Below are 115,564 nucleotides of genomic sequence, written 5' to 3' on the forward strand. Positions count from 1 at the left end.
CTGAATGATCTGGGTGCTTTGTGTGAGGGGGGCCACCTGGCTTGCCCTTGGATCCTGTGAGAAGGATGCCCTGAGAAGATCTGTGTGTGGGCCTTCATGGCTTAGTTCTTATGACTTCTTGAGCTATTTACCCTCAGAGATGACTTAAAATCACCCAGGCTCCTAGCAGTGAACTGAAGGGAGTCCAGTAGCCTCAGGGTTGGAATTCTGGGTTTTCACTGCCACAGCCCAGGTTCAATCCCTGGTTGGGGAACTGAGATCCCACAAGCCATGCAGTGCAGACCAGAAAAAAAAGCTTTAACTTAAGAGTTCTTAGTGAACAGACTGTGCAGAGGGCAGAGGTAGGAGAACCAACAAGAAATGGCGAAGTCCCCAGGCACCAGTGGGCTTCCCAGGTGGCTCGGTGGTAAAGAATCCACTTGCAAATGCAGGAGATAGAAGCAGATATGATCCCTGGGTTGGAAAGATCCCCTGGAGTAGGAAATGGTCACCCATGCCAGTATTCTTGCCTGGAACATTCCATGGACAGAGGAGCCTGGCGGGCTAGAGTCCATAGGGCCCTAGAGAGTTGGACACGACTGAACGACTAAGCAAGCACCAGGCACCAGCAACAGTGGAAAAGTGCTGCCATCATGGGCTTGAAGGGGGAAGAGGAGGGAGCAAGAGCTGGAGACCTGGTGTGGGCCAGACACACACTGTGTGGGCCAGACACACACAGTGGCTACAGGGGCTGCTGCCTCTGTCAGAGCCGTGGTGAGGTGGGCAGTATACGTGCTACTCCTCCCTCTCTTCTCACCTGCCAGTTCTATGTTGGTGTGTCTCATTGGCAGATCCCAACTAGCAGCTAGAGAGCATAGGTGCCCAGGTGACAGTCTTTCAAGGTCAGCCTCCTGAAGTTTGGAGCAAGGCGGAGGACTGAGTTGGTCTAAGTGGGAACAAGCAGAATGATGAGAATAATTTATGAGTGTTCCTGTTGACCTTCATTCCTGCAGAACCCTTTGTGACAGGTTGTTCTCATCATGGATGTTTCCATGTGAAAGCCCGCAGGGACTTCCCTGGTCGTGCAGTGGATAAGAATCCACCTGCGAATGCAGGGGACACAGGTTCAACCCCTGGTCCAGGAAGATTCCACGTGCAGTGAAGCAACTAAGCCCAGGCACCACAACTCCTGAGCTTGTGCTCTAGGGCCCGCGAGCCTCAACTGCTGAAGCCCATGCACCCTAGAACCCATGCTCTGCAACAAAAGAAGCCACCGCAATGAGAAGGCTGCACACCACAACGAAGAGTAGCCCCCACTCGCCCCAACGAGAGAAAACCCACACACAACAACAGAGACCCAGCACAACCATAAATTAAAAGAAAGTCCCCAAGTGTATTCATACACCATGGTGGGCAGAATGGTCCCCATAACTGCTGGTTTCCTGGTACTCTTATCTCTGCCTCCTTTCTACCTGATACCAAGGGAGTTTGTTTCATTTCTCCAAATATCCAAAGCAGCACATACCTATCGAGTATATACTGGGGTGGGCACTGCTGAGCACGAAATGAATTCATTTCTTGCACAGTCTTTTCCTAGGGGGAGTAGCAAAGACATTTAGAATTAGGGGATTTAAAAGTTGTGTGCAGCCCAGAGGAGTGGCAAGGCTGACTGGGGCCCCGAGGAGACCTGGGGCCAGGGCCCAACTGTGACCAGCCCCTATACACAGGGTTGCACGTAGGCAGATTGAAGGTAGTGCCACAGGTCCCTTTTGCCTCCCTCTAAATGACTCCTCTTTAAAGACAGGGATTTAGAGGGCACTGGCCCCTTGCTACTCAAAGTGTGGCTCAGGAGTTGTGGTGCCTGGGCTTAGTTGCTTCACTGCACGTGGAATCTTCCTGGACCAGCAGCATGAGCATTGTTAATTCATTAGGAAGGTAGAATCTCAGCCCTCAGCTCAAACCCAGACACAGTATCTACATTTTAACAAGATCCTCAGTTGATTAGTATGCACAATAAAATTTGAGCTTCACTGCCTTCAACTATATTAGATTGTGTATTCTCAGTTGTAACCTAATTGAAATTCCTTCACAATCTACCTGCTACCCTGTCCCCTTGCTATTGAGACTGTGCTTTTTATCCAGTTTAGTCCAGCCACCAATTGGCTGGAGAACGTGTGGTGGAAAGAACCGGAAGATTACCCAGCAGAGTATCATTGCTTTAACTTCGAATTTGAAGCCAAGATGGAGGTTATGTTCTGGGAGGCAGTCAGCCTCCATTAAGGACTTTTATCTGGTCCTTTTCAGGCCCAAACCCAGAACCTGCAATGACAGGGAAGTAGTCCTTTTCTGCAGTCCTTTTGTTTAGAATATAGAGCTCTTCCCTTTAGGACGCTTGTCCTTGTGGGCTCATCTTAGAAGACCATGCTCTTCGTTGATTTGGACTCTGCTTTCTGGTCTTGCAGGTGCACTGTTAACTGGAGTAGATTAAAGAGGTCTACCTATTGAATGTGAAACAGTCCCTTGAATTAGCTTTAAATCTACAGGGATGTCACAGGCAAGCACGCATAGAACCAAGGACTCAAAACACCTCCAGGGGCCTCCATCTCCCCGCTCTACTGCCCTCTGCAGAACTTTCTGCTCTCTCCCTGCAACACGGCCCCCCTTTGCTTTCCCTTCCCAGGCCACATGGTAGGCACACCACCTGCCACCTCTTTCCACGACCAGCTGCTATTGGGAGGCAGGGTGGGTGGCTCTAACGACTGTAAGTAGTACTCTGGCTCTGATTCTGGCAGGTGGAGTGTTAGGATGCAAGGAAGGGAACAGGGAGCCAAGGAAGATGCTGGCAGTGGGTGCCACACGGGGCAGAGGTAGCTGTGAGGAGGGCCCAGCTCACTAGAACCCACGTGGTCCCCAGGATACCAGCAGAGGATGCAAACTGTTTTTTCTGATCACATATGAGCTGCCCAGCACCATGCTAATCATTTTACCTGTTATCTACTTTCACATCTTCACCCATTAAAAAAAAATCCCTATGAGAGTACTATTAATTCCATTTTGCAGATAAGAAGACTGAGGGCCCAAAGAGTTACATTGCCTGATCATGTCTATAGAACCAGAGGTGAAGAGGCTGGAATTCAGCCTAGGTATCTTCCCAACCCTACCACACCTGGGCCAGGGCCATGTCAGTATCACAGACTGAACACAGTGCCTGCTGGGAGCCTGGTCAGCCTGGTGCCATCACAGATGACTATGGAAACACAGGATCTTCAGACATGGCCCTTCAGACATGGACTTGCTCACTCAGATGCTTCTCAGCTCAAGTTAAATATGGCCAGCATTGGTGGCAGAGAAGTAGTGCCCCTTGGTAGGAAAGGCAGGGCCAGGTGAAAGGCCAAACCTGGTCTCCTGAGACAGGTCAGTGGGTGGTGAGTGAGGGGGCTATAAACAGTCTGTAGCCACAGCAGCAAAGCCCCCAAATACTCAGCTGATGAAAGCCCCTGTAAGCCCCTCCAGGAGCCCCTGCCTGGCTCCGAGAGGAGCACATCAGCCCTCTTCCGGGAGGGGGCCCCTGCTTGGCAGGCCCCAGGACCAGCATTGTGCACGGCCTGTTCCAGCTCTCATGGCCCGGCCCGGGCTCATGGGCTATATTGAGGGCTGAGTCACCAACCTGTGCCTGGGTAGCTGACTGTGACTGGCTGGCTGGGGCCTGAGTCAGGCCCTGATTTATCCTGGAGAGCAACGGGCTCTGGTTTCTGGGGTGAGGGGGGAGGGGAGGTGTGAGAAGGGTGCCGGGAACCATCCTTGGCACTGGGCACCCTCTGCCAACCATTCACTCACTGCACACAGACCTGTCCCAAAGAGAGGGAACAAGAAGTGGGAGAGGGGAGTCCTTTGTCCACTTGCTGGCTTCCCTCTGAACTCCCACCACCTTAAGAGAGCACCTCAACTTACTGGAGGACCTTGGGAAACACCCTCAAAACAAGACTGTGAGCCTTTAGGGTTTGTAGAAGGCTGTCAGCTCCAAGCAAAACCACTCTATCCCTCTCTCTTCTCCCTAGGAGCTCAGTAAGAGGGATCCATCCTTTTCCAGATCTATATATCTCAGTTTCTTCATCATTGAACCCCAAACTGGCACCTCAGGTTGGGTGTCAGAAGTCTGCCTTTTTACACACACACACACACACACACACACACACACACACAGAGTTCCCTTGTGAGACCCAGCTACATGTCATGTGTCCCCAGGAGCTGGGCATCTCTCCACAGGAGAGCTCAGCCTCTCAAGCAGACAGACAACACTGATGGCTGATGGCTGATGGCTGGTCTTGGCCATGGGACAAAGGTGGCATGGGGGGAGCGAGAGTTCTGGAGACAGGCAAGGGGGTGCCAACAGGAGAGTGGAATTCCTGAGCACCTCGTCACAGGCAGCCGACAGAACATGAGCTGTGGGGCCCAAGCTATTTATATCTCGCCTGTCACTCTCAGGGCCCCCAGAGCTCCCCCCCACTGAAGTCACGCACAGCAGGTCCCTTTTCTGTTTCTGGTCCCTTCTCTCCTCCTCCCCCTCCCTAACTGATGAGAAGGGAAAGAAATCATTCTTGGAGCCCTTTCACCATTAGCGCTGACCCCCCTCCCCACAAGCTCCTGAACTTCTTCCCTCACAGAGATGCCCACCATCCCTTCCCTTTTCTCTTGGCTTGGTTGGGGAAGAGCAATAAGGTCAAATGATTCACCAGAAACGTGCCCAACTTCAGTCATCACACAACTTGAGTTGGGGCCCAAACTTAAGGGTCCAGAAGGATGGGAAAGTGGAGGAAATTTGGCCTAAAGGGGGTACCAGGAGGTGTGGAATACATGTTATCCTACAGAATCTCAGAATACATAGTCTCTTTATGTAAGTATATTCTACCGCTTTTTCACCTCATCCCAGGCCAACTGCTCTGAGTGCCTCAGTTTCCCTGATGTCAGCTGCCCTTGGCTTATTCTGAGCCCAGTCCTGCCCAGACTTCCTGGCGGGCTCCCTAAGGCTCTCCGTGTCCCCCAGCCCCCATCACACTTCCCCGAGGCTGCTCTGGGCAGGGCTCTCTGTCTCTTGTCTGGTTAACCTGCCCTCTGACCAGAAAGATCTGCCTAGTGGCCCAAATGGGCACACCGCCCAGGGGGCTCCCTGGTAGTACAGGCCAGAGGCTCTGCCTCCTCTCGTGTCACCTTAGTTGAGTCAGACTTGGGGGAAGGGGGCACAGTGTGACTCATTGGGTACACTTTTCCTGAGCTCAGCTTCATTCTGAGAGGATGAGGACAAACGGACTGGTGACAGGGACACTGAGTCAGGGGTAACGTCCGTCTTTCCCCTGGGACCCTGGAGTTGCAGAGGGTTTTTTTTTTTTTTTTTGGTTGCAGAGGAGACTTTTCTACCTGTAATGTGGAACACCCCCACCCAGGCCTTCTCCCTAATCGGCCTGCATGGAGTTGTCGCTTCCTCTCAGTCTATCTACACACAAGCACACACACTTCCCCTGCCGGTCCGCAGGTGGACAATACCCTGGGCTAGCAGCCAGGTCTCCCCGGCCCTGTCAACAGCCCTGCCACCAACCAGTCCAGAAAATTCTGTCAACACCCGATCAGCGTGTTTTGCCCTAACCACTGGCCTCAGTTTCCCTTTGCATCTCTTTAGTCCTGCAGGGTGGGGGGTATATATTTCATCTCTGACTAGCGATGCTTAAGTTTGGGGTGTTGGGAGCCCTCAGTCCCCCTAATTTTCCAGCTCCACTATTCATCTGTCCAGCTTGGCAGCCTCGGGCCAGAGCCTCCTTCCCCGGGGGTGGGGGCAGCAGACCCGGGACCCCAGCCTGGACGGAGGGCCGCGTGGGGGAGGGGAGAGGAGGGAGGGAAGAGAGGGAGGCGGGGCCGGCGGGCTCGGCGCGGCCCCCACCCGCGGGCCGGGCGGCATTCCTGGGAGGCCGGCGCTCTGACGTGGACCCGGGGGCCGCGGGCTCGGCGGGGGGGACGCGGCCCGGGGGCTTCTTAAACCCCCCGCCTCAGCCCGGCCCGCACTTTCCAGAGCACCGCTCCGCCCCCGGAGGGAGAGAGAGACACACACAGACAGAGCACGGCCAAGGAGCCGAGGAGGCCCGCCCGAGTCCCGCCAGCCAGGGGCACAAGAGAAGTTTAGAGCCGCGGAGCGCACAGCCGCCGGTCCTGTCCCGGACAGCGCCCCACTAGCCCGAGCCCCGCCGGCCCCCAACCCCCGCCCCAGCCCGCGCCAGCATGATGAACAACAGCGGCTACTCCGAGGCCCCGGGCTTCGGCCTGGGCGACGAGGTGGACGACATGCCGTCCACGGAGAAGGACCTGGCCGAGGACGCGCCGTGGAAGAAGATCCAGCAGAACACTTTCACGCGCTGGTGCAACGAGCACCTCAAGTGCGTGGGCAAGCGCCTCACCGACCTGCAGCGCGACCTCAGCGACGGGCTGCGCCTCATCGCGCTGCTCGAGGTGCTCAGCCAGAAGCGCATGTACCGCAAGTTCCACCCGCGCCCCAACTTCCGCCAGATGAAGCTGGAGAACGTGTCCGTGGCCCTCGAGTTCCTCGAACGCGAGCACATCAAGCTGGTGTCCATCGGTCAGTGCGTGCGGCGAGGGGGCAGTACCCCGACGAGGGGCTGGCCCACGGGGACAGGGTGCTCGGGGCTGGGAGGGCGCGCGGGGAGCCGAGGCAGGGCCGAGGGTGGGGGGCCCGGCACCGGGAGAGGATCCTGCCCCGGTTCTCCCGGAGCCCGCCCACGCCAGCCCCGAGGGGGCTCTGCCTTCACACGCCGCCCTGGTCGGCCGGCATCCCGAGGGGGGCCCCCGGGGGCATCCAGCCCAGGCCGTTTCTGAGCCCTCCAGCTTCAGCTCCCCTCGCACGCTCTTGGCCAACCTGCTTCTACCCGCTCGTCTCCTTTTTTGCCACCCGCACCCTCAGCCCAGGCTTGAGAGGATGGGGCCAAAGCTCATTGCCGATTCCCGGGGCCGCCCCCTCCACCCCAGACAAAGCAAATGGCTTCCCAGTCTCCCAGCACCTCCACCGGGGAGGAGAGGCTGAAGGCAGGTCCCCATCGCTGCCCGGTCCCAGGGATCCCAAGGAGAGCGGGAGAGCGGGTGGCTGGGCGGGCACGGGGCCCGGGCCCCCCGCCGGCATGTGCTCGGCAGCTGGGTTCAGGCCCAGGGGCCAGAGCCGGCAGGGCCCGGCCTCGGAAACCTAAAAAGGCTCTGAGCGAGCGCAGGCAGCCTTAACCCCTGCCTGTCCTCCATCAGCTTCAGCAGGCCAGGGAGGGGGCTCCCTCCCGTCCACTCCCGGCCCCAGCCCACCCCCTAAGCCCCGATTGGCTACAGCTAATGATCTGGGCTGAGGGGAGGGAGGCAAGGCCTGGAAAAGGGAGGAAGTCATTGAGTGTAACCAGATTTGGAAGGTGTGTCAGTGCTGGGTGGGGGCGGGGAGGCACTCCAAGCTGGGGAGCTGGGGGAGCCAAGGATGGGTTCTGAGAGCCTAGGAGTTGGCTGTTCCCTCTCAGCTCTGCAGTCACCCCTTCAGGCTGGGGGCCTGGGCAAGACCCTTACCCCTATGGTGAGCTGTTAAGTGTCCTGATGTGATTTTCAGGAAAGCGCCCCTTGATGGGGTGCACCCCAGGGCCCCAGAAGGGGAATTTCACAGGGGGCCCAATGCCTACCCCCAGGCTGCCCCAGAGATTTCTTCAGATAACTGAAGGTCTGTCCATCCTCAGCCTCCCTCAGGGCATCTCTGGGCCTCCTGAATTAGTAGCTGAGGTCAGTCTGGGGCCCTTTGGCCCTGTCCAGTCCCCTCTACGCCTTACCCTCTCCTGCCCCAATACTGCCCCCCCCACCACCCCACCCGCTCCAGCCTGGAAATAGCCCTGCCTCCGTGACACAGCAGATGTCTCTGAGCTTTCCAGAGGACAAGGCTGAGGACAGGGGGTGGGGGAAGGGGCCACCCTGGTGTGTGTAGTGGGACTGAGGGCTGCCCAAGAGTGTGTGTGGTTGGGGGGGGCCAGGGGTCAGCGAGGAGTCAGCCCTGGGCCCTTCCACCCCCCCCTGGCAGCTGCGATCTGACCGCCTGGACTGACTGTCCCAGGTGGGATCCCGAGGGGAGAGCCTGGGGCCTCACCAAGACTTTATAGGAAATGGCTCGGCCTCCCCCTCCCCTCCCTGCTGCGGGGGCGCTTGGCCCCTCTCCTGGCCTCATCCTTCCTGAGCACACACCTCTCCCCTCCCCAACGGTGGTGCCTCTGGCTCCAGCCCCCTTGGCTCAACTGTGTATGGAGAGGCCTTCTCAGAATAGAGGGGGAAGGAGGGAAAGCTGGCTTGGGGGCGGGAAGGAACCCTTCTTTCCCTTTCCTGCAGGGAACTGTTCCCCATTTGGGCCAAGTGGCTGACTCCCGCTGCCGATGAGATAAGCTGTCAGCAATTCAGCTGCTGGGCCTGAGGCGGAGGCTGGAGGAGAGGGGGCACAGACAGCAGCGGCTACCCATCCATGGGGAAGGAGATGTCAAGGGTTCCCCCTTTCTGCTTCCTCTGATTCCCTTGGTCCCGCTTAGTGGTGGGAAGGGGCTGGGACGGGGGCTTCTCTGGGTACCATCTCAGGACTGAATGTGAGCCTCTAGGCACCCCCATGTCCCTTTCCAGGAGTGGAGTGGGAGCTGGGCATCGAGCAGTTCCTCTGAAGGAGGGCCGGGTACACAGTCTGGGTTGAAGGGGCGGTGTGCCCTCCTTACCCGCACCACCCCCTCCGCCCCTCCGAACAAAGAGGCCTAGAGGCCGCTTAGCCCCGCAGCTGTTCCCCAGTTGCTATTCCTTCTCCTGGAGCCAACCGCCGAGGGAGGGGCTGGAGGGGGCAGCAGCTGTCCCGGCCCCTCCCTCACTGGTCCTCTCCTTTCCCCCCACTCCACCGAAGGCCTGGGGTGCCCTCAGGGACTAGCTCTGGAACTCCTCCCACCCCTTTGGTGGTATCCCCAGTGGGGTGCGAAGAAGGAAGAGGCCTGGCTTGAGCAGAGCTCCCCTCCTCTGCCTGGCCTCCGATGGGGAGGAGGGCGAGGAAGGTCATTGCTCCCAGAGTGGGACTCTGGACCCACCCCTCTCCTGCCACTTGCTGTCTGGCCCAAGGCCAGTTGCTGGGGAGAAACCTCTCCCTGCAGCAAATATGAATGACCCCCCTCACCCGCCCCCCCACCTCTTCCCAATCCTGGTGATCCTCGGGGCCTCAGGGCCTCCCTCCCAAGGATCTGGCTTCAGTTTGCAAGAAGCACTTCTGGGTGTGTGAGCACCAGCTTTGGAGGCTGTCAGGGTTGTGAGAGGCCGTGAGGCCCTTGGTGTCAAGGCTGTGTGAAAGTGTCCTGGGCCTGTGTGTGTTTGAGAGAGACCGCACCAAAGCACCGGGAGGCTGGGAGTGAGTGTGTCATGGAATCTGCAAGCTGCCAAACCATTGTGCTGCAGCAGAGCCAGGGGGAGAGGGGGCGGGCCTGGGGAGCTGCTGGGGAAGGAAGGATGAATCAGTGAAAGGGTGGGGGAGCCAAGGGGACCAGAGCCCAAGATCAGAGGGACATAGAGACTGAGATTCCCCTCCAGGGGGCAGGTTGGGGAAATGCTGGGGACAGGGTGTGTGTGTGGGGGGCGCATTCTGGAAAAGATATGTAAGGGGAGACACCTTTGGGATCTTTACTCTCTAAAGGCTGTCTTCCAAGATCTAGGCCGGGTGGGCAGGAAAAGATATAACCCTAACCTCCAACACCACGCTTTCCCATCTCTCGGGTAACACCAGTAAACAAGGCTGAGTCTTTCACCCCCTCCCAACCTCCTGAAAGCAGTGCTCAGGGAAGCTGGTGGATTTCAGGCCTGCCTTGTCCTTTACAAGTAAGCTGGTTTCCAATGACCTGTACTCTAGGCCACCTCCAGCTCCTGGATGTTTCTCTCTGGCTGTTACGGGGGGAACTAGGCGCACCACCCCTCCCCTGCCCCGCCAGCCCCCAAATCTTGGAGTTCTGGTCCATAATATTTATCAAGGGACGGGATGGGTCTAGAGTCTCAGCTCCTGAGACTTGAGTCCACATGGGTAACACTCCCCCAGCTCTTGTGAAATCTCACTAGTCCCTGCCATTAACAGAATGTGTACTGTCCCCAGCCCCTCCTCCCAGAACTTTGTTCCAAAAGCCTTTTATAGCATTCAAAGGAGAATTTGGCTGGAACCAGGTTGGTCCCACTCCTCTCCAACTTCAGTTTTTAAAATGTTCATTCAACCAGTATTTATTGAGATTTTACTAAGTTCTAGGCTCTGAATATATGGAGAGAAAAATACAGTATCTAGAGTGAAAGAAGGCAGACAAAAAAGATACATACTCTATGATTCTATTCATATAAAACTCTGGAAAATGCGAACTAATGTATAGTGACCAAGAGCAGATTGTTGTCTCAAAAGATAGACGAGGAGGGGCAGGAGCGATGGATCACAAAAGAAAGGAAACTTTGAGGAAGGGTGGAAGTGTTTACTATCTTGATTTGTGGTTATGCACATGCTGTCAAAGGTAGGGCTCCCCTGGTGGCTCAGATGGTAAAGAATCTGCCTGCAGTGCAGGAGAACCAGGTTCAATCCCTGGGTAGGGAAGATCCTCTGGAAAAGGGAATGGCAACCCACTCCAGAATTCTTGCCTGGAGAATCCATGGGCAGAGGAGCCTGGCGGGCTACAGTCCATGGGGTCGCAAAGTCAGACACAACTGAGCGACTAATGTTTTCACTTTTCACATATTGTCAAGACGTATCTAGTTGTACTTTCTAATATGTACAGTTTGTTGTATATCACACAAAGAAGAAAGGAAACAAAACAAAACAGTGTCTGCCCCTAGAGACTTACAATCTTGCATAACTCTATAGATGCTTGTAGCCTGATAGAAGGCCCATGCAAGTGCCATCAAAGAGTTGAAAGTACCTGCCCAAGGGACATATTGGGATGCAGCCATGTTCTGAAGCGGGTGGGACGTACATCAAAGACTGCGCCTTGTGGGATGCAACAGTGGTAGGCAGAGAAGTGGTAGGTTCCAGGAGGAGTCCAGACCCAACGCTTAAGCAGCAGCCTCAGAAGCTGGGCCAGGAGAGGGAGGGTGCTGCATCAGAAGTGGGGCACTCATGAGCCCTGCTTGTCTCCTCCTCCCTGCAGACAGCAAGGCCATCGTGGATGGGAACCTGAAGCTGATCCTGGGGCTCATCTGGACCCTGATCCTACACTACTCCATCTCTATGCCCATGTGGGAGGATGAGGACGACGAGGATGCCCGCAAGCAGACACCCAAGCAGCGTCTACTCGGCTGGATCCAGAACAAGGTGCCCCAGCTGCCCATCACCAACTTCAACCGGGACTGGCAGGACGGCAAAGCTCTGGGCGCCCTGGTGGACAACTGTGCCCCTGGTGAGTGGACCCACGGCACACTGTGGCTCCCTGACCCGGGAAGGGGTGCGGGATGAGCTGGTGATGCCAAGGCTTGTGTTTGTCAGAATGTGTGTCCCAGGGCTGGGGGAATCAGGGCCTCCTCCTCCAGCTGAGAATCACTGCTGGAGTTGGACCCTTCCCAGTGAGTTGCCAGATCCTGCAGTGGCAAGGACACAGAGGTCCAGAGAAGGCCAGTGACTTGTCTAAGGTCACACAGCTTATCTGTGGCGGAACTGAATCAGAGGCCGGCGGGGACCTGGAACTCCCTGCTCCGTGAACTTCCTATTTTGCTACACAAGGGTCATTTCTGCTCAGCCAGCAGAAAGAAAATGTGGTGGGACTTGTAGAGAGAAGGCCAGGACTTTAGGCCTGGAGAAGGCTGTTCTTTGCAAGCCCCTGGGATAGCTTTGAGAAGGGGTTGAGACCCAGGATGATGTGGTCTGAGGCTGGTGGGACACTGCCCTAGGGGCAGGTGACCCAGGCCTGGCCTGGGCAGGTGGGGGCTACTGAGGGCCCATGAGAAGACTTAGACATCACAGATGAGAACAGTACCCCACACACAGCTCCCTTTCTGACCCTCATCTCCTGAGACAATCTGTCGTCTCCCCACCTCTTGGAGCCATGTCCCCCTGGGGGAATCCTCCCCCAGCCTGGGGTCAGCCGGGGAGCAAAGGGTGGGAGGAGGGGGCACCGACTGCCTGGGAAGCATTCCCAGCTGCTGAGCCATTGCCCACGGCTGGCTCGGCTGCCAGCAGTGAGCTCAGCTGTTCTGGCCAGTCATGGATTCCAGCCTTTGAGCTGGTCCCCTCCCCGCCAGGGAGCATCACCCTCCTCCGCCAGCTCTGGCTGGGATCCAGCACCCCCTAACCATGCAGCCTTTCCCAGGAGGGACCTGTGGCTGCCTCAGCTGTCCTCCCATCAGGAGGGCTGGGCTCTAGGTGGCCAGAGAGAACTCGGCCTCTCAAACAAGCCCTTCAGTGCCTTCATTTCCCTGAGGCGGAAGTTAGGAAGCAGAGAGAGCCCTATGCTCTGCGGCTGATGTGGGAAGTGCATGGACACTAGGGCTTCAGGGCAGCTGTGAGGAGACCTTTCAGGAGATGGGTCAGAGGCACTTGTGGGACAGGGACTGCCCACCTCTGAGCCTGCTGGAATGAGGCAGGGGGTCTGCAAGGGGTGCACTCCCTGTGGTTTGGTGTTCAGGGTTGGTGCTGGGGCCTGGGCAGGCCGGAGGCCGGCTGGCAGGACTGGTGCCAGGCTGCGTCAGCTGGGGCAGAAAGGCCTCATTGTTGGTGCTCAGGAGGGCTGCAATGTGTCTAAACAGTGATGGGCATCCTGGCTGACGGGCCGTAAGGTTGGGGGTCAGCAGGAACCCTGCTGGTCAGGGGCCTGGGGCCGTATGGGAAGCGGGTGTGAACCCACGGCCTGGGAGGGTGTTGGTGGAGCAAGTGCTCTGTGTCCTGGCTGACCGCTTCCCCCTCATCATTGCTTCCCTCCATCATCTCTCCAGGCCTCTGCCCTGACTGGGAGGCCTGGGATCCCAACCAGCCTGTGGAGAACGCCCGGGAGGCCATGCAGCAGGCGGACGACTGGCTCGGGGTGCCCCAGGTAGGCAGAGGGCAAAGGGACCCGGAGAGGGCCAGGGTGGGGTTGGGTCTACCTGGGCAGGATGCTGGGGACAGGGGACATTTTCTGACTCCCTTCCTCCCTGGCAGGTGATTGCTCCCGAGGAGATCGTGGACCCCAACGTGGATGAACATTCGGTCATGACCTACCTGTCCCAGTTCCCCAAGGCCAAACTCAAACCTGGTGCCCCCGTTCGCTCCAAGCAACTGAACCCCAAGAAGGCCATCGCCTATGGGCCTGGTATGTGTTGAGCCCTGACGGTCTTCGCTGTGCAGCTGGACACGGGCTGGGATGGTTCTCCCTAAACTCTGCGGCCCTGCCTTCTGCCCTCAGGGATCGAGCCCCAGGGTAACACCGTGCTGCAGCCTGCCCACTTCACCGTGCAGACAGTGGACGCTGGGATAGGCGAGGTTCTGGTCTACATCGAGGATCCTGAGGGCCACACCGAGGAGGTATGGAGAGGCCACTGGGGATCGGACAAGAGCGTGGACCAACAGCGGAATGGGCTGGCGATGGCTGCTGGGGGCACCCTCCAACGCTGGAGAAGGGGAGGCCTCACCATGGGGGTTGCAGAAGGCGTGGGGTCAGAAGGAGCTCTGACGCCGATTGTTTCCCTTCCCGTAGGCCAAGGTGGTTCCCAACAATGACAAGAACCGCACCTACGCTGTCTCCTACGTGCCCAAGGTCGCCGGCTTGCACAAGGTATCCCTCTGTAGGCCCTCCCATGTCTTCCCCACTCCTTTCACATCCTTGCATCTGGCTGAATGGACCCCTCCCTCAGCTCACACCCCGCCCCACCCCCATGCACCAGCCCCACCTGCCTGCCACCCCGCTTGGCTCTGCCCCGCCCCTCAACCCCCCTCTCAGAGCTGCTTTCTTCCAGAAGCTCACCTTTGGCCTCTGACCTCCAGGTGACCGTGCTCTTTGCTGGTCAGAACATCGAACGCAGCCCCTTTGAGGTGAACGTGGGCATGGCCCTGGGAGATGCTAACAAGGTGTCAGCCCGTGGTCCCGGCCTGGAGCCCGTGGGCAATGTGGCCAACAAACCCACGTACTTTGACATCTACACCGCAGGTGGGGATGGGCCCTTCCACCAGACACCCCATGACTGTTCATGGTGGGGGGACCTGGGGGCCAGGGGCAGGGCCCGGCCAGAGGGCCATGGTCTCAGGGTGAGGGAACCCGAGCAGGAGGGACACCCCATGACTATTTTTTTGGTGGGAGGGGGTGCCTGGGGCCCATGGTCTCAGGGTGAGGAAACCCGAGCAGGAGGGGCTGACGGCTGTTGTCGTGACAGGGGCCGGCACTGGGGATGTTGCCGTGGTGATCGTGGACCCGCAGGGCCGGCGGGACACTGTGGAGGTGGCCCTGGAGGACAAGGGCGACAGCACGTTCCGCTGCACGTACAGGCCTGTGATGGAGGGACCCCACACAGTGCACGTGGCCTTCGCCGGAGCCCCCATCACCCGCAGTCCTTTCCCCGTCCACGTGGCAGAAGGTAAAGGCCCTTCACCCACCCCCATGAGCCCCCTCGCCAAAGGCCAGGACGCAGAGTGTTGCCACCGAGTCTGAGGACTTACGGGAAATGAAGCACTGCAACCGGGGGGTGGGGGTGGGTGGGGATGGGATCAGGGGGAGCCTTCTGCCGGCTTAAAGTGGGCAGAAAGAAGAGCCCAGGGGTGGGGCTCCCGAGAGCTCGTCTGTCAGCCCCTGCCCCCGAGGTCGGTCAGGTCACTGTGAAGGATACCAGACAGGGGCCACGGTGGAAGGGCTGAGGAGGAAGTGACCGGACCATGTGGGCGGAAGGGCATATTCATGGGCCCGCCTTGCACCAGGCTCTCAGGCAGTGACTCCCCACTTTCTCTCCGCCACTCAGAGCCCCTGCCGCCGCCGCCTGCCCCCTCTGTGCCCATCGTCCACCAGGCCAAGAAAGTGGTGCCACGTTAGTACATGCCAGCAGAGGCGGGCCGGGCATGGCCATAGCTGACTGGCCTCACCTGTGCTGTGTGGCATGGCGCGAGCGGGGTGGAGTCGCCCCCCCTTCCGTGGCATTCTGTGACAGGCCCAGGTTCCGCGCCTTTGCCTCTGTTCTGTGGCAGCTCTGGTCTCCTGGGACTGGCCTGGTGATTTCTGTGGGAAGGGTCTGGGTTCCGTGCCGTCGCCTGTTATGTGGCAGTCCCCAGACGCTGTGCCGTTTGTCTGTGTTCCAGGGCAGGCCTGGATGGATGATAATCGTTGCCTGTTTGGTGGCACCCCGTGGGTTCTGTGCCATTTTACGTGTCCCGTGGCAGGCTGAGATCCCTGTCCTTTGGTCTGCGTTCAGCAGCAAAGTCATTGCCACTGGCCGCGTTCCGCAGCAGGCTGACCTTCATGCATTGCCTGTGATCTGTGGCAGGCTTCTCGTTACACGACCCTCCCTCGTTCCATGGTGTGGCTGAGTGTTTTGTGGCATGACTCGGTTCCTGAAGCTGCTGTGGTGGCTCCAAGAAGGCTCAGATGGCTCTAGGTGGATGGCCGTGGGGTGAATGAAAGGCCCCTCCCAGTCTGTCTTAGCTCTGGGCTCCGCCCGGCCTTTGTCCCAAGTGATCCTGACAAGGAGCCCCGAGGGAAGGGTTTCTTGTAACCAGCCTGGGGACGGAGGTCTGGGGGAGCTGTGGCTGTGCCCTGCCCAGCATGGCTCTCAGTCGTGTTGGGGGTGCCAGGGAGCAACAGGGGAGGGCTGCATGAGGCCACGGCCTGCGCCTGGGGAAAGAGGACGGGGTGGGCGGGCTGGTCAGCAGGACCGCGCACAGTGAGGTGGGGACAAGTGGTGGTAAGGGCTGAGGCTCCGTCTAGGGCCCCTCAGCGCCCTCAACCTCACCTCTCCTCTTCCTGCCAGCCTGTAACCCCAACGCCTGCCGGGCCTCTGGGCGGGGCCTGCAGCCCAAGGGTGTGCGTGTCAAAGAAGTGGCTGACTTCAAGGTGTTCACCAAGGGTGCTGGCAGTGGGGAGCTCAAGGTCACAGTCAAGGGACCAAGTGAGTACCAGGGCCCAGGGCCATGGTGGGGGGTCGGGGAGCTGGGAGGAAAGGCAACCAGTGCCTCTGACCCCCTGATGGCAATGACAGCACTGTGCACCCTCCCTGGGGGAGGGCCTCCAAAAAGACACTGACCAGAGACATTGTGGGACCTCAGGTGAACCGCCCTGCCTGGCTCAGTCTCCCAGGCTGCAAGCTGGGAAGGCTGCACTAGGCTGTTACACGGTGCCTGCTCACCGTGCCCGCGAGCAGCGCTGTCCTCAGCCAGGGACTGTCCCACAGCACAGTCCCAGGGGTCCTTGAGGGGACTGAGGTGCGGAGACGCACAGATCATTGATCCTCCGCTTCCCACGTCTCCTCAGGAGGCACAGAGGAGCCGGTGAAGGTGCGGGAGGCCGGGGATGGCGTGTTCGAGTGTGAGTACTACCCCGTGGTACCCGGGAAGTACGTGGTGACCATCACATGGGGCGGCTACGCCATTCCCCGCAGGTGAGCACCACGCAGCCCTGAGCCCTCCAGCCTGGGCCCTCACAGGGTGGGTGGAGGGAGGCAGGCTGCCTGGGGCTCCGAGTGAAGCGAAGAGGTCTACCTCTGGTGGGGGCACCTCGGGTGTTGACACCAGCTCCCTCTTTTCCCAGCCCCTTTGAGGTGCAGGTGAGCCCAGAGGCAGGCATACAGAAGGTCCGGGCCTGGGGTCCCGGTTTGGAAACTGGCCAGGTGGGCAAGTCAGCCGACTTTGTGGTGGAGGCCATTGGCACAGAGGTGGGGACACTGGGTAAGTGGCCGAAGTGGGAATTCCGGGGAGTGGTGTGATGGAGGGACACTGGGGAGTGACTGGGGGGCAGGAGGCAGGAATTTGGGCCAGTGTTGAGATGAGACAGGCGCTGGAACGGGCATGACTGGGGTGGTGATGCTGAGAGAGTGATGGGGGACCTGTCTGGGTGTCCAAGTCGCTTCTGGTGCCCCCTGACCCTCCCCCACCTTTGCCCCAGGCTTCTCCATTGAGGGGCCTTCGCAGGCCAAGATCGAGTGTGATGACAAGGGAGACGGCTCCTGCGACGTGCGATACTGGCCCACGGAGCCCGGGGAGTATGCGGTGCACGTGATCTGTGACGACGAGGACATCCGAGACTCACCCTTCATCGCTCACATCCAGCCAGCTCCGCCCGACTGCTTCCCGGACAAGGTGTGTCCCCAGCTCCCGTAACCGGGCCTGCACCAGGGTGAACAGACCCTCCTCCCGTCCCCAGCTCAGCCCTCCACTCTCTCCCCTGCACAGGTGAAGGCCTTTGGGCCCGGCCTGGAGCCCACCGGCTGCATTGTGGACAAGCCAGCGGAATTCACCATCGATGCCCGGGCTGCTGGCAAGGGAGACCTGAAGCTCTACGCCCAGGTAGGGTGTTGCCCCGTCTTTCTGCCCCTCGCCCTGGGAGGGGAGGGTAGGTTAGAGAAAAGGGCCTCAAGGCATTACAGGAATGATTCTCATGAATCTATTTGAACTATGGGAAGTCTAAAGTTTTGTGTTTTCTTATTGATGATAATCTTAAAAAACATTGTACCAGATATGTATTTTTATGCTAACTATTTGCAATTTAAAGATGGTTGAGTTAAGACATTGGTTTCCAGGTGAGTTTCTCAAAATGGTGTCCTTTGACCCCTAGAGGTTAATGAATATGTTCTTTGGTCCAGGAGGATGTTTCTTTTTTTAAAGTTTGTTTATTCAGTTTTAAGAACATTGGTTTAGCTGAGCCTTTTCCCCTGACAACACATTTTGGAGACCTAGGCTCAGAGACCAGGCCACACAGATGACCCCTGTGTGACCCCTGGTTCCTCAGCTCTCCAGGGTGTGCCCTGGCCCCCCAGAGCTCTGGCACTAGGCTCCAGTGGTTGGAGGTCTGTGATCTGTTTGCGGGGAGGGGCTTTGATGGTGGGCAAGCAGCCCAGCAGAGGGCACGGGCGCTCTGAGACGGCCAGGGCGCTCTAAGAACCTTGCTTTGGGTGATGCCCACAGGACGCCGACGGCTGCCCCATCGACATCAAGGTCATCCCCAATGGCGACGGCACCTTCCGCTGCTCCTACGTCCCCACCAAGCCCATTAAGCACACCATCATCGTCTCCTGGGGAGGCGTCAACGTGCCCAAGAGCCCCTTCCGGGTGTGTCCTCCAAGCCCCATGCCCCCTGCCAGCGACCCCAGAGGGAGGGTAGAACCCCAAGCGGGGGGATGTTGGCTGTCTCTGGGCCCTGTCCCCACTTCCCACTTCATGGCCCCTGTGAAAAGGCTAAGACCGGGCCTAGAAGTGCTGGGGAAGGGATGGACCTTGAGGGAGGGGCCCCACGCTGACCGTCGACTCCTCCCCACAGGTAAACGTGGGAGAGGGCAGCCACCCCGAGCGGGTGAAGGTGTACGGCCCCGGCGTGGAGAAGACAGGCCTCAAGGCTAATGAGCCCACCTACTTCACAGTGGACTGCAGCGAGGCGGGGCAAGGTGCATCCAGGAGCAGGGAGTGGGGGGCGCGGCCGGGGGTGTCCGGGCAGGAGGCGCTGGTGCCCTCCACCTGTTCCCCGGAGTGGGACCTGTCACGTGCAGGAGGTTGTGGAGCCCCCAACTCATGGCCTCGTGCCTGCCTCCCTTCAGGCGATGTGAGCATTGGCATCAAGTGCGCCCCCGGCGTGGTGGGCCCCGCAGAGGCTGACATCGACTTTGACATCATCAAGAATGACAACGACACCTTCACAGTCAAGTACACACCTCCGGGGGCGGGCCGCTACACCATCATGGTGCTGTTTGCCAACCAGGTACCCTGTGCTTGGGTTTTGGTTATCAACCCTAACCTCACCCCCTTACCCGATCCCAACCAGCAGCTTGAGAGGCTGTCATCTGGGGACAATTCTATTGCCCCTGACTGAGCACTTCCTGTGTGTGGACAACATGCCTCAGAGGAAGCAAAAGGGACAAGGGACTCTTTTCAGACACTGCCCGTGTCCACCCTGACCAAGCCTTTTCTCCCTCCAGGAGATCCCCGCCAGCCCCTTCCACATCAAGGTGGACCCATCCCACGATGCCAGCAAGGTCAAGGCAGAGGGCCCTGGGCTGAACCGCACAGGTAGCTGTCTGGGCGGGGCGGGGCTGGGGTGGGGCGGGGTGGCCGCCTATCCCTCACCACCATCTCGGGATGGGCGCTCCAGGTGTGGAAGTTGGGAAGCCCACTCACTTCACCGTGCTGACCAAGGGAGCTGGCAAGGCCAAGCTGGACGTGCACTTTGCTGGGGCCGCCAAGGGCGAAGCCGTGCGAGACTTCGAGATCATCGACAACCACGACTACTCCTACACCGTCAAGTACACGGCCGTGCAGCAGGTGTGCCCCCCTCCCCGGCCCTCCTGTCCTGGCTGACTGGGGGCGTGGGGCTCCTTCTTCCAGCCCCAGAGGGCCTGCTTGGCATCTTGGCCCCTTGCCTGCCTCCCCGTCCTCTCTTGCCATGGGTCTCTGAGCCCCTGGTCTGTTGGCCAAGGACATGTTGGCGGGCTGGGTCTCAGCCCCTCGGTTCTGACTTCCTGCTGTACCCATTAGGGCAACATGGCAGTGACAGTGACCTATGGTGGCGACCCTGTCCCCAAGAGCCCCTTCGTGGTGAACGTGGCACCGCCTCTGGACCTCAGCAAGGTCAAGGTTCAAGGCCTCAACAGCAGTAAGTGGGGAGGAGCTGCCCGTGCAGTGAGGAGGGTTGAGGGGGGCAGTGGGTTGGAGTCTCTGCTCACCGTGTCCCTCGCCCTCCACACAGAGGTGGCTGTAGGGCAGGAACAGGCATTTTCTGTGAACACACGAGGGGCTGGCGGTCAGGGCCAGCTGGACGTGCGGATGACCTCGCCCTCCCGACGACCCATCCCCTGCAAGCTGGAGCCTGGCGGTGGAGCTGAGACCCAGGCGGTGCGCTACATGCCCCCTGAGGAGGGGCCCTACAAGGTGGACATCACCTATGATGGTCACCCGGTGCCTGGCAGCCCCTTCGCCGTGGAGGGCGTCCTGCCCCCTGACCCCTCCAAGGTGAGGAAGTAGGGGCGGGTGGGAGCTGGGGGCTTATAGGGAAGGTGGGTAGTTCACAGGGGCCGAGGCCAGAGGCCTTATGTCCTGGGGTGAGCACAGCCAGGGCCCAGAGCCAAGGCAGTCCCCCAGCTCAAGACTTGCCTTTGCGACAGCTTAGTTTTTGTTTTTTTATATTTTTATTGAAGTATAGTTGGTTAACAATGTTGTGTTAATTACTGCTGTACAGCAATGTGATTCAGTTATACATGCGTACAAATGCATACATTTAAAAAAATATTCTTTTCCATTATAGTTTATCACAGGATATTAAATACAGTTCTCTGTGCCATACGGTAGGACCTTTTTGTTTATCCATTCCATATATAAAAACTCATACCAAGACAGCTTAGTTATTAAGAGCCTGGCCTTGGATCTGACCTGGGCTTCAACCCCCAGGTCCATCAGCCGGGACAGATTTTTTAATCTCCGTGCATTTCCTCACATGGAATTGTTATCAGGACTCAGCCTGTGGGAGCTGCTACAGTTGAAAGTGCTTAGCTGATTTGGGAGCCACGAAGGCTGGGCGTGGGACCAGTCGAGGTAACCTACACACCTGCTCCTTCTTTTAGGTCTGTGCTTATGGCCCTGGTCTCAAGGGCGGGCTGGTAGGTACACCAGCGCCCTTCTCCATCGACACCAAGGGAGCGGGCACTGGTGGCCTGGGGTTGACCGTGGAGGGCCCCTGCGAGGCCAAGATTGAGTGCCAGGACAATGGGGATGGATCCTGTGCCGTCAGCTACCTGCCCACAGAGCCGGGCGAGTACACCATCAACATCCTGTTTGCCGAAGCCCACATCCCCGGCTCGCCCTTCAAGGCTACCATCCGGCCTGTGTTTGACCCAAGCAAGGTGCGGGCCAGCGGGCCAGGCCTGGAGCGCGGCAAGGCTGGGGAGGCGGCCACCTTCACTGTGGACTGCTCAGAGGCAGGCGAGGCCGAGCTGACCATTGAGATCCTGTCGGACGCCGGCGTCAAGGCCGAGGTACTGATCCACAACAACGCGGACGGCACCTACCACATCACCTACAGCCCCGCCTTCCCCGGCACCTACACCATTACCATCAAGTACGGCGGGCACCCCGTACCCAAGTTCCCCACCCGCGTCCATGTGCAGCCCGCAGTCGACACCAGTGGGGTCAAGGTCTCAGGGCCTGGTGTGGAGCCGCACGGTGAGTGAGAGAAACCTGGAGCTGGTCATGTCACCAGTCAGGGGAAGAGAGAAGCAGGCCTGAGGTCTTGGGGGGCATCACTGGTGTCCTAGGGGCTCAGATACCCCTGAGAAGGTATCAAAGCCAAGGGCAGGGCATGGAGCTTTGCCTTGGTCTGGGTGGCAAGACTGCTTCTGCCTGTGGCCATTTTCCTCGGGAGATCCTCAACTTTCATCAGTGGATCTGAAAATCAAAGAATCTTGCACTTGATGATACAGAGGGAAGGCTTTGGGGTTGAGGGCAACGAGAGTCAGGAGATAGTTCAGCTCAGTTCAGTGACTGAGTTACCATCTGCTGGGGGCCAGACCCTGGGCCAGGCAGGGTGGGGCATGCAGAGGGTTGGAAGAGCCAGCCCCATGCTCCAGGGGCCCACGGCCAGGTGGGGAGACTCAGGTGAACAGAATGTCACTATCTGCTGAAGGCAGGGAAGGCAGGGGCTATGGGAAGCAGAGCCTGGGCTGTGGGGATGGTCCAGGCTGGGGAGTAGCAGGTGGAGAGGAGCGGCCACCTCGGAGCTGGGGAGGGAGGGCAGGGGTGGGCAGGCGTGTGAGGGCTGAGCACTCGTCTCCTGGGACTCAGGTGTCCTGCGTGAAGTGACCACCGAGTTCACTGTGGACGCGAGATCCCTGACAGCCACGGGTGGGAACCACGTGACGGCTCGCGTGCTCAACCCCTCGGGCGCTAAGACGGACACCTACGTGACCGACAACGGGGACGGCACCTACCGCGTGCAGTACACGGCCTACGAAGAGGGTGAGGGGCTGGGCTGGGCAGGGACGCCGGGGGTCTGGCCCCAGCGTTTTCAGAGGGGCGGGTGGTGGGGACCGCGCACACCCTGACCTGCGCCGTGTGGCTGACCTCCAGGAGCGCACTTGGTGGAGGTGCTGTACGATGACGTGGCCGTGCCCAAGAGCCCCTTCCGTGTGGGCGTGACTGAGGGCTGTGACCCCACCCGTGTCCGGGCCTTCGGGCCGGGCCTGGAGGGGGGCTTGGTCAACAAGGCTAACCGCTTCACCGTGGAAACGAGGTACACCTGCCCCTTTCCTAACCTTGACCCTGATGCTGTGGCGACCCTGAGCCCAGCCACCTGCCCTTCCCCCTCATCCTCCTGTATGGACCTCATCCCCACCCACCCCCTATCAAGGCTGCAAACCTCCCTGCTGTAGCTGCTGGTCTCATCTCAGCCAGCCCCGCACCCCCATTCACCTGCTTCTCCATCCCAACTCACTGATCCTTGTGGCGCTGACGTAGGGGTGTCCTCTTGTAGGGGAGCTGGCACCGGGGGCCTAGGCCTAGCCATCGAGGGCCCGTCGGAAGCCAAGATGTCTTGCAAGGACAACAAGGATGGGAGCTGCACCGTGGAGTACATCCCCTTCACCGCCGGCGACTACGACGTCAACATCACCTTCGGGGGCCGGCCCATTCCAGGTGTGCACTGGGGGCGGGAGGGGTGTCGGGGAGGCCAGCAGGGGGCCTGCTCCGCGTGAGGGAAACTGGAAGGAAGTAGGAGGAGGAGCAAAGCCCCAAACCAGCAGCAGGGACAAGGAGCAGGCAGGCACGGCTGCCACAGTGAGGGCTGAGGCAGGGCGGTGGGTACAGCTCATTCCCAGAGGCCCAGCACTGGTGTCTCGGCCCTTTTGCCTGGAGCACCAGATCTCGTGAGTTCCGTCACTCACAGTCCAAGCCAGTGTCTGGCTCAGGCAGGACAGCCTCTCACACCCTCTTGCTCTGTCAGCAAAGCCAGGAACCCCCCTGCCCTCCAGCAGGGGTGGGGAATGGTTGGTGTCTTCAATTATCACATTACCCAGGCTTGCTGAAATGGGACTGTCCCCGCCCCGCCCTACTTATCTAATTTCATGCTGGAAAAAATTCATTTTCTTTTACAAATACTTCTTTTAGCAATTTACTAATTTAGGAGGGCCTTCTTTCAGGCATGTGGCCTAAATAAGTGGATTCACCCTGCCTCAGCCTGTAGCCAAGTTTTTGGGTTTTGTTTTTAAATTTTACTTTTATTAATTTTTATTGGAGTATATATTCTGTAGCCAAGTTTATTTCTCCTTGTTACGTTTTCTTAGCAAGTTTCTAAGTGTTTGCACATTTGGTCTGGTATCCCAGAGGCATTTCAAAGGCAGGGGAAGCCTCGCTTTCCTGGGTCCTCTGAGTTGGGGAAACCTTCTGGGGCAGGTGGGCTGGGGCTGACGACCGTCTTCCTTGCAGGGAGTCCATTCCGGGTGCCAGTGAAGGACGTGGTGGACCCCGGAAAGGTCAAGTGCTCAGGCCCAGGGCTGGGAGCCGGCGTCAGGGCCCGGGTACCCCAGACCTTCACAGTGGACTGCAGCCAAGCTGGCCGGGCGCCCCTGCAGGTGACCGTGCTGGGCCCCACAGGTATGGAGTGTCTGGGGCTGGGTGGAAGGAGCCGGAAAGGGTGCCAAGAGGCTCTGCTGACTATTCCCTTTGCCCAGGTGTGGCCGAGCCTGTGGAGGTGCGTGACAATGGGGATGGCACCCACACCGTCCACTATACCCCAGCCACGGACGGGCCCTACACAGTAGCCGTCAAGTACGCCGACCAGGAGGTACCACGCAGGTGAGGCCCAGCCTGGGGTTCTGTGCGCTGCTGGGCTCTGGGGAGCTCCCACCAGGGCCACAGCTGCGGGGCCACTCCAGGGCCCTGGAAACACTCCCCTACTTGTCTACGCCTCATCTGTTCTCTGCTGCACCATCCCACTCTTCCTCAGGGCCCCCTGCCCATCTTCTTCTCCACCCTGGAGGTGGCACAGCCCCAGGGGCTCTCCTCTGGCTGGGCTGTCCCCCTAGTTAGCTACAAAATCAGCACCTTGGGAAAAGGCACCATGTGGCTACAAACAGGTGTGACAGGGCAGCCTCCTGCAGCCTCTCTGTAAACCATCGGAAACATCTTCCCGGAGAGTGGAGAAGAAATGCCCAGGCTTTGTCAGGGCCACACCTTTGTGACCCTCCTCTAAGACTCAGGCTTGACCTGGTCCCTCCTCCCTGCCAGGACTCCTCTCCCCTGCTCATGAATGTAGGGGGTATTCCAGGCCCAAAATGAGATGGGATTCCTTCTCCCCCTGAATCCCAGCCAACTGTCTATCCCTTCTGCCTCTCAAGCCCCTTCAAGATCAAGGTGCTTCCAGCCCACGATGCCAGCAAGGTGCGGGCCAGCGGCCCTGGCCTCAACGCCTCTGGCATCCCGGCCAGCCTGCCCGTGGAGTTCACCATCGATGCCCGGGATGCTGGGGAGGGCTTGCTCACTGTCCAGATCCTGGTGAGTCTATGTGCTGCCCACCTCTCAGGCCAGGGTCTGGGCACAGGCAGGCCTTAACCGCTGCTTCTCCCCCAGGACCCTGAGGGTAAGCCCAAGAAGGCCAACATCCGAGACAACGGGGACGGCACGTACACCGTGTCCTACCTCCCGGACATGAGCGGCCGGTACACCATCACCATCAAGTATGGCGGCGACGAGATCCCCTACTCGCCCTTCCGCATCCATGCCCTGCCCACTGGGGACGCCAGCAAGTGCCTGGTCACAGGTGGGCACCCACCCCTGCCCTCCCCTCCCTACACACCCCCACCCCCACCCCAGCTCATCCTTAACACTGCGGCTTACGCTTTTCTCTATTTCCAGTGTCCATTGGAGGTCACGGCCTGGGTGAGTGTCCTTTTTCTTCTCTTTTTGGTGTGGGCTGAGGTGATGGGGGCAGCTGGGAACTGAGCGGGGGGAATGGGCACAGGTCCCACGGACCCCTGACCGGGCACTCCTGTGTGGCAGGTGCCTGCCTGGGCCCTCGCATCCAGATTGGGGAGGAGACGGTGATCACAGTGGATGCCAAGGCCGCAGGCAAGGGGAAGGTGACGTGCACGGTGTCCACACCCGACGGGGCGGAGCTCGACGTGGATGTGGTCGAGAACCACGACGGTACCTTCGACATCTACTACACGGCACCTGAGCCCGGCAAGTACGTCATCACCATTCGCTTCGGAGGCGAGCACATCCCCAACAGCCCCTTCCACGTGCTGGTAAGTTCAGCGGCCACAGCAGAGCTGGGGGTGGCAGGGAGGGGGGCCAGGCCCTCTTAGTGGGAGCAAGGAACCCCAGAACCCGTCCTCACATCTGATGGGTCCTGGGCCCAGAGTGCTCCAGGGTGGGGCCTGTGCTTTCCCACAGCCTCCCAACCCAGGAGGCACGCAGCCCTGCCTCTGGCCCCTCTGGGCATCAGGCAGCTCTCTGGTGGAACCTGACCCCCAGGCCCACCGTCCCCGTCCATCTCCTCAGGTGGCCCTGCAGGACAGGGAAGCCCTCGGGAGAGTAAAGCACCCAAGATAGCCATCCTGCCCTGGGGGCAGCCCAGGTTATCAGGTCCCTGGGCCATTCTGAGTCAGCCTGTGGTCACCCGAGCTGGTGGGGACTGGCCTGTCACAGCCCCCACTCTCCCGTGCCTTGCCTCCCAGGCGTGTGAGGCCATGCCCCGCGTGGAGGAGCCCCCTGATGTGCCGCAGCTGCACCGGCCCAGCGCCTATCCCACACACTGGGTACTGCCCCTCCCACCTGGGCCACACTCGCCCCCCACCTCCTCTTCCTTCATCTCTTCTCTTCTTCAGCGGCCAGGGCCGGGGCATGGTTTGGGGGCCATCTTGGGGAGCAGGCGGGAAGTCAGGCGGGGCAGACAGATCCCGGAGCTGGGCACGGCACCTCTTCTCTTGCAGCTGACGCGCCTTTTCTGCCCTCTGGTTTCACCATTAACCATCTTGCTCTTTCCTCACCTTCTCTGACTTCAGTCACGGCTCAGTCTGAGTTCCCCAGACCTTTCCCAGCCAAGTGACTGTTCCCTCTCCCCCGCCACAGGCCACAGAGGAGCCGGTGGTGCCTGCAGAACCCATGGAGTCCATGCTGAGACCCTTCAACCTGGTCATCCCCTTCACTGTGCAGAAAGGGGAACTCACAGGTACTGCCCCAGGGCCCTGTGGCAGGATGGCCCCAAGGGAGGACATGTGTCCAGGCCCAGCTCCTCCTTAAGAGATGAAAGCTGGGGCCCAGAGTGGGGAAGTAAGCTCCCCGGGGTCACACAGCAAGCTGAGCAGAGCTGGAACTCGAGACTCCAGCCTTCTGTCTCCCAGGTCAGGATTCATCCTGAGGCCTCCTGGCTGTCTCCTGGCAGCGGGGGAGCCTGGGACAGCAAGGGGGTGGAGCCGGGAGAAACTGGGGTCCCACACATACCCGTGTCTGCCTGGCAGGGGAGGTGCGGATGCCCTCTGGGAAGACCGCCCGGCCCAACATCACTGACAACAAGGATGGCACCATCACGGTGAGGTACGCGCCCACCGAGAAGGGCCTGCACCAGATGGGGATCAAGTATGACGGCAACCACATCCCTGGTGAGTCGGGGCTGAGCCGGGCTGAGGGGAGCCCACAGTGACTTCCTCCTCATCGGCCTTCTTTCACTCATAATTGAGCATGTGCTGTGTGCAGACATGTGTGAGGCCCCAGGAAGGCTGGTGTCCTGGTGGGAGGCCCCGTCGGCACAGATGCAGGGCCTGGCGGGGAGGCTGTGGGAAGGTGTGGGGGTCCGAGGGGGGCTCAGGCAGCCCCTGTGCTCACTGCTGACCCAGCCCCCTTTCCCCCCCCACCCCCAGGGAGCCCCCTGCAGTTCTACGTGGACGCCATCAACAGCCGCCACGTCAGCGCCTACGGACCAGGCCTGAGCCATGGCATGGTCAACAAGCCGGCCACCTTCACCATTGTCACCAAGGATGCCGGGGAAGGTGAGGCGAGCTCCGGCAGGGGCTGGGGGCGGGCAGCGGGGCAGGGGTGAGGCCCTCTGACCGCCGCCCCGCCTCCACCCGCAGGGGGCCTGTCCCTGGCCGTGGAGGGCCCGTCCAAGGCAGAGATCACCTGCAAGGACAACAAGGACGGCACCTGCACCGTGTCCTACCTCCCCACGGCGCCCGGGGACTACAGCATCATCGTGCGCTTCGACGACAAGCACATCCCCGGGAGCCCCTTCACAGCCAAGATCACAGGTGGGTGGACGCGTGGGCACACCCCGGCACACGATGGCTGTGCAAGCCCGGCACGTCCGAGTCTCTGGGGTGTTTAGGGTAGGGTGCCCTCCAGGTGGAAGAGGTCATTTTTGGATACGTGTAAGGAGTACGCTGTTCTCTACAGCAAGTGAGAAACACTCAGCCACCCTTTGAAAACACACTCTCGAAGTTTTTTAAGTCAGGATGTTGATGATAGGTGAGGAAACCGGTAGGCCCGGAGGGGCAACACACAGCAGGTAAGGGAACTGGGCTGTGTGGTCTAATCTGTTTTTTTTTTTTGGTCCTACCAAATTACCTGACTCGGAATTTAAATTTATGTAAATTAGGGGTTTAACCCATTCAGGACTGGGGTGCTGACTCATCCCTAATCTCGGGCCCCTAACATGTACATGGAGACTGTGCTCTCCCCAGTCTCTCTGTGCCTGCTTTGGGGATTGAGGGGGGTGGGCAAAGGCTCTGTTGAGTCCAGGGAGGCTCCTGATCCCCACGAGGGCAGGGCCTGCCAGGAGTCACCCCGCCTGACATGCCAACTCTCCCCTAGGCGATGACTCAATGAGGACGTCACAGCTGAATGTGGGCACCTCCACGGATGTGTCCCTGAAGATCACCGAGAGTGACCTGAGCCAGCTGACCGCCAGCATCCGTGCCCCCTCGGGCAACGAGGAGCCCTGTCTGCTGAAGCGTCTGCCCAACCGGCACATCGGTGAGCGTGGTGCCATGGCAGGGGCCCAGGGAAGGAAGGTGGGGGAGCTGGGAAAGGACTATTGCCAGGCCCAGAGCTCCATTCATGCCTGACCTCCCCCTCAACAGGCATCTCCTTTACCCCCAAAGAAGTTGGGGAGCATGTGGTGAGCGTGCGCAAGAGTGGCAAGCATGTCACCAACAGCCCCTTCAAGATCTTGGTGGGACCATCTGAGATTGGGGATGCTAGCAAGGTGCGGGTCTGGGGCAAGGGCCTGTCGGAAGGACACACGTTCCAGGTGGCGGAGTTCATCGTGGACACTCGTAATGCAGGTACTTCTTGCCCCGGAGACCCCTCACTGCAGCTGGTGCCTCAAGTGGGGACCAGTCCTTTCCTTCCCAGTGCCCCTGGACCATAACCTGCCCTCCCCTCCTGAACTTCCTGGCCCAGTCTCTGCTGAGATTCCCATTCTGGGGCCCACTTGGGAAGAGTAAATGTCCCCCTGTCGCTTCTCCTGTGTCTAAGAGAAAGCTCAGCCATCCTGAGTCTCTCTCTCCTTCACTCACCAAAACCCAAGAGGCCTGCCTTAGAGGAATTTCCAGACTACCTATCCCTGACCCTCTGGGTCACTGCCTGGCTCACCCCTCCTTCTACTGAGCCATCTTTCCTTAGTGGTTACGATGCCCCTTGGGTGTCTGTTCTGGGCGGAGCCTGGGGTTTGGGGAGGGGAGAGCGGATGGCAGTGGGGACTGAGGGAGACGTGTCCCTTGCCTCCCGCTAGGTTATGGGGGCCTGGGGCTTAGTATTGAAGGCCCTAGTAAGGTGGACATCAACTGTGAGGACATGGAGGATGGCACGTGCAAAGTTACCTACTGCCCCACCGAACCCGGCACCTACATCATCAACATCAAGTTTGCTGACAAGCACGTGCCTGGTAAGGCTCTGGGCTGTGGCCGGGATGGACCAGGAGGCTGGAGACGAGTGACCTGAGGTGGCTGACCCACTCTTTCTTGTCCCTACAGGAAGCCCCTTCACAGTGAAGGTCACTGGCGAGGGCCGCATGAAGGAAAGCATCACCCGGCGCAGGCAGGCGCCATCCATCGCCACCATCGGCAGCACCTGTGACCTCAACCTCAAGATCCCAGGTGGGCGCTGGAAGAGTCTGGTGGGGAGGGCCCAGAGCCTGTCCCCGGGGCCTCTGTCCTTCTGGCTTATTTCTCACCTCCCTCCACGTGTCCCACAGGGAACTGGTTCCAGATGGTGTCCGCCCAGGAGCGCCTGACACGCACCTTTACCCGCAGCAGCCACACATACACCCGCACGGAGCGCACGGAGATCAGCAAGACGCGGGGCGGGGAGACCAAGCGCGAGGTGCGGGTGGAGGAGTCCACCCAGGTTGGCGGAGACCCCTTCCCCGCCGTCTTCGGGGACTTCCTGGGCCGGGAGCGCCTGGGCTCTTTTGGCAGCATCACCCGGCAGCAGGAGGGTGAGCAGGACCGGGCCGGGCTCTTCACAGGGAGGTGGGCCTTCTGTCCCTCGGGACAGGATGGGGAGGCTGCTGGTCTGAGCAGAGGAGGGGCTGTTTACTGAGGGAGGGAGGGAAGGGCGAGGGCCTGGAGCAGCCCCGGAGTTGCCCTGACACTCCCCACCCCCTGCAGGTGAGGCCAGCTCTCAGGACATGACCGCACAGGTGACCAGCCCGTCGGGCAAGACGGAAGCTGCTGAGATCGTGGAGGGGGAGGACAGTGCATACAGCGTCCGCTTTGTGCCCCAGGAGATGGGGCCCCACACGGTCACTGTCAAGTACCGCGGCCAGCATGTGCCAGGGAGCCCCTTTCAGTTCACCGTGGGGCCGCTGGGTGAAGGTGGTGCCCACAAGGTGCGGGCTGGAGGCACGGGGCTGGAGCGAGGGGTGGCTGGCGTGCCAGGTAAGGGGGTAGGTTCCCGGGACGGGGGATGGGGGAGGACAGCCAGCAGGGTAGGCGACGGTGCTGAAGAGCTGCCCCCGTCCCGTTTCCATCTCCAGCCGAGTTCAGCATCTGGACCCGAGAAGCAGGTGCCGGGGGCCTATCGATCGCCGTGGAGGGTCCCAGCAAGGCGGAAATTGCATTTGAGGACCGCAAGGACGGCTCGTGTGGGGTCTCTTATGTTGTCCAGGAGCCAGGTGGGCATCTTGCTGGGCCTGCCTGACTTTCCAGACCAGGCTTCTGCTCGCCCCGGCAGGAGATAGGGCTCCCAAACCAACCCCTCACCTGGGCCGCTGCAGTTTCTCTGCCCCATTTCCCTCCACCCTACACTCCTGGGAACATGTGTCTCCAGAGCTGAGCTCGACCTAGGAGCTTGTCCGGTACTGAGATCAGGGTGGGGTTGTTTCCCACGCTGCTGTCCCCTGTCCTGCAGCTTGAGCTGACTGGTCTTCTCTCCCCAGGTGACTACGAGGTCTCCATCAAGTTCAACGACGAGCACATCCCAGACAGCCCTTTCGTGGTACCCGTGGCCTCCCTCTCAGATGATGCTCGCCGTCTCACTGTCACCAGCCTCCAGGTGTGTGCCCGGGGGGGATGGGGCCCTCCTGCCACCCTGAGGGATGGGCAGTAGAGGATGGTAGGCCCATGTGACCAGGGACTTAGCAGTGACCTTGGAAGGGCCATACAGGTGGCCCCTCTCTCCCAGTGTTTAGACAACAGGGGGCTCTAGCTATACTAGCTGCCCCTTGGGGTAGTCTTGGCAGCCTCAGGTGCTGCTGTGTCCTCCGCCCCCTTCCCAATCCTAGAACTGGGTTCATCTTCACCACCTGCCCCCCTAAACCTCCCCATCGGCCCCACCTTCCCCATCAAGTGCCCCCAGGGCAGTCCAGCCCACATGCCTCTTTTTCCCATCCCAGCACTGGGTTCTCTGCTATCAGGCCAGCTTTATGGTATCTGGGTCTTACCTCCCCAGCCAGGACAGGGCATATCATCTCTGGTCCCTGACCATGCCTGGCACAGCCAGGTGGCCCCACCTCATAGCAGGTGGTTGCCAAGGCCAAAGACCCAGGCTCTGCCTCCCATCGCAGCCTTGTTCAGAGCCTCCCTAAGCCGGGTCAGGCGGCAGGGGGCAGCTGGGGGTGGGAGGAGGGAGCCTCCGGGCTGGGCAGGAAGGGATATCAGTGCCAGGCTGCAGACATGAGCCCTTCAGGCCCTCCCAGGAGTCTGAGCACCCTCCGTGGTCTCTGCAGGAGACCGGGCTCAAGGTGAACCAGCCGGCGTCCTTTGCGGTGCAGCTGAATGGTGCACGGGGCGTGATCGATGCTAGGGTGCACACGCCCTCGGGCGCCGTGGAAGAGTGCTACGTCTCCGAGCTGGACAGTGGTGAGCTGGCCTGTCCCTGCCAGGCTAGGACCTTCTGGAAAGGGGAGGGGAAAGACTAAGGCTCACCCACCAACCTCTGCCCCCACAGACAAGCACACCATCCGTTTCATCCCCCATGAGAATGGCGTCCACTCCATCGACGTCAAGTTCAACGGTGCCCACATCCCTGGCAGTCCCTTCAAGATCCGAGTTGGGGAGCAGAGCCAGGCTGGGGACCCAGGCTTGGTGTCGGCCTATGGTCCTGGGCTCGAGGGAGGCACTACAGGTGAGTGCCTGGGGCTGGGGAGAGGGGTGGGACAGTGCTGATGAGCCCTGAGTCCTGGCAGAGGTCTGCTCCGGGGAGCCCGGGCCCATCCCAGCTCTGGGCCCCAAGCCCTTCTACCTACATCCTTGCTACCTCTGGCCCCCAGGCGTGTCGTCGGAGTTCATCGTCAACACCCTGAATGCAGGCTCAGGGGCCTTGTCTGTCACCATCGACGGCCCCTCCAAGGTGCAGCTGGACTGTCGGGAGTGTCCCGAGGGTCACGTGGTCACTTATACTCCCATGGCTCCTGGCAACTACCTCATTGCCATCAAGTATGGCGGCCCCCAGCACATCGTGGGCAGCCCCTTCAAGGCTAAAGTCACAGGTGAGTGTCCTGGGTGGGGTGAGGTCCCACCCTGGGCTGGAAGCCTATTCTGGGCTGGCTCCAGTGGCTGTTCACATCTGGGTCAGAGTTGGCCCCAAACATCAGTGTTTCAGGTTACCAGGAGTAAAGTGCGCCTGGCTTTACACAACGTGCCATTCCCCACCTTCTATGTGTGGACTTGTGTACATCATTTAAAAAAAATCAAATCCCTCTCTACTGTCCATCCCTTGACTAATCTTTTCCCTGCGGTGGCTCCCCAAGTTTTCACTTAACTCTGCCCTTCTGGCATCCCCGTTTCTGGCTTCCAAGAAGACAGAGCTCAGCAGACATTTACCTGATTTTCCTTCTGGAAGCTGTGTGAAGGATTGGTTGGATACTTGTTCCTTTTTAAAGCAGGGCTCTACCTACCGTGTGACTTGGGGTCCCAGACAAAGCCCAGAAGGGTGGGGGGTGGGTGGACAGAGCCATGGAGGCCCCAGACCTGGAGACAGGCCTGCCCGAGAGCCCTGTGTGAAATGGGCTGCTGCTCCTAGGATGCTGCAGCTGAGGAAGGGAACATGGGCTGTCAGGGCCGCCACACGGGGCCTACCACCTTGGGAAGAGCAGGCCTCTGACCCGGCTCGTGGCCACCCCACCCTGCCCCTCAGGTCCCCGGCTCTCTGGAGGCCACAGCCTTCATGAAACATCCACGGTTCTGGTGGAGACTGTGACCAAGTCGTCCTCAAGCCGGGGTTCCAGCTACAGCTCCATCCCCAAGTTCTCCTCAGATGCCAGCAAGGTGGTGACACGGGGCCCCGGGCTGTCCCAGGCCTTTGTGGGCCAGAAGAACTCCTTCACTGTGGACTGCAGCAAAGCAGGCAGGCAGCGGGCAGAGCGGGGGAGCGGGGGCGGTCTCCCAGGGTGGGCAAGTGTGTGCGAACGTGGGGCCAAGGGCCGGGGCTGAGCCTGTCCCTCGCTGCCTCTCTCTCCAGGCACCAATATGATGATGGTGGGCGTGCACGGGCCCAAGACCCCCTGTGAGGAGGTGTACGTGAAGCACATGGGGAACCGGGTGTACAACGTCACCTACACCGTCAAGGAAAAAGGGGACTACATCCTCATCGTCAAGTGGGGCGACGAAAGTGTCCCCGGAAGCCCCTTCAAAGTCAATGTGCCCTGAATCCCAGAAGTGCCTCCCCCAGCCTCGGCCCCCACCTCTGGCCAAACACACTCACAGACACACACACACACACACACACACACACAGGCCACACCCAGATGCACGCTCGCAGAATCAGACACCACAAACACCTGCCCTGGGGTGTGGACGGAGTGGCACTGCCCCCTCGCCGCCAGGCCCTCTGGCTGGAGGGCCTTGCCTGTTTCAGGGCAGTGTCCCTCGCCTCAAATGTGACCTGAGGGTGAACTGGGGGTTGGGGGGCCAGGGAAGCCCTGTGTTTTCTGGTGGGGCTGAGGCCAGTGGAGGAGCATGTGTTTGGGGGTGTCTGCATGTGTGAGAGAGGTCACCCTCAAATCGCACTGCCAGCCAGCCCTCCTAGCCGCTGAGGACTGCGTCCAGCCCCTCTGGTAGCCACAACCCCAGAGCGTTACGGCTTGGAAAACGAAGCACAGTCAGAGGAGAAAGTGTACCTAGCGGCAGCTGCACACATGTCCTGGCCCCAGGCGATTGAGACCCCAGCCAGGCTTCCTGGGGGACTGATTTCTTTTTTTTTTTTTTTAAATAATTGCACAGCTCTGCCCCATGGGGGGGCCTTTTTTACACACTGCGAGGCCCAGCTTTCTGGGGGGCTTTTGCACATATCATGCGGCTCAGCTGGGAGCCGTTTAGGCGGAAAACTCCAAATAAAGTGCGGCCTGTCGCAGAGGCGTGGTTGTGCCTTGTGTGTGTGCGCTTTCCTTGGCTGGCCAGCTCTGGCTGTTGACCCTCAACCAGGCCTTGGGAGGCAGAGGCTGGCTGCCTGTCCCCTCGAGGACCGAGTCAGGTCCAGGGGAAGGGCCTGGGGCAGAGAGGCAACCCTCTGGGCCATCTATTTGGGGAGGTCTGGAATGTTGACAGAATGCTGCAAAGAAAGGGGGGCATGTCAGGGATGTGGGCTTGGTCCTCAGATTCCCGGAGAGCTGGGGGTGGGAGAGGGAGGGGGACACTGTGTTGTAGAAGATTGCCCTGGGGACTACCGGGAGGCCGGTTTCTGTTCGGACTGAGCTCAAGGATGTTCTCAAAATCAGGACCTTAAAAAACAGTCACCCCTGGCTCATGCAGGAACGCTCCTCAACCAGCAGGCAGGCAGAACCACAAACGAACCCAGGAACCTGTCACTCCAGCTAGGTCCTGGGTCAAAGCTGGGTCTCCTCTGTCCCTCCAGCCCGACCTTGCTCAGGGCCTCCCTCCTGAACTGGTCCCTCCTTCCTGATCCACCAGCAGCTCCCTCCAGCTCACCACACTGCAGCCAGAGGAGGGTGGTCACATTACAGGAACTGTGGCCCTCTCTGGTCTAAGGCCCTTCTGTGGCTCCCTTCTAGTCTAGTCTACGTGTCCTAACAAGGCCCCCAGAGCCTCCCTACCCATTCATTGAAACCTCCAGCCAAGCTGGTGGTGTACCCTTTCTCACCACACCCTCCACCTCCTACCCTCTTCACAACTTCTAGATTCCCAGACCCACGTGCTGCAGTTTGGGCCTCTGCCCCGGAACATCCTTGCCTCTCCACCCTCCTCACCTTCCTGGCCAACAGGAAGCTTTCCTGAACCCCTCCCTATCCTCCCAGACCTGCCCCCCAGCTCTCATGCTGCCCTGGGGCACATCTCTGGCTGCATTTATTACTACTACCCTCGTCTGTAACAGTGAATCTGAGGGTGGGCCTGCCCCACCAGACTGCGCTCCCTGACCTAGGAGGTCGAATACAGACAGGTGTGACCAACGAGTAAATGAGCAATTGCGTAGCCAGAGCAGGGCAAGGCAGCTTCACTCAACTGATCCCCCAGCTCTAGACTCATTCCAGATATTCGGCACATAGCGGTGGGTTGACCAGAGAAAACCCAACACACGTGGCCTGGCTCCAAATACGCCCATCCCCTACCTCTTCACTCAAAGGATGTCTGCCTCCTGGCTCCTCTTGTCCTTCTCTTCCCCCTCAAGACCCTTCCAGGGCCTCTCTTTCTGTAAGTCCATCTCCGTCCCTGTGATATTTTTACTCTCCCCTCAGTCCCGAGAGAGTTCCTTGAGGACAGAAACTGTATTTTATCAATCTCATGTTCTCAGCCTCTCCATGGCCACAGTTGATAAAGGCTGGTTGAATGAAGGTGTGATGAATGGGGTGCTCTCACAGCTCCCTCCCTTACCCGACAGACCCTTGAAGGCGAGATCCCTTCTCAAGTTCCCAGCCATTCATGGCCATTAAGGGCCAGCCCTGTGCCAGGCACCGAGCCAGGTGCTTCTACTCACATCCTTCCTCACTCTCTGCCTCCCCTCCCACCTCGCCCCAAGATGGGAGCATTTTCCTGCCAGGCTGCCGGCCTCCTCCTCCTCCTGCTGCCCTCCACCTGTGAGGGGATGTATTTATGGATATCCAGTCCCGCTGCTCTCCCTCAGTGGTAGCATGGCCTCGGCTACTAAGCATGTAAGGACTCTACCTCACTTAATCCTAACAGCTCTATGAGACGGGCACATTATTACCTGAAGAGATAAAGGTCCTGAGAATTTTGGTGATGAGTCCCAAATCATACCTCTAAGTAGCAAGGCCGAGATTCATACCACTTAGGTTAAAATCCCGAGCCTATCACACATGTAACCACCAGACCAGACCATCCGGATGGCTCAAGTGCTCTCAACCCACAGATCAAATGCCAGATGCCAGGACGCCTGTTTGTTAGAAGGGAGGGGGAGCGAGTGGCCCCTTCTCCTTCAACATGTTCATCTCAGAGTTCACTCTCTCAGGAATGTGACTCCCGTCCATCTAGCTGCACAGGCCAGAAACCTGGAAGTCACCTTGTCTATTTCCCCCCTCATATCTCCCCAAACATATCTAATACCAGTTCTATCCTCTTTGTCTCTAAATACTTCTTGGCTCCACCAGACTCTCACATTCCCCATTCCCACTCCCTGGGTTCTGCCCACCATCATCTCTTCCCACAACGGTTTCTCTTCCTTCAGTCCTGCCTGCTCACACAGCACAGGTCTCAACCTATCCCTAATACATAAAGTTGGCCGTATCATTTTCTTGCTTAAAATCCTTCAGTGGCTTCAGAATAACTCTGTCCTCAGGATAACTCCCAAATTCTTTTTCTTTCCTTGAAGGCACTTGTTTTCTCTAGTCCCTAAGTCTTCACACGTGCTGTTTCTCTTTCTAACAACACCCTCTTGTCCTCATCGCTACCAGCCTCATCCAGCTAGCGGCCTTCTTCGCGCGCCTCCTCTCCCCCATGGGTTAGTTACACCTGATGGGTGCTTCCACGTACGTTTCACATTTTAGCAATTGACACACTACTCACTAAAGAGTATCATCATTAACTTATCTATCCTTTTATTAATTGAGCAAATATGTACTAGTTGTTAACTACGTGCCATAGTTACATACATACACGATAAAGACTCGGACCTTACTCTGGAGAACAGAAACCGTCTCTCCTTTGGCGTCCAGACGTCTAACAGCAATTGCCTCACCTGGCCAAAGAACCAGCGAACTTACCTGTGCGAGTCGACTGTGCCGCGCGGACTTCTGGGAATCGTAGTCCCCGGGTTCAGGGCTCCCACTATGGCGCAGGCGTATTCTGAGTCAGGCGCTTTTCCTCCTAATGCGCATGTCCCAGGAGGCGGAGTGGTACAACTGCGCATGTCTAAAGCGTGGGGGTGCGGCCGAAAAGGCGGTGCGCTGCGAAGGCGGGGCTTCGGTGACACCCGGCGGTCGCTGAGGATCTCGGGTGGTCTGTGAGGATGGCGGGGAGGGGGAAGCTAATTGCGGTGATCGGAGACGAGGACACTGTGACTGGCTTCCTGCTGGGCGGCATAGGGGAGCTTAACAAGAACCGCCACCCTAATTTCCTGGTGGTGGAGAAGGATACTACCATCAATGAGATCGAAGACACTTTCCGGTAAGGTAGCCCGCGAGGCCTGAACTGGACCCTCTGCTGCCTGGTGGGAGCGCGGGGAGGGGAGGGGGGGGGGCGACACTGGCTGAAGTGTCAGACCCCGTCCTCGAGGGTCGGAGAAGTCGGTCCACCGGTTGGAGAGGAGGCCACTGCGGCCCAAGTTCCCTTTCGGGGCTCGGTGGGACCAGGGCTAGATCGGGTCCACAAAGGCCCCCCTCACATGACCGTGTGTCAGGAAAGAAGAGGAACCGCTCATGTAGGACGGGCACCGCCCTTTGGTCCAACCTGTCCCGCCAGAGCTGAACTTCCAGGGTGCCCAGGCCTGGAAAGGGCCACTCTCAGCTCCCGGTTCACCCGTAGAGCAGGCCCCGGTCATTGCCAGCGCTGGACTCTTCTGAGTTGACTCCTAAAGGAACCACTCACTCAGTGAACACCTGGGCAGTGGGCTCGGGCTTTCAAGTGTTTTATCTCCCTTAGAAGCTCACAATCATCATGTAAGATAGGGGTTATTCCCATTTACTGGTAAGAAAACTAAAGTTCAGAGAGGTTAAAGGCACACACTAAAGTCATACAATTCGGAAAAAGATGGAGCAAAGATTTGAACCCAGTCTCACCTTTTCTGCCTTTCTTAAGCCAGGGCCACACTCTGCTGCTTCAGCTCTCAGTCTGCTTTGGAATTTCCCATTGTCCTGAACTCAGCGGACAGAATATCAGGACTGTCCTACCTTCTACTGATACCTTGTGCTTCAAAGCTTCATTTCCTGTCCCGGATTAAAAGCAGTAGTTTCAAGCTGTGGGTGCAGGCATGTCCTTTAATCCAGGAGGTGACCTGGTGACTAGAGTTGAGAGCGCCAGCCCTTTGTTCTTTCCCACACCCCTTCTCTGGAGCCCCTATGCCAAGTGCCAGGAACAAACCTCTCCTGCCTGTTTTCCCCTAAACAACCCAGCCCTGAGCTGCTGGCTGAGACTGGTTCCTTTTGCCTGGGGTATGATCAGCCCTGCCCCAGGAGGCTGATCTCTAAGCAGTCTGGTAAAGTGACTCAAGTTGTCATGAGAGAAGGACAAATTTTACTTCAAGATCTTTTCAAGTTTCCAACCAAAAGGGACCTCTGAAATCATCAAATCTAACCTGCCTTAGTGTCTGGTAAAGAATAACTACTCTGTAAACAGCTTTTATTTTTTAATAGTAAATAGTTTTTAGTGAGTAAATAAATTAATGAATGTGTGGGTGATCACAAGAAAGTAAGAGCCCAGTGCCAGGTTCCTTCTGTGTGGAAAGTATGATTCCTTCATTGCTGATTTTCCTCTTCCTATGCTCTGTTCCTGGCTTAGGCCAAACTTCCCCTCTGATCCACCCCCTGCCCTTATCAGCATAGACCATGAGTGGTCCAAACAATGCCTTCCCCCCTTAAAAATTTTTATGGGGACTTCCCTGGCGGTCCAGTGGTTAAGACTCTATGCTTCCACAGTAGGGGGCACGGATTCGATCCCTGTTTGGGATACTAAGATCCCATGTGCCACATGGTGTGGTACAAAACATTTTTTTGTGTGTTTAGAAATTTAATCTGTTTCCTTTTGAAAAGTTAACATGTTCATGTAGTTTACAAATTAATCTTTAAAAGATCTACACATTGAGAAGTCACACTCTCAACCCCTCACCTCTTCTACTTCATTACTTCCTTCACCATGTATTTTTTTTCCATATCTTTCTGCTTTTTTCTTTATGCAGATACAAAGAGACTGGCATATATATATATATAGTCTTGTCCTCGCCCATTCTTACCTGAAGGCAGCATAAGGAACACACCAGCACGCACCCTCATCTTATTAGCAGATCATTTGGGAGTCTTCCAGGCGGCGGGGGTGGGGGTGGAGTAGAAGCCATGCCCTTAGCTTTTGAATGAAATGGACTCTAAACAGAGTGGAGAGTTTAGTGTAGCACCTTTTTCTCTTGTCCACTGCGCTCTCTGGATTAAGCCCATTCCATCTGTGGCCACCAACTCAGAGTGGGCCGCCCTGGACTCCCTTCTCATTTCTCCCTCCAGGCAGTTTCTAAACCGGGATGACATCGGCATCATCCTTATCAACCAGTACATTGCAGAGATGGTGCGGCACGCCCTTGACGCCCACCAGCGCTCCATTCCGGCTGTACTGGAGATCCCGTCCAAGGAGCACCCGTATGATGCTGCCAAGGACTCCATCCTGCGCAGGGCCAGGGGCATGTTCACGGCTGAAGACCTGCGCTAGAGGACTCCCCTCCGCCTTGCGGCCTCTCCCTGGGCTTGCCATCAGCCCTTCTCTAAGATCTTAGCCTCTGAGTTCCAATTCCCTGCCCCTTCCCATTCTACTGAGAGGCACCAGAGCTGGGGTGCTTCCAGTTGCTGGGGCTCTGCCATTAAAATTAAGGCTGGTTGGGATACAGGAAACCTGAGTGTCTTCTCTCCACTGCCTCTTCCCTGTGCTGTCACTGTTGATGTTAAATTAAAATAACATTCTTGCTTCTCTCCAATCTGAGGCTGGGTGTTAGAAACGACATGTATAGAAGGAGGCTCTTGGGGGGGATTTGATTGGCAAGGCTGGAAAAGGTTTTGCCAAAGACCCAGGCCTAGAAGAGTTAGACCAGGAAGATTGTGCCAGCCCGGCCTTCTGAATTAAAGGCGACCGGCTCTGGCAGGGGGAACAGAAGCAGGCTTGCGTTCAGACCCCTGGTGCCCCTGCTTGAGTCTGTATTGGCTGGGAGCGGTTGGGACCTCAAGGGATGGAAGCAGGAACCACAGCAAACCTGGAAACCAGAGATACTTAGTTTGAGTCTGGCAAGAGGTTTGCGGGTCAAGGCTCTTAGCCAGTGGGCCCTGGCCTGAGGCTGCCCCAGCAAGCAAGGCAGGTGAAGCGTGCTGAGGGCATGGCCCTGTGTGAGGTGAGGCATGGTTGCCAAGTGACTGTCCCTGGGCAGCCACCTGCTGTCAGAGGGACTCTGCTTGCTGTGCTCACCCCTTGGCAGCAGGCACCCCACGCCTGCTCCTTCCTCTGCCACCATGTCTCGGCAACTCAGCATGGACACGGTGCGGCAGAACTTCTGGAAGGAGGAATACCTGAGGGAGAAGATGTTGCGCTGCGAGTGGCACCACAAGTACGGGTCCCTGGTGAAGGCCAAGCAGAAGGCCAAGGCTGCAGCCCGCCTGCCGCTCAAGCTGCCAACCCTGCCCCCCAAAGCTCCACTCTCACCCCCGCCCACCCCCAAAGCAGTTCCTTCCAGGGCTTCCAGCCCCGCCCTGGAGGCTCCTATTCAGTCAGAAATGTACCCAGTCCTGCCTGCCACCCGGGCCCTGCTATACGAAGGCATCTCCCACGACTTCCAGGGCCGCTACCGCTACCTCAGCACCCGAAAACTGGACGTGCCAGAGAAACGCTACCTCTTCCCCATCACCACCAACTTCACATATGGCTGGCAGCTGGGTGAGCCCCAACCTCCCAGAAATTATCCACCTCACAGAAAACCTGCCACGAGCCACAGCACTCTTGGCACTAGACACACGAGACACATGGACGCTCCTTTTGGGGGCGTCCATTCTAGTGGAGAAACATAAGAGCAAGAGAGGGCCAAGTTCCAGAATGAAACGGCATGATGGGCGAGGAGGCAGGGGTGTGTGGCGCTTTGGGATGGATTGTCAGGAAAGGCCTCAGGACCTAAAGGCCGAGTGAGCTAACTGACAAGGGGGAGGATTTATTCTAAGGTTTTATTCTAAGTTTAAGGGGAAGCCACGGCGAGTTTTAAGCAGGTGAATGATACTGATTTACTTAAAAAAAAAAAAAAATCACCCTGACTGTTCTGTAGGTTGTGGCCTTTTTGGGGGTAAGAACAAATTGGCAGATGGTTGAGTTATCCTGGCAAGAAATGACGGTGGCTTGGACTAGAGTGATTAGCAGTTGAGCTGAAATCTATTCTGGATGTGTTTGGAGGAAGACTCAATGGAACTTACTGGTGATTTGAATGACAGAAGGAGAGAATGCAATGCCAACACGCAGGTGTTTGACTGAAGCAGCTACAGCAAGAGAGACTGGGGGTAGGGAGAGTGCTGGGGGGTGTGAAGGTCAGCGTTGCTATGTTGTGCTGGAGGTGTCGGTGATGTGGCCCTCTGGAGTGAGGTCAGAGCTGAAGGCACAGTTTTGGGGGTTATCAGAATATAGGTGCTCTTTAAAGCCTTGAGAGTGGGTGGGCTCACCCAGGTTGCTCCAGAGGCTGGATCACGCAGGGAGAAGGTACGGGGTTGGGGGGAACAGTGATATGTAAGGACATGGTATTGGCAAGAAGGCTGTCCATCTGGATTGACTCATAGTCGTTAGTTGGGTGGGAGAGGAGCGAAGGCAGTGGTGTAGTTTGAGCTGAAGAGTCAAGGTGTGGGACAGAGAATATGCCAGGGAGTGTCATGGGTTTGCTGCCTGATGAGAGTTCCTTTGCTGTCTGTGGTCATGAATTTCAAGTGAGACTACTCAGTCAGGTGTTTTCTCCAGTTCCTGCACAGAAAAGGTGGATGATTGAGGATAAACAGTTGAAATTTGGCCTTAACAAAAAATCCCCCCAGGGCCCAAGGATTTGCCCCAGGATGGGAGAGGAAATGAACAATTTCCAAATGAAAGCAGAAGGTAGAAAGAAGCCCTGTCTGCCCCAGAGAAGTCCAGCTCTGTCTGTCCCTGTAGCAAGCACGGCTGGGAGTCCCACCACCCTCCTCTGTGAAGGATTCTGAGGCTGGGGGAGGTGCTGGCACACAGCTGACTGGCATTTGGCCATCACTGCTGACCCGGGTGGGCAGCCAGCCAGCTCCCTGTTTCCCTGTAACTCCCGCTTCTCAGAAGCATTTCTTTTTATTTCTGCACACTTACAAAGTGGATACAACACAGGCAGACTCCTAGGGCTATGCAGGCAGGGCTCCTGTGCTCTGCCGGTTCTTTTCCCAGGAACCCACTCCTGGCCTCTGACATCTTTTCCCAGGCCCCCCAGTGAAGCAAGAACTGGTCTCCTGCAAGATGTGCCGCATTGAATCTTTCTTCCGCAAGAATGGGGCCTTCTCGCTACTGGATCCCCGGGATTTGGCCCTCTGACCTCGAGCAGGGCAGAGGGCTTAGGGGAGGGAAGAAGAAATAACACACCTCCTGGTAGGGCGAAGCTGCATGTGTGTCTGTGTCTGGCTCTCCCAGGCGCTGAGGCTGCGTTCTGGGCCTTTCTGAAACTCCCTCTGACCTGCAGGTTGCCTTCTTGCTTTTCCCTTAACCCTCCATCTCTTTAATCATCTCCTTGAGGATTCATCAGAGACTTGGAGGGGCCTCGGAAGGGTGAGAGATGCTCGTCAGGTTCCGCGGCGCCGAGGGGCCACAGTAGCTGCTGGAAGTTCTGGGTGTTCCTGGGGAAGAGTGGACTTTCATACCAGATGTCAGGAAAAAGTGACCGCCACCACTCCACAAGCCTCCCCGCCCGTCCCCTCACCTGGCCCCGAGGGCTCGCAGCCGCCCGGTCCTTTCCCGGTGCGTTTGCTCCAGCTGTTCCCGCAGGGCGCGTTGTCGCCCTGCCGCGTCCTCCTGAGGCGGGACGGAACGCTGAGCGCCCGCCGGTGCCTCCCGGCCACCGGGCTCGAAGCGGCCAGCAGAGGGCAGCACCCTCTGTGCTCTGGAGGGTCGGCCCACTCCGCAGGTGTTATCGCAAGTGCGGGATAGACGCCAGTCAAAGCGATCCAGGTCGCGCCCAGCTCGGCCACCGGCCCCCGCCCCTGCAGGGTCGTTGTGGCCCCACCGCCTTCTCCTAGGGGTCTTGCCTGTGGTGGGAGCTGAGCTGGGCTCGGTGGGGGTTCCAAGGGGTGCACCCGGCAATGGCGGTTCCTGGCGATGCGGAGGCGCTCCAGGACCTGCAGGAGGCGACTGTCAGCGGCCCAGAGGCCGCCCCTCTGGGCCCCGCCCGCCTGGCCCGGCCGCGCACCCGGAGCCGCTGCTGCTCGCGGTCCCGCTGCCGCCGGCGCCTGGCCTCGCGGTTCAGCTCCAGCAGCCGCTGCAGAGCCGACGCCTGCTGCGCGGCGCTCACGCTCGCCGACGCCCGGTCTCTGCTCAGGGGCTCGGGCCAGGCGGTCTTCGAGGTTCTGGGGGCCTCCGCAGCACCCCTCGGTCTCCCGAAGGCGCCCGGAAGCCCCGTGGAGCCGCCCAGCTCCTGCTCCGCGGGGCCAGGGCTTCCTCCTGGGCCCTGAAGCGAGTGTGGATCGCTCAGCGGGCCCAGGTGCCCTGGGAGAGCAGCGGGCCGTTCCCGCTGCCCGGAGCCCCCAGTGCATGGGGCCGCTAGCATCACCGCTCCTGGGCCTGGGAGCAGTGGCCGGGTCGGGGGCCCAGCGAGCGGAAGCGGAGCCCGCAACCCTTCCCGGAGGGGCCCCTGCGCTCCCAGGGCCGGTGCGCTGTTTCCTCTCAGGCCGTCGGTCTTAACCTGCATCAGCTGGGTGGTCCTTCCCCGGGGCCCTGGGCCCGCCCTTCCCCCAGGCTGCCCCATCCGTTCCCCCAGGGACCTGCGGAAGTCCCCCGGGGAGCCGCTTTTCTCCCGGGGCCCCTCTCCCCGAGCCGCTTCCCAGGCAGGTGGGATACAGTCTCTGCCTTCGGGAGACTGGAGGATCTTCTCTTCCGAACCCCGGGGAGAATCTGCCCTCGGCTCTGGGAGGGCCTCCTTTCTCCCGCATTTGAGGCGACTTTCGCTTTGACCTTGAGGCGCCCCTCTGTGCTCACCCTGGAGGCCCTCACACCTTTGACCTTGAGACACCTCTTCCATCAGAGCCTGAGTAGCCTCCCCGCTTGGATTCTGGTTTGTCTTCTCTCTCTTACCCTGACCCTGAGGGTCCCCCTCTCTCTGATTGTGAGGAATCTCAATCCTTAGCAGTTTCTTCTGTTCTGCTCTCTCCTGGCCCAAGCTCCAGCCCAGCCCCTCCAGGGGATCTTGGGGTTCTGGCAGGCCTGGGGAGGGGAGGCCTGGGGGCCCTGGGGCTCCCTGAGCCAGCTTTTTCTCCTGTAGGCTTCCGGATGATAGTTGATGGGGCCTCTGGGGCGTGGGCTCTGCTTGGCTCCCCTCTGGCTTCTGGGCCAGGTCCTAGGAAGGAAGAACACTTTGTCCCAGGTTTGTGAGGGAATCCTCCCTCCAGGGCCACTTCCCCCAGCAGAGCCTGGAGGCCCCAGGGCCCCAGTGGGCCTTACTTCCATTAGGCCCCTGCCCTGACTCCTGAATTTGTAAAGCCCATGTTGTGCTGTGCTGTGCTTAGTCACTCAGTCATGTCTGACTCTGCAACCTCCTGGACTATATAGCCTGGGAAGCCCCAAACCCATGTTATGTAGTTTAAAAGGTGCTTTAACGACGGCCCCTTCTTCCACCTGGCTGTGGGCTTCCCACCCCAGCAGTCTCCTCCCAGGCAGACCCCACCTCTGCTATCCCCCATCTGAGAGGGGTCTTGCCCAGGCAACTTCACCCTTTCACCTTGAACTCTGAGTTTCCTGGTTCTCCAGGGCTACTGCTGGTGGTAGCGTTCAGCTCTTGGAAGCAACCTGAAGGAGAAAGACAGATGTCTGCTCATGTCTCAGCCCCTCACACGCACACCCCTGAACTGGAACCAGGAAGCCCAGGGAGTCCCCAGCAGGTGAAGGGACTGAACCCAGTGGTGTTGGTAGGGTACCCTGAGGGCTGGCATTGGAACTGCACGGCCTTCGCAGCTCACCATCCCACCTTTATTTACACAGCCAGCTGTGTGTCTGCTTGTCAGGTTTGCCTGCCAACAGCTGACCCCATCTTCCTCACCCTCCCAGCCAAGGACCACCTTGGAGGAACCTACACACCGTCTTCCTCAAAACTGCCAGAGGCAGCCCAGGAGCAGGAAGGGACAGCCTGCCAGGGTTACCAGTCCCTCTTAAGGACACCCCTACTTTGTTCTTGTGTCAAAGACACAAAGTCCTGTCCAGCCCCACAATAGGTGCCTGACTTTTCTATTGTTAAGGATAATCCTCTTTAGCTCTTTCTTGGTTTCTGGAAGGCAAAATCAAATGAAATTCAAGAAGTGGAATTTTAGGCCAGAGGCTAGTCTAAAAACTGCAAGTCTTTATAATTAACAAAAGGAATCTAAAAAAAGAGATGAAATGTCGCTGCTCCTTTGCAGCTGTGAAGGAAGGAGCATCGTTTTGCATTCATAAAACCACTTAAAAGAACCTGATTTCATAAGGTCTTAAATTGAGAACTCTCACAAGAAATGCCATCTTTATGCAACATGAATATGTGAATATTCATAACAGTAACCAAATGGGAATGTTCTCTGTGAAAACAAATCTGTCTTTGGAAGAGTTTTGAACAAAGACATCTGGTAAGAGTCCCAAGCCTTCAGAAATTATTGCCATGAACTGTGAAAATAACCTCCAACCCCGTCCCTCTGTAATTCTGGTCCGTTGTCTTACTGGATCATTTATTTCACTGGTTATAATGATGTAATAGATATCTTCCGCCGATGTAGTCCCAAGAGATAATATACTTGTAAAATTTCTGTCAATCAGAAAATAATCATTTGTACTTTCCTTCTTTTGCCCATACACGATGTCACAATTAAAAAGCTTGTGACTTTGCTAGGCTTATTATTTAACCAATCATTTGAGAGCCTGTTTCATTTAAATGAACAGACCCAGGGCTCACAGCATCCATCCTGATGAATTCTAATCACCTGCTTATTGTCACACTCTCTCACTAGGCTGTGATCTCCTCAGAGATGAGGACAAGTGACTAGCCAAGTCTGTTTTGTGCCCTGTATCTCCCCAGTGCCTGGCATGAGGGTGGCAGCTTGGAGCTGCCATTTTGTTCTGTCCCTGCTGGAGGACAGGGAGGACAGACAGCCATTCCCAGCACTCTCTCCTCTGAGCCCCAGCTTAGCTTCAGGATCATCCTGGACACAGGGCCTGAGATGGCTGGCACCAATCAGGTGGAGTTGGCATAGAAAAGAAAACCTGGGGCTTCCCAGGTGGCTCAGTGGTAAAGAATCCTCTTGCCAAGGCAGGAGCCGTGGGTTCAATCCCTGAGCTGGGAAGATTGCACAGGTGGTGGAGCAACCAAGCCTGTGCGCCACCACTATTGAGCCTGTGCTCTAGGGCCTGGGAGCAGCAAGTACGGAGCCCAAGTGCCGCAACCCCTGAAGCCTGTGCTCTGAAACAAGAGAAGCCTCTGCAATGAGAAGCCTGAACCTCAGCTGAGAGTAACCTCTGCTTGCTGCAACTAGAGAAAAGCCTGTGCAGCAATGAAGACCCAGCACAGCCAAACATACATACATAAATCAAATTATTTTTTAAAACAGAAAACCTACTTTTTGTCCCTGGTTGCCCCGGAAGCCCCACAAAAAGGTATGAAAGGAAGAATCGGTGAGGATGAACCAGAATCCTGGGACTTGGGGTGATGGCTTTCCAGCTTGCCCCAACCTAAGCTCAGCATCCATGTCACTGAATTTAACCCAGGGGTTTCTGTTCTCCTGGCTGCCAACCCCTCCTGTCAAAGTACCAGATGTGGGCCCTTCCTCAGGCAAGCCAGGGCTCTCCTGCCTTGGGTCTGCATCCAGGCTGGCTTCCCTCAGATCCGCGGCTGATGGTGGGTCCGCTGCCCGCCCCCTGCAGGAGTGCAAGGACTGCCTCAGGCACCTCTTGCTTCTGGTTCTGCTACGTGGGGGGTTGGGGGGGGTGTAGGACTCCCCACCCACAGCAGGCTGCAGGAGTCTTCCCACCCCATCATCCAAACTCAGTCCACGGCAGCCTCCCCTCCCCCTCGTCTGCACCCAGCACTGGATGCCGGGAGCTGGAACTTGAGGTTATCCTTTCCAGGGACTGTGGGGCAACCACGTGGGTTCAACTGAGTAAAAGCCCCAGGAGGAGTTAGGGGCATGAGGAGGGGCAGGGTTCTGGAGGGCGACAGGGCAAAGGGTCCTGGGTTTGGTCACTTTGTGTGGCAACATGGAGTGGACGGAATTCCATGAAGACTTACCCCTCCAGGAGCTGATGGTTCTGGCTCAGGGAGTCTTCAGTCTGGGGCAGTGGGCACAGCCTGGAATTCTGGAAGGACTGGGGGGTGCCCCAGCCCACATGGCATCATCCCCCAGTGTGGTAGGGAGCCTCTAAAACAGCCCCCAGGGATCCATCTCCTGGCTTCTGTGCCCTTGTGTGACCCCTCCCCTTTCCCTCCAAGTCAAGGAGCTTGGAGACGGATCCCTCCTACCCACTCCAACCTTCAGATGAGACTGTAGCCCTGGCCAAAAATGGTTGCTGGACACTTCCCCAGTAGTCATGACTAACACCTACTCCTGCTACAGCTACTAACCTGCCCAAAGGGCCTCAGGCAGCGGGGTGCCGAGCCAGGACTGGGAGGCACATCCTGGTTCCAGTCACCACAGCACCATCCTTCCCGGGGTGGCGGGCCAGGGGGAGGGCCACCAGCCCTGGAGGGAGGGACCCGGGGCTGGGGCTACTCGGAGTCCCATCTCAGGGGCACCTGGGCAGCAGCACCTCTGTCTCTGGGCCCCATCAGCCCTGCTTTCCTCTCTCACTGCTGTTGCTGCTGCTGCTGCTAAGTTGCTCAGTCGTGTCCGACTCTGTGCGACCCCAGAGACGGCAGCCCACCAGGCTCCGCTGTCCCTGGGATTCTCCAGGCAAGAACACTGGAGTGGGTTGCCATTTCCTTCTCTAATGCATAAAAGTGAAAAGTGAAAGGGAAGTCGCTCAGTCATGTCGGACTCTTAGCGACCCCATGGACTGCAGCCCACTAGACTTCTCCATCCATGGGATTTTCCAGGCAAGAGTACTGGAGTGGGGTGCCATTGCCTTCTCCATCTCTCACTGCAGCCATGGCTAAAGGCATGGAGTCACCATGCAGTTGATTGGGCTAGGACAGTTCATTACGGAACAGTAACAGGCTGGAATGGTCCTGTATGTCCAGCAGGGTGCTAAACCTCTACACAGATGAGTTCATGGGCCTCCCAGCAGCCCTCTGAAAAGAGCTCTTATCTTCCCCATCCTGTAGCTGAGGAAGGAAACAGGCTTCCGGTCCACAGGAAGCATCAGAGCAGAGATTTGAACCCAAAGCCTATGTTCCTCCCACTTCTCTACCACTACAAGTGCCCCAGTGTCTCACTGACCCCCCCAGCTCTCAGCTGAGCCCCAGCTCACCCCACTTGACAGCCGCTCAGAGTTGTCATCGGTCTTGCTGTGGGGCTTGCTGTGCTGGTTCTGTGCATGCTGGACCTGGGCCCTCAGACCACAGAACTGGGCCCAGGGTGGCCAGAAGAGGCCCAGCCCTGCCCCAGTCAGCAACTCCAAATCCCACAGGAGCTGCAGGAAGGCGGGATGCCGGGACGTGAGGGGGCACTCGCCCCACCCTCTGCCTCACCCCCTGGCTGGTCAGCCCCTACCTGCTCCTGGGCCCGCCGGCTCCGCTCCATCTGCAGCAGCACGGTGGGCAGTTCCAGGACCGAGGGGCAGGCTCGGCCCTCTTGCACCTGGGAAGGCAAGGTGGAATCAGACCCCATGGAGACCTGCCCTCTCAGAGATGGTGCCCTGTGGCCCTCACCTGCCACAGGGCAGCCTGGAGCTGGTCTAGGCCTGCAGGGCACCGGAAGAGGTGCTGGTACAGGGCCAAGGCCTGCCTGGGGCTACAAGGGAGCCCTAGGTCCCCCAGGGTGGCTGCCTGCTCCATGGAATTGGGGGCCTAGGAGGGTGTCCCCCATCCTACTCCCTGCTGCTCCTGGAGAAGAGAAGGACCAGGAGCTGGGGACAGGGGGAAGAAGGAGACAAAGGCTCCTGAGCTCAGTAATGCAGGGCCCTGACATCTGAGCCAGGCCTGGGCCTCAGCCAGGTCTCATAGAGACGCTGGCCTGACTTGGATCCAGGTTTCTTGGCCACGTGGGTGGCAGTGTGGGGTGAGGACTGTGACTCTGACAGAGAGAGGTGTGTGTGGGTGCTCGTTTGCAGCCCCGCGTGAACATCTGCTTTGTGTATACAGTTGATGCTTAAACAACACAGGGGTTAGCGGCCCCGACCCTTGCTGCAGTCAAAAATCCATATATAACTTACAATCCGCCCTCTATATCTGAGGATTCAACCTATCGGGGATGGTGGAGTACTGTAGTATTTACCACTGAAAAAAATTGTGAGTATAAGTGCATCTGTGTAGTTCAAACTCATGTTGTTCAAATGTCAACTATATATATGAAGTCCCGAGAGGCATGAGTAAGTCATATACTGGATAGTTGTCTCCGAGGGGCAGCAAGGGAAAAGGTTAGCCATGTCATCTTTGATCAGAAGGGTGATCAGCACAGCGAAAGCCCCAGTGGCCATTGGTCCCCACAGGCTGTGTTAGTCGACAGGACCATTTACATTTCAGAACACCTAGGCATGGACCCTGCAAGTGGACAACTTGTGCCAGGAGGGGTGGCAGAAGAGACTAAACAGGCTCTTACAAACATGGGTGAAATTCTGAAAGCAGCAAGCTGCAACTTCACAAATGTGGTAAAAACAACTGTTTTTCTGGCTGACATAAATGACTTCAATACTGTCAATGACTCTACAAACAATATTTCCAGAGTAGCTTTCCTGCTTGAGCTGCTTACCAGGTTGCTGCTTTGCCCAAAGGAGACTGTGTTGAGATTAAAGCAATAGCTGTGCAAGGACCTCTCACAATAGCATGACTCTAAGTGGGCCCAGTGTTCTTTAGTCTGGAATTTTAATAATATTTTTTAACTAATAGCTTAATATTTGTTGGAAAGTGTAAGGTTGAAATACTATGAAAATACCATATAATAAGGGGAACTGAACATGAATTGAAGATTAATGATGAGTCTAGTTACCAATATTATAAATTACATTTCTATAACACTTGTATTGCTGGGTGTGGGAAAACAGACATACCTTACTTAACTCAGAAAAATAAAAGTAGAAGGAAATAACATGCAGGAAAGATGAGTTACTATTCCCGCGGAACAAGAATCAGCACACCTAATTCAATTAAACTCTTAATTTAATGATGTGAAGTATTTTGTTATGTCAAATATGTGATTCTGCTTTTACTTGAGTAAAATTAAAGTTTGAATGGTAGAGGTAAAGGAGAAGAAACTGGACCAAATTTTATAGAGATAATATTTTTCTAATGGAAATAAAGTAGCTTGTAGATTTAAAAAAATAAAAATTGTATATATGAAGCTTGCAACTGCATTATAGATGTGATATATACCCAATACTTTGGCCACCTGATGCGGAGAGCCAACTCATTGGTAAAGACCCTGATGTTGGGAAAGATTGAAGGCAGGAGGAGAAGGAGACAACAGAAGATGAGACGGTTGGATGGCATCACCAACTCAATGGACATAAGTTTGAGCAAACTCTGGGAGATGGGGAAGGATAGGGAAGCCTTGTGTACTGCGGTCCATGGGGTCGCAAAGAGTCAGACACGACTTAGCGACTGAACAACAACATGCCCAGACAGGCAGCAGCTCCCAACAGCTTACTGCATGCCAGGACACAAGATGCTGCTGTGGACGTGTGATCCTTTCTTGAAGCAACTCTATGAAGCAACTGGAATCATCTTCATCCCCATTCCACAGATGAGAAGATCAGGCCCCAGAGAGTAAGCTGCCCTAACACAGGGCACTGTCTCCCTCATCTGGAGACACAGCCCAAGAAACAGGCTCCAGGAAAATGTGGTCCCAAGTGTGAACTGTAACGCACTTCCCTAGTGCTTGCTCCAAACCATCTGTGGTCATTCTGTTTATTCCCCACAACACAGGGGATAAATGGGTGAGGACACTGCGTAAGTTACGACAAGGGGGGAGAAAGGGCATATGAGACGGTTTGTCATCTTCCCCTGCTGTCAGGAGTATCCTGGCCTGCCTGAGTCTTGGAACAGCTCCCTGAAAGGGGCCCCAGCAGAAGCGGGCTGAACAAGCAGGCACGGAGTCTCAGTTCAGCTGGCTCTCCCTTCAACCCTGTTGGAATACTGGGGGCCCCACCAAGAGAACTGAGTCCCCCAACCCCAATTGTTTAGCTAAGATCCCTAAAACACCAAGATCACACAGCTGATAGGTGGCAGAGAGAATTAAGAGTTCTCTTCGAAAAGAGACTTTTCTTGTCAAAAAAGACTTTTTTTTTCAATTTCAGACTCCCAAGTTCTTTTTCCTATAAGGATGTCTTTGAAAGTTGCACGCGTGTCCCCTTCCCGCATGTCCATCAGGGGTGGGTGTAGCTGTGAACACACACGGGGTGCGTGCGTGGATTTATCTGGGCTTCTGAGGGTCTGTGTGTGTAGTCCCTCATGGGTCTGCATGTCATCACATACATACTGTTTTCCCGTTCCTCACCCCAGGCGCAGGGTCCCTGTGTCACCAGATCTTAGAGTGGCCCACAGGGTGCCTGAGCTCTCAATATCCCCAAAACCACGAGGAAAGGGGATGCGATGTGGGGACTGACTCCCTTCTCCGGGCTCCTCAGCCCCTGCACGATTGCACAAGGATCCACAGAAGCCCCCGCAGAGGGGCCACAGGCTGTGCCTACGACATGTAAGCACAGGGCTGGGATGGGACTCCTGGGTCCTCCTCTTGCCCACAGCAGGGTTTCCCAGGCAGCCCAGGGTGTGGCAGGCAGGGCAGCCCAGGGATGCAGGCTCAGGGAGTGTGTACGGTCTGGGCCTGAGTCCCCACAGCTGCCACCACCCCAATTCTTGGACACTGACCTCTGGACCCCACATTGCAAACAGCTCCCCCACCACCCCAGCACCAGGAGGAAGCACACATACACACAAGGAAACCTTAGGGTGGACCCTGAGTTTACTGTTTCCGATGCAACACAGCTGGGGTCTTTGTGGGAGCCACGCCCAGCCTCCCAGCACCCAGCTCGGGCGGGAGGTGCTCGCCAAAAGGAGACTTCATGTCCGGATGAGTCCTGGTCAGTGTCGTCCGGGCTCAGGTTGGCCCCTGAAGCTCCTGGCTGGGGTTGCGCGGAGTGCTGGGCAGCTGGTCCCCAGTGAGCAGGACAGAGGGGCAGGCCTCAGGTGAGATACAGTGGGCCTCGTGCTCCACCAGGCCCGCTGGGCACTGGCAGCCGGGGATGCAGGGCCGCACGCAGTGAGCTGCCAGCTCCCCCAGGGGGACGTGCTTGTTGAAGCAGGTGCGGGGACAGGGTGGGCCACACTCATCAAACACGAAGCCGCGGTCCAGGGGACAGCCCACCACTGCGGGCAGAGTGGAAGGAGGAATCACCATCCAGTCCCCAGGCTCCCCACCCAACCCCGTAACCCTCCCTGAACCTTTCCTGTCCAGACTTGAGCCCTCCGTGTCACCCTCTCCCCAGCTTGCACTGGGCACTACCCCCTCACCGCAGAGTGTGGGGCCCCGCCAGGCTGGTGTCACCCCTGCCTGGCGACAGTGGCTAGCATAGGCTTCCAGGGCGTCACAGAGGCAGGCGTCAGAGGAGGAACCGGGCCCGCAAGCACAGAGGTCATACACGCAGGCGGCAAAGAAGGGGTCTGGTGGCACCACAGCATGGCAGCGGCTGAACGGGGTGGACTTCAGCACCGCACACCGGGCGTTGGCCTCACGCCTGGCACGGTACCCTGCTGCCCGGCATGGATCCACCTCACGGCCCTTGGAACAGGGCCGACCAGGTCCTGGGCCCTCTGGGACCTAGAAGGGGAAGGCGGCCTTGATCAGGTCAGCGGCCTGGCAGCTGACCTTTGTGTGCTATGTTCTTCCAAGAGCTTTGCACCAAATGTTTTGTTGTAGTCTCAAAAACTTCCTTACAAGAACAGCAAAGAAAGCATCAGCTACTTTTCCTTTCCCCCATTTTACAGATTGTAAAATCAAGGCCCAGAGCAGTTAAGTGTCTTGTCCGAGACTTAGAGTCAGTGAGTGATGAAGCAGGCCTTGGGGATTCAGTTGATGAGATCCCTTCCAACAGGCGCCCCCCCCATCCCAGCACTGTAACAGGCAAGAAGACCCCAAACCTTCCTGAAAGCCCCAAAGCCCAACCCCTCCTTTCCTTACCAGAGGGCTGCTCTGAGACTCAGGCTCAACTGTGCCTCCCCCAACCTCTCACTTCTGTGCAACTCACCTGCCAACTATTCCCAAATGCAGCCTCAGTGGACCGGAGCAGTTCCTCAGGGTCCCGCAGGTCATCCTGGGCAAAGCCATTGAAGTTGCCGCAGAGCCCACACATGTGGCCCCGGTAGGAGCCAGGCACTCTCACCTCCACCTGGGACCGCCCATCCCACAGCACCTGTGCAGAGAGGTGGGGACTGGAGAGCAGGAGAAAGCCAGGGGCCCCAGGAAGCCCAGGGCCCGTCTCTGTGGTGTGTCAGCATGCCCCCTGCAGGAGGGGAGGAGAAAGGACAGGTGGAGTGCCTCAGGAAAGGGAGGCTTGCTCTGGCCAAGGCCAGGAAGACACCTGCGGTGTCAGCCCTGGGCAAACACAGAAGATGTGAAGAGGTGAACACAGCTCCCTCAGGAGGGCACCTTCTCCTGTCATCATCCCTGAGCTAGGCTTCCCCGTGAAATGCAACCCACTTCCAGAGATTCACTCCCTCACGGGCATTCAGGCCTTACAGAGGACAAAGCACAAATAGAGTCTGTATCCTAAGTTTTCGTGTGTGCTAAGTTGCTTCAGTCATGTCTGACTTTGTGTGACCCCCATGGACTATAGCCCACCAGGCTCCTCTGTCCATGGGATTTTCTAGGCAAGAATACTGGAGTGGGTTGCTATACCCTCCTCCAGGAGATCTTCCCAACTCAGGGATCAAACCTGTGTCTTTTATGTTTCCTGCATTGGCGGGCACGTTCTTTACCACTAGTGTCAACTGGGAAGCCCCATCCTAAGTGTAGATAAGCCATATTTTGTATACTTACAAATGTGCTTGTGGCTGGAGGCAAGGGAGTGAATTACTTTTTGACATGGGAATTGGAATCTCTGAAACCATCTAGGAGAGGGTAGTTGACATTGCCCCCCGCTTCCCCCACTTGAGGGATGGGAAAGCTGAAGCCCAGAGGACTGGCTTCCCTGGTGGCTCAGTTGGTAAAGTGTCTGTCTGCAATGTGGGAGACCTGGGTTCGATCTCTGGGTAGGGAAGATCCCCTAGAGAAGGAAATGGCAACCCATTCCAGTATTCTTGCCTGGAAAATTCCACGGATGGAGGAGCCTGGTAGGCTACAGTCCATGGGATCACAAAGAGTCCGACACGACTGAGCAACTTCACTCACTCACTCAGAGGACTGGCTTAAGGTAATGGCCTAAGAGCCCCAGCACATCGGTGGCTGGAAACCAGGCTCAGAACTCCTTTCATCACACCTGGAGTTCTCTAGCCCTGATTCCTCTTCCCCCTAGAATCCCGCAGAACTCTCTCAGCTCCTTGGCCCCATGGCCTGGCAGGTAGTTGGTATTACCCCTCCTACAGAACAGGCGCCCCCTGCCCCGCACTGGCCCCGGCCGCACCTGGAGCCCTGGCTGGGAGTGCAGCACCACCGTGCGTCCCCGAAGCTCTACATAGAACAGCAGTTCCTGCAGGAAGGGCAAGGCCACAGGGCGCCCGTCCACCTGGAGAAGGGACGTGGGAGGAGGACCGAGGTCGGGACAGAGAAGGGGACAGCGCTGACCGACCGGCCCCCGGATCCTTGGCTCTACTGACCGTGACCGCCCTGTCCTGCAGCAGCCGCACGGCCACGTCTCCCAGCAGCACAGCCACTTCCTGGGTCCAGGACACGCCGCTCCGGCCCCGGTCATCGTTGGTCACGTGCACGCTGCAGGTGGGAGGCAGGCTGCAGGGGTCAGCAGGGCCGGGTGTGGGAGGCGGGCAGGGAGAAAGGCAGAGGGAGCGGGCAGGGAGAAAGGCAGAGGGAGCGGCGCACCTGAAGTCCCCGCCACGGCAGTCCTTGGCCAGCACGTAGCTACAGCTGCCCTGGAAGTGCAGCAGGCGGCCGTCGAAGGTGCGGTAATGAGGGTCTCCGAAGGCCATGCAGGAAGCGGGCCGGGGCAGGCAGCGAGGACAGCAGCTGCCGGGACTCAGGGCGGGGGCCTCGTCCTGGCCTCCGCCCCGCACACGGTCAGACACGCCGCGCTCCCGGCCGGGCCCCGCGCTGAGCCTCCCCGGAGGACCGAGCATCTCCGGGGAGGCTCCCTGGCTCCCGAGCTCCTGCTGGCGGAGGTCAGGACGCCACCTCGTGGCCATGTCAGACACTGCACGACCCGGGCGAGCCCGGTCTCCTACTTCCCCGGTGCTCCAGGTGGGCCGCGCCACGTGCTCACCCATCCCACCGCCCCAGACCCTGCACTCACGGGCCCACAGGAGAGCGGCGGGCAGCGCTGGCTCTGGCAGCGCACGGTGCCTGCCATGCAGGAGCAGTTGGTGCAGGCGTCCACGTCCCAGCGCTCCCCGGAGGCCACCTGCCGGCCCTGGTGCGCGCACGACGGGGCGGGGGCTGAGGGGACGGGAAGTGGCGAGAGTCAGATGCCCGTCCCTCACGTTGGGTCTCGCTCCGCGCCCCCGACCCCCAGCCCCATGGCCCTGGCCCGCACCTTGGCACCTCTCACAGCACCTGCCAGCCTCCCGCACCTTCGCCCAGCCGCGAGGGCAGGTGAGCGCCTGGCACTCCTCCAGGCGGCACTCCACATGGCCCCGCTGAGGACAAACGTCATTGCTCTAGGGACTTCCGGTAGGGTTTGGAGTCCCTGACCTCACACTTCTGCATCAGGGACTGGGCAAGCAACCCTTTTCCTATAAGGGCACCCACTTCAGGTAGGGGGTGAAATCACCTTCAGCTGCTTGCCCTCACACAGGGGTACCTCTGCCCTCTCACCCAGAGGGGGCGCCTTTTTCGAATTACCTTGAAGACCCCATGTTCTCTGGTCCAGTGTCCTGAGGCCCTTCACTTTTGCCTGTAAGGTTCTCCACCCCCCACCCCCCTCCCCCAGCTCACAAGGCAGGTGCACGTGACACAGGCGTTGCTGGGGTCCCTCCAGCTCTCTCCATCCACCGCTGTCCGGCCCGCAGCCTCCACCACACAGTCTGAGGACAAAGAAATGGGGATGGGGAAGCACTGTCATTCTGGCTGCATGAGCTCACCCTGAAGGCCCAGGGCAGGACGGTGCCCACCCCATCCAATTAGTACCCTCAGGGTGTTAATTTCTTCAACCAGCAGCACCATGGCCGACTAAATGGCAGACCTTACGCCAGCGCCCAGGATATCCAGAGCGTCCAGGATACTGAAAGAGCCAGAGGCTGGGACTTTCTCTGGTCTGACTGCCAGCTCAGCAGTGCGATGCCCTGCTAAGTGGGCCTGGGGTCCCTGAGCCCCCTGACAAGCCTCTGGCCGGCCCTGGAGAATCCAGGCTCCATTCCCTGCCTCCCTCCATGTCACGGGTCCCTCCTCTAACGAACAGCCCTCCGTTTCTATAAAAGAACAAAGCCTGCATTCGGAGTGCACACCCCAGGTTGCCCACTTGGCCCATAGACCACGCCTCCTGTCTCCCTCCTGGCTCATGTCCTGAGGATGCAGAGCAAAACTGGGCACGAACCCTGGCACACGGGGCAGCAGCTCCCAGGGGGTATGTAGCGTTCAGGCAGGGGACAGCTGAGCTCAGGACAGGCCCGGTGAATGCAGAGCCAAGTCAGGTCCTATGGAAGGGCATAGGAACAGCACAGGAAGAAACCGCAGGGAAGGCGCAGGGGCTAGGTGGAATGTGACATTCAGGATAAGTGGGTGAATGTTGCTGGGGTGATTGGGAAGCCTGGAGGTGCTAAAGAGAGGAGTCACAGCAACAGAGGAGGAAAAAGAGGGGGCTGGAGGAGTCCCCAAGGAAAGAGGGCTCACCTGGCACTGGCAGCTGTAGCAGGGGTCTGGTGGGGTCAACTCAGACCCCAGCAGGTGCTCTGTGCAGTGGCTCAGCGCCTCTGTGAAGACAAGAATGCAGTATGGGAGATGCTGGGGGAGCAGGGACGAAAGCCCCATTGACCGCCTGCCCCCTTACTGTGCCCCAGGATTTCTTGAGCCCAGGATATACTTATAGCCCTGACACCATCACTCCAGGGAAGATAAATCCTTTTTCCTTTTGTTTCAGCCAAGAAAAGTTTGGACTTTTGACAAGGAACTCTGCTAGGATGGGGGGCCTGGAAAAAAGTGTGGCTTCCTCAGCCTGAGGTCGCTAAGGACCATGGGGCTGCCTGGCCTGCCCCTCCCACTTCTGATCATTTTGTCTGGAAGGAAGCACAATGAGCCAGGTACCCCAGGTCCAATCCTGGCTCCAGCACTCAGAGCCTGTGCCATTTTTGGCAAATTAATCAATTTCTCTGAACTTCAATTTCTTCATCTGTAAAATTCCTTGTCACTGTAACTGTGAGAATTAAATGTGAAACCTGTTTATTAAAAGCACCAAGTACAGTGCGTGGCATACAGTAGGTGCTTAATAAGAATGGAAATAGTGACGGACTTTAAATTTTCTTAGGTTCCAAAATCACTGCGGATGGTGACTGCAGCCAGGAAATTAAAAGATGCTTGCTCCTTGGAAGAAAAGCTATGACAAACCTAGACAGCATATTAAAAAGCAGAGATATTACTTTGCCAACAAAGGTCTATCTAGCCAAAGCTAGGTTTTTTCCAGTAGTCATGTGTGGATGCAAGAGTTGGACTATAAAGAAGGCCGAGCACCTTAAAGTCTGATGCTTTTGAACTGTGGTGTTGGAGAAGACTGTTGAGAGTCCCTTGGGCTGCAAGGAGATCTAACCAGTCCATCCTAAAGGAGATCAGCCCTGGGTGTTCACTGGAAGGACTCATTAATAAAGACCCTGATGCTGGGAAAGATTGATGGCAGAAGGAGAAGGGGATGACAGAGAACGAGATGGTTGATTGGCATCACTGACTTGGCATGAGTTTGAGCAAGCTCTGGGAAATGGTGAAGGACAGGGAAGCCTGGCGTGCTGCAGTCCAGATAGTCAGACACGACTGAGCGACTGAACAACAGCAGCAGTACATGGCATACAGTAGGTGCTTAATAAGTATTATTATTTTTCTCTCCCCCAACAGCACATTCTAGCAGGTGTTGGTAAGGATAGCTCTCCCCACCTCTGTAGCTGGACCACCCAGTGCCCCTCTGGTCCTAAGATCCCTGCCCTCAACAAGCCAGCAGCCTGCACAACTGCAAACCTGTAGCACCACCTGCTGGACAAGAGGCGGCAGGCTTCAGCTCAGTTCAGTTCAGTCACTCAGTTGTGTCTGACTCTTTGTGACCCCATGGACTGCAGCACGCCAGGCTTCCCTGTCCTTTACCGACCCCCAGATCTTGCTCAAACTCATGTCCATCGAGTCTGTGATGCCATCCAACCGTCTCATCCTCTGTCATCCCCTTCTCCTCCTGCCTTCAATCTTTCCCAGCATTAGCATCTTTTCCAATGAGTCAGTTCTTTGAATCAGGTGGCCAAAGTATTGGAGCTTCAGCTTCAGCTTCTTCCTTCATTCAGTCCTTCCAATGAATATTCAGGATTGATTTCCTTTAGGATTGACTGGTTGGATCTCCTTGCAGCCCAAGGGACTCTCAACAGTCTTCTCCAACACCACAGTTCAAAAGCATCAATTTTTCGACACTCAGCCTTTCTTTATAGTCTAACTCTTACATCCATACATGACTACTGGAAAAACCATAACTTTGACTAGACAGACCTTTGTTGGCAAAATAATGTCTCTGCTTTTTAATATGTTATCTAGGTTTGTCATAGCTTTTCTTCCAAGGAGCAAGCGTCTTTTAATTTCATTTTCTTGGGTTCCAAAATCACTGCAGATAGTAACTGAAGTGATTTTGGAACCCAAGAAAATAAAGTCTGTCACTGTTTCCATTGTTTTCCCATCTATTTCCCATGAAGTGATGGGACCAGATGCCATGATCTTAGTTTTTTGAATGTTGAGCTTTAAGCCACCTTTTTCACTCTCCTTTTTCACTTTCATCAGGAGGCTCTTTAGTTCCTCTTCACTTTCTGCCATAAGGGTGGTGTCACCTGTGTATCTGAGGTTATTGATATTTCTCCCAGCAACAGTTAGTTTCCCTGGTTTCCCCTTAGGGCCGTACAGGTCTCACTGGCTAGGGTGTGGGCTTCTAGAACAACCCACTGGACTGAGGAAGGGGCTGGGACTGTGGAGGAGAGCTGGCTGGCCCTTCTGGTGTCACTCTGGGGGATGGCAGCCCTGCCCTCTTGGCCTCCCCCCAGTCCGGGGACTCACCGGCACAGGTGGGGCAGCACTGCTGGGGCCCTGGGGTCAGGAGCTGGCTGGTGGGGCAGCCCGCTAGGTGGGGGCACTGCCGCCGGTGACAGCGCAGGCTGGGTGTCCCTTCGGGCTGCAGCTGAACGAGAGAGCAGAGGGTTGGGGTCCGGGCCACGGAAGCCAAGAGCCGCCCCCTTTCCCCTAGACTCCAGGCACCTCTTGTCTGCCTTGTGCAGGTCAGACTCCCGTCTGCAGAGAGATTCAACCTCTCCCCAGACTTGCCCCTCACCCCCCGCCCCAATCCTCAGAGGTGACCTATGGGGTGCCTGCTCCTATAGTCACTTGGGCGTGAGCCTTTCTGTGACCTTTGAGCCTTCTGCAAGCTCAGGGCATCTTCCCTCCTCAGTCCCACTGCCTAATCTCCTGATCCATGACGTCATTTGCCTGCTCAAAACCCTTCCATTGGCTCACCGTGCTTTCAAACAGACTTCTCCCGATAGGGTCCCCGACCACTTCCCAGGTGCCTCCCCCCAGATTTCTACCCACACCACCCTCCACTCCAGCCGGGCGGGCCTACACACTGCCTGCCCCACAACCCCAGACTTCCTGGCCCTGTTGGCCCTTCACCCGAAGCCCCTGCCTCACTCCCTGGCCTCAGGGACACACGCCTGTCCCTGACCCCACAGTGCCTGCTCCCCACAGTGTCCAGGCTGCCCCTCCACGGTGCCCTCCCCTACCTCACAGACGCAGACTTCGCAGGGGTCTGCACCGGGCTGGAAGCTCTCTCCTGGCTCATACTTCCGACCCTCATGCTCACAGTCTTGTTGGAGGGTGAAGGTTGGGGGGTTGGGGGGGTACGGGTGGGGTGGGGTAAGAGTAGAACAGAACCAGGGAACTTTCAGACTGGCCGCCATGCCATGGGGGGGGGTTCTCTGCCCCTTGGACCCCCCAACCTCAGAGATTGGAGTGTGTGTAAGAACGGGGGCCACCCAGCCCAGGGCAATGGCAGGGAGATGCTGACTGGTTCTGCCTCCTTGCCACCCCCCGCCTCACCCCTCCCCAGGCATCGAGGGCATACCAGAGCACCGAGGGCAGCAGTCACTGGGCCCCTGGTGGGGCTGGGCACAGGAGGTGACACACTGGATGCGGGCACAGGTGATGACACCCTCATGACACATGCAGGAGGAGCAGGGGCTGTCAGGGGGCTTCCAGCTACTGCCTTCGGGGTGCTCCTCCCCATGAAACAGGCAGCCTGTGTCCAAGGTGGGCAGGGGTGAGCTCTGAGTCTGGGTTCTGCATGTCTGCCCCGATCCCCTGCCCCACTCTGCGTAGTCAGTAGGGCATGTGGGTAACCAGGAGGGGCTTCTTCAGGGCTGGAGTAGGAAGCTGGGACAGAACCCCTGTGTGTGCTGGAGGGGAAAGACACTGGGTCAGGGTCAGAACACCCAGGTTCTAATCCTGTTTCTGCTTGCTTGCTAGACCCCGAGCCCGGCAGTAAGCGCTGCCCGTCACAGCCCAGCACCAGCAGCAGTACCGGGCCTGCGGCAGGAGGGCGATACACACACGTGACACTAGTGGTAAAGAACCCGCCTGCCAATGCGGGAGACACAAGAGGCACAGCGTGGATCCCTGGGTCTGGAAGATCTCTCGGAGGAGGAAATGGCAACCCACTCCAGTATCTGTGCCTGGAGAATCCCATGGACAGAGCCTCGCAGGCTACAATCCATGGGGTTGCAAAGAGTCGGACAGGACTGAAGTGACTTAGCAGGCATGCACAGGATGAATGAAAGGTTCCATCACTAGCCATGTGCCCAAGGTAACTCCATCTCTCCAAGCCTCAATTTCCTTACCCATTAAATGGAGGTTTCTTCTGTCCTGCCTACCTCCCAGGCCAAGCAGATACTCATGGTTCTTATACCATTTGGGGCAGTGTATGGGGTTAGGGTCTTCTTCATAGGCTAAAAAAGACCCCTATTCTAGAACCAGGCAGCCTAGATACAAATCTTGACTCTGCCACCTACTTGCTAAGTGACCACGGGTAAGTTATGCTAACTCTCTGTACCTCAGTTTTCTCACCTGTAAAATGGAAATAATTAATCATAATACCTACCTGATGAGATGGTGTGTATAAAGTGCCTAACTCAGAGTCTGGCACATGGTGTATACTCAACAAATGTTAACTATCATGAGTACCATTATGAACCACAGCCTTTGACTGTGTGGATCACAACAAACTGTGGAAAATTCTTAAACAGACGGGAATACCAGACCACCTGACCTGCCTCCTGAGAAATCTGTATGCAGGTCAAGAAGCAACAGTTAGAAGGACATGGAACAACAAACTGGTTCCAAATTGGGAAAGGAGTACATCAAGGCTGTATATTGTCACCCTGCTTATTTAACTTGTATGCAGAGTACATCATGAGAAATGCTAGACTGGATGAAGCACAAGCTAGAATCAAGATTCCTGGGAGAAATATCAACAACCTCAGATATGCAGATGACACCACACTTATGGCAGAAAGCGAAGAAGAACTAAAGAGCCTCTTGATGAAAGTGAAAGAGGAGAGTGAAAAAGTTGGCTTAAAACTCAACATTCAGAAAACTAAGATCATGGCATCTGATCCCATCACTTCATGGCAAATAGATGGGGAAATGGAAACAGTGACAGCCTGGAAATCAGTCCTAAATAGTCATTGGAAGGATTGATGCTGAAGCTGAAACTCCAATACTTTGGCCACCTGATGCAACTAACTGACTCATTGGAAAAGACACTGATGCTGGGAAAGATTGAAGGCAGGAGGAGAAGGGGACAACAGAGGATGAGATGGCTGGATGGCATCATTGACTCAATGAACATGAGTCTGAGTAAATTCTGGGAGTTGGTGATGGACAGGGAGGCCTGGTATGCTGCGGTTCATGGGGTCGCAAAGAGTCGGACACAACTGAGCGACTGAACTGAACTGAACTGATATGAATGGGGTGTGGTTAGGAACAGGATAGCTTTGAGGATATTCCAGTAAGAATCTAGAAGGAGAAATGGGCTGGGCAGGCCAGGGGCAGGAACAGGAAGGAAGAGATGAAGGTGGGCATGGTGAGAGCTCAAGTCCTGAGGTGTGGGCAGGCCAGAAGGGTGGACAGGGAGGTGGAAAGGCTGGAGGAGAGCTGAGGGGAGGGCGGTGGGGCAGATGGAGGGACACGGGACCCAGCAACGGAAACAAGGGGGCAGCCCCCATCAGCCCGGCGCACCTCTGCAGCGAGGACAGCAGCTCCCCGGCTCCGTGACCTGGAGCGGGCAGGACAGGGGTGGGCAGTGCTGCCGCACACAGCTGACCTGGCCGGCCTGTGGGAGAGGCAGGCTCAGTGGCCTGCTCCCCCCGCCCCCAGCCCCTCGGCCACCTCCCTGCCACACCTGACAGAGACAGCGCTCACAGCTGCCTGTGGGCCCCTCGAACTCCTCCCCGTCCTGGTGCTCCTGGCCCTGAGAGAGGCAGCCTGTGGGCGACACGTGTCCTGGGTGAGGGTGCAGGGTCGAGCCACCTTGCCCGGTCCCACCTCAGGCCTGGCAGAGAGGGAGGGAGGAGGGGCAGAGAAGCGCGTGGGGGCAGGCGTGTGTGCTCACTGTGGCACATGGGGCAGAAGCAGGGTCCTGAAGACGGGCGAGGGCAGAGAGCTGGAGGACACGGCTTCTTCTGGCAGCGCATGGAGCCTTCCTGGGGGAGAGAGGTCGCCCGGCCACATCCCGACCCCCGTATCATCACACCCTCAAACAGGGCTGCACACGGCCCCTCCGTGGGGAGTACCTGTACTGACCCCCTCCCCTGGCCCCGGCAGACCTGAACCCAATCCTGCTCCCAGTGGATGTCACAGGCAGAGTGCAGCCCGGGAGGAGGAACAACCTTTTTTTCTTGCCAGAGAGGAGGATCAAGGGATGAAGGGTTCCCAAGCCCCCAGAGGGCCACCTCACCTGGCAGGTGCAGAGCGAGCAGGTGGGGTCTAGTGGGTCAGGAAGGGTCTCTCCAGGGGCAGCAGTGACGCCATGATAGAGGCATCCTGGGAGAAAAGGGAATGCAGTGGAAGGGGCTGCAATCAGCGGAGCCTTCCACCCACCCACTCACACACACACACACACACACACACACACACACCGGGCCACACACCACAGCCGGGCCTGGGGTCCTCTACCAAAGCTTAGCTACAGTCCGAAAGGGAGAGGTGAATGGCTGGGAAGGGGAGGGACGGGAGGAAAGACTTCGGCCAGACCACGGTGGAGAGACTTGTGTGCGTGAAGCGGGGGAGGACAGAGTAAGATTGCAGAGCACAGGCCAGGGTGGGAGGCGGATGTGAGGGAGGGGCACCTGGAAATGAAGGTGGGCTGGGCTTGGGAGGGTGGATGAAGGAAGCCAGGAGGGAAGGAAGGTGCTGGGCGTGTTGGGTGATTCAAGGGCTGTGGGAATCACTGAACGGCTTCTAGCCTCATGACATGTTTGAGGGAGGCAGGGTGACAGCCAAAAGACGTGAAGGTTTGGCCACACAGACCTTCTGCGTATTTGGTGAGTACGACAGTCAGCGTGAGGTGACAGCAGAGACCCAGAGGAGGCTGAGAATGGGGTGAGGAACCCAAGGAGAATCCAGGGTGTGGGCTTGCTGTGAGGCTGTCTCAGGGGAGGGTGACAGTGACCAGACCCACTGACAGGGGCAGTGGGAGGGCAGGTCTACCCTGGCAGGTCGGGCAGCAGTGCCCAGCTCGGGTGAGTGGGTGGCTGCAGCCCAGGGGCTCACAGGGCCGGCGGCCACAGGTCACGAAGCCTCCGAGGCAGGTACACAGGTTGCAGGGCTCGCGGGGATCTGGGAACTCCTGGCCACTCAGGTAGGACTCCCCCAGATACTCACAGCCTTCAAGAGAGAACAGGGAGGCCAAGGTGGAGGAGTGGAAATCAGAGAGGAGACCGGTCATCTGACTCTGAGCTTGGACCTGGCCTGAGTTCAAGGGCTCAAAGGGCACCTGGGGGCAAGGGGCAGGGCTAAGTGCTGGCAGTGGAGGGGGCTGTGCAGGGGGGTGGATGGACTGGCCAAAGGACAGACTTTCTCCCCTTTGGTCTGCAAAGAAGCCCCCTGTGCAGTCTATAGGGAAAATCCACCTAGAATTTAGTCCAGGGCTTTTTTTCTTATAATAATAAATATCTTTGACCCATACCAGGGCAGTAAATTGGATGGCATCACTGAGTCTATGGACATGAGTTTGAGAAAGCTCCGGGAGTTGGTGATGGACAGGCAAGTCTGGTGTGCTGCAGTCCAAGGGATTACAAAGAGTTGGACATGACTGAGTGACTGAACTGAGGGCAGTAAAGGGGCTTCCCTCGGGGCTCAGATGGTAAAGAATCTGCCTGCAGTGCAGGAGACCTGAGTTTGACCTCTGGGTTAGGAAGATCCCCTGGAGAAGGAAATGGCAACCCACTCCAGTATTCTTGCCTGGAAAATCCCATGGACAGAGAAGCCTGGCAGGCTACAATCCATGGGGTCGCAAAGAGTCGGACATGACTGAAGTGACTTAGCATGCGCTCTGGGCAGTAAAGAAGACTTTGAGCCTGCCCTCCCAGCCCACCCCCCAGTCCCTTCCCCTCACCATCACAGGCAGGGCAGCAGTCACCCTGGGCAGGGAAGGGGCACTGGGCAGGTGCACAGGCCCTGGGCTCACAGCTGATGCTGCCCTCCCAGCAGAGGCAGATATGACATCTGGCAGTGGGCGAAGGGAAGCGCTCCCCGCTGGTGAACTCCTTCCCCTGGTACAGGCAGCCTAGTGGGACAGGTGAGAGGCTGGGGGCTCGTGGAGTACCAGGCGCATTACCAGGGCATGCTGCCCTCCCAGCCCTAGAGGCCAAGCCATCCCGGAGACCACCCCCCACCCTGCCAGGCCCTGTGGATCAGGTGGGCACTGTTTCCCCATTTTCTTAGTGAGAACCCCGATGTGGGAGGGGCAGGCCAGGAGGAAGTGGGGAGAGGAGGTGGCATCCTCCTGGAGATAAAGAGGGGCGTGGAGGAAGAGGGGCACCAAGAAGGCGAGGGGTGGAGTTGGAAGAAGGGGGGACAGGGCAGGGAGGGGGATGACCAGGGCGTTACCGTCACAGGAGGGGCAGCAGGGCCCCTGGTGCGGGTGGGTGCAGGGCACGGGAGGGCAGGGCAGTCTCCGGCAGGACACCGAGCCGTCCAGGCAGAGGCAGCGGCGGCAGGGGTCGTCGGGCGGGGAGAAGTGCTCCTGGTGGTGGGCAGGGACCAAGCCCCCTGGCCGGGGGCAGCCCGAGGGGGCAGCTGCAGGGGAGAGCCTCCATCAGCAGGGCTGGGGACAAGCTGTGGAGGGGATCCAGCCTGGAGAGGTGGCGAGGGGCGCAGTGCCTACCTGGGCACCGTGGGCAGCACTCTCTGGGCAGCAGGACCGGCTCTGGGCAGGGCAAGGGTGGGCAGCGGCGCGCCAGGCACTGCACAGTGCCTCCCTGCAGGTGGACCAGTCCAGGGCCAGTTAGCGTAGGAGGTGGAGGAGCCCCCACGCCTTTCCACCCTGATCTTGGCTGACCTTCCTGGTCTCCCCAAGCCCCACCCTCCCTCCCCCGACTCCTCCTCCCATCCGTATGGCAGACTCACCAGACAGTGACACAGACGGCAGGGATCGGAGGGGTGGGGGAAGTCGGCCCCGTTGGGGTACTCTTTCCCACCAAAGGCACAACCTGGAGGAGAGGGCAGCTAGAGGCCCAGGGGAGGCCCTCCTCCCCCAAGGGCACGCTGCCCTCTCCAGACCTAAAGGCCAAGCAATCCCAGAAACCACCCCCTATTCTGCTCGCCTCACCATTGCAGTTGTTCTGGCAACAGACACCAGGCAGCGGGTGGGCACAGGAGGTCCGGGGGCAGAGCCGGGGTTGGCAGTGGGCATGGCCTTCCCGGCACTGGCATTCCTGGCAGGGATCTCGGGGGTGCGAGAAGCGTTCACCGTCCAAAAACACCTGTTTCTCCAGGACGCAGTCTGCACAGTGGGGTGGGGGGTGGGCACGATGGGGGCACAGAGACAGCGCAAGGAGCAGACTGACAGCCCCTCCCGCCTTGAGTCCAGAGCCACTGCAGAAGTGCCACTTAGAAGCTGTCCCCATGGAGTGAGAGGGGGAGGAGGGGCTGTACACACGCAAGGGTATCTCTGTGAGCACACGCGCGTGTGTGTATGTGTGTAGTCCCTTTACCTGCAGGCAGATGTGTGTGCCTCTGAGGGTGAAGAGCTGTAGGGCGAGTGCACGTGCCTGCCTGTGTTTGTGATTTGCGCCCCGCACACTCTCCATGTGGGCAGGGATCAGGGCACACCACATCCCAGCTCCCAGCCTATGGTATGGAAAACTTGAACACTTGTCATCTGAACCCGTCTTGTACAGGTAGTTACACGAGATCCGGGTGTGCGGGCAGTGGAAGAGGAAGTAGTACAAGATGGGAGAGAAGGGTGGGTGTAGTAACATGAAGGACAAACGGATGTCTGCCGTGTCTCCCACCCCTGCCTTGTGAGTTCCGGAGAGTTCCAAGCTGTGTCAGACTGAAAACAATTCAGAAGGCCATTGCTGTCTAAAGTTAGGGTTAAGGTTAGGCCCCCAAGGGGGGGGCTTCCCTGATAGCTCAGTTGGTAAAGAATCTGCCTGCAATGCAGGAGACCCTGGTTTGATTCCTGAGTCGGGAAGATCTGCTGGAGAAGGGATAGGCTACCCACTCTAGTGTTCTTGGGCTTCCCTTGCAGCTCAGCTAGTAAAGAATCTGCCTGCAATGTGGGAGACCTGGGTTCAATCCTGGGTTGGGAAGATCCCCTGGAGAAGGGAAAAGCTACCCACTTCAGCATTCTGACCTGGAGAATTCCATGGACTGTATAGTCCATGGAGTAGCAAAGAGTTGGACATGACTGTGCGACTTTCACTTTCACTAAGGGCCCAAGGGGCCATGGAGTGTTAGAGTCAAGGGTCCCCCGAGCCACACAGGTGCAGTAAGTACATACCTGGGCACCTGGGGCAGCATTGGCTGGGTCCCCTCTGAGGCCTGGCACAGGTTGTGGGAGGGCAGTTGACCAAGGAGCACGTCACGGTCCCATCCTGGGAGCAGGTGAGAGGGCAATGGCGGTGGGTCCTGGGAGGGGCTGAGCCGGGCAGCAGCAAGCCTGGGGAGGTACCTCGCAGTGGCAGGTGTGGCAAGGGTCTGCGTCTGTGAAGTTCTGCCCGTTGGCATACACTTGGCCATGGTAAGTGCAATTCTCACAGCTGGGGCAGCAGGCACCTGGGCAGGGCAGGTGGGTCAGAGCCCTACACATCAAGGTGAACTGGTCAAGGCACAGGGGAGAAAGCTAGCTCAGGGCAGGGCACTCACCCGGGGGCTGGGTGGGGTGCTGGCAGGGGGCTGGGGAGCAGAGCAAAGTCCCACACACAGGTACCCCAGCTTGACAGGAGCAGGTTGTGCAGGGCTGGCCATCAGGCTCCCACTGGACACCCTCAGCAAACTCCTCTCCATCAAGCACGCAGACTACAGTGGTGTGAGGCAGGGAATGGGTGTCACCATGGCAGCCCAGGCACCTCCATCCATCCCTGTCCTTCCCAGACTACCCAGAACCCTTCCCAGGACCCTAGCTTCACCATCCCCACAGCAGCCTCTGAACCCACTCTGGAATGGCTGGTGGACTTAAGGATGTGCCCCCACTCCCTTACTGTGAAGAAACACTCCTGGCTGCTGTGAGCAGCACCCTTTCATGGTTGTTCCCTGCCCCGTCCCCCAATACACACACCTGAGCAGGGCTCGGGGCCAGAGTCAGGCAGGGTGCAGGGCATGCCTGGGCACTCACGCTCCTCGCAGGAGACTTCACCAGCCTAGGAGGGAGGCTGGGTGAGAGGCCCTCAGGGGACAAGACAGAACTGGGATGTGAGACAGCAGGACTGCCTACCTGGCAGGAGCAGTGGGCACAGCGGCCACTCTCTTGGAGCTGGAAGGTCTCCTGGTTCTGATACTTGTGTCCCTGGTACTCACAGCCTGGACAGGAGGACAGAGGGGCAGGGGGACAGGGCTGGGGGCTGATGGGGAAGCCTCACCACACCTGAGGCCTCCACCACCCCTCCATCCTGATAAGGACAGTCACACATGTCCTCCAGGAAGCCCTGCCTGCCAGCCTCCACCAGCCCCCAGGTGCCCAGCATGCCATGAGGTGAGGAGAGAACTCATCCCTCACCCTTGGTGACAGAGCTTAGGTTGGTTCAAGGGGGCTTCTGTAGGTTCGGTAGAGGCAACCACCCCCACCCCCAGACCCAGAGCCTCTCCTGGGGCAGTGGCTAGCCCTCCCCCTGGTGACTGGAGCCCTCACTCACTGTCACAGACAGGGCAGCACTCCCCCGGGGTCCTGCCTGGGTGTCTGCAGGGCGTGGGTGGGCAGGGTGGAGGCTCACACTGGACACTCCCATTCTGCCAACAAGGCCTGGTCAGCATGTGAGAGGCAGGCCCAGACGCCAACCCCTCCCTACCGGGCAGCCACACTCACGACACAACGGCAGCGCGAGCAGGGGTCCCCAGAGCCCAGGGGCTCCCCGCTGCGGTAGTCCCGCCCATTTAGGAAACAGCCTGTTGGGAAGACGGTGCCTGAGACCCTCCTCAGGGCCGTGTGCCAGTCAGTGTCCTGATCTTCTCAGGAGGCCTGTGATAGGCTGTCCATCCGCTTTCCGATCCCCCGACCACCTGCTGACTCACCATCACACACCGGGCAGCAGGTGCCCGGGAGGGGCCGGGCAGGGTATGGGCACAGATTGGCACATTCCCGCTGGCGGCACCGGATGTGGCCTTCCTGTGGGGGACAGAGGAAGGGGCTATCAGAGCGCAGCCAGGTAGCAAGATAGCCTTCGAGTCCTAGCTATCCATTAACTAGATGTTGTTATGAGCAAATTGTGTCCCCCTTCATATTCTTATGTTGCAGTCCTAACCCCATCAGAATGTGACCTTATTTGGAAATAGAGTCGTAGCAGATGTAGTCACATAAGATGAGGTGAGACTGGAAGGGGGTGGTCTCTGATCCAACGACTGGTGTTCTTTTAAAAAGGGGAAATTTGGACACAGACACACACAGGGAGAGCAGCATGTGGGGACAAAGGCAGAAGCCACAGGGTGCCAAGGATTGCCATCCAGCCGCCAGAGCTGGAGAGGGGCCTGGAACAGTCTCCCTGACAGTTCTCAGTCAGAACCAACCCTGCCAGCACCTAGGTCTTGGACTTCTGCCTCCAGAGCCATGAGAGGACCAATCTCTGTTGTTTAAGCTACTCTTTGTGGCACTTTGTTACTGCAGCCCTAAAAACAAATACAGATGTATAACCTGGCATGTCACCTAAAGTTCTCTGTGACTCAGTTTACTCATCTGGAAAAAAAAGAGAATGATCCTATTTGCAGGAATAGAAATGCAGACGTAGAGAATGGACTATGGCACGAGGGAAGGAGGTAGGGGAGGGGAGGAGCTGGGAGAGTAGCGCTGAGATATATGCACTACCATGTGTAAATAGCTAGCTGATGGGAAGCTGCTGCGATAGCACAGGGAGCTCAGCTCGGTGCTCTGTGATGACCTAGAGGGGTGGGAGAGAGGCTCAAGAGGGAGGTGACATGTGTATATGCATAACTGATTCTAGTCTAGTCAAGGCTATGGTTTTTCCAGTGGTCATGTATGGATGTGAGAATTGGACCATAAAGACAGTTGAGCCCTGAAGAATGAATGCTTTTGAACTGTGGTGTTGGAGAAGACTCTTGAGAGTCTCTTGGACTGCAAGGAGATCCAACCAGTCCATCCTAAAGGAAATCAGTCCTGAATATTCATTGGAAGAACTGACGCTGAAGCTGAAACTCCAATACTTTGGCCACCTGATGGGAAGAACTGGCTCATTGGAAAAGACGCTAATGCTGGGAAAGATTGAAGGCAGGAGGAGAAGGGGACGACAGAGGATGAGATTTTGGATGGCATGAGCAGCTTGATGGACATGAGTTTGAGTAAGCTCCAGGAGTTGGTGATGGACAGGGAAGCCTGGCATGCTTCAGTCCATGGGGTTGCAAAGAGTTGGACACGACTGACTGACTGAACTGATAGCTGATTCACTTTGTTGTACTGCAGAAACCAACAGAACATTGTAAAGCAATTAAACTCCAATAAAGAACTTTTAAAATAATGAAATAAAAAAAGTTTTAAGGAGACAATAATAGTGCTGTCCTCACAGCCTTGTATGGGCATAAGATAAGTATGTGGTGTGGCATCCCTCTCCAGAAGCTGACACTTAACAAACACACAGCTGCTACGACTCCCCACGGTCTTTCCCAGACAGACCCAGTCCCTGGAGTTCACACCTATACCTGGCTCGCTACCTCCAGCCCCATGAGTGTCTCTCACAGGTGGGGTGGGCATGTGGGGTGTCCATGTGAACAGGGCGGGGAAGCACATGGTAACAAGGGGGTGGGTGCACCATGGCCTTCGCAGTGGAGTCCTTCGTCCTTGCTGAGCTGCCAGGAAGCTCTGTGGCTCTGGCTTCAGCCCTCTGAATCATAGCCTTACTTGGCGTGCACCCTGCCTGGACGTGAGGCCTTCGTGTCTCTGCCTTTCTCCCCCAGGCTTTGCCCTGACTCTTCCCTATATCTGGTGTCTTAGTCTATTCAGGCTTCTGTAGTAAAAATCCTGTAGTCTGGGTGGCTTATAAACAACAAAAATTTCTCACTGTGTGGGAGGCCAGGGAGTTCAAAATAAAGGTGTTAGGAGTTTCGATGTCTGGTGAGAGGCCTGTTCCTGCTTCAAGCATGAGTGCCTGCTAAGTTGCTTCAGTTATGTACAACTCTTAGAGATGCTTTGCACTGTAGCTTGTCAGGCTCCTCTGTCCATGGGCTTCTCCAGGCAAGAATACTGGAATGGATTGCCATGCCCTCCTCCAGGGGATATTCCCAGTCCTGCTTCATAGATGGCTGTCTTCTTGCTTGCATCCCCCACATGGTGAAAGGGGCAAGAGAGCTCTCTGGGGTCTTTTTTTATTTTTGGCTGTACTTGCTGTGCTCTGTGGCACACACAATCTTAGTTCCCCAACCAGGGATCAAACCTGTGCCCCGTGCAGTGGAAGTACAGAGTCTTAACCACAGGACCACAGGGAAATCCCTCTGGGGTCTTTTTTTTAATATATATAAATAAAGGCACTAATCCCGTTCATTACTTTGCCAACAAAAGTCCATCTAGTCAAGCTATGGTTTTTCCAGTAGTCATGTATGAATGTGAGAGTTGGACTATAAAAAAAGGCTGAGTGCCGAAGAATTGATGTTTGTGAACTGTGGTGTTGGAGAAGACTCTCAAGAGTCCCTTGGACTGCAAGGAGATCAAACCAGTCCATCCTAAAGGAAATCAGTCCTGAATATTCATTGGAAGGACTGATGCTGAAGCTGAAGTTACAGTACTTTGGCCATCCGATGAGCCAACTCTTTAGAAAAGACCTTGATGTTGGGAAAGATTGAAGACAGGAGAAGAAGGGAATGACAGAGGACAAAATGGTTGGATGGCATTATCGACTCGATGGACATGAGTTAGAGCAAGCTCTGGGAGATGGTGATGGACAGGGAAGCCTGGTGTGCTGCGGTCCATGGGGTCAAAAAGAGTTAGACCCCATGGATCGAGCAACTGAACAACAACAAAATCCCAATCATGAGGGCTCTACCCTCTAGAAGTAATTACCGCCCAAAGGCCCCACCTCCTAATACCATCATGTAGGGGTTAAAATTTCAACATATGAATTTGAGGGGGGCACACAGACATTCAGTCTATAGCACCTGGAGTGTCCCCCCATTCCTCCCTGCCCAAATCTTACTCACTCATTCAGACCTAAGTAAACACCACCCCACCCCGAAGTTTTTCTAGATCTGTGCTGCCCAATAGAAATAGAACACAAACCACATATGTCATTTAAAGTTCCCTGGTAGTCAAAATTCAAAAAGAAAAAGAATCAGATGGAACTAAATGTTAACATTATATTCCACTCAAACCAATGTATCCAAGAAGTTATTTCAACATGTAATCAACATGAAGTGTTAATGAGACATTTTATGCATCTTTCTCTCGTAATTCGTCTTTGAAATCCAGTGCATAGTCTACCCTTAAAGCCCATCTCAAACAGGACGGTCACATTTTGAGGGCTCAGTGTCCACACGGAGTGGCTCCTGCTCAGACAGCAGGGCTCTGGACATCTCAGATCAACTGTATTTCTCCGTCCCTGGAGTTTGTGCCCCCGTCACATCCTGTCTGCCCAGCCTCACTCCTCCTGTAACCTGAAGTGCCTTGTTTGGGTTCACAAACATGCTGCCCACCTACTGTGCTTGGAACTGGACATACGGGCACGACCCCTTCCCCAGCCTCACAGCCTCCAGAATTGGGTCTCTTCCATCTCTGTCCCCTCACAGTGCCTTTTGGGATGTGTTCAGTGGAGTGAAGGAATGAATCTGGGTGACCCGGGGTCGGGTAGTGGTGGGGACAGCCCCAGAGCAGCACGGGGACTCACCAGGCACTGGCAGATCCGGCAGGGGTCCCCAGGGGTGGTCCACTCTTGGCCATGCTCCCAGTGAGAACCATTTTCTGTGCAGCCTTGAGCTGGGGGAGACAGGCAGAGAGAAGCCTGGTGGAAATTTCAGCCAGACCCTCCCTCCTCCACATGCCCTCTGAGGGTCCTCCCCAGACCCTAAACCCCACCAGATCCTGCCTCTGCCTGGACCCCTTGTCCCAGCTTCCCAGCACCCCAGGCAGGGTCAAGCCCAAGCTCCTCAGCCTGATTTTCTAGGTCTTCGAGGGCCAGCATGGCCACGCCCACCTGTCTCTGCTCTGCCCCCCACCTCTCAGTGTAAGCCACGCCCACCAGCCTGCGCCTTCCCAACCAACACACACCTACCTCACATGGAGTGTCAGTCCCAAACGGCCCTCTCTTCCTGGCATGCCCTCTGCCCTTCACCTAGCGAACTGCTCTTTAGCCTTGAGGTTCAGTCCGGACCCACCACCCCCAGGACGCCCTCCCTTCCGTGCCCAGGTTGGACGAGGTCTCCACTAGGTCTCCTTCCTCTGAGTTTCTATAGTATCTGCGTGGAATTTAATCCCGCCTTTGCCAGTCCTAGTTTGTGACTCAGTGTCGCCCTCTAGTGGTCTGCCTCGAGGGTCCACGGGTGTCTTTGCACAAAGCAGGTAATTGTCAATGTTTATCGAGGTATATACAGTATCATTATCCCCCTCTTACAGATGGGGAACTGAGGCACGGAGTAACTCTCTCAGAGGCACACAAGCGCTAAGTGACAAGGGTAGAACTTGGAGCAGGTGTGGTCAGGCGCGGCTCCCCCGCTGACGAAACCCCCAGGTCAGGGGTCTGTAGAGTGAGCTCTGGGTTGATGAAACAGCCTAACAGCCCCACCTGGAGCTCCACCAGGGAAGGGGCAGGGGCTCTCACCTTGGCAGGTCAGGCAGCAGTGCCCAGGCCTCAGGACTGGCTTGGGGCAGGGGGTGGGCGGGCACTTCGTGGGCACGCAGCGAACCAGGCTCCTCTGTAACACACCCACAGCTGTGCTGCCTCCGGCTCTGGCTCCCAGAGAGAGCAGGCTGGGCCACAGGGCGGGGATGGAGGGAGGATCTCTCTGGCACCAGGCCTCGGGAGGTATGTGAGGGGCTGAAAGTGTGGCAGGTGCGGCCCGGAGCAGGCGCGGGTATCCCAGGAGGAGCAGGGCCCGGGCAAAGGTGCGGGGGACTCACCAGGCAGGAGCACTGGAGACAAGGGTTGGAGCTGGACCGGAAGTTGGCCCCTTCCTCGTAAAGCTGCCCCTCATATTCACAGCCTGGGGAAGATTGCCAGAAAGACAAGCTAGTCAGCAGAGAGCAAAGTGGGTGGTCATCACCCAGGGGAAGGCATGACCCCAGGTAGGTATGGAACCCTCTGGGGCTGAGGCCAGGGTGAGGGGGTAGGCAAGACAAGGGCAGGTCACCTGGCCGGCAGACGGGGCAGCACTCCCCAGGTGGGGTGTAGCTCTCCAGGCAGTTGAGCTCTGAGCATGAGGGCCCCTGGCACCGCACTGTCCCTGCCTGCAGAACAGACACTGAGCCCTCCTGCCTTCTCCACTGCCCAAGCCGAGTGGAGGCCTAGACAACTCCAGGGCTCAGTGCCAGGGTGGCAGCAGCAGCCCTGCCTGGCCCCCAGGTCAGGCTTAGCACTGCCAGGCCTGGGGTATGCCGGACAGCAGGGATGTAGCTGGTAGTTGGGGCCAGGCTCTGATTCCCTTACCTGGCAGGTGCAGATAACACAGCGCTCCAATTGCCACGTTTCCCCATCCCTGTAGCCTCCAGGGCAGCCTGCAAAACCAGGGCCAGGCCCCAAGTAAGGGACCCAGCGAATTGGGGCAAAAGACAAGGACGTGACATCAAAGGGGCACTGTTTGGGTGAGAATCAGATTTGTATATTTACTACAACATTTCAGCAGATGGCAGTATAGTGTCTGACTCTAATATCAGTAGGCCCATCATTTTACAACACATGGAAGCAGTGAGGGAAGAGTGACTTTTTAAAAATTTCACCAAAGACATCATCAGTTCAGTTCAGTCGCTCAGTCATGTCCGACTCTTTGCGACCCCATGGACTGCAGCACACCAGGCCTCCCTGTCCTTCACCAACTCCCAGAGCTTGCTCAAACTCATGTCCATTGATGATGCCATCCAACCATCTCGTCCTCTGTCGTTCCCTTCTCCTCCTGCCTTCAATCTTTCCCAGCATCAGGGTCTTTTCAAATGAGTCAGCTCTTTAAGACATAATATGGGCTAGCAATGGCCCTGAGGCACCATTTATCTTACAAGCTGTGTGCGTGCGCATGCAAGCACGTGTGTGTGTGTGTGTGTGTGTGTGTGTGTGTCCCTTTTCACTGAGATCTAATGACTCCAAACACATTACTCCTCATCTCATCTTGGCCAAGACTTTCAGGCTACATTGCCAGACCTCAACCAGTGCCTGGACCCCTGACCCACCTTTCAAACTACCAGCTGCTATTCTTCCTGCAGTATGGTTGCCAGATTAAAATATAGAACACTCACTTAAATGTGAATTTCAGATGAACAACACAAAATTTTTTAGTATAAGTACACCCCAAATATTGCACAGGACATACTTAAAAATATGTGCTATTTATCTAAAATTCAAATATAACGGGGCATCCTGTTTTTATTTGCTGAAGCTGGAAACCTTATCTTCCTAACTATGAGCTAGTAACACTTCCCAGCAGTCACTGCCTCCACTTCCGCCCAGCTCTCTTCATGTCACTGGCCCATGGCCTTCCTAGTCTCCTAAAGCTCGGAGTCCACTGTTCTATGGCATACAACCATGTTCCTTAGAAACAACCTTTCTTCTGTAGCCTACTGTCATCTCTGGCTCCATGCCCAGACCACTGGGCATGTAATAACCCCCTACCTGGTCTTCCTACATCTAGCCCATACCAGATGAATATTCCAAAAATGCCTCTTGGAACATGCCACACTCCAGCTCTGCAGCTTTCAATGGCTCCCATTGTCCACAGAAGAATGTCCAAACTGCAAGGCTTATAGCAGCCTGTTCCCACTGGCCTTCCCAGGCTGATTTGCTGTGACACACGTCTCCGCATTCTGGTGTGCAGAGGACCCTCCTTCTGTGGAAACCCCACTCTTCCTTGAAGACCCAGCTTGGATGACGCGTTGTCCATAGAGCCCTCCCTGCCCTCTCCTCTGGCAACTGGCCACTTACTACCTTTCTCTGCTTCCTCTTAATCTGTTCACTAGCTCTTAAATCTTGTATTACACTAGCTATGTAAATTCATCTTCTCACTAGATTAGAAGCTCCTGGAGGGAAGGAAGAAGATCATGTCAAGCCTTTGGCTCAGTCCCAGGCCAGAGGCAGCATTTGCTGACTTGCACTTCGCTTCCAAACTCCCTAAACCGGAGCAAGCAGGCGGGCACCCTCTGGGCACATAGCAGGGGGCAGGACAGGCTTGGGGGCCCTGGAACCAGTGTGGGAAGTGCGGCTGGGGCAGACAGGAAGCTGAGCGGGCTCACAGTGTGGGCAGCATGCTCCTGGCTCTTGGCAGGGTCCTCTCGGGCATGGCTTCTGGGTGCAAGTTACAGCTCCTTCCTGTGGGGAAGCAGGTGATGGAACTCTGGAGGGTGGTCCTTCAGAACTGAAACCTCCCCCCAGGCTGGGACCCACCGGAGGAGCAAGAGGCTGAGCGGGCTCAGAGTCTGCAGGCTGCCCTTGGCCCAAGGGCAGACAAGGGACATCCTTCCCCCACCCCCATCATCTCCTGCCACTCTCAACCCTTGGAAACCAGCGCTTTCAAGAGCCAGCCACATCTCCAGAGTAGGGAGATCCTGGGAAGGGAACAGAGGGCTTCCTATGGAGGGGTGAATAAGGGAAGGCTGGAGGAAGGTGGAGCCAAGCAAGGGAGAAGAGGCAGGTAGATGACAGGGACAGACGCATGAGTGGGGGACACTGAGTGTGCACAGGTGAGGAGTGGGTACAGGAGGATAAGAACCCCTCTGTGTGTGTTGCAGGGGTTGAGCTCCAGAAAGCACAACAATTCAGAATCAACTGAAGGCTGCCAGAGGCAAGGCTTGGAGGGATGGCAGGCAGAACGCCCCCCTTCTAAACATTCTGCACACCAGCTGCAGCGACAGGCAGCTGAGGTGAGGGGGACAGGGATGGGGTGTCCCAGGGGCCCGTGAGAACTCACCAGGCAGCGGCAGATGGTGCAGGCATCTGGGGTGAAGGTCTCCCCATTGCCATAGGCCTGACCATTGTGGCTGCAGCCTAGGGAGGACACGGTGCTGTCACTCGGGGCCATCTCCAGGCCCCAGGGTGGTGCCCGCGGGCAGGCAGATGGCACTCACCGTGGCAGCGGGCCAGGCTGGGCTTGGGGACACAGTTTGCAGCCCCGTCCTGGCAGACGCAGGCTGTGCAGGCGTCGGGCTCCCAGCGAGCCCCCTCGGGCCAGGCCCGGCCCAACCCCCAGCACTGGGGGGAAGCCGGGTGGCACTCACAGGACTCCAGCTGCGTCACCCTGCCCTGCAGGTCCTTGTTCTGGGGAAGAGGTCGGGGTGGGAGGCACTGGTTCAGCCTCCCCCACCGTCTCCCACAGTGTACGAAAGCCAGGGCAGGATGAGAAGGAAACTTGATGGAGCAGAGGTGGGCCCACCTCCGGGCAGCATCCCCTCAGACAGCACCAGTTCTCACGGCCTGGGGTCTGGACGGGCTCCCAGAGGAGCATGGGCCCCCAGTCCTCTTCTTTAGACAAAAGGGGACCCAGTCCCCATTACCCAACAGTTAAAGACCTTAATCCATCCAAAATTTTCCCTGACAATGTCTTATATGAAGTAGGCACTCCATAATGTCCACCAAGTACATGAAAGAAAATGAAAATCTGGTCAGATACCTGGAGGTCCTTCTCGTGTAAGAAAGAACCAATGTTAACTGTTCAGATAAGAGCCTTTCTATGTGCATTTAAAACAAAACTCTGTTTCAGGGTCCCACAAGCTCCCCTTCCCTCCTTTCTTCCCACTACGCCAGGCCTGCCCTGCCCCTTGCACACCCAACCACCTTCAATGGTACCTGTTCTCTGAGCTCCGTGACCTCTGCCTCCAGCCTTTCCAGCTGCTCCTCCAGGGGGCGCCACCATTCCTCGGGGACCCCAGCAGGGGCTGAGGAGTGGGCTGGCCCCTCTGACTGGTAGTCCTGGATGTCAGCAAGGCCAAGGGGCTCCCTGGAGATGGCCCCACCTGAAGGCACAAGAATCCAGGGAGGGCCTATGGGTGAGGGGCTAGCAAGGATATTGGGTTTGTCTTCCCAATATCAGTCCTATATCCCACCCTTGTCCACCTGCCAAACCCACCGTCCTGGGAAGGAAAAATGGTCTGTGAGGGGCTGGAAAGCATTGGAGGAGGAGGAGGGTGCCCTGGGTGGACAAAAGTGACCCAGACCAGTTTTCCCAAGTAAAGCTATGACAAACCTAGACAGCATATTAAAAACAAAGGCATCACTTTGCTAAAAAAAAAAAAAAGTCTGTATAGCCAAAGTTATGGTTTTTCCAGTAGCTGCGTAAGGATGTGAGAGCTGGACCATAAAGAAGGCTGAGCACCGAAGAATTCATGTTTTTGAAATGTGAGGCTGGGAAAACTCTTGAGAGTCCCTTGGACAGCAAAGAGATCAAACCAGTCAATCCTAAAGGAAATTAACCCTGAATATTCACTGGAAAGACTCATGCTAAAGCTGAAGCTCCAATAATTTGGCTACCTGATGAGAAGAGCTGACTCATTGGGAAAGACACTGATGCTGGGAAAGATCAAAGGCAAAAGGAGAAGAGGGTGGCAGAGCGTGAGATGGTTGGATGGCATCACCGACTCAATGGACATGAGTTTGAGCAAACTCCGGGAGATGGTGAAGGACAGGGAAGCCTGGTGTGCTGCAGTCCATGGGGTATCAAAGAGTCAGACACAACTTACTGACTGAACGACAGTAACAAGAACCTCAGGCAGGTATAAGCCCCAGGGAACCCAGCTCACTGGGAGCCTGGGGGAGGATACAGACCAGGTTTCCCTGTAGTCTGTTCTGACTCTGCAGGGGTCCCGTCATCCAGCTTCATTCAGACCAGGGTCTTTGCCAGGGACAGCATGGGGAACTGACATGTCATGCTGGGAGGGCCCACAAGTCAACACAGTCAGCAGGAGAGGGAGACAGACCAGTGAAAGATGGGCCTGCTTTCAGGGACCTGGGGTCTGTGAGCAAACCCCGCCTCCATCTGCTTGGCTTCATCTTCAGAAAGGACACCGCTTCTGGGCACAGCAATGGGCAACTCTCCCCCCTGCTGTCACACCCAAGCCTTGCCACTCTTTTCCAGGCCTATGGCAGAGGGGCTTGGCAACCCACACTGGGCAGGGTGTGCTCCAGAAAGTAGGATGTGGCTGCATTTCTTAAAGGGTTTGGGGAAAGTGCTGGCAGGGCCCCTACTAGCTTTCAAGGCTCCATCAGAATGAAGACAGCCTGTCCCGGGTTCTAGATGACACTGGGTCCTGGGAGAGGCTGGGGAAGGCCACTTTTGCCTCACTTTGATCTCTATTCCACAATCAGGAAAATAAAGACCATGCAGATGGGGATCGTCTGATTCCAGGCTTGGTTCCCAAACATCATCCCTCCTCTGGGTGAGGTGGGCAGGGCAGCAGAGGGTCTGGAGCGGGAGGCGGGTGAGGAGAAGAAAGGGGAGGAGGGAAAGGGAAGAGTCCTTCCTCAGAGGCATCTCATTAGTGAGGCTGGCCTGGGTGGCTGAAAGAGCTTTTGGTGAACGTTAGTCCAAGGAAGCAAGGGCACAATGTCGCTCACTCCCCAGCCGCCTGACTGCCTCCACCAAAGTGGGTTGGAGAGTCTAGTCCAAAACCTATATTGTCTTCTTTTGTCCAAATCTGCTTTGTCCTGGGTTCCTTGGCTTGGTTAACGCCACCTTTGTGGTGCGTGCTAAGTTGCTTTGGTCGTGCCTGACTTTGCGACCCTGTGGATTGTAGCCCACCAGGTTCCTCTGTCCATGGGATTCTCCAGGCAAGAACACTGGAGTAGGTTGCCATTTCCTCCTCCAGGAGATCTTCCTGACCCAGGGATAGAACCTGCATCTCTTAGGTCTCCTGCATTGGCAGGTAGGTTCTTTACCACTAGCGCCACCTGGGAAGCTCGATGCCATCCCCACCTACCTAGAAATCTGGGGCTCAGCTGCCCTCTTGGTACCCCTCCCAAACCCCATCAGTCTCTGGTCTCAGCCGGTTATCCCCTCACCCCATCTCCCCAGCTCTGCTCCTCTCCCCTCTCATCTCCACTCTGGAGGCTGAAGTCTCCTTGCCTCCAGCTGCTCCTCTTCTCTTGGCACAGTTGCTTTAAATCCCACATCTGAAGGTGCCCAGCAGCAAATCCAAATGTGACCTTTCCCAAGTGCCCATTATCTTTTCAGCCCACTCTCCTACCCCCCAACAAACCTTGGGCAGGGTGTCATCACTTGGAATGGCTCTCTGTCCTGGTGTGGTATCTAGCTCCCTTCCCGGCCCCATGAAGGGTGGCCAAGGGTGGTCCCAGTATCTTATACCCTTCACCTCAGCTCTACACCCCATGCCCCATGATTCCTCCTTTCAGGCCACTGCCTGCCTGCTTAAGCAAACACAGTCAGGGGGTCAGGAGAAGCTGGGGTCCTGTGGGACCCTCAGGGAAGATCCAGCCAGTCCTTTTCCTGGAGAGATCTGCAGAGAAGAGCTCCTGGTTGTTGTGCAAAGCCTGATTCCTCCCCATGGAACTGTCCTCAGCTCCCCTCCCTTCCCCGCGCTGCCCCCCCGCCCGACACAATCCATGCACTGAGCCCTCTACTCCTGCTGGTCCTTCTGGAGGAAAGCCAGACACAGACACTCAAAGCCAGTTCCCATGGCGGACCTTCTTTTTTTTTCCCCTCTGTTCTCAGGACAAATAATTAACTTCAGACTCCCAGATTCCAGGGCAGCCTCTCCCCCACCACTGCCTGCAAGAATTCCTCCCGAGGCCAGAGCAGGAAGCCCCCTCCTGCCCCAGGACCCCAGAACCTCATGTCATAGTCTCTGTGCCGCCGGCACCACGCTGGCTCCTCCACCGATGGGGAGGACTCAGGCTGGCCGGAGAGGCGAACACACTGCAAGGCAGGGCCCCGGGAGGCAGCCCCCCTCCCAGCCCAGCTGTTCCCTCAGACTGGGCTGAGCAAGAGGTAAGGTCCCACCTGGCTGTCCCCAAACCCTCAGCACCCCAACTTACCTCGGCTGGTCCCCGGGGCCAGTGTCCAGCTTGCGAGCTGCAGAATGAGGGACAGCAGGACGGCCACGGCCCTGGCCATGCTCTCCCTGCCTTGCTGACTGCAGTCTTGGCTCAGCAGGCACAGGGAGGCGGGGGTGGGGACACACCAGGCCGCCTCCCACCCAGCCTTTGTTCAGGGAGGGCTTCTGGTGTCTGTCATCCAGGCCTGTGGTGCCTGCCTGCCTGATGGCACCTCCATCCTGACCCCAGCCCCGGCTCAGAGGTGCAGGAGAGTGCCTGGGGGGCCGGAAGCTGGAAGCAAGTGGGGGTGACTTCTCTTGCATAGGGTCCAGGAGCCACTCCTTAAAAAAAAACCCCACAAATTCATCACTCTCAGGCTCTGGGACCGCTGGTCTCCCTGACCCTTGGGTCACTCTGCCACCCTGGGGTTCCCTTCTTCACCTGTGTATAGGAGAAGCAAACTGAGCTGGGTTCAAATCCCAGCTCAGCCAATTCCACGTGCCTGTTTAGGCCTCTAACTTCGTGCCTCAGTTTCCCTATTTGTAAACTGGTCATAATATCTACTTTATAGACTTGCAGTGAGGACTAAGCGAGACTATGGAGATAAGGAATTTAGGGTAGGGTAGTGGCTGGCACAGACTAAGTGCTCGGTAAACAACTGAAAACAAGTGGTGATGCTCCAGGTCTCCAAAGTCAAGGACTCCTGGTTTCCTCCTCCTCCTCTCTTCACCTCTGCATTTCTTTCCTGGACTCTACCCGCCATCCCCATCTACCCTGATAGCCCCAGGTTGGGCCCCAAATGCCAAGACTTTCCTTCCCCAGCCCATTTCCAGATCTTGGGCTCAGGCCTGGCCTGGGGAGGGGGGCGTTGTGAGTCCAGGCAGGGGGCCGGGCTAGGCCCTGGGCTCCGCAGGGGGAGGGGGCCAAAGGGAGGAAGTGAGAGACACTGGTCACGTGGACCGCAAGCCTGGGAAACTCCTCGGTGCAGCTGGGAAGCAGGGGAGGTGGGGATGGGCCCCAGCTCACAGGCCCAGGGACATGGAGGGTGGAGCCACGAATCCCGCCATAGCAGTCTTTGCCCCCCCACCCCCTGCCCCAGCCACAAAAGCCAGAAAACCAGAGCTCCCCACCCTCGCCCAGGACAGGGCTAAAGGTCCCTCTAGCCCACTCGCCAAGCTCCATAAGGGAAAGGTGTGTCTCACCCCCGCCCAACCCCCCCATCCCAAGTGTGGACCCCTGAAAGGTCCCCAGCAGTTGGCAGCAGGGGGCAGGGAGGGCAGCTATGGGCCAGTTCTGAGACCTGGCTTGGCTAAGCCTGGAGCCAGGCTCCTGGGAGCAGAAGAGCACCAGGGCCAGCTGGATGGAAGAGGAACAAGGAAGTGGCAGCTGTGCTCCCACCAGGTTTAAGGAAAGTCTGTCAGAAGCAGGGCCCCGGGAGGCTGCGTGGAGGAGAGGCTAAGAGCAGACTCCAGGTCAGTCTAGAGTCTGATGCTCTCTGCTGTGACCTCAGGCAAGTCGTTTAACTTTCAGTGGCTACTTTTTCTTCTCTGTGGCTCTAATGGCACCCACCTCATCGGTGTGTGAGGGTTAGCAAGTTAACGGCTGGAAAGAGGACTCAGCACAGGGCCTGGCACACAGGCATTAGGTCTTATCGCTTCTCCCCTGGGATGTCGGTCACCCCATCATTCCTGCTTTACAGGTGAGGAGTCTGAGAAGTCAGGTTAGATGCGAAGTCAGCTGAGAAGTCAGGTAAGTCACCCTGGAAGTAAACCATGGAGCCTGGATTCAATGCCAGGCCCTTGGGGCCCCAGGGCCCATACTCCATATCACCACCAGGAGCCCAAGCACCCGCCCTGGCCACCCCAGCTCCCAGCTGCTTCCTGCTCTGGCCAGCCCCCCACACCCTTGCCCTCCCACCGTGCCCACTCCAGCCCCTCCATCCTCTGTCAGAGCACCTGAGTATCGCTGGAGAACATCCCCACCCTTGGGTGACTAGATTCCCTTCAAATTCATATCTACAAACTTCAGTGGACATGCAACACCGTCAGGAATTCTATTACAGTTCCCTGGTAAGGGGACTCCCTGGTGGTCCAGTGGTTAGGACTCCATGCTTCCATTACAGGGAGCCCAGGTTTGATCCCTGGTTGGGGAACAAAGATCCAACATGCTGTGCAATGAGGCCAAAAATTAAAAAAAAAAAAAAAAATCCCTGGTAAATCCAATCTCCTGTTCCCAGAGAGGAGCATTTCATACCCTTGCCTTCCTTCCTAAATGTTTCAGTGGCCCCACCCTTATCCACTATATGATTTTGGCAAGTTATCAAACCTTTCTCAGCCTCAGGTCCCTCCCCTGTGAAGTAGAGGTAATGATAATACCTCCCTCGTGATTCTTATAAGGGCTGTCTTAGCCTGGGTTCCCTGAAAGCAGAGCCTGAGACAAAGGCTTACATGTGGGTTTATTTTGGAATATGATCCCAGGGAGCAGGAATGAAGGGTGGGAAGGATGGAAAGCTGATACAAGACCGCCTTGTGGAGGAGCTGATCACTGTGTTGGGCATCTGTGTGTCCAATCCCACAGGTCCATCTGTGTGAAAGCAGCTCAGCTGGAAAGAGGAAACACTTTTCCCCTGAGCTAGCCTCACAGGGCACTCACTGCTCCCAGTCAGGTGTGAACAAGTGTTCAAGTGGGCTCCTGAGGTGTCCAGTGCCGTGCAACAGGGAAGTTCCAAAGCAAGATGGGAGCAATTGACAGCTGGGGCCTGAGGCAAGACGCTGCCAGGATGCGTGTTTGCAGAGTTGTGTGCTTTGGAGAATGGATTAAGGTGCAGGTGAGTTGGAGAAGACTCTTGAAAGTCTCTTGGACTGCAATGAGATCCAAACAGTCCATCCTAAAGGAAATCAGTCCTGAATATTCATTGGAAGGACTGATGCTGAAGCTGAAACTCCAATACTTTGGCCCCCTAATGAGAAGAGCTGACTCCTTGGAAAAGACCCTGATGCTGGGAAAGATTGAAGGCAGGAGGAGAAGGGGATGACAGAGGATGAGATGGTTGGATGGCATCACTAACTCAATGGACATGAGTTTGAGTAAACTCCGGGAGTTGGTGATGGATAGGGAAGCCTGGCATGCTGCAGTCCATGGGGTCACAAAGAGTCGGACATGACTGAGCGACTGAACTGAACTGAAATAATTTGCAGAAGAGGTGTCAATGAGACAATGCCTGTAGAAGTCTTTCTATGGTACTTGGCACGTGTTAAGCACCCAAAACATATTATTATTTTTATCGACATCATTGTCATCTCCTGCTGAAGCCCAACCTGAAAAGCTAGTATTAGCTTTCTTTGTCTCCCACCGAAGGTACAGAAACTTCTGGAAAAGTCACTCTATGAAATAAAAACCCAGGAAAGGGTGTTGTTTGGGAGAGGCAGTTGAGTTTCAACCATGACTGATCACAGCCTCTTGGTGCCAGGTATTGAGCCAGATACAGGAATATAGGGATGAACAAATCAGGAACAGCAATGGGCAGAATGCCCTGGGCCAGGCCGAGGGATGTGGGACGTGGCCCCTGGCAGAGGGAGGGGCACGAACACACGACCCTAGGTGCACGAAAATGTCAGGCTTGGAATAAAGGGCTCATATTTCTCCGCTCAGCTAGTGGAACAAGATGCCACCATCCTCACCAAAAACCAATGCTTTCTTGTTTTCTTTAGCCAGGAACTTTCTGGCTAGAGAAACAAGGAATAACTCCGGCCCAGGCTTAAGTCCTTACTCGACAGGGTGTCCCCACGTCTGTGACTCAGCAGGGCTTGTAGGCACAGTAGCGTGTGTAGCTCAGTATGGCAGCAGAAGGGCTCCGGGTCTAGAGTCAGTGAGTCCTGAGTTCAAATCCTGCTCCACCACTTACTGTCTGTGCTGAGTGATCTACCTCTTCCATTCATCCTCCCCCTCCACGCCTTACAGACTGCTTCACCTTGGCTTTCATGCCCTCCGTCTTCCTGTTGGGTGAGCCAAAGAGAGGCACAGGCAGGACCTGCGGGCAGGAGAGGAGAGTGGTTGGGGTATTTCTTCCTGGCCTCCTGCTCACCACACTATTCCTGCCCCTTATCTGCTCAGCCCAGAGGGTGGCAGTGGATCCCTGCTAACAAGTTCCTGGCCCTCAGCATCCCTGGTGATTCTCTTAACCATGTCTGCAGATCTGTAAATGGTCCCTTATTAAACTTCTCTTTAGCTAACCCCTTTGGAGGGGAATTCTCTTTTCTCCTGGGCCTTTAGCTTGTATGCTAACCTTACCACATATACTCTACCTCCCTAAGCCAAAATTTTTCATCTGTAATGCAATACGTGCATACGAGTGCTCAGTTGTGTCTGACTCTTTGCAACCCCATGGACTATAGCCTGCCAGCCTCCGCTGTCCTTGGAATTCTCCAGGCAAGGATACTGGAGTGGCTATTTTCTACTCCAGGGGATGTTCTGGACCTAGGGATCGCACCCACGTCTCTTGCATCTCCTGCGTTGGCAGGCAGATTCTTACCGCTGAGCCACCTGGGAAGCCCCTCCATCTGTAAAAGGAAGTAATAACCACTGCTGTAGGTTGGGAGAGTCCAATGAGGCAATGTACATGTGATGTGTGCCTGACACGTGTGTGGCGCCTGGTACGCAAAAGAACCCAACATAAGTTACTTTCTGTTCCTCCCCTCCTTCTGGTTGTACTGACAAGAGCAGCAGGTTGATTTTCCTCTGGATTTTGTGGCTGGAAGCAAGAGGTTGCTATAAGGAGTGAGGGAGATAGGGATAAGGAAATTGTTAAATTTTGTACTTAAGGCCTTTCAAGTCCGGGGCTTCCCCGGTGGCTTGGTAGTAAAGAATCCACCTGCTAATGCAGGAGACTCAGGTTTGATCCCTGGCTTGGAAAGATCCCCTGGAGAAGGAAATGGCAACCCACTCCAGTATTCTTGCCTGGGAAATCCCATGGACAAAGGAGCTTCGTGGGCTACAGTCTAGGGAATCGCAAAAGAGTTGGACACGACTTATCGACTAAACGACAGCAACCTTTCAAACCACGCCAGTTGTAACAAATGAAGTAAGCCATCACAATGTTATAAAGGCAAGTGCGTCATGACACCTGCTTCCGCCCTTCCTTGCTTATCACTCCCCGCAACGTGACCAATGGTAACAAGGTCTGTTGTTCCACACCCATCCCCTGGCCCACACGACCACATGCAAGCCTGTGAGCATCACATGGTTTCGTTTGGGTGTGGTGCTTGGGAAAAGGCCGTGCAGGATCCCATCTCTCCCCGACCCAGTCTGCCCCTGCAAGTCACCCACTCGCCCCTGAAGCTCCTTTCTTGGTGGTTCCTGTCTCCACCTCCCTATTTACCCAGGACCCTCTCTCCCCACTCACAACATCATGTTCACCCCAGGCAAAGGTTACCCTGACTGAGCGCTGTTTATCACAGATCTGATTCTAATTCCACAGCTGTATCCCACAGCTGGCCACTCCTCTGCCTGATTCAGAATAACTAGGCTGCCAGCCCCTTCCAGAAAGGACTTCTTCTGCCCCTTAAAATGCCTGCAGGTGTCCATCCCACTGTATTCCAGGGATCATGCCAAATCGCAGCATGCCTACTCAAGTACCAATGTCAGCCCCCATACTTGACCGTCACTGCTCACAGGTTAATAGCAGAGTTGGAACTCAGTACTTCCTTTGTTGGATGGAACCTGCTGGGATTTTAGGAGTGTGTCTGTTTTTCTGCTACTGTTTTTTGGTAAAGAGAGACCAGTGCAGTCAGATTGCCTATCTGAACCTTGCCACAGAGCCAGCACCTGGAGCTGGGTAGTACTGGCAGAATATTTCCAGGCACCACACAGGGACCTCGAAGCCACGAGTTTCTCCAGCCTGGAGGGGAGCTTGCCAATCAGCCTTGGGCTGATTGGGGAAACTGGGACTTCCCCAATCTCTTTTTTGACTTTCTTTTTCACAAATAATGACCCATGGGGACATCATTAGGGCATGAAGAAGCTGAGAGGGTGGGGCAAAGAGGAGAGGAAATATGTGTGGCTTCCTGCCTGCAATTTCCTCTTCTTCCCACCCATTTCTCTTCTTCCAATGCCTCATAGTCCTGCTCTCAAGATCCCATAAAACCTCCTCTGCTGGTTCTGGGCAGCACAGTCCAATAGAACTTTCTGTGACAACGGAAATGTTCTATATCTGTCCCGTCCAATACAAGAGCCCCACGAGGCTCCTGGCTAGTGCAATTGAGGATCTAAATTTTTAGCTTTATTTAACTCTAACTCATTTTAATACAAATAGCTTTGTGTAGCTAGTGGCTACATAGCACATATTCAGACTGTAAGGCAACCTTGTGCAAATTAGTGAAAAGGAGAGCTTAACAAGACAGCCTACTCCCTTCCATGGGCTGGAAAGTTTTGTAATAGGTTCACAATGGCAGAGATGGGAATGAGGCCTCCTCAAGCTGTGCAGCACACAGCCCCACGTGGCTGCCATGGCTCCAGGTCCTGTCCCCGAATGGCAGTGTAAAGAAATGTGACTGAATGGTTGCCTCTTGACTTCCTTTGCAGGTAGGAAAGAAGCTGCCCATGCAGACCTTCCCATGAAGGCTGGCCAGAAGAGAGAATCTTGCAGGAGTTTGGGCCAAGACTTGCCAGGGGCCTCTGGACAAAGGCCCTGACCTCACTCAGCACCATAGCTCCACTCCATAGTTTTGACACAAGCAAGATCTTAGGCTGAGGGAGGGGAAATAGCAGCTGTCCACTCCAGGTCATATGAAGAGAGGGGGTCAGAGGGTGAGGGGATGGAGGCCAGTGGGTCAAAACCACAGCTGGGGCCATCTTGAGGCCCCAGATGTCTTGGCATCCAGTATTGATCTCAAACTCCTACTCATCTGGGGCTTTTGGTAACAGCTTTATTGAGATATAATTCATACACCATAAATTCACCTGTTTAAAGTGTACAATTTGATAGTTTAATATATTCACAGAGTTGTGCAGTCATCACTGTGATTAATTTTAGAACATTTATCTATAATAAACCCCACATCCTTTAGCATTTCCCCCACTATTTCCCGCCACCATCCATACCGCAGTCCTAGGCAACCACTCGACTACATTTCTTCTCTATGTGTATGCCTATGCTGGACATTTCATGTAAGTAGCCCTTTGTCCAGCCTTTCATTTAGCATAATGTTCTCATAATGTATCCATTTTGTACCATGTATCTGTACTTCATTCTTTTTTATTGCCAAGTAATATTTCATTGTGTGTATGTGCCATACTTTATTCATCCACTCATCAGCTGATAGACATTTGGGTTGTTTCTGCTTTTTGGCTGCTATGGATATTTGTGTGCAAGATTTTGTGAGGACAGACGCCATAATTTCTCTTGGGGATATTACTGGGCAGGGAATTGCTACAGCATATGGTAACTGTGACTTTAACTTTTTGAGGAACTGCCAAATTGTTTTCAAAAGTTGGCTGCATCATTTCACATTCCCACCAGGGATGTGATAAGTGATAAAGTGAAAGTCACTCAGTCATGTCTGACTCTTTGCAATCCATGGAATGTGGCCTGCCAGGCTCATCTGTCCATGGAATTCTCCAGGCCAGAATACTGGAGTGGGTAGCCTTTTCCTTCTCCAGGGGATCTTCCCATCCCAGGGATTGAACCCAGGTCGCCTGCATTGCAGGCAGATTCTTTACCGTCTGAGCCACCAGGGAAGCCTAGTGATGTATGAGGGTTTTAATTTCCCTACTTCCTTGACAACACTTATTATCATCTGATTTTTTGGATGATAGCCATCTAGTGAATGTGAAGTGGTATTTCTTTGTGGTTTGATTTGCATTTGTCTAATGACTCATCGTGTTGAACATCTTTACATGAGCTTATTAGTCATTTATGTTTCTTCTCTGGAGAAATGTCTATTCAAGTCTTTTGCTCATTTAAAAAATTGAGTTACTTGTCTTTTTATTATTTTTTGTAAGAGTTCTTTATATATTCTAGATACAAGTCACTTATCAGGTATATGTTGCTGCTGCTGCTGCTGCTAAGTCGCTTCAGTCGTGTCCGACTCTGTGCGACCCCACAGATGGCAGCCCACCAGGCTCCCCCGTCCCTGGGATTCTCCAGGCAAGAACACTGGAGTGGGCTGCCATTTCCTTCTCCAAAGCAATGAAAGGGGAAAGTGAGAGTGAAGTCAGTCGCGACCCCATGGACTGCAGCCCACCAGGTTCCTCCGTCCATGCGATTTTCCAGGCAAGAGTACTGGAGTGGGGTGCCATTGCTTTCTCCTATCAGGTATATAGATAGCCAATATTTTTCCCCCATACTGTGGGTCATTTTTATTTTTTATGATTTGTTTTTTTTTAGCAGCACAAAAGTTTTTGATTTTGGTAAAGTCCAGTTTATCTGTTTTTTTCTTTTGTGCCTTGTACTTCTGGTGTCACATTTAAGGAATCATTGCCTAGTATATGGTTGTTGTTGTTCAGCTAACTCATGTCTGACTCTTTTCGACCCCAAGGACTACAGCACGCCAGGCTCCTTTGTCCTCTGCTATCTCCCAGAGTTTGCTCAAATTCATGTCCATTGAGTCAGTGATGCTATCTAATCATCTCATCTTCTGCCAACCCCTTCTTCTTTTGCCTTCAATCTTTCACAGCAGTCTTTTCCAATGAGTTAGCTCTTCACATCAGGTGGCCAAAGTATTGGAGCTTCAGCTTCAGTCCTTGCAATGAATATTCAGAGTTGATTTTCTTTAGGATTGACTGGTTGAATCTCCCTGCAGTCCAAGGGACTCTCTTGAGTTTTCTCCAGCACCACAATTCAAAAGTATCAATTCTTTGGCGTTCAGCCTTCTTTATGGTCCAACTCTCACATCCGTATATGACTACTGGGAAAACCATAGCTTTGAATATAGGCAAGTGTATGGTTAGAAAAATGTATCCCTGTGTTTTCTTGTGAGAGTTTTATAGTATTAGCTCTTCCATATAGGATTTGATCCATTTTGAGTTAGTTTTTGTATATGGAGTGAGTAAGGATCTGTTGTTAGGTACCCATGTTTATAATGGTCACTTTTCTGATGGAATATACTTTCATCATTATAAAATGTCCATCTTTACCTTAAGTTACGTTTTTTGTTTTAAAATCTATTTTGTCTGGTGATACTATAGTGCCTCCAGTTTTCTTATGGCTGCTGTTTGTATGATAAAACTTTTCTCCATCCTTTCAATTTGAATATATTTGTATCTTCCAAGTATCCTTCTTATAGACAGTATTATGTTGGATCTTGTTTTTAAATCTGGTCTGATGATCTCTGCCTTTTTATTGGACTGTTTAATTCATTCACATTACTAATATAGTTGTATTTGCATTCGGGATTTTACTTGTTTTCTAAATATATCATTCCTATTTTTGTTCCTCTGTTTCTCCTAGACTGCCTCCTTTTGTATTAAATGAATTTTTTTTTTTTTGGCCATGCTGCATGGTAGGATCTTAGTGCCCCAGCTAGGGACTGAACCCATGCCCCCTCCATTGGAAGCATGGAGTCTTAACCACTGGACCACAAGGCAAGTTCCAAGTCAGTAATTTCTTGTATAACATTTTAATTATTCCTTTAATGATTTTTTTAAAAAACTTTTTTCTGTTTTCTTAGTGGTTATTCTAGGGCTTCCTTGTGGACAGTTTACTGTCTTCCGTCCCATCCAGGTAAGTTGTCCCCGGGAAAGGTCCTGGCAGAGCAAGTGGGCAGGGGAGCTGCCTGAAGAAAAATGGCCTTAGAGATGGGCCACAGGAGGCAGGACTGAGCCAGGGAGATGGCCACAGGGTGGTGGCCCCAGGCTGCAGTTGTGATGGAGCTTTGTGGGGCTGCACGGACCTCAGATTTTGAGTCAGGGCAGAGGTCCACATTCAGGGAAATGAACATTCTAAGGTCCAGGCAGGACTTACTGGTAGCCCTGTAGTCAGGCTCCCAGGTAGCTGCCCCTGTGGCTCCATCCTGCCCCTCAGATACCTCCCAGTGTGGACCCCTGAGCTGGTCCACAGTTCCCCTCGGCCCCCAGGGACCAACAGGCGACAGGGCTCAGTGGGAATGGTGGCTACCCTCCTTTTCCCCATCAGCTACCAGCCCCGCCTCCCGGGGCACTCAGAGCGTGTGCGGGTCCAAGGCCAGGCGCTGCTCCCCCAACCAGGAGACCCGCTCTGGGGAGCATGGCCGCTGCTCCGCGGATGAGCACACGGGTGCTACTCAGAATGACAGGTCCCTCGGTTTCCTCCCCTCCTCGGCAGCGCCAACGCCTGACTGAGCCCAGTGAACCCGGCCCATGTCCTTCCCCGATGGAGAAGGTGGGGTCTGGGGAGGGAAGGTTTCCGGGGCAGGTTTCCGGGGAAACAGAGGAGGAGCCAGGCCTTTTATCCTGCAGGACCCTCAGGCTCCCCCTGTACCTGATGGCCCACCACGCCCCATCCTGCCCAGCCCGTGACCTCAGCTTGTTTTGCTCAGGGTCCTCTGTAGGGCCCCAAAGTGGGTACTTAGGAAGTAGTCCTTAAAGGCCTGGAAAGGTGGAAATCCTGGGGAAAAGGACCCACCTTGTTCTTAGTGCCGATAGAAACAGACCCCTTCCCATTCATTCTGTCGCCCATTCCTTTTCCCATCTATCATTCATTCATCCAGGAGCTCCCACCATGGAAGAGCTAGGATGGCTGGCTGGCCCTCGGTAGAAGCCTGAGGTAACCATGGGACCAGGGTATGCCCCCAGTTTCCCCAGGAGAGTCCTCCCTTCCCAGCGTTTTGGTTTCTCACCTCTTGCCCCACCATCCTCACTACCCTCTGCTTTTCTCTGCTCTACTTCACTCCCCAAAGCTGCTGGGTCTGTGTGACATGGGGTCCCTTGGCCTCTGAATTCTGGGCGGAATTGGCTAAGGGGAGGCATTGGAAAAAAATAGGAGGACAGGAGGGTGGAACGGATGGAGCCCCCCCTGCTCCCCCCTCCCCCCCCAATCGTGCATGGCCATGGATCCTGGAGGTCAGCCCCTCTGTGGATGGTGACAGTTCCCTACTGATGCTCACCTTGGGGGCCTGGAAGTTTCACGGTGGCTTTGTCAATCCTGTTAATGTGTGCTAAGTTGCTTCAGTTATGTCTGACTCTTTGTGACCCCACAGACTGTAACCCCGCCTATCCATGGATAGCTCCTCTATCCATGGGATTCTCCAGGCAAGAATACTGGAATGGGTTGCCGTGCCCTCCTCCAGGGGATCTTTCCAACTCAGGGATCAAACCTGCATCTCATGTCTCCTGCATTGGCAGGCGGGTTCTTTACTACTAGCGCCACCTGGGAAGCCCAATCTTGTTCATATCTCTGCAAATATTCTAAACTTGCTTCCATTTAATTTTACCTGCATCCTGCCACAACCTCGCCTCATACGCCTCCTATCTGGAGCTGCCCACACTGAGGTGGCCCCTTTTTCTGAGTCCCTGGGGCAGTCGGGGGGCCTGTGAGAAGTCATCAAACCCCAGAGACAGTACTCAGCTTCCTGAGAGCAGGAGGAAGTCAGGACAAGCAGAGGAAGGGTGGAAGAGCCAGGCAGAGGGAAGAAGAAATGGAGAGGGTCGGGGCAATCATCACCCCAGTGTCTGTGTGCTGAGCCTGTTCTTTTACTTTTCTTTTAAAAATTATTTAGAATTTTTATCTAAGACTTACTGAAAGAGTTCTTTAAGGCCTATTTACCATATATAGGTCTTTTGCTTCCATGAAAAGAAAATTACAAGCTAAATACATTTCTTAAGCTATTCCTATTCCTAAAACTTCTTTTTAAAAAATAGTTATTTTTATTTATTCATTTATTTGGCTGTGCTGGATCTTCGTTGCCACATGCAGGATCTTTTGTTGCAGCATGCAAAGTCTTGTGACATGTGGAGCTAGTTCCCTGACCAGGGATCAAACCCAGGACCCCTGCACAGGGAGCACAGTGTCTTAGCCACTGGACCCCCAGGGAAGTCTCTATTCCTAAAACTTCTTGACATGTAGAATTTGGATTTTCTGAGTGCCCTTTTTATTTATTTTTAATGTCCTACATACAATGAAAACTTTTTAGTGTACAGTTCTGAGTTTTGGCATATGCACAGGGTTGTATAACTGTCACCACAATCAGATCAGGATAGAGAACCCTTCCCATCACTTCATATTGCCCCCCCTTGGCAGTCAGCCCCTTCCCACAGTCCCCCATCCACCCACCCAGCTCTGTTCTGTGACCCTACACCTTCTTCTGGGCCTATTTCTGAGGGTGAGGCAACTGGGGAGTGGGCAGCCTCTCTTAGGGGCCATGAGCATACCCCAGCACACACAGGCCACATTTTCTGTACAGACCATCCCCCAAGGCCTGAGCATGAGGAAGGAGGCCCCTAGCAGTCGGCTCCCTCTCCTCTCCCAGTGTTGGGTCGGCAGCTGGAGGTGGGGGGATAGCCCCAGCATGCTCTGGGCTGGCGGAGGGTGGGATCTGCCTGCCTCTCTGGCTCTGCCTACCCCAGGGACTCAGTGAGGACAGCTGGCTGTAGTGAGGCAGCCACCCAGAAACAGCAGAACACAGGATGTACTCTGGGGAGTAGCTGCTGCTATGTTTAAATTATCATCACTTCTGCTGCTGTGTGCCAGGCACTGGGCTAGACAACCCGACCCCCCAACCCCCCTACTGAATAGCAGTTCTTTCCTGACAGTAGGGTGTTAAACCCCTTTACAAACAAGGACACTGAGACTCATAGAGGCTGAATGCTTTGCCCAGGATCAGACAGCTGTGACCTGACTTCAAGGTCTGTCTGACTTTAAAGTGATCAAAGATCACTCATCAGATCAGATCAGTCGCCCAGTCGTGTCCGACTCTTTGCGACCCCATGAATCGCAGCATGGCAGGCCTCCCTGTCCATCACCAACTCCCGGAGTTCACTCAGACTCACGTCCATAGAGTCAGTGATGCCATCCAGCCATCTCATCCTCTGTCGTCCCCTTCTCCTCCTGCCCCCAATCCCTCCCAGCATCAGAGTCTTTTCCAATGAGTCAACTCTTCGCATGAGGTGGCCAAAGTACTGGAGTTTCAGCTTTAGCATCATTCCTTCCAAAGAACACCCAGGGCTGATCTCCTTCAGAATGGACTGGTTGGATCGGGACTGGAATGCAAAAGTAGGAAGTCAAGAAACACCTGGAGTAACAGGCAAATTTGGCCTTGGAATACGGAATGAAGCAGGGCAAAGACTAATAGAGTTTTGCCAAGAAAATGCACTGGTCATAACAAACACTCTCTTCCAACAACACAAGAGAAGACTCTATACGTGGACATCACCAGATGGTCAACACCGAAATCAGATTGATTATATTCTTTGCAGCCAAAGATGGAGAAGCTCTATACAGTCAGCAAAAACAAGACCAGGAGCTGACTGTGGCTCAGACCATGAACTCCTTATTGCCAAATTCAGAGTTAAATTGAAAAAGTAGGGAAAACCACTAGACCATTCAGGTATGACCTAAATCAAATCCCTTATGATTATACAATGGAAGTGAGAAATAGATTTAAGGGCCTAGATCTGATAGATAGAGTGCCTGATGAACTATGGAATGAGGTTCGTGACATTGTATAGGAGACAGGGATCAAGACCATCCCCATAGAAAAGAAATGCAAAAAAGCAAAATGGCTGTCTGGGGAGGCCTTACAAATAGCTGTGAAAAGAAGAGAAGCGAAAAGCAAAGGAGAAAAAAAAGATCACTCATAGTCAGGTTTAAATCCCAGTGCTTCATTTTGCTAGTTGCTGTGTGCCTTTGGGGAAACTGCCTAACCTTTCTGAACTTCGGTGTCTTCATCTATGAAATGAAGATAAAGATAAAATAAACTCAAAATGGATTAAAGATCTAAACGTAAGACCAGAAACTATAAAACTCCTAGAGGAGAACATAGGCAAAACACTCTCCGACGTACATCACAGCAGGATCCTCTATGACCCACCTCCCAGAATATTGGAAATAAAAGCAAAAATAAACAAATGGGACCTAATTAAACTTAAAAGCTTCTGCACAACAAAGGAAACTATAAGCAAGGTGAAAAGACAGCCTTCAGAATGGGAGAAAATAATAGCAAATGAAGCAACAGACAAACAACTAATCTCAAAAATATACAAGCAACTCCTACAGCTCAATTCCAGAAAAATAAATGACCCAGTCAAAAAATGGGCCAAAGAACTAAATAGACATTTCTCCAAAGAAGACATACAGATGGCTAACAAACACATGAAAAGATGCTCAATATCACTCATTATCAGAAAAACGCAAATCAAAACCACTATGAGATACCATTTCACGCCAGTCAGAATGGCTGCGATCCAAAAGTCTACAAGCAATAAATGCTGGAGAGAGTGTGGAGAAAAGGGAACCCTCTTACACTGTTGGTGGGAATGCAAACTAGTACAGCCACTATGGAGAACAGTGTGGAGATTCCTTAAAAAACTGGAAATAGAATTGCCTTGTGATCCAGCAATCCCATTGCTGGGCATACAAACTGAGGAAACCAGAATTGAAAGAGACACGTGTACCCCAATGTTCATCGCAGCACTGTTTATAATAGCCAGGACATGGAAGCAACCTAGATGTCCATCAGCAGGTGAATGGATAAGAAAGCTATGGTACATATACACAATGGAGTATTACTCAGCCATTAAAAAGAATACATCTGAATCAGTTCTAATGAGGTGGATAAAACTGGAGCCTATTATACAGAGTGAAGTAAGCCAGAAAGAAAAACACCAATACAGTATACTAACACATATATATGGAGTTTAGAAAGATGGTAACATATTATGTTAATAGATCACTGAGAGAATAAAATGTTAGCCTTCTGTAGCAAAAAGAGAAAATATGCATTTAAGAGGAGTATTGTGGGTCCCAGGACTTAGAAAGAGTCATTGTATTAAAAAAAAAAAAAAAGAAATGAAGATAGTACATATCCCTGCCTTGCACAGTTGTTATGAGAATCAAATGTGACCCGTGTTTGGTGGATAATGGGTTACACAGTAAATACTTGTCCCTGTCCTGGAAGTCACTGATGGGCCTGGACAAGCTGTCAGGCCATATCGCCTTCCCTGAAGCTTTGGAAGTGCTGCTTCAGAAGAAAGGGAGGAGGATAGGCTGAAAGAAGTAGGGGAGGATGGTCCGCAGACTGACACAGATCAGCAGAGACTCCTGGATCCTGCATGCCACCAGTGTGGCATGGGTCCAGTCTGCCTGGCACAGGGTCCTGGGTGGGCATCAGAGTGCCAGCTGGCTCTTGACTTGGAAAACTGTGAAACACTGAGATTCCAGGACACTGGCCTGGTAAGAACTCCCTCTGGATTCCTCTCCAGTGAGGCCTAACCCACTCCCCTTCTCTGGGAGGAGTGGTCCTGCCCTAGGAGACCTCCCCCACCTCCAGAGTCCTCAGCCTTCAGGGCCCTCTGCTTTCGATTTTCTGCCCCCAACATCAGAGGCCATAGAAGCAGCAGAGCAGCCTAGGGGTTCCCCAACTGGGCCACCAGGCCTGATTCCTACAGGGTGGTAGCTCTGGCCCAAGGGTACCTGACTGGGAAGAACCAAACACCTGTACCCACAGCTCTGTTGGTTCCTGGCCCCCCAGGAGCTCCTTGCCCTGCCTTTACACACGTGATGTGCTCATGCCACGACCCCCAGCCAGCCCATCCCTTAGGAGGCCAGAGGGACAGCCTGGGCATCCCCTTCCCACAATGAAGTGTTGAGAGGCCACGTGGGACAAATATCCTGCCCCCTGCTCCCTCCCATAATCTCATGCACCAGCCCCTCCAGGTCAGAGAGTGCCTCCTCTGGACTCCCAGAGCCATCCTGGGGGTCCGTTCCCATCCAGGGTGGCTCTGGCCTCATTCCACCATCCTGAGGTCCAGATGTGAGCTGAGAAGAGGCCACCTGTGTCCTTGGGCTGATGCTGCCATCCTGAACATAGCTGAGCCACATACACACACCCTCCACCTTAGAGGGACAATAGTCTCTGCCCCAAGGGGGATCCTGAGCCTTGGTTGTAAGCTTCAGGGACTTGAGATGAATCTGGCTGAGAAGCCACGGGGCCTCCTGCCTCCCACATCTATGATGGGTGGTCCTCTTGCATCTAGATGGGACCCCTCTCTCCGGTGGGGACACCTAGGCTTCAGCCAAGTCTAGGCTTCAGCCAAGTCTGTTTGAGACAAGCTGGAACACTGAAATCCATTTGCTGGTTCCCGTGGGACTGGGGTGGCCTCCGTACCCACAAAGCAGGGCCTTAGCCATTTCCACTGCCAGAGCCCTGGAGGGCTGCTGTTTCCAGGTTGGACTTCCTTCTCTTTCTTTTCCTCCTTGTCCAACAGCTGCATGCTCTAAAGTGAGTCCTCCAGACTGGCAGGAAGGATGGAGGCCCTGGCCCCTTCCTTGACACAGCCCAGGAGAGGGGAGGGAAGTGGTTTGAGCGAAGCACTGAACTAAGCATATTGTAGGAGAGTCTGAATCAGACTAAGGGCAGATGGGAGGAAGGGGTGCGAAGATGAGGATCTGGGCGAAAGGCATCCTCATGTCTCAGTGGGGGACAGTTGGCAGAAGGACCAATGACGATTGCACCAAGAGGCAGGGCAGAGGGCAGGTGGCATGGGGTCGAGGAGGACACTAAGACACCAAGCTGAGCTAGGAGCAGATTGCCAGGACATTTATTTACAGTGGATAGGGAGAAACTCAAGCAATAGTGAAATCTCAGGATCTGAGGGTTGAAGTGAGAAAGAGATGCAGAGATTGGAGTTTCTGAGGCATACCTGAGGGTTTCAGGGACTGCTGGAGCTGTGGGTCCAAGGTCCAGAGCAGAATCCATGGGCAAAGGGTGGGCGCCAGATTGTTGAGGATTAGGGAGAGGAGAGGGGCTGACCATGGAGGAAAAGGGAAGTAGCATTGGTTCTCAGTGGGCCTGGGGATGGACAAGGGCGGTGGCGGAGCTTCCTGGGACTCAGGCCATTTGAAGAAAGAGTGTAGATTTGGGAAAGAGGGGACGTGAGGTCTAGAGGCATCAGTGTGACAGTGCTGCCCAAGTGGGGGACTTCCAGCTCACACCTCAGAGTGCTCCGAGGAGGAGGGTTTAGTGAGAAAGGGGAAGGAAGCCCCAGTTGTGGTGTCCTGGGCCATGGTGATGCGTGTCAGATATGGTGTCATGTCCTCTGCAGGCAGGAGCCAGAGTGGCAGCATGAAGCCTGGTCAGACCACGTGGCGCCTCTGCTCAGCCTGTGCAGCAACCACGGGGCGCCCTTGGCCCAGCTCTGTTCCTGAGGCACTGACTGTCTGTCTGGCTCCACAGATGGAAGCTCCAGGAGGGCAGGGGTATTTAGACCAAGTGGACTTTGGTTGGCCACTTTCACCTGGCTTGGCCGAAGGGCTCACTGTGACTCTCAGGTTATCATTCTCACATTTCGAGGACTTGGGGGTCCTCGGAGTCTGAGGTTTGCCTAGGATCAGACCATTCCAGAGGGGAGAGCCAGGGTATGGCTCGGGCCAGCTGGATCCCAGAGCCCAGTGTCTCGCCAACAAGTTCCCAGAAATGGGGGTGAATATCTAAGGGCCAGGCCGGCCCCCGGGAAGCCTGACAGCCCAGACTGAGGGGCCAGGTCTCCTGGAGGGTGGGTGTGGGGATGGGTCCCTGGGCTGTGTTGAGGGGACGGGTCTAGAGTCGGGAGGGGGTCTTGTCCGGCTGCCTGCAGGACCTCTAGGTTCTCTCCCCACCACTCACACTGGGCTTTCGGTTCCCTTTGGTGATGTGGCTCCCCCCACCCCCAACCCCTGCACATACACACACGCACCGTGGCTTCAACCGGAATCAGGCCTCTCACCACACCCTCAATCTGATGCCCCAAGCAGGGGAAGTGGGGGCAGAGGCTGTCTCACCATTGGAAGTGAGAGGCCTGGACACACATCTCTGCCAAGGCTCCCAGCGCTGCGGAGGCCACGTCTCCTCGCTCCCCGTGTGCCTCGGCCCCACTGAGGGGGAACTTGGAGTGATCACATGGGGTCACTGGTGCAGTCTCACTTCTCCTTTGCTTGAGCCTCACCATAAGTCAGCATCCGGAAGCAAGGGGACCCTTGAATTTTGGAAGAGCCTGAGAGATGCTCTCTGTCTCCACCCCGTCCTCCTGATGCCGTGTCTTTGGCCCAGAGTGCTTCTTGGTTCAGGTTCCCCTGAACCTGGGGAAGGCAGAACCCAAGGGGTGTGGAGCCCTTGCATAGCCCCTGGCCCTGGAGCTTCATGCCAATGCTGCGATCTCAATAATACCATCACCTCCCCCTTTACCGCAGGAAATGAGATTCACAGGACCCGCCTAAGGCCCCTGAGCTTGAACACAGCAGAAGTGGATGCACGCTCAAGGGCAGTGCCCCTTCTTCTACACACAGCCTCCAGAGGATTATTTTTTTTTAACTTATTTGGCTGTGCCAGGTCTTATTTGCAGCAGGTGGGATCCAGGTCCCTGACCAGGGATTAAACCTGGGCCCCCTGCATTGGGAGCACAGAGTCTTAGCCACTGTACCATCAGGGAAATCCCCCAAATGGTTTTAGACAAAGTTCAGGGGCTCTCAGTGTGGGGGGCCTCACCTGAGGACTGGGGATAGTGCTGGGGGCGGGCAGGGTGCAGAATCCTAGTCTTAGCCTCCCTTAGACTGTGTGTGGGGGGTATTTAGCAATAAAATAAGACTCTTCTTGACGATCATTCCAGATATATTTTCTAGTCCAACATAGAATACTTCCTATTAAGCACGACTCACCTCCAATGAAAAAGGTTTGTATTTTGGGGGCAACTATTTTCAATTTGGAATTGAAGTCCCCCACTCGGCCAGCACTGTCACACTGACGCCTCTAGACCTCATGTCCCCTCTTTCCCAAATCTACACTCTTTCTTCAAATTTGGAGAAGGCAATGGCAACCCACTCCAGTACTCTCGCCTGGAAAATCCCAGGGATGGAAGAGCCTGGTAGGTAGACTGCAGTCCATCGGGTTGCTAAGAGTTGGTCAATTTAAATAGCAGTTTCACTTTTAAAGAAAGAAATATAGAACGATCTCCCTATCCTCATTTTCTGCATTCACACTTTAAATCTTAAAAATCTTAAATAGTGACATATTCAACAGATACAAATAATACAATACTTATATAAGATTATATTTCTATTTTATGTTAGGGCTACAAGAGTGGGGGAGAAGGAGAGAAATGCAAGAGAGGAGAAAAAGGACAACACGTAACGAGCAATGATACAAGATCAGGGGTGAAGATTAACCCAGGTATTTCTACAGAGATGGAGGCGGGAAGGGAAGGTCAAAGTTCTGATTCATCAACTAACTGCTATGCTGTGTTTGTTAAAAATACAGGCGCTAAACTTTAAAGGGCAAAGAGTACTTTCTAGAACTTATGTATTTTAGTTTCTATCTAAGATGTAATCGATTGACATAAATTTCCTTCATATAAAAATGTATTTTTATTAAAAATTACTATAGAAAATAGGAGATGAAAAGACAGGTGTGGTTCCTGAGTAAACTGATTCTAGTGGAAATCAGACATTAAACTCCTAAGTGAAAACCAGTGAAGACAGGCCTTAGGGTCTGGGAACCCTACCTAGGAGACAAAGTCAAGGTAAGCTTTTCAAAGGAGGTGATGCTGAAACAAAATTTGAAGAGGAGCAGGAGTTCCAAAGCGAAGAATGCTCCAGGAGAAGTAACTGGACAGTGTGAGGGTTGCGACCAGCGAGCGAGGCCTGCCTGCGGAACCAGAAAACGTTCAGACCGGCAGACGGATGGTCAAGGTATCCGTGAGTGAAGAGGTGGGACAAGAGACCAAAGCGCTGACTCACAGAGGTCCCCAAGGCGATCAGGGAGGGGGAGCAGGGGCAGGCAGATGCGAAGGTTAAGGATTAGAAAGAATCAGAGTAGCCTGAGCATCCCTGTCTGTAGGCACCTCGTGGAGCGAGTGTCTGAGTCTGGATGCCAGTGGCTGGGTACTGGGCGACCCTCGGAAGGGTTCGCGGGCGCGTGGGGCGAAGGCCAGGGGCGACTAGTACCCCCACCGCGCTCGTACATGGCTCGGTTGATCGCCAGTGTCCGCACCGATCTAGAGCTCCCAGAGGGACAGGCTAGAAAGTTCCCGGGCCCAGCCGATCAGTATGGCAGGGTAGTGTTGGGGGGCTGAGGTTGTCGAACGACTCTTGCGCCTCCAGATTTCTCAAGGAGCCCAGCAGTCCGTCCAGGCCACCGCGCTGCCGGGCGTCTCCGCCAGGCCCTGGGCTGCAGGGGAACCAGCCTGGCCCGGGGCTCAGCCCCGTCCCTCGGTGGCTGAGTCTGCGCGGGGACCCCAGGGTGGCTCTGCGGGGCAGGGCGGGGCGCTGCCGGCGCACCGAGGCTGGGCGGCCGCGGCCCAGGGGCGGGGGCGGGTGATGCGGAAGTGGCGAGCAGGCGGGCGGACCCGCGCGGCTCCAGGACAGCGCGGCTTCAGGACAGCGCAGCTCGGCCCCACCGCCTGGCCAGGGCTCCCGGGCGCAGCCACGCGGGCGCACAGCAGACAGGTAGGTCCAGGCGGCCGCGCGCTCCTCTCCGCGCCCGCGGGGCACCTGCCGGCGGCGGGCTGGGGACTGAAGCGGGGCGGGCGCGCGGGAGGGGTCAGCGTCCGGCTCTTCCAGGTGCCCAAGCTCAGGGTGGGGAACGCCCAAGGCAGGACGCGCCCCGCCGTTGTGGGGGCCTCCAAGATGCCTCCTATTTCTCGATCAGAGTACGGTGTCCCGCACCAGCAGCCTTGGTCCAGAAGGCACCCGAGGAGCCCGGAGGCGCGGACGGCGGAGTCCGCACCGCTGCCAGGGGCGCCAGCTCTCCGGCTTCTCTCCCTTCCTCTCGCCTTCGCGGTGGATGGGCAGCGCCCGGCTGGGGCCATGGAGGGAAAGCCCCGATTCCCCCTAGAATTCTGTACGCTCCGATCCCCCTTCCCCGGGCAGCCCTCCCCTCATCCTTTCCAGTAAGAGAATGAGGTTTAAGAGGTTCATCTCTCCCTGGATCTTAAGGCCAATGGCAAGAATTAGGGCAGAGAGTGGGTAGGAAGATGGTGTCAGGCGAGGCGCCGGCTGTCCTTTTACTTGCAGCAGAGAAAAGAAAGTGCTGACCCTCCTGAGCGAGAAGAACCACGGACGAGATACTTCGTAGACTAGTTTCCTCTACAGCCTTCCCCCGAACATCAGAAGGAAACAATCGAGAATCTAAAAGTGGAGGGAAAGCGAGACCAGTGTGAGCGTGTTGCGGGATAGGAGACGGTGAACACCTGCGCGGCCCGGGCGCGCAGTTGTCTCTGTGGCCCCGGAGGCACCGGATCTGGCCCTGGGGAGCTGGGGCGGAGGGGACTTCCCTGGCTTCGCCGCCACCCTGCGCCCATCAGAGCGGGGATGAGGGCGGGGGCGCCTCCACCCTGAGGAGCGGTCGGAGAGGCAGACCCTAAACCAGCGCTCCGGGCCGGGGAGGGAGTGGGGGTAGTTAGTGGGCTGGGCCAGGAGGCGCGGCCAAGCCGCCCCGGGCGGCACCTGCGGGGACTGCCTTGAGAGCAGAGCCGAGCTGGGGCTCCCTGCGCTCCCAGAGCGGGGATGAGTGACCAGGACCAATGAGGACGAGGGCGGCGTCGATGGAGAAAGCTCGAGTCTCCCGGGAGAGGCAGCCCGGCCAGAGCAGGGTTATAGGACTGGCTACTGGGGCTCCCAGCAAGTCGAGGGAAGCCTTGGGAAACCACCCTTTTTGAACCCTGGGGTTTCCCCGCCCTGCGCCTCGGCCTTACCCCACCGTGCCCCCAGAGGAAGCCGAGGGAAGCGTCCTTCTGCCCGCATCTGCCGCCCTGGAGTCTCAGCTCGTCTCCCCCGGAGGGGGAGGGGCTTAACGTCTCGCTGGGCGCAGGGCACCCATGCCTTCTCCAGGAGTTTGGTGTGGAGTTTGCGGGAAACGTCTGAATCAAATTCAGGAGGTGCAAGGGCTTGCTGATCGCGCAGTACTGGGGGCTGCAGAGCCTCCTCCCCTAGGGGGTCCCTGGTACCCACAGTGTTCAGGCTTCCCTTGTGGCTGGCTCCTGGGAGGTCAGGAGTTGTGGGGCCCGTGCAGCTCCAGAGATGCTCCTGGGCTGCCCCTTCCCCATAATAGGGCCTTCCTCAGGTCCTCAGCCGGAGAAGGCAATGGCACCCCACTCCAGTACTCTTGCCTGGAAAATCCATGGACAGAGGAGCTTGGTGGGCTGCCGTCTATGGGGTCACACAGAGTCGGACACGACTGAAGTGACTTAACATTAACAGGTCCTCAGCAGGCCACTCCTCCTTTGATGTTTCCATGGAAGCTGATGTATGCTCATCCGGCTTTCCTCCATCTTTCAGGGTTCTAATCCACAAGGCTAGTCTGGGGGTTGCAAACCTGCACAGCTGTTGAGGAATCAGGGCAGACCCCCTGACCAGCCTGCATCCTGATGGGAAGTCAAGTCCTCCTCCCAGCAGCCACGAGGGGTGTGTGTGTGTGTGTGTGTATAGTTGCTCAGTTGTGTCCGACTCTTTACAACCCCATGGACTGTAGCCCACCAGGCTCCTCTGTCCAGGGGATTCTCCAGGCAAGAATACTGGAGTGGGTTGCCATGCCCTCCTCCAGGGGATCTTCGCCACCCAGAGATAGAACCTGGTATTCTAGAGCAAAGTATTTCAGGCAGATTCTTTACCTCGTGAGCCGCTTTCCTGGTGGGGGAGGGATGTAGAATGGACTTTCTCAGGGCTGTGCTTCTGGGACCCCCTGGGGATCTGAGTGACTGCTTCTATCAGGATGGAGCGCAAAGGCACTGAAATTCAGAACTCCTGGCATTGGGATAGCTTGCATCAGGTCTAAGTCCATCTCCAGGCAGCAAGCAGCCTCCTTGGGGAGCTGACGCTGAGCCTGGTCCTGATGCCCCCGGATGCAGGGAAACCTGTGGCTGAAGCTCCCTGTGTGGCATGCTGGGCAGACCCTCTCTTGGCCATGGCCAGGCTTTTGGTGGGAGGCCCTCTCCAGAGCTCCCTTCCCTTCCTCTCCCTTCCCTGTGCTGCTAGAAGGGGTGCACCTTACTGCCAAAATGTCAGAGGCTTGTGTTGTAGAGCAGTGCGGCGGGCCTTGCCCTGACTTCCTCCTTGCCCTGGGCAGAGAAATCGATCTTCCTGGCCTCCCAGTTCACCACCTCTGGCACAGCTGCAGGCCCGAGCATGTGTGGGGGTCATCAGGGAAGCTTGCCTTGCCCTCTGTCAACAGAACTTTCCTCGGTCCACCTTCTCGCAGCCAGAATGGCCTGCCGCTGTGACTGTCACCTATCTGTTCTAGGACCCAGGCCTTTGGGAGGCGTGGGGATGCTGCAGACACAAATTGGATGAAGCTCTCCAACGCTGTGAATCATACAATGGATGATGACTGCCAGCGGGCTTGAGGGTTGGGGGATGGGCTACAGGATGAGAGATGGAGCATTTGGTCGGGGGGACCCAAATGTGATTTTCTCCACATCCCTTCCCTCCCCCAGCTCATAGTGAGTCAGGTTTCCGAGTTGTCCGGTCTGGCCACTTTCATTTCCCCTAGGGCTGGGTGGAGGCTAGTGCAGAAAGGGGAACCGAGCCACTCATCTTCTGAGACCTGGGGGCAGGGCCGGGTGCTCTCCCATCCTCTCTGTCCCAGCCCAGTGCTGGGCACTGCTCTGGGGAGAGGCCCACAGACAAGAATCCTTAGCAGCGTGGAGGTGGCACTTAGCCGCCACAACCCAGAAAGATTCTGGGCAGGGAATTTCAGGGGACATTCTGAAGCAGGCCTGGATGATGGTGTGTGTGTGTGTGTATCCCAGTGCAGGCCAGGAAGCCCACCAATACTTGTGTACTCCCAGAAGCCTTTGCTCCCAGCAACAGTCCAGCCTGTGGTTGGGTGGCTTTAGCTGTCAGAAGGTTCTTCAGCAAGGATGTAGTCTGTCGCAGGGGAGGCTGTGTTGGTCTTGACTTGAACCCTAGTCTTTCTGCCACACGGGGGTATTTCTCATCCCCACCCCACTGAGTGTTTACATCAGCCACCCAGATACCTCATTTCCTTCAGTCATCCCTTCCCCGACAAGCCTGCCCACCTCAGACCCTCACTGCCTCACAGCACTCGCAGCTTCCCTCTTGGGTCTGGTCTCACCTTGAGTCGGAGGAGGATCCTGGGGAGGGCAGGGTTGGTTGGGGTGGCAGTGGGGTGGGGGTGGGATGATAAACAGCTGGAGGACGGACGCTTCCAACATCTGGCTGGCCTTCCTTAGGTCCTACTTTGGTCCAGTAAATGCAGATGCCCAGGAGGGGCGAGTGGTGAGGAAGAAAGAACCGGAGGCACTCCTGCCCTTGAAGAGGTTGCCCACTGACCTGGAAAGTAAGCGAGACGTCTGGGTGGGGGAGGCTGTGCAGGACGGAATAGGAGCCCCACTTGTCTCAGTGGAGGAGAGTCCAGGGCAGCCCATGGCGCTCTGGAGAGGGAGCTGTGAGTGTTGCGGCCGGGAGGGCTAGTGTTGGCACCCTTGTTCCAGGAAGCATGACTTCTGCGAAAGACCCCGGCCCACCCCATCCCTACGCCACCATCATGGCCACCACTCCCTCTCCGTCACTTGTGCAGCATCTTCTACAGGGGCTGGGTGGACCAAGGCAGTGGGAGAGGAGCATGGTGCCTGCGCAGTGTGTGTCCTCTTACACACACAAGTGCACGCCCACCTAACTCACATGTGCTCAGAAACCTAGGGCCCAGGGTGGGAGGCAGCCTCATTTCTCATCGTGGATCAGCCCTTTGTTCCTTCCTTGCCCATCGACAGAGTCTTCTCTGAGTCTCAGGACGGGGGGCTATGCTGGCTCTGTCCCTTCTGTCGCTGACCCTGGGCTCACAGGTGAGGGGCAAGTGCAGGGGAGAAACCACGCAGGAGTGGAGGAGAGTGAAAGTGGGCTCAGGACAGTGAAGAGAAGTTTCAGTCCAGGGTCTGGAGGGGAGTGGAGCTGGCAGGTAGAGTGGAGGAGGCAGGGATTCCCTGTGGCCAGCTGGCCTCTGACTTGGAAGGCAAGTCTGTGGCCTGGGGTGGGGGGTGGCACTTGCTGTGGTGGGGACCCTATCTGTGTGGATCCCACAGCAAACATAAGGTGCTGCTGAATGAATGCATGGTTGGTGGAGGAACCAGAGTCTAGGAAACTGCTGCCTTGAAAAGCAGAAGTTCTAAGTTTGGTGGCCACTGTCCTTGCCAGCGATTCGGGCGGTAGATGGAGTTGGCTCATGGGATTTCTTTCAAGATATCCAGGTCGGAGAAGGGTGGGAAGCTTCATCCCTGAGGGAAACCAAGGAAGGAAGGAAGCTCTGAGGACTGGGTGTGGAAACCCCTCCCTGACTCACAGGTTCTGCCTTGTCTTAGCAGAGTTTCTTGAAAGTTGGTTTGGTGAGGGAGAGGGAGGGAAACAGAGGAAGCAAGAAGAAAGCTAAGCAAGGATGTGGGCTCAGCCAGAGACTGGCTTCAGCTAGAACCTGTGGGGACCCTGGAGCGCACATTTGCTCTGCCTGAAGCAAGGGGACCAGCCCTTTGTCCCTGAGTGTGTCACTGACTGTGGGCTCTCCCCCACAGAGTGGAGGGGTGGCCTGGCCCTGGAGTGGGGCAGCTGAGGGCAGTTCTCCGGCAATGGGCAGCTCTGTGCTGTGCTTGGACTCACAGCAGCTGGGGAACTGCTGCCCCGCCGGGCACAGGACATCTGGGTGGGACACCCACAGTGTCCACTCCAGCTGTGTACCCCTCCCTCCTTTCCCTCAAACACAAAGCCCAGACACAGGGACCTTGTGACAGGAAAGCTGGTGCTTAGAGAGGAAAACTGACTTAAGCATCTGGACAGGCTGGAGCGACTCTGGCCTCCTGTGCTGGGAGGAAGAGGGGGAGTCTTACGGGCCATGGCTCGGCCCTCTGATGTGTACTGACTGCCCCCTGCTCTCTCTGCCAGACGCCTGTGCCATGAACCAGCCGGCCCCCGCCGCCCTGCTTCCGCCCCGGCGCGTGCGGCTGAAGCCCTGGCTGGTGGCCCAGGTCAACAGCTGCCAGTACCCAGGGCTTCAGTGGGTCAACGGGGAAAAGAAATTGTTTTACATCCCCTGGCGCCATGCCACGCGGCACGGCCCTAGCCATGATGGAGATAACACCATCTTCAAGGTAAGCCCTGGGCCTCTGAAGGCCCTTCCCTAGAAGAGGGCTCCCCACTACATCAGACTGGCCACTCTTCCAGCTGCCTTGTGGCCAGCGACCCCAGGCCGGGGCTAAGGGGCTGCAGGCATCACCACTGGGCAACCTTTCTAATCCGATCCCTGGAGCAAGGTGAGGACTGAGGGGCCCCAGGAGACCTTCAGGTAACTCCTCCCCCTCTTCCTCTTTGTGCTTTTTCATCACACATGAGCACCTGTCCAGGATGCACATTTGGTGTACACATATGCTTAAAGGACCACAGAATTCCCCCATAATCTTAATACTATGAATATTTTTTGCTTGTATTATCAGTTTTCTCCATGTGTATATGAAGTGCAAAGATGGAATCAAGCTATAGATTCTATTTTGTAACCTGCATTTTCCACCCAACATCAGGACTGGCTTTCCCATTCCAACAAATGCCACATTCAAATGCCACTGAATGTTCCATCGGAGCAGGGAGCACACTTTAGTCACTAAATGCCAGATTTTGGACACCTTAGGTTGCTTTCAGTGTCTCCATGTTGAAGACCACACTGCCATGGACACCCTCTAAACTCTTATCCTTGGCACATCTCAAATGGTTTTCTTTGGGATTAGTTCCTAGAGTTAAACACTTCTGGGTCGAAGAGAATGCTAATTTTTAAAGTTTTGGCCACGTGTTGCTTAGTTTTTGCACTTAGTGTTTGTCTTTTCAAGGTTCCTTTCAAATCTATTTCTCATTTTTGAATAAGTAGCATGGTCACATAATTCAACATTTAAAAAAGTGTAAAATGCAAAGTCTCCCAAATGGGAGACAGTCTCCCAGACATCCAACATCCTCCTTTGGGACAGTTCGTATTCTCAGTTTCTTGTTTATCCTTCCTGAGGGATTTTTGTACATATGCAAGCAAATATGTGCCTATCCTTTCCCCTGCTGCTGCTGCTAAGTCACTTCAGTAGTGTCTGACTCTGTGTGACCCCATAGATGGCAGCCCACCAGGCTCCCCCATTCCTGGGGTTCTCTAGGCAAGAACACTCCAGTGGGTTGCCATTTCCTTCTCCAATGCATGAAAGTGAAAAAAGTGAAAGTGAAATTGCTCAGTCGTGTCCAACTCTTAGTGACCCCATGGACTGCAGTCCACCAGGCTCCTCCGTCCATGGGATTTTCCAGGCAAGAGTACTGGAGTGGGGTGCCCTTGCCTTCTCCGATCCTTTCCCCTACTTTTGACAAAAATGGTAGATGTTTACATCTTCTGCACCTCATTTTTTGAAGATTACAACATGTCAGTATATAAAAAACTTCCTCCTTTTTTTTTTCTTGTTGCTCAATATTCCATTTTATGGGTTGGCCATAATTTAACCAGCCCCCATTGATGGACATTTAGATAATTGAGGGTCTTTTTCTTTTAGAAACAGAGCTGCAATGAATAAGCTTATATGCGCAAGCTTTTGTGTGGATGCATCTTTATCTGTCGGATAAATTCCCAGAAGTCAAATTACTGGGTTAAAGGATGGAAATGTGTAATCCTGAGATCAACTAAATTACCTTCCAAAATAACAGTACTGGGAGTTCCCTGGTGATCTAGTGGCTAGGACTCCAGTGCTCTCACTGCCATGGCCCAATTCAGTCTCTGGTCAGGGACCTGAGATCCCGCAAGCCACATGGTGAGGCCCCCCCCCTCCACAAAAAAATCATTATCATCATAATACCAACAGCCCAAGTGTACAGAGTCCATCCCAAGGGGAGACACAGTTCAGAGAGCTTTATGGGCATTAAGCCTGAGTCTTCACCACTACACCATGAGGCAGGTGCTGTGATGGGGAGACCGAAACAAAGAGAGGCAAAGTGACATGGCCCTGGCACACAGGTGGCGGTGGCACATTCCGATCCAAACCCAGTTCTTCTCCAGGCCCCTCTCATCCACCATGTTATCCCATCCTCCTTAGAGATTATACCTGTTTGCCACCTTAAGACCAGTGAATATGATGCCTGTCAAAGCATCTAGAATTCCTCTAGCTTGTTGGAACCGTAAGAGACTGGCTTCCTAACTCCCACCTTGCAGATGGGCGCTGGGCTCAGCCTGTGTGATGGTCTCATCCACAGCAGTGACTTCCCCTGGCCTGGAGGGGCTGGGCTTCAGTGAGGGGAGAGGTTCTCTGTGGTTGTCTGTCTTGTCTTCCTGCTCTAGGCCTGGGCCAAGGAGACGGGGAAGTACACCGAGGGGGTGGACGAGGCCGATCCGGCCAAGTGGAAGGCCAACCTGCGCTGTGCCCTGAACAAGAGCCGTGACTTCCGCCTCATCTATGATGGGCCCCGGGACATGCCGCCTCAGCCCTACAAGATCTACGAGGTCTGCTCCAATGGCCCGGCTCCCGCAGGTATCCTGCCTGGCTGTATGTGGGCCACCTAGGGGGCTATGCACGGAGGCCTGGGGCCCCTGCAATGTGCAGTGGCTGGGGACGTGCCGCTCGGGCAGAAACCCAGGGCTCCCAGGAGTGGATCACTGGTGAGGCTAGGAGCGGCTTGGCATGGACCAGGCCCCTCCCCACCGGGTTTGATTTCCTCACCCGATCCTGGTTCTTGGCTCCGTGAATGTAGGTCAGGTGACCCAGTGAATGTAGGTCGGGTGACCCAGGGAGGGGAGCGCCGTGGGGTCAAGGGCGGTGTCCCCAGTGATTGCTGGTGGCTGTGTGGCCTTTCCCTCTGTGTTTGGGCAGCTCTGGGCAGGAGAGAAGCCACCTGGAGCCCTGAAGCCTCCCTCTCCCCTCCTGACTCCCTTCCAGTCTTTCATTTCTGTCTTCCTCTGCAGAGTCACAGCCCAGTGAGGATAACGCTGAGGAAGAAGAAGAGGAAGAGGTGAGCTTAGGGGTGCACTTGGCAGCCTGTGCCGCCGCCCTGGGCCTCGCTAGGCCTGGCTGCTTGTCCCACTCCACTGCAGGACTGGGCAGTTCCATTCCTCTGGAGCCTGCTGCTGTTTCTGCAGCCCTTCTCTGGGTTTCTTCTCTTGGGATTCTGGGGACAAGAACAAAGTCACCACCTTGAACCTCCCTGGGACTCTGTTGGTAGAAAACATGCTCGCGCATGGTCTCAGCCTCAGTAGTTGGGGCTTAGCAGGTATTCCCACCTGCAGAGGCAGAAACTGGGGTACCAAGAGCCTACTGACATGCCTGGGATGGCAGAGTTGGGCCTGAGTGTCTGGCCTCGCCTAAGCTGAAGACCAGGGAGTTGCCTTGTGGGTCTCATTCTTCAGCATTGGATCAGTTTAATAACCTGTCTTCCTTCTCTCTCTGGCCTCCTCGCTCCTCCTTTGCCTGTGTCTTCTCTTCAGCTCCAGAAGATGTTACCAGGCCTGAGCATCACAGGTGGGGCTGGGAGGTGGTGTGGTTGGGGGTCTAGTATAAGGAGGAGCTGCGGGGACCACAGGTACCTGGGAGGGGGCTGAAGGGAGGCTGGGGGCTGGCCCAGGGCTGGGAGTAGGTGAGCCTGGAGGCAGTTCCTAGAAGTGACATTAAAATTTTGTCCACTCCCACCTTCTATAGAAGCAGTGCAGCCTGGCCCTGCCATGGCACCCTATTCTTTACCCAAAGAGGATGTCAAGTGGCCACCCACTCTCCAGCCACCTGTGGTGTTGGCCCCCCCTGCTCCAGGCCCCAACCTGCTGGTCCCTGCTCCTGGCAATGCCGCTGACTTTGGGGAGGTGTTTTCTGAGGTTCTGCCGAGCTCGCAACCGCAGCCTGGGTCCCTGTCTACCAGCCTGGCCCCCACAGGCGAACAACTCCTGCCCGACCTGTTGATCAGCCCCCACATGCTGCCTCGTAAGAACCCACGGGAGGTGGGGGCGGGGGGAGGGCGGGCACGGAGGAGCAGCTAGGAGGGTGGAGGATGATGAAGAGAAGAACAAAAATGCCCATACCAGTCCCTGCTTGGCTGGGAGGGAAGTGGGGAGGACTGATGATGGCCTGGCCGCAGGGGAGAGAGGGAGAGATCAGTGGGCAGCAGAATGGGGAGGCATGGGGCTCATGGGGGGGATGGGCTTGCCTCTCTGTCCTGCAGTGACCGACCTGGAGATCAAGTTCCAGTACCGGGGACGGCCACCCCGGGCTCTCACCATCAGCAACCCTCAAGGCTGCCGGCTCTTCTACAGCCAACTGGAAGCCACCCAGGAGCAGGTGGAGCTCTTTGGCCCGGTGAGCCTGGAGCAAGTGCGCTTCCCCAGCCCCGAGGACATCCCCAGCGAGAAGCAACGCTTTTATACCAACCAGCTGCTGGACGTCCTGGACCGTGGGCTCATCCTTCAGCTACAAGGCCAGGATCTGTATGCCATCCGCCTGTGCCAGTGCAAGGTGTTCTGGAGCGGGCCCTGCGCCTCAGCCCAGGGCTCACACCCCAACCCCATCCAGCGGGAGGTCAAGACCAAGCTCTTCAGCCTGGAGGACTTCCTCAATGGTGAGGGCCCCGCCTCATGTTCCTCTGGGTCTCTTTTCATCCAGGGGCCTGGTGTCCGCCTCTGACTTAGGGTCTTACTGTCAATGCAGAGCTCATCCTATTCCAGAAGGGCCAGACCAACACCCCACCTCCATTCGAGATCTTCTTCTGCTTTGGGGAGGAGTGGCCTGACTGCAAACCCCGGGAGAAGAAGCTCATCACTGTACAGGTATACTCCCATCATCAACCTCCTGAACTCTGCTTTGAATATTGGGAAATCCTGGGCCCTTGCCCCAGGAGGGGCAGGGCTGTCTGGGTAGGGTGAATTCAGTGGTCAGAGTTAATTGATGACCGGCACTGCTCACACATAAGCTGCCTTTCTACAAAGTAGAAATTGGTGCCCCTTCTTCTGGCGGATGTAAACTACCACCTGCCCTCTGGTGGATCCCCTCATGCATAACTCAATCGGACAGCCCTGCCGATCCAGACAGTTCACCCCATCCTGTCTCCTCTTCACCCGCTTAGGTGGTACCCGTAGCAGCCCGGATGTTGCTGGAGATGTTCTCGGGGGAGCTTTCTTGGTCAGCTGATAGCATCCGGCTACAGATCTCAAACCCAGACCTCAAAGACCGCATGGTGGAACAGTTCAAGGAGCTCCATCACATCTGGCTGTCCCAGCAGCATCTGCAGCCTGTAGCCCAAACCCCTGCCATGCCAGGCCTCAGTGCTGCACAGGGACCCTGGCCCATGCACCCAGTTGGCATGCAGTAAGGAGGCTGCAGGTAGTGACTGGCCCAGGTTTCCTGGGTGGCTGTGCAGAGATGTGGAGGGCAAAAGTTCCTGGGGGCACCTGATGAGCAGCAGGGTCCTTTCTTGGGGTCTCCAGAAATGGATCTGGGTCATGAAGAAGAGGTAAAAGAGGCCTGAGTTCCAGGTTCTCCTCAGAAGCTGAGGGAAGCTGGAAGCCAGTTTTGCTTTGAGGACTCTGTCTTCCTGCATATGTCTCTCCTGGACTGGCTCTGGGGGAACTCGGCCATCAGCATCATTGTGGAGGGAAGGAACTCTGCCAACTCAGGGGGCCTAGTTGTACAGAGGGAGTTGCCCCAGAGCAGTCCCTTCTTGTGGGTGCCTCATTTCTTTGGGCAAGAAGAGCCAAGTGCTGGGGGTCAGACCTCCCTGGCAGGTCCTCTGCAGGGCATGGGCCTGACTTCGGAGTTCCCTAGCTTTAGCGTTGATACCCTGGGGGAGGAAATGGCAGCCTACTCCAGTATTCTTGCCTGGAAAATCCCATGGACAGAGGAGCCTGCTGGGCTACAATCCTTGGGTTCACAGTCAGACATGACTGAACGACTGAGCGCGCGTGCACACACACACACACACACACACACACACACACACACACACACACACACAGAGTTTGAGCCTCATTTCCTCACAACATCCAGAGACAGATTAAGTATTACACCAGATACTAAGTCTGGCAGCTACCTCCCTTGAGAAACTAAGAACCTGGGATAGAAAGGGGACATTTATGTATTTTTGGATTAATAAATATTAAAAACAGACTCAGTCATTATTTTTCAGCACCAGTTGCTCCCGTGCTGTTCTACTGGGCCGTATTTCTCCTGCCAGTTAGCTTTCTTTACCCCAGCACCTGCCCTCCTGCTCTGGGGCTGTTGACACAGGGAGGGCCTGCCTTCCAGGCTGATGAGTCAGTGAGGCCTTCACAAGCACTCGGCTGGCTGGCTGTGCTTTCCAGGAGGAAGCCGGCTGAAGCAAGGGCGTGGACTTTTAAATGTGTGCAGAGTCTAAGATTCTGTCCAAATCAATTTTCCCATAAGAAATGGTGAAAAGGGGCTGGATCTCACCTAAGGACCATTACTATCTGTTAGCCTATGTATGTTCATATGCTATTAAATATATTAGGACAATGCATACAAATTGGGAGCTCACTGTTTGAATCTGGCTTACAGATGTAATTTTCTGACCTGAACAATTTTGCTGTTATCTTTTTATTATGGAATATCTTTAACATCTGTGAAAGTAGGGAGAATGGTATAAAATTCCCATGTAGTAGCTTCAATAATTATCAATTCACAGTCCTTCTCATCTAAATTCCCAACACTGCAGTGGATAAGCTTGTGCATATTTATGTCTTTTTATTACTTTTGCCAGTATATCTTTAGGATGAATCCACAGAAATGGGATTTCTGGGTCAAAGGATAAAAATGTGTCGAATTTTAAATATTTGCAAAATCCAGATAAATCTCTGAGTGTAGCTGTTTCCCCACAATCTCAACAGATTATAATGCCAATTTTTTGGATTTTGCCAATCTGATAGGTGAGAAATAGTATCTCTACCATTTCTCATTATGAACAAGGATGAGCATCTTCATATGGTTAAGTGGCCTGTGCAGATTTTAGTGATTAAAAGAAAATAATAATCTTAGAATAGTTTTAGATTTACAGGAAAGTAGCTAATAGAGTGCCTATATGACCCACACTCAGTTCCCCCAACTGTTGACATCTCACACTGTACCTTACATTACTATGGAGCATTTGTCACAACTAATGAACAAAGTGAACACATCGTTATTAACTAAATTCCACTCTTTATTCAGATTTCATTAGTTTTTAATCTCATACTTTTTCTGTTCTAGCACCCTATCCAAAGGATCGCTTTACATTTAGTGATCGTGTCTCCCTAGCTATCACTGATTTAACTGGTTCTCAGACTTCCCTGGTTTTGGATGACTTAGATGGCTTGGAGGGTACATTTTAGAATGTCTCTCAGTCTGGATTTACCTGATGTCTCTCATGGTTTTTTGCAAGGAAGACACAGAGATGAACTGCCATTCTCACCAGAGTAGATGAAATAATGAAGTAGGCAACCATCCCTGGACTGACTTCTCCAATACTGCAGGCAGTGCAGTGGCTGCTGAGGATCCTCCTTTGGCTTCTACTTACATTTTGATTTCTTATATAAAACAAAAATGAAAGCAAAAAGCAAAAACCCCAGCACACCTGGCCATCATTTCCTGTAGGGTAACTGTGCTGTAGTAGCCAGTGGTGGATGGAACACTAGCCGCTACACTCCCGCCCCCTCCCCGCTCTGCCAGCCCCACAGTAGCAGATATTGAGTATCATTAAGTTCCAGAGTTAAAGCCAGGAGCATTGCCATTCACTGCTCCACTAGGCTCCAGATCCACTTGGTAGTTGCCTTTGCCCTGGTGGCCTCTGCTAGCGTGCAGGTTGGAATCCACAGAATACTGATGCTCATGATCCCGGGGATGAATACATCTCTTTAGCATGAGGTAGTTTCCCTCAGTTCTTCAAGGCTTCTCCCCAAGTTCATCCTTGTATCCGACATAATACTCCCTTTTAATTCAAGACTCCTTCCTCTTATTCAGCTTTTCACTAACCTGAAGAACTTTTCAGTCTTTGTCCAGTAGGAGAGAATATTGATAGCTTTCCCCCATTTTTGTCAGAGGAGTGTTCTCACAAGGCAACCCTCTCACTTGCTGGTAATACATCTCACCACAATTGGGCATACCTTGTTGCAAAATCTTGGATATTTAACTTCTCTG

At 55.8% G+C, this 115,564-nt stretch overlaps 5 protein-coding genes and 1 pseudogene across 21 annotated transcripts; 5 read left to right on the forward strand and 1 right to left on the reverse strand.

The window, feature by feature from the left end:
• Positions 1–5,972: 5,972 nt before the first annotated feature.
• Positions 5,973–33,964, forward strand: FLNC (filamin C). Of its 4 annotated transcripts, XM_061414638.1 has the most exons (49): positions 5,973–6,601; positions 11,184–11,432; positions 12,961–13,058; positions 13,166–13,316; positions 13,410–13,528; positions 13,701–13,778; positions 13,988–14,150; positions 14,374–14,574; positions 14,953–15,018; positions 15,955–16,092; positions 16,455–16,581; positions 16,731–16,867; positions 17,085–17,278; positions 17,372–17,485; positions 18,104–18,247; positions 18,456–18,579; positions 18,730–18,890; positions 19,108–19,198; positions 19,281–19,450; positions 19,664–19,781; positions 19,875–20,137; positions 20,746–21,343; positions 21,962–22,135; positions 22,247–22,409; positions 22,650–22,810; positions 23,600–23,767; positions 23,845–23,968; positions 24,511–24,667; positions 24,743–24,932; positions 25,028–25,051; positions 25,172–25,419; positions 25,852–25,932; positions 26,246–26,345; positions 26,635–26,775; positions 27,034–27,162; positions 27,247–27,420; positions 27,983–28,144; positions 28,252–28,455; positions 28,905–29,057; positions 29,146–29,268; positions 29,367–29,609; positions 29,782–30,051; positions 30,150–30,287; positions 30,552–30,667; positions 31,341–31,473; positions 31,562–31,738; positions 31,884–32,102; positions 32,750–32,959; positions 33,074–33,964. In XM_061414638.1, the coding sequence occupies exons 1-49, from the start codon at positions 6,247–6,249 to the stop codon at positions 33,259–33,261; spliced, it is 8,229 nt and encodes a 2,742-aa protein (XP_061270622.1). In that variant the 5' UTR covers positions 5,973–6,246; the 3' UTR covers positions 33,262–33,964. The 4 variants fall into 4 exon arrangements, with proteins under 4 accessions (XP_061270622.1, XP_061270624.1, XP_061270623.1 ...); XM_061414640.1 differs by lacking the exon at positions 25,852–25,932; XM_061414639.1 differs by lacking the exon at positions 14,953–15,018.
• A 2,866-nt stretch (positions 33,965–36,830) lies between these two features.
• On the forward strand, positions 36,831–39,694 carry ATP6V1F (ATPase H+ transporting V1 subunit F). Its single transcript, XM_061414664.1, has 2 exons — positions 36,831–37,188; positions 39,231–39,694. The coding sequence occupies exons 1-2, from the start codon at positions 37,031–37,033 to the stop codon at positions 39,430–39,432; spliced, it is 360 nt and encodes a 119-aa protein (XP_061270648.1). The 5' UTR covers positions 36,831–37,030; the 3' UTR covers positions 39,433–39,694.
• A 98-nt stretch (positions 39,695–39,792) lies between these two features.
• On the forward strand, positions 39,793–42,353 carry SPMIP1 (sperm microtubule inner protein 1). The gene is made up of 2 exons (XM_061414663.1): positions 39,793–40,641; positions 42,176–42,353. Exons 1-2 carry the CDS (start codon positions 40,221–40,223, stop codon positions 42,283–42,285), a joined length of 531 nt encoding a protein of 176 aa, XP_061270647.1. The 5' UTR covers positions 39,793–40,220; the 3' UTR covers positions 42,286–42,353.
• A 6,578-nt stretch (positions 42,354–48,931) lies between these two features.
• On the forward strand, positions 48,932–51,291 carry LOC133246397 (2-iminobutanoate/2-iminopropanoate deaminase-like; annotated as a pseudogene).
• A 719-nt stretch (positions 51,292–52,010) lies between these two features.
• On the reverse strand, positions 52,011–98,206 carry KCP (kielin cysteine rich BMP regulator). Of its 9 annotated transcripts, XM_061414642.1 has the most exons (45): positions 98,117–98,203; positions 85,056–85,316; positions 82,856–83,045; positions 81,287–81,627; positions 78,086–78,252; positions 77,368–77,557; positions 77,211–77,287; positions 76,537–76,612; positions 74,747–74,814; positions 74,451–74,547; positions 74,221–74,303; positions 73,922–74,015; positions 72,992–73,080; positions 69,183–69,276; positions 68,977–69,056; positions 68,807–68,900; positions 68,389–68,474; positions 68,233–68,314; positions 67,821–67,973; positions 67,627–67,730; positions 67,456–67,549; positions 66,280–66,453; positions 66,078–66,160; positions 65,836–65,929; positions 65,559–65,747; positions 65,065–65,235; positions 64,158–64,334; positions 63,406–63,491; positions 63,061–63,151; positions 62,851–62,933; positions 62,688–62,781; positions 60,517–60,690; positions 60,176–60,258; positions 59,457–59,577; positions 57,060–57,139; positions 56,764–56,863; positions 56,166–56,254; positions 55,765–55,867; positions 55,525–55,667; positions 55,098–55,270; positions 54,878–54,989; positions 54,685–54,786; positions 53,311–53,475; positions 52,577–52,883; positions 52,011–52,432 (listed from the first exon to the last, which is right to left on the reverse strand). In XM_061414642.1, exons 4-45 carry the CDS (start codon positions 81,363–81,365, stop codon positions 52,164–52,166), a joined length of 5,070 nt encoding a protein of 1,689 aa, XP_061270626.1. In that variant the 5' UTR covers positions 81,366–81,627; positions 82,856–83,045; positions 85,056–85,316; positions 98,117–98,203; the 3' UTR covers positions 52,011–52,163. The 9 variants fall into 9 exon arrangements, 7 of the variants coding, with proteins under 7 accessions (XP_061270626.1, XP_061270627.1, XP_061270628.1 ...); XM_061414643.1 differs by lacking the exon at positions 85,056–85,316 and having other exon boundaries at positions 98,117–98,206; XM_061414644.1 differs by lacking the exons at positions 82,856–83,045; positions 85,056–85,316 and having other exon boundaries at positions 98,117–98,205.
• A 2,454-nt stretch (positions 98,207–100,660) lies between these two features.
• Positions 100,661–113,542, forward strand: IRF5 (interferon regulatory factor 5). Of its 6 annotated transcripts, none has more exons than XM_061414659.1 (10): positions 100,661–101,135; positions 105,635–105,741; positions 107,334–107,539; positions 109,741–109,930; positions 110,362–110,408; positions 110,881–110,914; positions 111,092–111,367; positions 111,606–111,998; positions 112,088–112,206; positions 112,503–113,542. In XM_061414659.1, the coding sequence occupies exons 3-10, from the start codon at positions 107,345–107,347 to the stop codon at positions 112,746–112,748; spliced, it is 1,500 nt and encodes a 499-aa protein (XP_061270643.1). In that variant the 5' UTR covers positions 100,661–101,135; positions 105,635–105,741; positions 107,334–107,344; the 3' UTR covers positions 112,749–113,542. The 6 variants fall into 6 exon arrangements, with proteins under 6 accessions (XP_061270643.1, XP_061270642.1, XP_061270645.1 ...); XM_061414658.1 differs by lacking the exon at positions 100,661–101,135 and adding an exon at positions 101,766–101,891; XM_061414660.1 differs by lacking the exon at positions 100,661–101,135 and adding an exon at positions 101,965–102,600.
• The last annotated feature ends 2,022 nt before the right edge of the window (positions 113,543–115,564 follow it).

This window comes from Bos javanicus, chromosome 4 (genome assembly GCF_032452875.1).
Source record: "Bos javanicus breed banteng chromosome 4, ARS-OSU_banteng_1.0, whole genome shotgun sequence".
NCBI classification, from domain to species: domain Eukaryota; kingdom Metazoa; phylum Chordata; class Mammalia; order Artiodactyla; family Bovidae; genus Bos; species Bos javanicus.

What these genes read in the sequence shown, in the direction of transcription:
- FLNC (XM_061414638.1), top strand. Translation starts at nt 6,247, where the DNA reads ATGATGAACAACAGCGGCTACTCCGAGGCCCCGGGCTTCGGCCTGGGC. An exon ending in CCCCGTCCACGTGGCAGAAG is followed by an intron (nt 14,575 to 14,952) that starts GTAAAGGCCCTT and finishes TCCGCCACTCAG; the next exon opens with AGCCCCTGCCGCCGCCGCCT. An exon ending in GACCGTGCTGGGCCCCACAG is followed by an intron (nt 23,768 to 23,844) that starts GTATGGAGTGTC and finishes CCCTTTGCCCAG; the next exon opens with GTGTGGCCGAGCCTGTGGAG.
- ATP6V1F (XM_061414664.1), top strand. Translation starts at nt 37,031, where the DNA reads ATGGCGGGGAGGGGGAAGCTAATTGCGGTGATCGGAGACGAGGACACT. An exon ending in GAGATCGAAGACACTTTCCG is followed by an intron (nt 37,189 to 39,230) that starts GTAAGGTAGCCC and finishes TTCTCCCTCCAG; the next exon opens with GCAGTTTCTAAACCGGGATG.
- SPMIP1 (XM_061414663.1), top strand. Translation starts at nt 40,221, where the DNA reads ATGTCTCGGCAACTCAGCATGGACACGGTGCGGCAGAACTTCTGGAAG. An exon ending in CACATATGGCTGGCAGCTGG is followed by an intron (nt 40,642 to 42,175) that starts GTGAGCCCCAAC and finishes ATCTTTTCCCAG; the next exon opens with GCCCCCCAGTGAAGCAAGAA.
- KCP (XM_061414643.1), bottom strand. Translation starts at nt 81,365, where the DNA reads ATGGCCAGGGCCGTGGCCGTCCTGCTGTCCCTCATTCTGCAGCTCGCA. An exon ending in CAGCCTGGCCCGCTGCCACG is followed by an intron (nt 77,288 to 77,367) that starts GTGAGTGCCATC and finishes TGTCCTCCCTAG; the next exon opens with GCTGCAGCCACAATGGTCAG. An exon ending in CTGCTGTCCTCGCTGCAGAG is followed by an intron (nt 60,691 to 62,687) that starts GTGCGCCGGGCT and finishes CCTTGGACACAG; the next exon opens with GCTGCCTGTTTCATGGGGAG.
- IRF5 (XM_061414656.1), top strand. Translation starts at nt 107,300, where the DNA reads ATGTGTACTGACTGCCCCCTGCTCTCTCTGCCAGACGCCTGTGCCATG. An exon ending in CAATGGCCCGGCTCCCGCAG is followed by an intron (nt 109,931 to 110,361) that starts GTATCCTGCCTG and finishes CTTCCTCTGCAG; the next exon opens with AGTCACAGCCCAGTGAGGAT. An exon ending in ACCAGGCCTGAGCATCACAG is followed by an intron (nt 110,915 to 111,091) that starts GTGGGGCTGGGA and finishes CACCTTCTATAG; the next exon opens with AAGCAGTGCAGCCTGGCCCT.